Here is a 102191-nt window from a genome sequence, read left to right as displayed (position 1 = left end):
CAGTGCAATGTACAGAATACAATGTAATCATCTGTATACCAACCTGATACAATGTAATCATCTGTATACCAACCTGATACAATGTAATCATCTGTATACCAACCTGATACAATGTAACAAAACGCAAACAGTGCAATGTACAGCATACAATGTAATCATCTGTATACCAACCTGATACAATGTAACAAAACGCATACAGTGCAATGTACAGCATACAATGTGATCATCTGTATACCAACCTGATACAATGTAATCATCTGTATACCAACCTGATACAATGTAACAAAACACATACAGTGTAATGTACAGCATACAATGTAATCATCTGTATACCAACCTGATACAATGTAACAAAACGCATACAGTGTAATGTACAGCATACAATGTAATCATCTGTATACCAACCTGATACAATGTAATCATCTGTATACCAACCTGATACAATGTAATCATCTGTATACCAACATGATACAATGTAATCATCTGTATATCAACCTGATACAATGTAATCATCTGTATACCAGCCTGATACAATGTAACAAAACACATACAGTGTAATGTACAGCATACACTGTAATCATCTGTATACCAACCTGATACAATGTAATCATCTGTATACCAACCTGATACAATGTAATCATCTGTATACCAACCTGATACAATGTAACAAAACGCATACAGTGTAATGTACAGCATACAATGTAATCATCTGTATACCAACCTGATACAATGTGATCATCTGTATACCAACCTGATACAATGTAATCATCTGTATACCAACCTGATACAATGTAATCATCTGTATACCAACCTGATACAGTGTAATCATCTGTATACCAACCTGATACAATGTAATCATCTGTATACCAACCTGATACAATGTAACAAAACGCATACAGTGTAATGTACAGCATACAATGTAATCATCTGTATACCAACCTGATACAATGTAATCATCTGTATACCAACCTGATACAATGTAATCATCTGTATACCAACCTGATACAATGTAATCATCTGTATACCAACATGATACAATGTAATCATCTGTATACCAACCTGATACAATGTAATCATCTGTATATCAACCTGATACAATGTAATCATCTGTATACCAGCCTGATACAATGTAACAAAACACATACAGTGTAATGTACAGCATACACTGTAATCATCTGTATACCAACCTGATACAATGTAATCATCTGTATACCAACCTGATACAATGTAATCATCTGTATACCAACCTGATACAATGTAACAAAACGCATACAGTGTAATGTACAGCATACAATGTAATCATCTGTATACCAACCTGATACAATGTGATCATCTGTATACCAACCTGATACAATGTAATCATCTGTATACCAACCTGATACAATGTAATCATCTGTATACCAACCTGATACAGTGTAATCATCTGTATACCAACCTGATACAATGTAACAAAACGCATACAGTGTAATGTACAGCATACAATGTAATCATCTGTATACCAACCTGATACAATGTAATCATCTGTATACCAACCTGATACAATGTAATCATCTGTATACCAACCTGATACAGTGTAATCATCTGTATACCAACCTGATACAATGTAATCATCTGTATACCAACCTGATACAATGTAACAAAACGCATACAGTGTAATGTACAGCATACAATGTAATCATCTGTATACCAACCTGATACAATGTGATCATCTGTATACCAACCTGATACAATGTAATCATCTGTATACCAACCTGATACAGTGTAATCATCTGTATACCAACCTGATACAATGTAATCATCTGTATACCAACCTGATACAATGTAATCATCTGTATACCAACCTGATACAATGTAATCATCTGTATACCAACCTGATACAGTGTAATCATCTGTATACCAACCTGATACAATGTAACAAAACACATACAGTGCAATGTACAGCATACAATGTAATCATCTGTATACCAACCTGATACAATGTAATCATCTGTATACCAACCTGATACAATGTAATCATCTGTATACCAACCTGATACAATGTAATCATCTGTATACCAACCTGATACAATGTAACAAAACGCATACAGTGTAATGTACAGCATACAATGTAATCATCTGTATACCAACCTGATACAATGTAATCATCTGTATACCAACCTGATACAATGTAATCATCTGTATACCAACCTGATACAATGTAATCATCTGTATACCAACCTGATACAATGTAATCATCTGTATACCAACCTGATACAATGTAATCATCTGTATACCAACCTGATACAGTGTAATCATCTGTATACCAACCTGATACAATGTAACAACCCCCATGCAGTGTAATGTACAGCATACAATGTGATCATCTGTATACCATGAAATAAACCTGATACAATGTAACAAAACGCGTGGAGTGCAATGTAATCATCTCTATACTTTGTAACCGAGCTGATACAATGTAACAAAACACATACAATGTAACAACCCCCATACAGTGCAATGTAGTGCATACAGTGTAATAATTTATATACCGAGCTGATACAATGTAACAAAACACATACAATGTAATCATCTGTATGCCATCTAACTGACCTGATACAATGTAACAACCCCCATACAGTGCAATGTAGTGCATACAGTGTAATTATCTATATACCATCTAACTGACCTGATACAATGTAACAACCCCCATACAGTGCAATGTAGTGCATACAGTGTAATCATCTATATACCGAGCTGATACAATGTAATCATCTGTATACCAACCTGATTGTACAGCATACAATGTAATCATCTGTATACCAACCTGATACAATGTAATCATCTGTATACCAACCTGATACAATGTAATCATCTGTATACCAACCTGATACAATGTAATCATCTGTATACCAACCTGATACAATGTAACAAAACGCATACAGTGCAATGTACAGCATACAATGTAATCATCTGTATACCAACCTGATACAATGTAATCATCTGTATACCAACCTGATACAATGTAACAAAACACATACAGTGCAATGTACAGCATACAATGTAATCATCTGTATACCAACCTGATACAATGTAACAAAACGCATACAGTGTAATGTACAGCATACAATGTGATCATCTGTATACCAACCTGATACAATGTAACAAAACGCATACAGTGCAATGTACAGAATACAATGTGATCATCTGTATACCAACCTGATACAATGTAACAAAACGCATACAGTGCAATGTACAGAATACAATGTAATCATCTGTATACCAACCTGATACAATGTAATCATCTGTATACCAACCTGATACAATGTAATCATCTGTATACCAACCTGATACAATGTAACAAAACGCAAACAGTGCAATGTACAGCATACAATGTAATCATCTGTATACCAACCTGATACAATGTAACAAAACGCATACAGTGCAATGTACAGCATACAATGTGATCATCTGTATACCAACCTGATACAATGTAATCATCTGTATACCAACCTGATACAATGTAATCATCTGTATACCAACCTGATACAGTGTAATCATCTGTATACCAACCTGATACAATGTAACAAAACGCATACAGTGTAATGTACAGCATACAATGTAATCATCTGTATACCAACCTGATACAATGTAATCATCTGTATACCAACCTGATACAATGTAATCATCTGTATACCAACCTGATACAGTGTAATCATCTGTATACCAACCTGATACAATGTAATCATCTGTATACCAACCTGATACAATGTAATCATCTGTATACCAACCTGATACAATGTAATCATCTGTATACCAACCTGATACAGTGTAATCATCTGTATACCAACCTGATACAATGTAATCATCTGTATACCAACCTGATACAATGTAACAAAACACATACAGTGCAATGTACAGCATACAATGTAATCATCTGTATACCAACCTGATACAATGTAATCATCTGTATACCAACCTGATACAATGTAATCATCTGTATACCAACCTGATACAATGTAATCATCTGTATACCAACCTGATACAATGTAACAAAACGCATACAGTGTAATGTACAGCATACAATGTAATCATCTGTATACCAACCTGATACAATGTAATCATCTGTATACCAACCTGATACAATGTAATCATCTGTATACCAACCTGATACAATGTAACAAAACGCATACAGTGCAATGTACAGCATAAAATGTAATCATCTGTATACCAACCTGATACAATGTAATCATCTGTATACCAACCTGATACAATGTAATCATCTGTATACCAACCTGATACAGTGTAATCATCTGTATACCAACCTGATACAATGTAATCATCTGTATACCAACCTGATACAATGTAATCATCTGTATACCAACCTGATACAATGTAATCATCTGTATACCAACCTGATACAATGTAATCATCTGTATACCAACCTGATACAATGTAATCATCTGTATACCAACCTGATACAATGTAATCATCTGTATACCAACCTGATACAATGTAATCATCTGTATACCAACCTGATACAGTGTAATCATCTGTATACCAACCTGATACAATGTAACAACCCCCATGCAGTGTAATGTACAGCATACAATGTGATCATCTGTATACCATGAAATAAACCTGATACAATGTAACAAAACGCGTGGAGTGCAATGTAATCATCTCTATACTTTGTAACCGAGCTGATACAATGTAACAAAACACATACAATGTAACAACCCCCATACAGTGCAATGTAGTGCATACAGTGTAATAATTTATATACCGAGCTGATACAATGTAACAAAACACATACAATGTAATCATCTGTATGCCATCTAACTGACCTGATACAATGTAACAACCCCCATACAGTGCAATGTAGTGCATACAGTGTAATCATCTATATACCGAGCTGATACAATGTAATCATCTGTATACCAACCTGATACAATGTAATCATCTGTATACCAACCTGATACAATGTAATCATCTGTATACCAACCTGATACAATGTAATCATCTGTATACCAACCTGATACAATGTAACAAAACGCGTGGAGTGCAATGTAATCATCTCTATACTTTGTAACCGAGCTGATACAATGTAACAACCCCCATACAGTGCAATGTAGTGCATACAGTGTAATCATCTATATACCGAGCTGATACAATGTAACAAAACACACACAATGTAATCATCTGTATGCCATCTAACTGACCTGATACAATGTAACAACCCCCATGCAGTGCAATGTAGTGCATACAGTGTAATCATCTATATACCGAGCTGATACAATGTAACAAAACACACACAATGTAATCATCTATATACCATCTAACTGACCTGATACAATGTAACAAATCGCATACAATGTAATCATCTGTATACTATGAAATAAACGTGATACAATGTAGGGAACCGCATGAAGGGCAATGTACTGTATATAGTGTCATCATCTGGATGCAATGTAACAACAGTTTACAGTATATTTAAAAAAAAATAAAAATTTAAAAAAACACGCTGCGATTTTGGAAAACTGTCACTGAGCCCAAAATTACCCAGCATTCAACTGTCCGGGCATGCTGGGAGTTGTAGTTTTGCAACAGCTGGAGACACCCTGGTTGGGAAACACTAATCTAAGCCTATCATATATGATACTACCTGCTGAGCTGCTGTATCTAAGCCTATCATGTTTGATACTGTCTGTTGAGCTGCTGTATCTAAGCCTATCATATATGATACTACCTTGTGAGCTGCTGTATCTAAGCCTATCAAGTATGATACTACCTGCTGAGCCATTGTATCTAAGCCTTTCGTGTTATAGTTTCTGCTGAGCTGCTATATGTATGCCTATCATGTGTGATACTTTCTGCTGAGCCTCTGTATCTAAGCCTATCATGTGTGATACTTTCTGCTGAGCCTCTGTATCTAAGCCTACCATGTATGATGCTACCTGCTGAGCTGCTGTATCTAAGCCTATCATGTATGATACTACCTGCTGAGATGGTGTATCTAAGCCTATCATGTGTGATACTTTCTGCTGAGTGGCTGTATCTAAGCCTATCATGTGTCATACTTTCTGCTGAGCTTCTGTATCTAAGCCTATCATGTATGATACTACCTGCTGAGCTGGTGTATCTAAGCCTATCATGTGTTCTACTTTCTGCTGAGCTGCTGTATCTAAGGCTATCATGTATGATACTACCTGCTGAGCTGGTGTATCTAAGCCTATCGTGTATGATACTACCTGCTGAGCTGCTGTATCTAAGCCTATCATGTATGATACTACCTGCTGAGCTGGTGTATCTAAGCCTATCATGTGTGATACTGTCTGTTGAGCTGCTGTATCTAAGCCTATCATGTATAATACTACCTTCTGAGCTGCTGTATCTAAGCCTATCATGTATGACACTACCTGCTGAGCCGTTGTATCTAAGCCTATCGTGTATGATACTACCTGCTGAGCCATTGTATCTAAGCCTATCGTGTATGATACTACCTGCTGAGCTGCTGTATCTAAGCCTATCATGTATGATATTAGCTGCTGAGCTGGTGTATCTAAGCCTATCATGTGTCATACTTTCTGCTGAGCTTCTGTATCTAAGCCTATCATGTACGATACTACCTGCTGAGCTGGTGTATCTAAGCCTATCATGTGTTATACTTTCTGCTGAGCCTCTGTATCTAAGCCTATCATGTATGATACTACCTGCTGAGCTGCTGTATCTAAGCCTATCGTGTATGATACTACCTGCTGAGCTGCTGTATCTAAGCCTATCATGTATGATACTACCTGCTGAGCTGGTGTATATAAGCCTATCATGTGTGATACTGTCTGTTGAGCTGCTGTATCTAAGCCTATCATGTATGACACTACCTGCTGAGCCGTTGTATCTAAGCCTATCGTGTATGATACTACCTGCTGAGCCATTGTATCTAAGCCTATCGTGTATGATACTACCTGCTGAGCAGCTGTATCTAAGCCTTTCGTGTTATATTTTCTGCCGAGCTGCTATATGTATGCCTATCATGTGTGATACTTTCTGCTGAGCCTCTGTATCTAAGCCTATCATGTGTGATACTACCTGCTGAGCTGCTGTATCTAAGCCTATCGTGTATGATACTACCTGCTGAGCTGCTGTATCTAAGCCTATCGTGTATGATACTACCTGCTGAGCAGGTGTATCTAAGCCTATCATGTATGATACTACCTGCTGAGCTGCTGTATCTAAGCCTATCATGTATGATACTACCTGCTGAGCTGCTGTATCTAAGCCTATCATGTATGATACTACCTGCTGAGCTGCTGTATCTAAGCCTATCATGTATGATACTACCTGCTGAGCTGGTGTATCTAAGCCTATCATGTGTCATACTTTCTGTTGAGCCTCTGTATCTAAGGCTATCATGTATGATACTACCTGCTGAGCCTCTGTATCTAAGCCTATCATGTCGGATACTGTCTACTGAGCTGCGGTATCTAAGCCTATCATGTGTGATACTGTCTGCTGAGCTGCTGTATCTAAGCCTATCATGTGTGATACTGTCTGCTGAGCGGATGTATCTAAGTCTATCATGTGTGATACTGTCTGCTGAGCTGATGTATCTAAGCCTATCATGTGTGATACTGTCTGGTGTATCTAAGCCAGTTTTTCCCAAGCAGGGTACCTCCAGCTGTTGAAAAACTACAATTGCCAAGGCTGTCCAGGCATGCTGGGAGTTGTCATTTTGTAACAGCTGGAGGCACCCAGGTTGGGAAACACTGATATACACTTTTCTTTGCTTGTAAAAAAAAACACCAAAAAAAACAATACTACAGAAAGTAATGGAGTCATTTTTGTAAAGTTACAAAAAAATGCTTTATTAATATTACACATAAAATACAAAATGGAGGACTTTCACTCAACTTTTCCTCTGCACAAGTTTTGTTAAATCTCCCTCACTTAGTCTAAATATGCTTCAGGACAATCTGAGGGGACACCACCCCAACGCAGCGTTTTGGGATCATCAAAGCCTTTGTCGTCAAGAGAAGCGTATGAAAACAAATTAAACCTCTGGTTGCTATGGGCAACAAGGACATGGGCCTTGTCTCACCCCTACAGCAACCAATCAGAGCTCTGCTTTCAGTTTATCTGTTACGGATTAATGAAAGCTGTGATTGGTTGCTATGGGCAACAAGGTGGGGCCTGAGGCTGAGGCCTACTGGACCCTCTCACTGAGGCCTCCTGGGCCCTTCTCATGCCCCTAACCCCTCTTCTGACCCTATAACTTTTTTAGTTTTCCGTATATGGGGCAGTATGACGGCTCCTTTTTTAAGGCACAATTTGTCGTTTTTATTGGTACCATTGTTGTTTTGATGGGACATCTGAATTTTTGCCATTTGGTATTTTTTTCTACCCCGTTCACCCTGCAGGATCATAAACATCAATTTTTATTTTTTATTTTACATTTTTTAAGTCGGACATTTTGTCTGACTTAAAAAGCCATTTCATTTTGTTCGGTAATTTCCACATGCGGTGACACCAAATATGTTTATATTTAATTTAGTTTTATTTGAAAAATGGAAAAAGGGGGGCGATTATTATTAGTATTATTTTTATTTTCTAGTTATTTATTAACCCCTTGAGGTTTTTTCCTTTTTGCACTTTTGTTTTTCTCTCCTCACCTTTTAATAATCATAACGCTTTCAATTTTTCACCTACAGGCCCATGTGAGGTTTGTTGTTTTTTTTTCACCACCATTTGTGCTTTGTAAGGACATTAATCAGTTTACCACAAAATCTATGACGAAACCCCCAAAAAATTATTTGTGGGGTGAAATTGAAAAAAAAATGACATTTTGTAACTTTTGGGGGCTTCCGTTTGTACGCAGTGCACTTATCGGTTAAAATGACACCTTGGGGGAGATTTATCAAAACCTCCGCAGAGGAAAAGTTGCCCAGTTGCCCATAGCAACCAATCAGATCGCTGCTTTATTTTTAACAAGGCTTCTGCAAAATGAAAGAAGCCATCTGATTTGTTGTTGTGGGCAACTTTAATAACTACCCCAGAAAACTGTCACAAAAAAGAGGCAAATTTTTGTGCAAGTGGTGCCTGCGTAAAAATTTTAGACTTTTTGACAAGCCTTAAAGGGGAGGAAAACAGTTTTAGATCAACTGGTGGCAGAAAGATTACAGTAATTCACAGATTTGTAAATTATTGCTGTATAAAAATCCGAATCCTTCCAGTACTTAGCTGCTGTATGCTCCACAGGAAGTTGTGTAGTTCTTTCCAGTCTGACCACAGTGCTCTCTGCTGACACCTCTGTCCATGTCAGGAACTGTCCAGAGTTGGAGAAAATCCCCAAAGCAAACCTCTCCTGCTTTTGACAGTTCCTGACATGGACAGAGGTGTCAGCAGAGAGCACTGTGGTCAGACACAAAATAAATTTTTAAAGAAAATAACTTCCTGTGGAGCATACAGCAGCTGATAAGTACTGGAAGGATTAAGATTTTTAAGTAGAAGTAATTTACAAATGTGTTTAACTTTCTGGCACCAGTTGATTTAGCAAAAAAACAAACAAAAAAACTTAAAACTAAATTCCTTGGGCAATGGGTGGCCAGAGAAGGGATTGGCAGAGGAGGGGGAGGGGAGAGGTGGATTAGTTGGGCAGCAGAGTTGAGGATGGATTGGAGGGGAGAAAGTGTTTGAGGGAGGGCCACAGAGGAGGATGTTACAGGAGTCCAAGTGGGAGATGAGGAGGGCATGTACCAGTACTTTAGTGAAGTCAAAGTTGAGGGAGAAATGTTTTTAAGGGTCAAGGAGTCAGTAAGCAAATAAATGTAAGGATCATGGAGAGGTCCCAGTGCTCGGACCCCCAATGATCAGACACTTCCCTTTTCCTATGAATAGGGGATACGTTTTATTCCCCGGATGACCCCTTTAAAGGGGTACTCCACTACCCCAGCATTCGGAACATTTTGTTCCGAACGCTGGGTACGGGGATTGTGACATCATGGCCACGCCCCTCGTGACATCTCACCACGCCCCCTCAATGCAAGTCTATGGCAGATGCCACGCCCTTTCCTATAGACCTGCATTGAGGGTGCGTGACGTGACATCAAGAGGGCGTAACCATGACATCACGACCCCCGCAGCCCGCACCCAGCATTCGGAACAGAATGTTCCCAACGCTGGGGCAGTGGAGTTCCCCTTTAAGCCACAGCCAGAGCTCTTCTCTCTCCACTGAGAACCCATGATCGCTCAGCCAGGACGTGATATACTGGTTAGTTAACAATGTATATGTTCATGCTGGCTATATGGTGGTGTGTATATTATATGGTGATCTACTGGTTAATTGGTCATGTATATGTATATACCCTTCTTTATATGGTGATATACTGGTTACCTGGTCATGTATATGTATATACCCTTGTTTATATGGTGGTATACTGGTTACCTGGTCATGTATATGTATATACCCTTGTTTATATGGTGGTATACTGGTTACTTGGTCATGTATATGTATATACCCTTGTTTATATGGTGATATACTGGTTACCTGGTCATGTATATGTATATACCCTTGTTTATATGGTGGTATACTGGTTACCTGGTCATGTATATGTATATACCCTTGTTTATATGGTGGTATACTGGTTACTTGGTCATGTATATGTATATACCCTTGTTTATATGGTGGTATACTGGTTACCTGGTCATGTATATGTATATACCCTTGTTTATATGGTGGTATACTGGTTACTTGGTCATGTATATGTATATACCCTTGTTTATATGGTGATATACTGGTTACCTGGTCATGTATATGTATATACCCTTGTTTATATGGTGGTATACTGGTTACTTGGTCATGTATATGTATATACCCTTGTTTATATGGTGGTATACTGGTTACTTGGTCATGTATATGTATATACCCTTGTTTATATGGTGGTATACTGGTTACTTGGTCATGTATATGTATATACCCTTGTTTATATGGTGATATACTGGTTACCTGGTCATGTATATGTATATACCCTTCTTTATATAATATACTGGTTACTTGGTCATGTATATGTATATACCCTTGTTTATATGGTGATATACTGGTTACCTGGTCATGTATATGTATATACCCTTCTTTATATAATATACTGGTTACCTGGTCATGTATATGTATATACCCTTGTTTATATGGTGATATACTGGTTACCTGGTCATGTATATGTATATACCCTTCTTTATATAATATACTGGTTACCTGGTCATGTACATGTATATACCCTTGTTTATATGGTGATATACTGGTTACCTGGTCATGTATATGTATATACCCTTCTTTATATAATATACTGGTTACCTGGTCATGTATATGTATATACCCTTGTAAATAAGGTGATATACTGGTTACCTGGTCATATATATGTATATACCCTTCTTTATATAATATACTGGTTACCTGGTCATATATATGTATATACCCTTCTTTATATAATATACTGATTACTTGGTCATGTATATGTATATACCCTTGTTTATATGGTAATATACTGGTTACCTGGTCATATATATGTATATACCCTTCTTTATATAATATACTGGTTACCTGGTCATGTATATGTATATACCCTTGTTTATATGGTGGAATACTAAATAATTCGACAACCACGACATTGAAGAAAACCTGATTTATTAACCGTTCATTGCCCAATCTAAGTACAGTTATTGTAGAAGAGGGTGACGGTTGTTCCCATGAGGGATTTCAGCTGACTCTGAAGGCTTGCGATGCTGAGACCAGTCTGGATTGTGTTGGCATTATTCGGGGCCAAGGATCCTTCAGCTCTGATGGGTTGGTTGTTGTTGTTTAGGCAGCAAAAGGCGCTCCATACATGACTGGGGATATTAATTCTCTGCACGCCGTTTACTGATATCCAATTGTTTCCAGGAACAACCCCGGTGATCACGTACATCCTTCCACAAGTGGCGGCAATGTCCCTCACTCTCTTCTCATTGTTCCTCCAGGCCCCACTGTTCAAGGTGCCATACATGGGGGCCACATTGGTGAGGGTGTAGGTGGCTTTCTGTCCTGGTCCATCAGGGTGGTCAGCATTGGCGTTGAGGTGCCCCTTATGATAGTTGCTTCCTGTATAATCAGAGTTGATGGCCTGGGCTTGCTTGATAATTTCGGCAGGGGTACCTGAGAGGCCGAGGTTGCGAATTGCTGTCTCTGTTGCAGGCTGGAGCGACATTTGTTTGGGGAGTCTGGTGTCTACCAACTGGAACATAAGTGGAATATGGAGTGATTTCACTACGGACATTATTTATGATACTGGGTCAGAATGGAAAATGATTTGCCCCTCTTAATAGGTAGAACATGCATTGGCTAACACACACATGCTTTTCTAAAATATTTTTACAAGTTTGCATATTGGAGCCTTAGCTAAATAGTTAAATCCCGGGTTTTTGAAAATAAGGTGAGGGGGGTGGGTGGGTATTAAAGGGGTACTCCACCCCTAGACATCTTATCCCCTATCCAAAGTATAGGGGATAAGATGTCTGATCGCAGGGGTCCTGCCGCTGCAGACCCCCGCAATATAGCACGCAGCACCCACCTGTTACTGCTCCGGAAGCGCTGGAGGGTCTGGCTCCCGACCATGGGGAAGGAAGATCGTGACGACACGACTCCGCCCCCATCTTATGTCATGCCCCGCCCCCTCAATGCAAGTCTATGGGAGGGGGCGTGACATCTGTCACGCCCCCTCCCATAGACTTGCATTGAGGGGGCGGGGCATGAAGTCACGCGGGGGCAGAGTCGTGACATCACGATCTTCCGTCCCCGTGGTTGGGAGCCAGACCTTCCAGCGCTTCCGGAGCAGTAACAGGTGGGTGTGCGTGCTATATTGCGGGGGTCCGCAGCGGCGGGACCCCTGCGATCAGACATCTTATTCCCTATCCTTTGGATAGGGGATAAGATGTCTGGGGGGGAGTACCCCTTTAATGCTGACATTAGAAAACTGTCACAAAAAAGAGGCAATTTTTTGTGCAAAGTGGTACTTGTGCAAAAAAAATTTGACAAGCCTTAAAGGGGTACTCTGAAGGGACAAAAAAAGTTTCAGATCAACTAGTGGCAGAAAGATTAAAATAATTTACAGATTTGTAAATTACTTCTATCTAAAAATCTTAACCCTTCCGATACTTATCAGTTGCTGTATGCTCCACAGGAAGTTGTGTAGTTCTTCCCAGTCTGACCGCAGTGCTCTCTGCTGACACCTCTGTCCATGTCAGGAACTGTCCAGAGCAGGAGAAAAATCCCCAAAGCAAGCCTCTCCTGCTCTGGACAGTTCCTGACAAGGACAGAGGTGTCAGCAGAGAACACTGTGGTCAGACTGGAAAGAACTACACAACTTCCTCTGGAGCATACAGAAGCTGATAAGTACTGGAAGGATTAAGATTTTTATATAGAAGTAATTTACAAATCTGTATAACTTTCTGGCACCCGTTGATCTGAAAATATTTTTTTCCTCCGAGCACCCCTTTAATGAATCCTCCTTTTACTTCTTTGCAGCGTCTATATACATGCAGATACAGTAGCAGTACACAAAATTACTGTTATACATATTAGGGCCCGTTCACACTGAGGAATTCACTAGGAATTTACTCGAGTAATTCCTCGTGAATTCTCTGCTTGAAAAAATACAATATCTCTTCTTCCCATAGACCTTAATGTATTTTGCTCTTTCTCGTTCACACTGTGGAAATTCCGCTCATGGAATTCCGCGGCGGAATTCCTCTCCGCTTGAAGAAAGAGCAAGTACATTCTTAAAGCAGAATCCACAAGCAGAATCCCATAGAAGTCAATTGTAAATCTTTTTTCCGTCCGACACTGTTCTCGCGCGTAATTTGCACGAAAATTCTGCGCAAAAAAAGGAAAATTCTAATTGGTGGTTGTCGTGCAGCAAAAAAATAAAAAAATAAAAAACAACAACAAAAAACGTTTCCTCCTATATTTCCGCGCGGAATTCCGTGTCAATTTTGTGCAAATTCCGCGTGGAGAAAACCTGGTAATTCCGCAGCGGAATTTTTAAGTGAGAATTCCTCGCCAGTTCCTCAGTGTGAACGGGGCCTTAGTGTCTGTTTAAAAATACATTTTAGATAAGGATATAGTTCACTCAGGGGTAACAATTGTTCCCATTGCAGTACCCAAAATGAATGAATATTTCGGAGTCTGCACTATGATACAAAGGACTGAAGTGATAGGAAACTGAAGTCAATGTTTCAGCAAAGGAATTTATATCGAAAGTGAAGATATTTTTTATTGGTTAAAGTGGATTTCCCCCCGACCTACCAAAATAAGAAACCTCACTATAGAAAACCTCCATATGACTTCTCTGTATGTCTCTATATAAACTTATTTCTTTACCTTGCAGTAACCCATAATATATGTATTATGTTTAGTACAGTATGATATATATTCAAAATATACACTAGTTCCAAGATAGCACAATGCATATGAGTCATATACAAAATAAGACTAAACCAGTCTCACCTGAGGCTCCAGTCGGAAGGTCTGATCGCCTCCAACGTTATCACCGGGACGGGTGTCCAAGATATAGGCTGAATACAAACCATATCTGTTCCTCTTGTGATAAAGTGTTGCAAAAAAAGGATTGTTGTAGGTCTCATACATCTGGCAGATGGGGGTGAGGCTACTGTCAAATCCTACAGGAGGGCGGCTAGCATAGAACTGGCCAAGACAGTCACTGAAATTTGGACTCACTTTGGCCAAAATGGCATGAGCCAGGGCCAAGACTAGAACACCATAGGAGATCATGGTGGTAAGGGCCCTGTAAATCCACCAAGACTGAGGGTCAAGCCTTTAGAGTAGGATCTCTGGGTCACACTACTACGGCTGTAAATATTTGTACAATGTATATATATATATATCTTCCATATAATACATGCGCAGAATTACAATCAGTAAAACTGGACTATCGAAGGTCGGGAACCTGGGAACACCTGGAGAGTTCCCGTCATTCTGAATAGAGTTCAAGTTATAAAAATAAGTTTCCAAACATTCCAAATAACAACGAGGCTTGGACCCAGGTATGGGAGTGTAGCCAAAAATAAAAAATACCAATGGAATCAGGTCACCAGGTACAAGTTTTTAGATTTTTAAAGGCAAAGGGTCCAAGCACTGGGGCCCCCCGCGATCTGCTATTTGAAGCCCTGGCCCTCTATTACAGGGGCGCGCCATGACACCCGCTCGAAGCGGGGGCCTCCCCGCCCCCTCCATGTAGCTCTATGGGAGAGCTGAAGATTGCCAAATGGCTCTCCCATTGAGCTATATATAGGGGGCGTGGTGGCCCCCACTTGGGGTGGGGGTCGTGACGCGCCCCTGTGATAAAGAGACGAGGCTCCAAACAGCAGATCGTGGAGGGCCCCAACGCCTGGACCCCCCGCAATCTAAAACTTATCCCTTATGCTTCAGATAGGGGATACGTTTTTTGTCATGATACTTGTCCTTTAACACGGCTTTGTCAAGAGGCAGTAAGCAAGTGAGTGCCAGAACGCAGTGCTTGGGGTTTTATGACCTTCTGTGATGACGTGGGCTGATCAACAAACTTTTTAGTTAAATACAACCCGAACCTATCAGCCAACATCAACACAGAAGGTTATAAAACCCCAAGCACTGCGTTCTGGCACTCACTTACTTACTGCCTCTTGACAAAACCGCAGCATGCAGTGAAGGACTCAGGTAGCCTTATAATAAGAACAAATAAGCCAGTGACAGTAAGTGACTGATATTATAAAGTTATTTTGTGTAGAAATAAAGATTTGCTAAGAATTTTAGGGTTTATGGAAAATCTAGGGTAAATAGTGGATCACTTGGATGGTGATCAATAGGAAATACATCTCTGTGATGATTCCCCACCTTGATTAGAGTCCCCCATGAGGAGGAAAGGACTACCTGTAGAGCTCTGAGACTGGATTGTGTGGAGCCACAGATCTGGAGAAGAGACAAAAACATTTCTACTGCACTGAAAGTTCCCAAGAGCCTCAGTGGTCTCCATAATTCTTACAGGGAAGAAGAAGGAACAACCAGGACTCTTCCTAGAGCTGCCGCCCCAATAAAGTAAGTAATCGAGGGGAGAAGGGTCTTGGTAAGAGAGGAGACTGAGAACCCAATGGTCACTCTAAGCTTCAAATATCCTGTGTACACATGGGAGAATCTTCCAGAAGGTTCAGAACCATCACTGAGGCCTCCACAATCTGGGCAGAAAGAAGAAAGAAGCCTCCTCAGTAATAACATGGAAGATGTCTGGAGATTACAGAGAAGATCTAAAGGATCAGACTGTGAGGGACAAGATTCTCTGGTCTGATGGAACCAAGATGGAAGTTTTTATCCTTAATACTGAACGTCATGTCTGGAGGAAACCAGGTACTGCCCATCACCTGCCCAATACCATCCCTACAGTGATCATGGTGGGGGCAGCATCATGTCTGGAGGAAACCAGGCACTGACCATCACCTGCCCAAAACCATCCCTACAGTGATCATGGTGGGGGCAGCATCATGTCTGGGGGAAACCAGGCACTGCCCATCACCTGCCCAATACCATCCCTACAGTGATCATGGTGGGGGCAGCATCACGTCTGGAGGAAACCAGGCACTGCCCATCACCTGCCCAATACCATCCCTACTGTGATCATGGTGGGGGCAGCTCATGTCTGGGGGAAACCAAGCACTGCCCATCACCTGCCCAATACCATCCCTACAGTGATCATGGTGGGGGCAGCATCATGTCTAGAGGAAACCAGGTACTGCCCATCACCTGCCCAATACCATCCCTACAGTGATCATGGTGGGGGCAGCATCATGTCTAGAGGAAACCAGGTACTGCCCATCACCTGCCCAATACCATCCCTACAGTGATCATGGTGGGGGCAGCATCATGTCTGGAGGAAACCAGGAATTGCCCATCACCTGCCCAATACCATCCCTACAGTGAATCATGGTGGGGGCAGCATCATGTCTGGAGGAAACCAGGCACTGCCATCACCTGCCCAATACCATCCCTACAGTGAATCATGGTGGGGGCAGCATCATGTCTGGAGGAAACCAGGCACTGCCATCACCTGCCCAATACTATCCCTACAGTGATCATGGTGGGGGCAGCTCATGTCTGGGGGAAACCAAGCACTGCCCATCACCTGTCCAATACCATCCCTACAGTGATCATGGTGGGGGCAGCATCATGTCTGTAGGAAACCAGGTACTGCCCATCACCTGCCCAATACCATCCCTACAGTGATCATGGTGGGGGCAGCATCATGTCTGGAGGAAACCAGGCACTGCCCATCACCTGCCCAATACCATCTCTACAGTGAATCATGGTGGGGGCAGCATCATGTCTGGAGGAAACCAGGCACTGCCCATCACCTGCCCAATACCTTCCCTACAGTGATCATGGTGGGGGCAGCATCATGTCTGGGGGAAACCAGGCACTGCCCATCACCTGCCCAATACCATCCCTACAGTGATCATGGTGGGGGCAGCATCATGTCTGGAGGAAACCAGGCACTGCCCATCACCTGCCCAATACCATCCCTACAGTGATCATGGTTGGGGCAGCATCATGTCTGGAGGAAACCAGGTACTGCCCATCACCTGCCCAATCCCATCCCTACAGTGATCATGGTGGGGGCAGCATCATGTCTGGGGGAAACCAGGCACTGCCCATCACCTGCCCAATACCATCCCTACAGTGATCATGGTGGGGGCAGCATCATGCTTTGGGGCTGGGAGATTAGTCAGCGGAGAATGAAAACTGACTGGAGCAAAGCATAGATATATCCTTAATAAAATACCAGATCCAGGATCCGATTGATATACTGTGCCCCCACAGCTAGGTTGAAGGTTAATGGTGGTCTGTCGGATCCCTTTGCATTAGTTGTGGGGGTGGGCCTTCCTTTTGGAGGTGTCCATGTCTTTATTTTTATGAAAAATGTTAATAAAAACCAGATTGAAAAATTGAATAACTGAAAAAATACCCGATCCAGAGCTTTCTTAAAAATATTTTCCTTCAAATAGTAACATAATGAAATGTAACAGTAGTAGAAGGTTCTGAAGGTCTGAATACTTTCTGAGTGAGCTGGGTGTTGGCGTCTGTCTATAGACATAGGAGTTTTTCCTCCGGGGTCATCGAGGTTCTTGAGTGCACGGCTTGTACTTGGAGCTATTGATTTGTACCCGTTGGCTTTCCATACTTTAAAGTCAAAATATAAATGATAAGAAAAATTCTTAAAGAAAACTCTTCTATATTAGAACTTTTATATTAGGGTGAATAAATAATTGGAATTTAATCATTTTCCGGCATAGCAAAAGTTACATGATGGGTATTTATTGTGTTCTCAAACACACCTTAGTATTTGTATGCTAATGGTTTATATAGAATTATATGTAGAATTTACGTATAGAACCAGGAATGACTGCGGCTCCACATGACACTGCTCGTCTCTAGGTTCCTCCTGTATCTAGTAGTCATTATAAGGGAAGACGATCTGTCCAGGTATTAGAAAATTCTTTGCTGTCTCAGAAGGCGAAGTTTTAGGGTGAGTGCCATTGACATCTTTTCTGCCTTTTTTTGTATTATAGTAGTTATATTTGCATTAAGATAGCAGAAATGTACTCTGAGTTGTCCTTTTCTTAAAGGGGTACTCCGGTGGAAAACTTTTTTTTTAAATGAATTGGTGCCAGAAAGTTGAACAGATTTGTGAATTGCTTCTATTTAAAAAATCTTAATCCTTCCAGTACATATTAGCAGCTGTATTCTACAGTGCTCTCTGCTGACACCTGATGCCCTTATCAGGAACTGTCCAGTGCAGCATAGGTTTGCTATGGGGATTTTCTCCTGCTCTAGAAAGTTCCTGATACGGGCATCAGGTGTCAGCAGAGAGCACTGTGGACAAGACAAAAAATTTTTTTTTAAAGAAAAGAATTTCCTTAGTAGCATACATCTGTTAAAAAGTACTGGAAGGGTAAAGATTTTTCAATAGAAGTAATTTACAAATCTTTCTGGCACTTTACAAAAGCTTTCTGGTTGATTAAAAAAAATTGATTTAAAAAAAAAAGTTGATTTAAAAAATGTTTTTTTCCACCGGAGTGCCCCTAAGTACCTTAAAGAATGTGTATCATACAACATGGGTCTGCAATGTGTTCAGCAGAATCCTCCAACCAGAATAATGAGAATATGAAATATTTGCTCCATCTTGCAGCATAATTGAAATTAATTTCAGAATTGAAAGACCCCTCTGCAACATTACAAAACTTTTGTCTTATAAATGGCATGTGGCAATTGAGGTCCAATAGCCTTAAAGGGGTACTCCTCTGCTCAGCGTTTGGAACAAACTGTTCCGAATGCTGAAGCTGGCGCCGGGAGCTCATGACGTCATAGCCCTGCCCCCTCATGACGTCATGCCCTGCCCCCTCAATGCAAGTCTATGAGAGGGGGCGTGACAGCCTCCCATAGACTTGCATTGAGGAGTACCCCTTTAATAGGGCACTGTCCAATTCCAAAACATTGACAAAACATTAACCTTTCTAATATACTTAATAAGAAAATTTATTTTGTATAGAAATCATAGCTTAAAGAAAGATCAGTAGCACCATCTTTGTCACAGCTAAAAAACAGGCTGGAACGAAGTCCAGGAAAAGAGAGGGGGACTAGCACTCCTCTGTGCTCAATCCTGTTCTTTCAGACTGTAGCATGAAAACAGAGAGGAGGGGGTTACAGAGCAGCCTGCAGTGATTGGATGAGGAGACCCAGCACAGCAGATTCAGGGAGAAAGATGAGTCCTGCAGAGTGAGGACACGTCCCCTCCAGATCACAGAATGACAAACCAAGTGAGCAACAGATAGAAGGTATTTGTGAGAGAAAGACATTCTAGACACATAAAAAGCATATGTACATGATCAGGATTAGGTACTGAGTAACATATAACATTGTTGTTTTTTTATATGACTGGTATTCTAAGTTACGCCTCTGGTTACAAGCTATTAAACACACAATTAAGTTCCACAATTTGTGTCAAAAACTAGTATATTCCACTTAATAAGTAACCATTGGAGACTCATCCTGATAAATAAAACTGCATTTAACTTGTCCCAAGCCTGAAATAAGTTGCAGAATATAATATATTCATTCATATGATTGATGTAAATAAACCATTAGCTGTAAGGATACTTTAGTTATTGTCAGGGGTAATGGTTGCTCCCATTGCGGTACCCAAAATGCACATTTGTCCTTTCTTACAAGCTTGTATACCCAGTAGTGATTTTCAGACTTATGTTATTCACATGTAAGTCGATTTTCAAGAACGAATCACTATGACCAGATTCTATGTGTCCCTGAAACAGTCATGTAGATCTTTGTGGATGAGAGTCCTTGAGGAATCGTGACGCACTTCACAATAAACTGATGTGAGATTTGTAATTCCTTGTGATGTGACCTCAAGGATACTTATTATACTGTAGACGTTGCTTCCTTCTTCTAAAAAGGGTCCTGAAATAAGGTTTCCTTTGAAAGATTCATCTTCCAACTTCCAGGTGATTTCTATCACTGAAGGATAAAAGCCATTGGCCAAACAGGCAACATAGAGGGGCCCAGAGTCATCCACAGAGTATTCACTACTCAAGAGAGACACAGTCGGGGCCTGAACGTCTTTACCTGCAAATCATAACATAAGAAGAATTGTCAGTGACTACAAGGTAATGTCTATAATGTGCTTTCCTTTATTCCATATCCTCTCTCCAGGCCTCCTGCTCCTTTACCTATCTACCCAGCCCCCCTGAGCCTCTCCCTGTTCTCCCCAGGCCCCCTCTTCCTCTCCCTATTACCCCAGACCCCCTGATCCTCTCCCTATCTCCCCAGGCCCCATGATCCTCCCCTTTCTCCCCAGGCCCCCTGCTCCTCTCCCTATTACCCCAGACCCCCTGATCCTCTCCCTATCTCCCCAGGCCCCATGATCCTCCCCTTTCTCCCCAGGCCCCCTTATTCTCTCCCTATTACCCAGGCCCCCTGCTCTTCTTCCTATCTCCCCAGGCCCCCTGATTTCCTCCCTTATCTCCCCAGGCCCCCTGATCCTCTCCCTATTACCCCAGTCCCCCTGATCCTCTCCCTATCTCCCCAGGCCCCCTGCTCCTCTCCCTATCTCCCCAGGCCCCATGATCCTCTCCCTATCTCCCCAGGCCTGATCCCCTCCCTATCTCCCCAGGCCCCCTGCTCCTTTCCCTATTACCCCAGACCCCTGATCCTCTCCCTATCTCCCCAGGCCCCCTGATCCTCCCCTATCTCCCCAGGCCCCCTGCTCCTCTTCCTATCTCCCCAGGCCCCCTGATTTCCTCCCTTATCACCCCTGGCCCCCTGAACCTCCCCTATCTCCCCAGGCCCCCAATCCTCTCCCTATTACCCCAGACCCCCTGACCCTCTCCCTATTACCCCAGACCCCCTGATCCTCTCCCTATGTCCCCAGGCCCCCTACTCCTCTCCCTATCTCCCCAGGCCCCCTGATCTTCTCCCCATATCCCCAGACCCCCTGATCCTCTCCCTATGTCCCCAGGCCCCCTACTCCTCTCCCTATCTCCCCAGGCCCCCTGATCTTCTCCCCATATCCCCAGATCCCCTGATCCTCTCCCTATGTCCCCAGGCCCCCTACTCCTCTCCCTATCTCCCCAGGCCCCCTGATCTTCTCCCCATATCCCCAGACCCCCTGATCCCCTCCCTATCTTCCCAGGCCCCTTGATCCTTTCCCTATTACCCCAGGCCCCTTCATCCTCTCCCTACCTCCCCAGGCCCCCTGATCTTCTCCCTATCTCCCCAGGCCCCCTGATCCTCTCCCTATGTCCCCAGGCGACATGGTCCTCTCCCTATTACCCCAGATCCCTGACTGATTTTTTCCTTTTCTTTATTATCCCACCTAGACTGCCATTAATATTTCTCCCAGCTCAGACTTGTTTCCACAGAACCAGACAAACATTTTAGGCTCTGTTTTCCAGCACAATGCCCACCTCTTTACAAACTCTTGATGTGTATTGCCCTACACAGTAATAGTGCCCGCTTTGTGCCCCCATATAGTAGTAAGTCCCCCACAGATAATTACTAAGTACGGTACCCCAGATTAGGAACATCTGTGCTAGATAAGAGCTTTATTGTATTGAGGGCCCTCTTGTGGACAATAATGAGCAACTGCAGTGGGTTCTCTAATCACAAGGACCTATTCAGTTTCAACTAGTACAATTACTATCATTTTACAAAGAATTTCAGGGATAGATCACTAAGTATTATGTGTGATGCTGCTTTGCCAGTGTATCTAAGCCTACCATGTGACACTTACCCCCATACACACTGAGCAGTGTTCCATCCGCCCAGATTGGACTGGAGTCATTCCTTGCCAGCAGACACCAGTAGAGGGCACTGTCCTGCGCAGTAACATTTGTGACGTGCAGGAGATGAGTGCGGCTGCTGTTCCTGCTTGGCTGGTAACGTCCCGGAGAGGCATCGGACCACCGAATGCCGGAGTCATTTGTGTGGATGAGAATAAACTGGGGGGCGGCATTCACCACTTGTTTGTACCATTGAACACTGAAATCCTGAATATTACCGCCATCCACATGACATGCCAGCTCCGCCGTGCTGCCCTCAGACACAGAGACTTGCTTGTACTGGTGAACTTCAACCTGGGCGGAGCCTTCAATACAATAAGAAGCATTAAAGGGAACCAATCAGTACATTCTAGAATATATAACGCTTGGCAATGCATTATATATGCTAAAATCATTATCCTCACCATCCCCGGCGGACGATTATCATAAGAGGGCGGGGTCAGCAGAGTAATCTCATTATTATTAGAGGGCGGGGTCAGAAGAGTCATGTTATTATCATTAGAGGGCGGGGTCAGGAGAGACATCTCATCATTAGAGGACAGGGTCAGAAGAGTCATATTATTAACATTAGAGGGCAGAGTCTGCAGAGTCATCTCATTATCATTAGAGGGCGGGGTCAGCAGAGTAATCTCATTATCATTAGAGGAAGGGGTCAGCAGAGTCATCTCATTAACATTAGAGGGCGGGATCTGCAGAGTCATCTCATTATCATTAGAGGGCAGGGTCAACATAGTCATCTCATTATCATTAGAGGGCGGGATCTACAGAGTCATCTCATTATCATTAGAGGAAGGGGTCAGCAGAGTCATCTCATTAACATTAGAGGAAGGGGTCAGCAGAGTCATCTCATTAACATTAGAGGGCGGGATCTGCAGAGTCATCTCATTATCATTAGAGGGCAGGGTCAACATAGTCATCTCATTATCATTAGAGGGCGGGATCTACAGAGTCATCTCATTATCATTAGAGGGCGGGGTCAGCAGAGACATCTCATCATTAGAGGACAGGGTCAGAAGAGTCATATTATTAACATTAGAGGGCAGAGTCTGCAGAGTCATCTCATTATCATTAGAGGGCGGGGTCAGCAGAGTCATCTCATTATCATTAGAGGAAGGGGTCAGCAGAGTCATCTCATTAACATTAGAGGGCGGGATCTGCAGAGTCATCTCATTATCATTAGAGGGCAGGGTCAACATAGTCATCTCATTATCATTAGAGGGCGGGATCTACAGAGTCATCTCATTATCATTAGAGGGTGGGGTCAGCAGAGACATCTCATCATTAGAGGACAGGGTCAGAAGTGTCATATTATTATCATTAGAGGGCAGGTTCAACAGAGACATCTCATCATTAGAGGACAGGGTCAGAAGAGTCATATTATTATCATTAGAGGGCGGGGTCAGCAGAGTCATCTCATTATCATTAGAGGAAGGGGTCTGCAGAGTCATCTCATTATCATTAGAGGGCGGGATCTGCAGAGTCATCTCATTATCATTAGAGGGCAGGGTCAACATAGTCATCTCATTATCATTAGAGGGCGGGATCTGCAGAGTAATCTAATTATCATTAGAGGGCGGGTCTTCAGAGTCATCTGATTATCATTAGAGGGCATGGTCTGCAGAGTCATCTCATTATCATTAGAGGGCGGGATCTGCAGCGTCATCTCATTATCATTAGAGGGCAGGGCCAGCAGAGTCATCTCATTATCATTAGAGGGCGGGGCCAGCAGAGTCATCTCATTATCATTAGAGGGTGGGGTCAGCAGAGTCATCTCATTATCATTAGAGGGCAGGGCCAGCAGAGTCATCTCATTATCATTAGAGGGCGGGGTCAGCAGAGTCATCTCATTATCATTAGAAGGCGATCCCATGTAGCAGAGTCATCTCATTATCATTAGAGGGCAGGGCCAGCAGAGTCATCTCATTATCATTAGAGGGCAGGTTCAGCAGAGTCATCTCATTATCATTAGAGGGCAGGTTCAGCAGAGTTATCTCATTATCATTAGAGGGCAGGGTCAGCAGAGTCATCTCATTATCATTAGAAGGCGATCCCATGTAGCAGAGTCATCTCATTATCATTAGAGGGCAGGGCCAGCAGAGTCATCTCATTATCATTAGAGGGCGGGGTCAGCAGAGTCATCTCATTATCATTAGAAGGCGATCCCATGTAGCAGAGTCATCTCATTATCATTAGAGGGCAGGGCCAGCAGAGTCATCTCATTATCATTAGAGGGCAGGTTCAGCAGAGTCATCTCATTATCATTAGAGGGCAGGTTCAGCAGAGTTATCTCATTATCATTAGAGGGCGGGGCCAGCAGAGTCATCTCATTATCATTAGAGGGCAGGTTCAGCAGAGTCATCTCATTATCATTAGAGGGCAGGTTCAGCAGAGTTATCTCATTATCATTAGAGGGCAGGTTCAGCAGAGTCATCTCATTATCATTAGAGGGCAGGTTCAGCAGAGTTATCTCATTATCATTAGAGGGCGGGGTCAGCAGAGTCATCTCATTATCATTAGAGGGCAGGGCCAGCAGAGTCATCTCATTATCATTAGAGGGCAGGTTCAGCAGAGTTATCTCATTATCATTAGAGGGCAGGGTCAGCAGAGTCATTTCATTATCATTAGAGGGCGGGGTCAGCAGAGTCATCTCATTATCATTAGAGGGCGGGGCCAGCAGAGTCATCTCATTATCATTAGAGGGCGGGGCCAGCAGAGTCATCTCATTATCATTAGAGGGCGGGGTCAGCAGAGTCATCTCATTATCATTAGAGGGCGAGAATCTTATATATAATACTCACCAGGAAAGATGAGACACATCAGTAGATAGGTGACCGCGGCGGACCTCATGGCCGGTTGGATGATCTCGTTTTTTTGGTTGGGTTTGTAAATCTGGAGTGTGGAGATCTATAAAAACAATGAAAAATCTAATAAATGTACTACAGATCCATAATAATGTTAATTTCTGCCATCGGCTGTCCAGGCATGATGGGAGTTGTAGTTTTGCAGGGGCTCCACAGGGCTCCCACAACATTATCAAATATGTGAGGGGGCAAAATGCCAAGAAGGTCAGGATGGAAAAACTCCTTAAAGGAGAAGTCTCATGGTACAAACGTATCCCCTATCCGCAGGATAGGGGATACGTTTTAGACCGTGGGGGTCCGACCTGTATGGACCCCCGTCTCTTCCCGGGAATGGCGAAGCTACCACGTCCTCTCCATATATCTCTATAGGAGAGCCGAAAATAGCCAAATAGCTCTCCTATAGAGCAAGATCGAGGGGCATGGCCGCTTGCGGATAGGGGAAAGTTTTTTTTTTACGACAAGACTTCTGCTTTAAAGGGGTATTCCAGTGAATAACAATTTTTTCATATCATCTGGCTCCAGAAAGTTAAACAGATTTGAAAATAACTTCTATTAAAAAAAATCTTAATCCTACCAGTACTTATCAGCTGCTGAAGTTGAGTTGTTCTTTTCTGTCTGACCACAATGCTCTCTGCTGACACCTCTGTCTGTCTCAGGAACTGTACAGAGTAGGAGCAAATCCCCATAGCAAACCTATCCTGCTCCAGACACTTCCTGAGACAGACAGAGGTGTCAGCAGAGAGCACTGTGGTCAGACAGAAAACAACAAGTCAAATTCAGCAGCTGATAAGTACTGGTAGGATTAAGATTTTTTAATAGAAGTAATTTATAAATCTGTTTATCTTTCTGGAGCCGGTTGAATACCTCTTTAACACAATGGGAAGAGAAAAATGTTGAATGTCCCAATCTGTCCAGCAGGGGGCAGAAGACACATGCACAGGATATGAGAGTCCTCCTCAGGGACAGCGGTTAGGAGCCGTGGACTGTGACAGGTCCCTAAACCACAGAACGTTCACAAACACCTTCACAACAATGGATGAAGCGTAAACACCACGGCTTCTGGATCAGTGTGCCTCCAGCTGTTGCAAAACCACAACTCCCGGCATGCCCGGACAGCCAACGGCTGTCCGGGCATGCCGGGAGTTGTGGTTTTGCAACAGCTGGAGGCACACCGGTATAAACGCTGCAGGAAATAACAGAGGAAATCACCAGAAAGTAGAAAATAAATGTGTGATACTGTCTTTGGCGCCATGTATCTAATCCTGCCCACCATAATACGGCATGTATCTAAGTCTATAGCGTGTGATACTCTCTGTAAACACAGTCTGGTTGATTATCTAAGGAGATTTATCAAAACCTGTCCAGAGGAAAAGTTGCCCAGTTGCCCATAGCAACCAATCAGATCGCTGCTTTCATTTGTCACAGGCCTTTTCAGAAATGAAAGAAGCCATCTGATTGGTTGCTATGGGCAACTAGTAACTTTTCCTCTGGACGGGTTTTGATAAATCTCCCCCATTGTGTCTTATGTATAGTGCAGTGTCCTATGTATAGAGTATAATAGAATTGTATTATGGTCGTGTTGGGGGTTGTAGTCTGTTATATATGGAGAATAACAGAATTGTATTATGGTCATATCCAGTGATTGAGTCTTGCTGGAGGTTGTAGTGTTCTACATATAGAGTATAATACATTTGTACTGCGGTCATGTTGGGGGTTGTAGTGTTCTACACACACACGTATTATTTTTATATGATCACATTGAGGGTTGTAGTGTCCTATACACAAAGTATAATAGAATTGTACTATGGTTATGTCCAGTGGTCGGTCATGTTGGGGGTTGTAGTGTCCTATGTACAAAGTATAATAGAATTGTACTATGGTTATGTCCAGTGGTCGGTCATGTTGGGGGTTGTAGTGTCCTATGTACAAAGTATAATAGAATTGTACTATGGTTATGTCCAGTGGTCGGTCATGTTGGGGGTTGTAGTGTCCTATGTACAAAGTATAATAGAATTGTACTATGGTTATGTCCAGTGGTCGGTCATGTTGGGGGTTGTAGTGTCCTATGTACAAAGTATAATAGAATTGTACTATGGTTATGTCCAGTGGTCGGTCATGTTGGGGGTTGTAGTGTTCTACACACACATATTATTTATATATATATATATATATATATATATATATATATATATATATATATTTATACATTTTCTGGTCACACCCAGCAGTCAGATCACATTGAGGGTTGTAGTGTCCTATACACGAAGTATAATAGAATTGTACTATGGTCATGTCCAGCCGTGGGGTCATGTTGGGGGTTGTAGTGTCCTATGTACAAAGTATAATAGAATTGTATTATGGTTATGTCCAGTGGTCGGTCATGTTGGGGGTTGTAGTGTCTTATGTATAGAGCATAATAGAATTGTACTATGATCATGTCCAGGCATGGGGTCATGTTGGGGGTTGTAGTTATCTACTTATAGAGTATATTTGAATTGTATTATGATCATGTCCAGGCATGGGGTTATGTTGGGGGTTGTAGTTATCTACTTATAGAGTATAATTGAATTATATTACGATCATGTCCAGGCGTGGGGTCATGTTAGGGGTTGTAGTGCTCTTATGTATAGAGTATAATAGAATTGTATCATGGTTATGTCCAGTGGTCAATCCTGTTGGGGGGGGGGGGGGGTGTAATCTTCTAAGGGTAGAGAATAATAAAATTGTATAATGATCGTGTCCAGTGGTAAAGTCATGTTGGGGGTTGTAGTGTCCATGTATAGAGTATGGCACACTTGCATTACGGTCATGTTAGGGGTTGTAGTGTTCTATGTATGGTGTATAATAGAATTGTATTATGGCCATGTCCAGTGGTCGGGTCGTGTTTGGGGGTTGTAGTTATCTACTTATAGGGGGACATTTATCATGTAGTTTACCTTTTTCATGTGTATTATTTTGCGCGGTCATGTTGGGGGTTGTAGTTATTTACATATAGAGTATAATAGGATGGTATTATGGTCATGTTGAGGGTTCTAGTTCTCTATGCATATAGTAGAATTGTATTATGGTCATGTCCAATGGTCAGGTCCTGTTGGGGATTGTAGTTTCCTATGTATAGAGAATGAAACAGTTGTGCTATGGTCATGTCCAGTGGCAGGTCATGTTGGGAGTTGTAGTGCGTGCAGTAGCCTAAACATCTCATGTAGGTCGTGTCTTGGTCATGTCGCGCCCCGATCACTCACCTGACCTCCTTGTCTGATCTCCGTCACATTAATAGATGTAGTCAAGGCTGCGTCCTTGGGTACATGTGTCTCTTTCCCACGCAGCTTGGAAGGAGGAAGAGGCTGGTTGTCTGCAGCTGCGTTCTCTCGGCGGTTACTAGTTTTCTTGTTATTTTCGGATATTTATACCAAGGCAGAAGATCAAAACATATTGGAACATGTAAATAAGATCAAAACACAATGATTCATGTATATAGGAGAAAAACACAATGATCCATGTATATAGGAGAAAGACACAATGGTCCCCACGAATAAGATCACAACGGTCCCTACAAATAAGTTGAAAATAAATAGCTTACTGCGGTTATAAGGCAGTTTTGTTAGAAGATACAATGGACCCTGTTACAGAGAAGGAAAAGTATTTGATCCCCTGCTGATTCTGTACATTTGCCCAATGACAAATGAATGATGAATGCATGATTTTAATGGTGGTTTTTTTTATGAACAGTAAGAGACAGAATTAGGCTGGGTTCACATCACGATTCTTACATACAGGGACCAGATCCGACTGAAAGATGTGAAAACCGGGTGCTCCCGTATCCCAGCCGGACCCGACCCCCATCTCATTAATTTAAATGAGCCGACTGGAGTTATAGTGACTCCGGTCTGCTCATTTTTGCCCCGTTTCCAGTTTTGTGACCGACTGAAAGCCGTGGTATACTACGGTTTTAAGTCCGGTCACAAAACCGGATACAGGGAAAAAATGAGCAGACCGGAGTCCCTATCTGACTTCAGTAGGCTCATTCAAATGAATGAGATGGGGTCCGGGTCCGGCTGGGGTACAGGAGCACCCGGTTTTCACATCTCCCAGCCAGATCCAGTCCCCGTATATAAGAATCGTGATGTGAACTCAGCCTAACAACAAAACAATCCAGAAAAACTTTTCATATAAGTTATACATTGATTTTTAATTTTAGTTAAAATTTGATCCCTTATCAATAAGCAAGATTTCTGGCTCCCATGTGTCTTTTATACAGGTAACGAGCTGAGATTAGGAGCACTCTCTTAAAGGGAACACTCCTAATATCAGCTTGTTACCTGTATAAAGACACCTATCTACAGAAGCAATCAATCAGATTCCAAATTCTCCACCATGCACAAGACCAAAGAGCTGTCCAAAGATGTCAGGGACAAGATGGTGACCTACACAAGACTGGAATGGGTACAAGACCACCGCCAAACAGCCTGGTGAGAAGTTTACAGCAGTTGGTGCGATTATTCACAAATGGAAGAAGCACAAAATAACCGTAAATCTCCCTCAGCCTGGGGCTCCATGTAAGATCTCACCTCGGGGAACTACAATGATCATGGAAACAGTAAGGAATCAGCCCAGAACTACATAGAAGGATCTTATCAATGATCTCAAGGCAGCTGGGAACATAGTCACCAAGAAAACAATTGGTAACACACTACGTCATGAAGGACTGAAATCCTGCAGTGTCCACAAGGTCCTCCTGCTCAAGAAATCACATGTACAGGCCTGTCTGAAGTTTACCAGTGAACATCTGAATGATTCAGAGAGGCTTGGCAATGGTCTTGTAGCCCTTTCTAGCCTTGTGTAGGTCTAAAATCTTGTCCCTGACATCCTTGGACAGCTCTTTGGTTTTGGCCATGGTGGAGAGTTTGGAATATGAATGATTGCTTCTGTGGACAGGTTTCTTTTATACAAGTAACAAGCTGAAATTTGGAGATTTGAGTGCTCCTAATCATAGCTTGTTACTTTTATAAAAGACGCCTGAGAGCCAGAAATTTTGCCGATTGATAGGGGATCAGATACTTAATAATAACTTATTTGACATGTTTTGTTTCTTTTCTGGATTTTTGTTGTTGCTATTTTGTTCAAATGAACCGACCAGTGGTCTCCAAAGTGTTGTCCTCTAAATGTTGCAAAACTAGAACTTACAGCATGCCCGGACAGCGATGAAAATTTTCGTTTTGCCACAGCTGGAGTTACAGAGTTTGTAGATCTAGGCTATAAACTGTCTGGAACATTTCCCACTGACGTATTTCTACTGAAAATAACAGCCTTTATCTATACAGTTATACAATGCAAACAACCCCTCTGTATATAAAGACTGCTGGGTCCTGTGACTAGTGCGATACTTCAAGCCATTAAGTAAGCCAATCCCCATCAAAATGAAGGTCCTCGGTCTTCTCTTCCTTACCTTCTTCGTGGCCAGCAATGCCAAGGTCTTTACCAAATGTGAGCTGGCCTCTACCCTGAAGAGAGCCGGTCTGGATGGATACCGTGGTTACAGCCTGGCAAACTGTATGTATATGACCCTCCTCATCTTTGTTACCTTAATCTGGTAAAGTCCATCCTGTATCTCAAGAATATCTATGGAAAAAGGTTCAACCCAATGCACAGGTTTGAACCATAGAGACATTTGAAGCTTGCATTTTCACTAAAGAGAGCTCAAATTTTCAACATAGAGACAATTGAAGCTCAGTATGGCATAACAGAGTCAGCTCAATCCTCACAGAGACATCCAGAGCTCAGGTTGCACTATGCCACCAGCCGACTGCTCTGTTTGGGATCATAGAAACAAACGAAACTTAGATTGGCACCATACAGATAGCCCAAAGCCTAGGTTGGCACCATACAGACAGAAAAAGTTCTAGTAGTCATCATTAAGGCAGCCAAAAGGTCAGAGACAGCTCAATGATCAGAGTGGCACCATAGAGATGGTTGAAGGTCATGTTGACACCATTGAGATGGCTGAAGGTTAGGTACACACCATAGAGATGGCTGAAGGTCATGTTGATACCATTGAGATGGCTGAAGGTCATGTTGACACCATTGAGATGGCTGAAGGTCAGGTTGACACCATTGAGATGGCTGAAGGTTAGGTAGACACCATTGAGATGGCTGAAGGTTAGGTAGACACCATAGAGATGGCTGAAGGTTAGGTAGACACCATAGAGATGGCTGAAGGTCAGGTAGACACCATTGAGATGGCTGAAGGTCAGGTTGACACCATAGAGATGGCTGAAGGTTAGGTAGACACCATAGAGATGGCTGAAGGGCAGGTAGACTCCATAGAGATGGTTGAAGATCAGGTTGACCCCATAGTGATGGCTGAAGGTTAGGTAGACACCATAGGTAGAGGTGAAATGCTCAGGTTCACACTATAGAGACAGATAAAGCTGATGGTGGCACCATATAGACAATTAAAGCTCAAGTTGGCATCATATAGGGAGGCAAAGCTCAGGTTAACACTATAGTGGCAACCCAAAGCTCAGGTTTTAACCATAGAGACTGCTTAAACATAGGTTGGCGCCATAGAGAGGGTTCGAGATAAGGTTGATCCCATTATGACAGCCCAAAGCTTCAGTGGACTTTACAGAGACAGCCCAAAGGTCAGAGTTGTACCATATAGACAGCACAATGATCAAGAAGTCACCATATAGACAATAGAAACTCAGGTTGGCACCATAGAAACAACCGAAGCCAAAGATGGTACCATGGAAGCAGGTAAATCTCAGTATATCAGCACAGAGACAGAAAAAGCTTGTGTTGGCACTATAGAGACACCCCATAAGTCAGGTAGGTACCAAAGAGACAGCCTAAAGCCTAGGTTTGTTCCATCCTGCTTCCTTATTTTGGGCACCATGAACCTTCACAGACAATACAACACTAGCAAAGATAGGTACCAAGTGTAATGGCACAGGTCATGTATCTCATGGTGCTCCTGGAGGACAAGGCCCAGCTAAGGTTGCCTGAATATATATTTTTTTAATGGGTGATAAGAACCTGTACAGCCTCCACTATGCAAGCACTCAATAAAAAAAGAGATGGGGGAAAAACAAGCACCAGGTCCTACCTGGTGGTTTTGGGAGTGGGATTTAGATTTTAAGAATCTTTTTTTTCTTTTTAAAGGGATGTGTTTGTCTTACTATGAAAGCAAATACACCACCAATGCACTGTACGACAATGGTTGGAGCCGTGACTATGGAATCTTCCAGATCAACAGCTACTGGTGGTGTAAGGATGGAAAGACATCTGGAGCTGTGTCTGCTTGTAACATCAGCTGTAACAGTGAGTAAATACAGGAATTATTTAGTTATTTAGAGGCTCTTCATAGCTGTTTCCAGCATACTAAATGTCTTAAAGGGTAGCTCCAATTACAGTGGTGACCATGTTTAAGGAAGCGGGGTTCAGCTTTGTTTACTCTAGAAGCTCCTTAGAGCTCAATTACAATTCTAATAGGGCCAGCAAACAAGCTAATTCTTGCTGGTCACCCTATCAGGTCGATTTTGCCTATCAAATATTTGTGGCTCAAAAACCATACATCGACCTGTGTAATCAGGGATAAGCTGCTGACGAGTGGTGGCAGCAAAGGGCGGCACAAACATAATGGCCATGTACAAAATAGGAACTTGTTTACACAGAAGCTTGGGATCACTAATAGGGTTTTTAGTTTAGGCCAGTGGTCTCCAAACTGTGGCCCTCGGGATGTTGCAAAACTACAACTCCACGCAGGCCCGGACAGCTGAAGCCTTGGGGGAGGTGGGGGGGGGGGGGGGTCAGCAGATATCCTAAATCTACCAGAAAAACTTGGCAGACTTCAATTCGATCTTGTAAAAAAAGGGGGTTATCCCAACATCCAAAGATAACTAACTGATTGGTGGGGGTCTGACGCAAAACCCATGGCGGTGCCTTCAAGACATTCACAGACAATGGAGTACTGTCCGCACACGCACACTGCCATTTATTCGGGAAACTTTTCATTCGTACTCTCAGGATCAGTGGGGGTCCCAGTACTTGTGTGCACATGTGTGGCCAGTATGCTAGTCTTTCCCTACTGTCCTTATCTCCAGGGATCGGTGGGGGTCTCAGTACTTGTGCGCACATGTGCACCAATGCACTATTTTTTCTCTATTGTCCTCCTCTCCTGGGATCAATGGGGGTCCCAGTATTTGTGTGTGCATGTGCGGCCAGTGTGATATTCTTTTTCTATTGTTGTCCTCTCCTGGGATTGGTGGGGGTCCCAGCGTTGGACCCCTAATGATCAGCTAGCTAGTTATTCTCTGATTCCAAGAAAAAACCTCTTGTGTATCATTTCCCTTTAATTATGGGAATATTTCCTTTTTGCCCACATTCTATGATCCGTCTCATGATACATATTATATATTGCATAATTCCATCTTATAAAAACATCAACTGTTTATTAAACATTTTTGGCTAAAGACGTTGAATAGCAATACTGTACAATATAAGTAAAAATATGGAATCCCCCTTTAAGTTTTAATGATGACATTCTCTACTGAACTCTAAGGCATACAGGATATACTTACTAGCTCTTTCTGTGATTTTCTTAAAGATTTGATGAACGATGACATCAGTGATGACATCACATGCGCCAAGAGAGTTGTCTCAGATCCCAATGGCATGGGAGCCTGGTAAGTAACTTTGTTGGGTGATTTGCCCCAATCTTACCCAAAGCCTGTATCTGGTATTGAAGCCTGCTCACAATACCTGTTCAGAATACAAGACACAGCACCTGGATAAAAACACTACTCTATTCCGCATCATGTGATGCTATTCTATGAACGATAAGAAATAAATGGTTAAGAAAAGATCCACAACATTGGAAGTGACAGCTTAATAAGTGTTTTTTTTATTCTTTAAAGGGTGGCTTGGAACAACTACTGCAAAAACAAGGATGTGAGCAGCTTTGTCAGTGGATGTGCTCTGTGAGGAGGAGACGTAGACCCCATGGCGGTGCCTTCAAGATATTTACAGATTCTTTTAGATTATGCTTGAATCATGTTTAAAAATAACTGAACAAATAAAGATTTTGCTGAGAATCTTCTGTAACTCTCTCATTTTCCATAATCCTTCGTGTCCAGCAATGCCAAGGTCTTGAAGAATGCTTATGGAGACCATGGCTGTGGTTTCACTAACTGTGTATATATGACCTTCATTTTATCATATACTTTGCTACCTTTGTCCAGGGCCAGACATATGTTGGGAAATAAGTACCTTCTACTGGTGTTCCTCCATATGATGTGTGGTCATACAGTATATTACCATATCAGACACAGCCCAAGTATACATGCCATACAGTATACAATGCTTTACATTTCCCAAATAATATCTCCATATGATGGCTTAATATTTATTCTGTATTGTACTGCCATTATCAGACATTGCAAAAATAATCTACTTTACAGTGTGTAGATAATGGTGCCACGCAACACCTATATATTTCCATACGTTGATACAGGGCTTAAATAATATCAACATTCTGTAACCAACCTGCTTTATACCAGAAATAATCTTTTGCTATCAAAATTACACTGCTATACAAGTCGTAGGCCTTAGATACCAGGCTGTGGTGCGCACTTTAGCAAGGGCAATTCATTTTCTATGTGCTACTACACAAGTCCCCCCCCCCCCCTTAAGACCAACCCTGCTAAGTATCTATACGACTGAGACAGTCATTGTAGCTACTACTGGAGTAAGGTGAGGGGCCAAAGCTCAGGTTGGCACCTTTCTTCTTCATAGATGCTGTGATTCTCTCCAACATTTGTAACACAGGGGAAGCAATGTGAACATTAAGCCAACAACAAGTGGTGGGAGCAAGAGGGCAAACAAGTGCCAAGTCCAAAGGCCTTTGTACCATAAAAAACGCCTAATGAAGCAAAGGGTCCAACTAAGCTGAAACAAATCCATTTGGGGGCTCCACAATGTCAGCAAACAGCTCAACACCATTAAAGACCTTTACCAGAATTAGGATGGTATGTCATAGTTTGCACTGGATGAAAAACCACATTATGTATATGGTCTGGTATGGAAAACCTATTTGCCAATACTAATAATGTAGGGTTAATAATGGGGGGTTAATAATGTGCAGTCTGCGTTTCAGGACCCTCAGAAGAGTGGTTACAAAGAAGGCCTCTTTCTAAAGGACATAGTGTAGAGGAGCATCACATGGATTTCAGTGAGAAGTGTGTAATGCCTCTTTTCTCCTGCGGTGGCGCTGCAGAAGAATTAAAATGTCACTGGTAGGCTCCTCTCCAACATTACAGCTGGAGAGCCAACTAGTTACAGGACCCCCTTAGATTAGCTACAGAAGAATTCATCGTGGATTCCCCCTATAAGGCTAGTGTGTGTCACACCCAAAAAGAAGCTTAACCCAGGCCCCCCAACGTCAGCTACATAAGCTATGTGAACTACTGTGATCTCCACCTAACTTGTTCTATTCCTCTTCTACAGTATGTGTGCTGGCTAATTCTACGGACAGAGTGACAGATTAACCATCAGATCCTGAGAAGGTGACAACCAATGTACGTTTTCTATTGTCACTGTTGACATGTAATGATCACTATAACAAACAAAACAGTAAAGCAACCCTCTAAAGGAGTACTTAAAGGGGTACTCCAGTGCTCCAACATTTTTTTTAGAATGCTTGAAGCCGGAGGCCGCGATCATGACGTCACAGCCACACCCCCTAATGACGTCACACCCTCTCCATTCATGTCTATGGGAGGGGGGCGTGTTGGCCGACATACCCGCTCCCATAGACAAGAATGGAGGGGGTGTGGGTTGATGTCACGACCACTGCCGCAGGTACCCGGCATTTGTTTAGAATGCCAGGTGCTGTGGGAGATTGAGGGGGGCTCCAGCAGCGGAACCCCCGCGATCAGACATCTTATCCCCTATCCTTTAGAAAGGGGATAAGATGTTTAGCAGTGGAGTACCCCTTTAACCTACCCATTCACTGTACCAGGACAGTGTTAATTCTCACCTCTAGGTTCTTACATTAGCCCACTGGCTGTGAGTTAAGGCCAGGTTCACATTGCCGTTGTGCTACAACCCATTCTGGGTCTGTTCGACTCTTGTTTGTTTGTTCACCAAACAGGTCCAGAAGGAGATCAGAGCACAACTAAAACCACCGGGACCTGACTGATTCCATTGACTAGAATGGAGATTGTTGGGAATGGTTGGGAATCCGGTATTTTAAATGGGACTAGCCAACGGAGCTCCATATACCGAAGCATCATGGCAATGTGAACGAGCCCTAACAGTGTGGTTCCTCATTAAAGGGTAGTCCTGCACAGATTCTAACCAGTCAATAGATAGATGGGATCTACCATGATTGGACCTCATAGCACTACATGGTCTACCTCCAATTTATATTGCCTATGTGGGCCAAATATTATGTTCAGCCATGTACTGTACATAGTAAACCATGTAATGATTCCCTTGGGCCATAATCAGAATATAATACACGGCTGTTGACTAAGTAAATTGGAAAGTTGCACATTTCTTGCAAAACATTTCATGGCGGATCATTGTGCACCTGGTGTCGGCCTTTGGGATGGAGTTAAGGCCTGACGGTAAGCAGCCCCTGTGTATTATAATTATACGTTGTAGTCATATGTTCTGGATATGAGCCAAATAATTACAGGTCAGAAAAGATAATGGTTCCTATTAATTATATAGTGGAAGTATATGGAAATCTGCAATAAGGCACAAGAGGAAACCCCAGTAGACTTCGGCAATGACTGGAGAAAATATAAATGGTGGCAAGAAATGTAACATGGGCCACACATATCAGCATTACATCACTGTCCGCACCCTTTATGGGCTAGTTCTTCAGGAAGGCAAGTTTTGGGTTCATTTTGTATTATTTAATTAGAATTTTCTTAGAACTTAAAAATATAACTTGAAAATTATATCAAATTGATTTAATGAATTTAATGTTCACATTCTGATTACTTTATTTTTTTTTATTTGATTTAAATTTTTCCCAAAAAATGTTTTCAGTAAAAATAGTGACATTATTTCTTGACAGTCTAAAGAAGAAGATGGGATTTTGCTCCCAGTTGATAATACTGACCGTACTCCTTAGCCGGACTGACACCCAGTCATCTAGATGCCTTCTATCCATGCCTCCTCTGCCAGAATACAGCGAGAAAGGAGATATCATGCTGGGACTAATCGGCCCCATAAATACAGTTTCGGTCCGTCCTCAGATTACGTTCACTACTTTGCCCGAGTCACGTCAATGTGACATGTAAGTAGTTCTGACATGAAAAAAAATGCTACATTAAACTTTGTAAGTTGTTCAGCTCACTCCCCCAGCCCGCAACGCCCAGACTGGCGTGGGCCTCGCCTTCAATGCAGAAATGTGAAAGAGGAAAATGTCCAGGGCAGGTAGGTGGTAACGGAATGTCTTTATTGGAATAACTTTCAGCACACAGACGACAAAGACATAGGTGACGCGTTTCAGCTCTAAGAATGGGCCTTAGTCAACGGACTAAGGCCCATTCTTAGGGCCGAAACGCGTCACCTATGTCTTTGTCGTCTGTGTGATGAAAATTATTCCAATAAAGACATTCTGTTACCACCTACCTGCGCTGGACATTTTCCTCTTTCACATTTCTACATTAAACCTTGCTTTAACTAAAAATGTAAAAAAAAAAAATAATTGGCATTAAAACAATTATAGAAACGTCATCTTACACTGTAAACCTCAAAAAATAAATAAATAAATCATCAAAATAAAAGCAAAACAAATTATATAGAATTAAAAATAGTGTTTCATAAAAATGATGCTTAACTGTGCCGTAAACCTTGTGAAAGAAAGATATTAAAATAAATATGGAATAAAATGGAGCAAATGTTTCTCTCTTCTACATAATATCTTTTTCCAAACTTCAGAAAGTAAAAAGTGAGCATCAATTAGAGAATATTTTTGGTATTTTTCTTTCCTTTTTTAAAAATAATTTTACAGATTAGAAATACAGATTACAACAGTGGCTTGGCCCCATTTACTTCAATGAATTCGAGACACAATCCGGGGAATATAAAAGACACATAATAGGGGTCTGCTCCTAGTGTAGCTGGCCTGTAATGGGGATAAATATGTGGATAAATTCTGGTTACCAGAACGTGTTGTGCTTAATGTGTTTCAAACCTGTACTGAGCTCTTCATCAGGGATTGGATGAACACCTGATGAAGAGCTCAGTACTGGTTCAAAACATGTTGTGCTTAAGTGGAATAAAGAACCTTGTTTACCGTTTAATTCTATCCTGCGGATTGAAATCCTCTCTATCCCTAATCCTCAACAACCCATTTAAGACGACTTCATGCAGCATTTCATTTCTCCTCAGATTCAGACGAGACCAGTATAAGTCAATTCTTGCTCTACTATTCGCTACCAGAGAAATGAATCAAAACCCTATTATTCCCAACATCACTCTGGGGTTCCAGATGTATGATTCCTGTTTCAATGAGGAATCTTCTCTTATAGCAACAATGCAGGTTATTTCTGGTGGTCAAAATCCCGTCCCAAACTACAAGTGTGGACCCCAACCCTGGATGCCTGCTGTTATTGGAGATCCCGTATCTGCCTCTGCCGTGGCTATGGCGAGGATGCTTGGACTATGGAGAGTTCCCCAAGTAAGTATATCTAAATAGAGTCTTAGGGGGGAGATTTATCAAAACCTGTGTGGAGGAAGAGTGGTGCAGTTGTCTATAACAACCAATCAGATCACTTTTTTTGTTTTTAAAAACTAAAGGGGTACTCCGCTGATCAGCGTTTAGAACAAACTGTTCCAAATTCTGGAGCAGGCACCGGGAGCTTGTGACGTCATAGCCCGCCCCTCATGACGTCACAAGCTCCCATGCCTGCAACATCCTCCAGCATGACCGGTTTGGCGGTGGGTCAGTAATGGTGTGGGGTGGCATTTCTTTGGGGGACCGCACAGTCCTCCATGTGCTTGCCAGAGGTAGCCTGACTGCCATTAGGTCCCGAGATGAGATCCTCAGACCCCTTGTGAGACCATATACTGGTGCGGTTGGCCCTGGGTTCCTCCTAATACAAGACAATGATAGACCTCATGTGGCTGGAGTGTGTCAGCAGTTCCTACAAGAGGAAGCCATTGATGCCAGGTCCTCATTTGGACCGAAACATTACCATTTTGGATTGCTTAGTAAAATTCACATTGATGTGTTCACTGTAAACTATGTACCAAGTCTTCATTTACGCTATAATCCCTCCAGGTCACTGCCCCCATCATGATAAACCACCCCCGGCCTTTATTGTTATTATTTTAGTTTTCTACATTGATATTGCTCTGTATTTTCTGCTCGGTCTCAGAGGATCAGCCTGGGCAGGGGGGTTGCTAATATAGTCTATGGGCGTACCCCCCCTCCTAACCAGATAAAAGTGCGAGGGCACCCACCCCTAGGGCTCTCACTTAACCCCTTCGGTCCCTGCAGTCAGGGTTACCTAAACCTATGCAGCCAGGTAACCTACAAGGCAGGGATTGTCAATTGTGCCATTATTTTTATGACCTTTTAGTTGATACTTTCTTCTGTCTAAAATAAAAATGTGCCTATTTTTCTAGCTATTTGTAGTGATAGTGTTTCCTTCTTTTTTGGGGTTTATAGATTCGGCTATGTTCCAAGACAACCATCACAATACTGAGTGTTTTCTCCTCAGGTTAGCTATGCAGCGTCTCTTCCGACATTGAGCAACAAACTCGAGTTCCCGTCCTTTCTTAGGACAACGGTCAGTGTAGACGGTCAGCCACGAGCATTGGTCGAGCTGTGCAAAGTTTTTGGATGGACCTGGATTGGTATACTTGTATCCTCAAGAGATTACGGGACCCAAGGTGGGATTGCCCTTAAGAAGCAGGCAAGCGAGAGCGGGGTTTGTATTGCTTTTTATGAAACAGTCGTCTATGCTTCCTCCACCCAGAAAATGCAAAAAATTATAGAAAATGTCCGGAAGTCCACGGCCTCGGCAGTTCTTCTTTTTGTCTCACCGCCCGAGACCTATAGCATATTTATGGAGGTCATCCAACAGAATGTATCTGGTAAAATATGGGTGGGTATAGAAACCTGGTACACATCTCCCATCTTCTTCCAGACTGATTTTTGGAACCTTCTAAATGGTTCCATTGGCATTGCCAAAAGTAGAATGGTTCTGCCAAATTTCTCCGCTTTCCTTCAGAGTTTTAACCCTTCTACATACCCAGGAATGTTGTCTATCAGGCAATATTGGGAGATAACATTTAACTGTAAGTGGCCATTGGGTAACCTCAGCTCCTCATCTGCAGTAGATAGCGGCAGCCAAGCTTGTACTGGATCGGAAAAACTGGTAACCAGTGACATCATAGAATACAATGATCCCACATCCCAGGGTGTGTATATGGCGCACAACGCTCTCTACGCCATTGTCCATGCTCTACACAATCTGTTATCTTGCAAACCTGGGGAAGGAGCATTTACTGGGAAGTCTTGTGGTGATAAGAATAACATACAACCATGGAAGGTAAGTGCAGATGTGTCCATCCCTCTTTCTATCTATCTATCTATCCATCTCATATCTATCTATCTCATATCGATCTATTTATCTCATATCTATCTATCTCATATCTATCTATCTCATATCTATCTATCTCATATCTATCTATCTCATATCTATCTATCTATCTCATATCTATCTATCTCATATCTATCTATCTCATATCTATCTATCTCATATCTATCTATCCATCTCATATCTATCTATCTCATATCTATCTATCTCATATCTATCTATCTCATATCTATCTCATATCTATCTATCTCATATCTATCTATCTCATATCTATCCGTCTATCTGTCTGTCTATCTCCTATCTATCTATCTCATATCTATCTATCTATTTATCTATCTCATATCTATCTATCTCATATCTATCCGTCTATCTGTCTGTCTGTCTGTCTATCTCATATCTATCTATCTCATATCTATCTATCTATCTATCTCATATCTATCTATCTATCTATCTATCTCATATCTATCTATCTATCTCATATCTATCTCATATCTATCTCATATCTATCTATCTCATATCTATCTATCTATCTATCTCATATCTATCTATCTATCTATCTCATATCTATCTATCTATCTCATATCTATCTCATATCTATCTCATATCTATCTATCTATCAATCTCACATCTATTTATCTCATATATCTATCCATCTCATATCTATCTCTCTATATAGCAAATCCAAAAAATCTGCAGCACACTAGTCCATTCGGTGAAAAAAAGAAAATGTATTCCATTATGTGAATGTCATACAGCGACGTTTCTGCTGGCTCTCCCAGGAGAGCCAGCAGAAACGTCGCTGTATGACATTCACATAATGGAATAAATTTTCTTTTTTTCACCGAATGGACTAGTGTGCTGCAGATTTTTTGGATTTGCTGTGAAGTTTTGGACCTCTGACCAGGGTCCGGTTCTGCGTGCACCCACTAACATTGAGCTTCGGGAGTGCTGTTTCTCTTTGGATTATCTCTCTATATATCTATCCTCTATCTATCTATCTCTCTCATATCTATCTCATATCTATCTATCTATCTATCTATCTATCTCATATCTATCTATCTCTCTCATATCTATCTCATATCTATCTATCTATCTATCTATCTATCTATCTATCTATCTATCTCATATCTATCTATCTATCTATCTCAGATCTATCTCATATCTATCTATCTATCTATCTCATATCTATCTATATTCCCAAAATACCAACAGAGCAGCACATCCAAAGGGGTAGATAAATAAGAGCGGTGCCAGCAGCAAAATAGCCCGGTCCAGGCAGTCACACATCCAGAGTAGTAATCCGCAGCACTCCAGGGATAGGTGCACCTACCCCTGGAGTGCTGCGAATTACTACTCTAGATATCTATCTATCTATCTATCTACTATCTATCTCATATCTATCTCATATCTATCTATCTATCTATCTATCTACTATCTATCTCATATCTATCTCATATCTATCTATCTATCTACTATCTATCTCATATCTATCTCATATCTATCTATCTATCTCATATCTATCTATCTATCTATCTATCTATCTATCTCATATCTATCTATCTATCTATCTCATATCTATCTATCTATCTATCTAGCTAATGCTCCTGATTCTTCCCTGACGGATGATATCGAGTGGATAGAAGCATTGGGGATGTTGAATTTCAAAGCCTGAGCTTTAAAGGGGTACTCCCGTAGAAAACTGGTGCCAGAAAGTTAAACAGATTTGTAAATTACTTCTATTAAAAAGAATCTTAATCCTTCCAGTACATTTTAGGGGCTGTATACTGCAGAGGAAATGCTTTTCTTTTTGGATTTCTCTTCTGTGACAACCACAGTGCTCTCTGCTGACCTCTGCTGTCCATTTTAGGAACTGTCCAGAGCAGCATATGTTTGCTATGGGGATTTTTTCCTGCTCTGGACAGTTCCTAAAATGGACAGCAAAGGTCAGCAGAGAGCACTGTGGTTGTGACAGAAGAGAAATCCAAAAAGAAAAACATTTCCTCTGTAGCATACAGCCTCTAAAAAGTACTGGAAGGATTAAGATTTTTTTTTTTTAATAGAAGTAAATTACAAATCTGTTTAACTTTCTGCCACCAGTTGATTTAAAAAAAAAAAAGTTTTCCATGGGAGTACCCCTTTAAGGCAATGTACAGCCGAAGTTATATAGTACGGTCTTTCTGTGTTTTACTATAATACTATGGCTTCTTCGTTAGCTCCTTCACTACTTAAAGAATGTAAAGTTTGCCAACACGGCCAATTAAGAAGTGTCCTTCGATGCTAATGGAGATATTTTCGGTTACTTTGATATTCTAAACTGGAGGATAGAAGGAAAAAAAGGTCAAAATTGGAAAGTAGGAACCTTCAATGACTACATTGGTGATGGTCAGAAACTTGTCCTCAATGTCAGCGCCATCCAGTGGCCAGGAGGAATTGGCAAGGTGACTATTGTTTTATAATATTTATGTATGTAGAACAGTGTTTCCCAACCAGGATGCCTCCAGCTGTTGCAAAACCACAACTTCCAGCATGCCCGGACAGCCGAAGGCTGTCCGGGCATGCTGGGAGTTGTGGTTTTGCACCAGCTGGAGGCTTCCTGGTTGGAAAACACTGATGTAGAGTTTTATGTACTAAGACCAGCACTATTAAGCGTGTTCCTTCCATGTCATCTTCTAAGGTTCCCCCCTCAATCTGTAGTGACAATTGTCCTCCCGGCTATAGGAAAGCTCCACTAATAGGTCAACCTATCTGTTGCTTTGACTGCGTTCTTTGTCCAGAGGGGATGATTTCCAACCAGACAAGTAAGTTATAGTTCTGCCTAAATGAAAAGGATGGCATTAAATGGGCACTCTCATTAAAACTAATGTTTGCTATTGAACTCCTCATGGTAAATGAAAAAAAATCTTTCTAATGTATTTTGTTTAAAAGAAAAAAATAAATAAAGTTTTATTTGTGTTTAAAAAAAACTGCCACTAGGTGTCTCCCTACTGGCAGAAGTCCAAAATCAGGAAATTCAGAAAGGGGTGCAGCCTTAGCCAATCATAGCTCATCTCACACTGAAACTCTTTTTTATTAGAAAAATACAAAACGTATCCATTACAAAAAAATCTAAACAAAGCAAGCTTAACCAGCTATAACATAAATAGGAAATACTCTAGTACCAAAAACAAAACCCTGCCTAACGGGCCAGCCCAGCTTTACTAAAATACTAAAATATGCCCACTTACCTAACCAGACTATCTAAACAACACACTCACACGCATACCGAAAATGAACATAAAAATAAACCAACTTGGCTTATCAAAATATAAACATAAAATTTAGCACTACCCGGCTATAACTCAAAACCATCCATACTTGGGAAACACACAACAAGAAAACAAAACAGAAAACATAAAAGGCACACCACTCAAATTTTTTTTTTTAATTTTTTAATAATAAAAATAATAATAATCATATGACACACGCATTCACTTACAAAGCTAGACCAAATTAACTGAATCCTCATCCGGGACTAACGAAAGTACCAAAGAAAACATAACAAAACTACAAATCAGCACACTCACACACACATACTGAAAACTAACATAAAAATAGCACAACTTGGCGAATCAAAATAAACATAAGATTTAGCATTATCCGGCTATAAGGAAACACACAACAAGGAAACACAAAACAAGAAAACAAAACAGAAAACATAAACAACTGCAAAAAAAAAAAAAACTAAACCAAATAAACCACATAAACCACATATCAACACAACAAATGGTTCGACTGCCATAACTACTATAATGCTATATAATATGAAACAATATAGATATAAAACAAAATAAAGATACTAAATCACTAAATATAATATATAATAAAATATAATATATAAATAAAATATATGCACTACAGAAAACAAAAAGTCCTTAACTGACCCATGTAAGGTCCCCCAATGAAGCAAAACACCACCACCCACAAATATACCCTCCCCACCTTGCACTTCTCCCAACCAACTTATACACACTGAACCACAACCCACTTGAGCCCAAGTTTGGTCGCCTGTAAGCCCTTTATACCATATCAGCTTAAAACAAAACAAAAAGCTAATGTGCACATGCATCAGCCCACCACCAGGGAGAAGGATGGCAGACTTGATACATCAAAATAATTTGAAACTCTTTCCCTTAACTCCCCCTGCAGTTGACACCAGCCGATGGAAGAACCCACCCAGTTGCAAACCCCTATGGTAAAGGGACAATGAAGCCGGAAGTGGTCCATGCTTTCCAGGGTGTCCCCGCACTCTTCTTGGGGACATCCCTGGTCATCAGAGTTCCTGTACTTCAGGTTGTTCCTTACGTATATCTTCCCCTGAAAGCAGCACCAAGCCAAGTCCCAAAACTTCTGGGGGATCCTTCTAATGTTTAAAAGATACCACCCCACCCTCAGATCCCGACATGTGCACATTCCATGAGCACCAGAGGCTTCTGGAAGTGGGTCAACAGAACCACTGCCTTGATTGGGTCCTGATCTCCCACACTCCCAGACCCCACCAACGTATCGCCTCCAGAGTCAGGGTAGCGTAAGCCGGAAGATATCCATGGGGCATACGGTGGTCCTTCTCGTCCTCCTCTCTCCCATTCCTGGAAGAAAGACCAAAACCATTCCCTGCAGGAGAGTACCCTCTCTTTCCAAAAGTTTGAGATGTTGGCTTTCAAGAAGGTGTTCATTAAGAACACCACCGGGTTTACCATAGATAAACCCCCTAGTCTCTTGACTAGGTTCAACCTGTTCCCCCATAACAGTTTTAAAAACAGGCCATAGATCTTAGTGTAGTAAGCCTCTGGCAAGATACATACACTGCCCAGATAGATAAACAAGGGGAGCAGGTGCGATTTGATCAAGTGTATCCTTTCCCTGAAGGTCATAGACCAACCCTTCCCCTGGTCCACCCTCTGAGCGGCATCCTGGAGCTTACCATCCCAGTTTTTGGTGGGATAATCATCCTGGCCACATGTGATGTCTAAGACTTTTGCTGATTCTTGGGGCCCTGGAAGGGTGTCCGGGAGATCAAACGTGGGATCCTCCCCTCCCAGCCAGAGACTCTCATATTTATCCAGGTTGATCTTAGACCCAGATGCCTCTGAGTAGCGGTCCACCTCCGACATCAACACATCGAACTCTTCTCGACAAAAATAGTGACATCGTCAGCGTACGCCACCACTCTCTGGGTGACACCCGGCTCCGCCAGACTCATCCCGACACCCGCCAATGGTCCGTGACTTACCCTCCTAAGGAAGGGATCAATCGCGAACACATATAAGAGCGGACTCAATGGACAACCCTTATGGACTCCGGACCCCACCTCAAAAGAGCAGCCAGACCAACCGTTCACCAGAGGGAAACTCTCTGCCCCTGCATACAAGATCTTAAGCCAATTCACAAAAGTACACGGTAAGCCATATCTCAGGAGGACAGACCAGAGGTAGTCATGGTTCACCCGATCAAATGCTTTGGCCTGATAAGGGACAGCAAGTACCCCTTCCAGAGACCCGCACTACTCCGCTCCACTGACTCCCTGACACTCAGGACAGCACTTAAGGTGCTGCGGCCTGGAACCGAGCAGTGCTGGGCCCCCGAAAGGAGCCGGGGTGCAAACTTCACCAACCGATTAAACAGTATCTTGGCCAGAAGCTTCCTGTCCGTATTGAGAAGAGCTATGGGCCTCCAATTCTCAATACGGCTAGGATCTTTACCCTTTGAGAGAAGAATCAGGGCTGACCTCCTCATTGACTTTGGTAGAGTGCCCGAGGAGAGACACTCATTGAATACCTCAGTCAAGAGGGGAGCTAAAGACTCCTTAAAGGCCCTGTACCACTCGGATGTTAAGCCATCCGGACCTGGCGACTTCTTGGGGGCAAGCCCCTCGATCGCTAGTCTCACTTCCTCTTCCCTGATTTCTTCGGCCAAAACATCAAGAGAGGGGTCTACCCCTGGCTCAGGATTGGTTTCAGCCAGGAAAACCGACATCTCGTCTCGATCTAGATCCTTCCTCCCCAAGAGGTGCGAGTAGAAGCATCTGACGACCTCCAAGATCCCTGATCTGGACCGATTCAGAGATCCCGTACTATCAATCAGTCCTGAGACAGCTTTAAAGAAAAAAACAGAGGGGAAAATATGGTTTCAAATCAACTGGTGCCAGAAAGTTATACAGATTTGTAATTTACTTCTATATAAAAATCTTAATCCTTCCAGTACTTATCAGCTGCTGTATGCTCCACAGGAAGTTGTGTAGTTTTTTTCCAATGTGACCACAGTGCTCTCTGCTTCCACCTCTGTCCTTGTCAGGAACGGTCCAGAGTAGGAACAAATTCCCACAGCAAAACTGGTCTGGACAGTTCCTGACATGGACAGTTTGTCAGCAGAGAGCACTGTGGTCAGACTGTAAAGAACTACACAACTTCCTCTGGAGCATACAGCAGTACTGAAAGGTTGTATCAGGGCATGCTGTGAGTTGTAGTTAGTGAAAGGTTGTATAAGGGCATGCTGTGAGTTGTAGTTAGTGAAAGGTTGTATCAGGGCATGCTGTGAGTTGTAGTTAGTGAAAGAACTGGAAGGATTAAGATTTTTAAATCTGGGGCAGTGGAGTACCCCTTTAATGGTGACAAAAGATAACCCTAAAAAAAATGGTGGGGATACTCTGTGCCTAAAGTTAATACTACCCTCATTCTGCCTAAACTAAGTTGATGCCTGGAAAAGGGCAGCTTTCAGCTGTCCATTACCTGTATACACCCTACATATTTAAATTTACCCCTAAAATATCAAAATGTTTCCCCCTATTGAGTAAAACAGAGAAAGATATGTAAGATATAAAAGATATGTACGGCTCCATGTAAGCATAGATGAATGGTGTCAGACATCCTAGGTGCTGAAAGTGGCTTACCTAGAGCCTTAACATATATTTTTGCTTTTTCCATATCCCCTGATGTAGGGGGGAAAAATGCGTTGGGATTTTTTGGATCAATTTTAATAGGAAGGGTGCATGCAGTTTTTGAAAATGCGACTTCCACCGAGAAGTGGAGCTGGCCTTTTAGTCCCAAGTAAATGTTCACAGGGATCCCTATTGTGTGATATATGTTTATTATTTAATAGACACACAATATGTACTTAAAGGGGTACTCTGCCCCTAGACATCTTATCCCTTATCCAAAGTGGTGGGACCCCTGCGATCTCAGCTGTGGCACCCCAGACATCCGGTGCACAGAGTGAACTTCACTCTGTGCCAGATGATCGGCAGTGCAGAGGCTCGTGAGGTCACGGCCTCGCCCCGCTCGTGATGTCACGGCCACGCCCCCTCAATACAAATCTATGGGGGGGAAGTGACGGCCGTCATGCGCCCTCCCATAGACTTGCATTGAGGGGGTGTCACCGTGACGTCACAAGCTGGGCGCGGCTGTGACCTCACGAGCCTCTGGCGCTGCACCGTGATCAGACATCTTATCCCCTATCCTTTAGATAGGGGATAAGATGTCTAGGGGCGGAGTACCCCTTTAAGGATTTAATGTAGGATTTATTTTTCTATATTTTCCTAATTGCATTTGCGGATGTTTTTAAATGAATTAAAAAAAAGTTTAAAGATTCTAATTTTTTTAGTTGTTTTAGGTCATTTTATTTGGATCACGAGTGAACCCCTCATGGAGAGCGACTTAGCTTCACTGTCTTCTAGTTATAGTTTTACACTAGGTGATTTTTTTTCTTGTACACAAGATGAATTTTCAGAGCGCTAGTAGGTGGTGGAAGAGGAACTATATGCTGAAGATACTACAAGAGTCATAGGACCACTATAGAAAACATTAGAGCATGTATATAGGTGTGGGTTCAATTGTAAATAATGTAATGGTGGAATATCTAAAAAAATACCCCGTACACAATATAAACCCCTCACTTTTCCCAATTACATGATTACTTTGCAGATTCTCTAGACTGTTACCTTTGTCCAGAAGACCAATGGCCAAACAGCAAGAGAACCAAATGCATTCCTAAAATCGTTGACTTCCTGTCCTATGAGGAACCCCTGGGGCTGGTGATGGCCTTCTTCTCCATTATCTTCTCTTTTACCACGATTATGGTTCTTTGTGTCTTTCTTAAATTTCGTCATACTGTAGTGGTGAAAGCCAACAACCGTAACCTCAGCTATGTACTCTTGTTGTCCTTGACGTTCTGCTTCCTCTGCTCCTTGATGTTCATCGGTCGCCCGGTCAAACTGACCTGCACCATCCGGCAATCTCTCTTCGGTATTACATTTTCTCTATGTGTCTCCTGCATCCTGGCCAAAACCATCATAGTAGTCATTGCTTTCAAAGCTACCAAACCTGGTAGTAACCTCAGGGTGTGGGTTGGGTCCAAGACGGCCATGCTCGTAGTGTCTACGTCCACTTGTGTCCAAGTGATAATTATACTGGTGTGGATGGCAAGATTCCCTCCATTCCTGGAACATAATAATCATGTGTTGACCGACATCATCCTCTTGGAATGTAATGAGGGATCGGTTGCCATGTTCTACTGCACCATAGGATACTTGGCCTTCTTGGCTACAATCAGTTTTGTTGTTGCCTTTTTGGCCAGGAACTTACCGGACAGCTTCAATGAGGCCAAATACATTACCTTCAGCATGTTGACCTTCCTTAGTGTCTGGTCGACCTTCATCCCCGCCTATCTCAGTACTAAGGGCAAGTACATTGTAGCCGTTGAGATTTTTGCTATACTATTGTCTAGTTTTGGACTTCTGTGCTGCATATTTGGCCCAAAATGTTACATCCTCCTCTTAAGGCCATCAATGAACACTAAAGAATACCTAATGTCAAAGTCCAAATAACATGAACCAGATAAGCTGTAAATGTTTCTAAGTATAATCCAGGGATGTTATAGGCTGAAAAATATATTCTTGGAAAATTACTTGTAAGAACCTAATGACCAAGGAAAAGTATTTTCCAGAAGGGTCCATTTTTTATTGAAAAAAAACAACGTGTATTTGGTAAACTATTTATACACAAACATAGTAATAAAATAAAACTTACATCTCAACTGACACTATTACACTTACATGACTCTATAAATTAAAAAACAAATACAAAGTTGTGGCTTAAAGGGGCACTCCGCCCCTAGACATCGTATCCCCTATCCAACGTTCGTTCATTTGTTCAGAACGCCGGCTGCAGCGCCAGAGACTCATGATGTCATGGCCATGCCCCTCACAACATCATGCCATGCCCCCTCAATGCAAGTTAATGGGAGGGGGTGTGGCAGTTGCCACGCCCCCTCCCATAGACTTGCATTCAGGGGGAGGGCGTGATGTCACGAGGGGGAGTGGGCGTGATGTCACGAGCCTCCGGCGCCACATCGCTAGTCATCTGACACAGAGCAAAGTTCGCTCTGTGCACCGGATGACTGGGGTGCCGAAACAGAGATCGCGGGGGGTCCCAGTGGCGGGACTCCTGCGATCAGACATCTTGTCCCCTATCCTTTGGATAGAGGATAAGATTTATAGGGACAGAGTACCCCTTTAAAGAATTTGGGGAACAAAAAGACTCTAATTTGGGATTAACTAAAGGGTATCAAAAGTAAAAAAAAAACTTCTGACATAATGTTGACATGTCAGAGGTTTTGATTGGGGGGATCTGGGTGCTGATGCGGAAGTCAAGAGACTCCCTCTTGACTTCCGCATCAGCACCCAGATCCCCCCAATCAAAACCTCTGACATGTCAACATTATGTCAGAAGTTTTTTTTTTACTTTTGATACCCTTTAGTCAATCCCAAATTAGAGTCTTTTGGTTCCCCAAATTCTTTAAGATGGTAAGGTAGGGAAGAAAGCCTATAAGAGGGCTCCTCCTCAGCTGAAAGGCTGCCTCAACACATTCTCTCACTAGAGAGACTATCTCTGCAATGACTGAACTTCCTTCCCCTCAATAGAAAGAATTAAAAAAAAGAGGGTGAAGAAAAGTAAATATAGGGAAGTTGAAGTTTTTTATGTATAATTATAGGGGGCATATTATGGATTACAGTTGTCTGCATGTAGTGAAACTTCTGACATAGTGGTGACATGCCTCAACACATCCTCTCACTTGAGAGGCTATCTCTGCAAAGACTGAACTTTTTCCGCTCAATGGAGAGGCAAGCCCCTACTTTCCCTCTTGAAGGGTTTCTAGCTATCTCCAGCGTTACTTTAAAGGGGTACTCCCAGATATAAAACGTATCCCTATCCACAGGATAGGGGATACGTTTCTGATCGCAGGGGGGGATTCTAAACACTGTGATTCCAACTCAGCCGGTGATTTGCTGAGTCTTTTAGCTAGGGGATAAGTTTTATTTCCCTGGTGTACCTCTACACACAAAGGTAGAGGTAGCTAGGAACCTTACGGTGGCAAAGTAGGAGCTTGCCCAGCCCTCGCCCCTCTATTGAAGGTAGAGAAGTTCAGTCATTGCAAAGATAGCCTCTCTAGTGAGAGGATGTGTTGAGGAAGCCTTCCGGTGGCAAAGTTGGAGCTTGCCCAGCCCTCGCCCCTCTATTGAAGGTAGAGAAGTTGAGTCATTGCAAAGATAGCCTCTCTAGTGAGAGGATGTGTTGAGGCAGCCTCTCAGCTGAGAAAGAGCCATCTTACAAGTTTCCTCCCTCACCTTTGCTCTACATAACCGTTACAAATGCAGTTGAGAACATAAATCACTGATTGGTGTAAAAATTAAAAATAATTTATATTCACCTCCCCTGATCCCCTGCAGCTGCCTTTCCGACACCCCTGGTCTCCGTTTCTCCCTACTTCTTCCTCTATCCTGTTACGTGTTGTCTCAGCCAATCACTGGCTGCAGCTGTGTCCCTACCCACTTAGTGATTGGTTGAGACAACACATCACAGGATCATAGAAGTATCAGGAACAAGCTGAGACCAGGAGCTTTGGAGGGGCAGCTGCAGAGGATCAGGAGAGGTGAGTATAACTTTTTTTTTTTTTGCACCAACCAGGGCCATGTACAAAAATGTATCCCCAGAGGATCCCTTTATATTGCCTCTAAATAAAAAATAAAAAAATATATTTATAAAGATTGTTACATTTTCTTTATTGAAAAATTCTGAAAAAATGGAGAAAAAAAAGTAAAGTGAAAGAAAAGTAATTATGGGGAAGTTGTAGTTTTATTTAATCTCAGGGGGCCCATTGAGGATTACAGTTGTCTGTATGTAGTGAACCGTGATCATTAAACCACACAAGGGTTGGAAGAGGGAACTGGAGAGGTTCTATATCAGTGTTTCCCAACCAGTGTGCCTCCAGCTGCTGCAAAACTACAAATCCCAGCATGCCCGGACAGCCAAAGGCTGTCCGGGCATGCTGGGATATGTAGTTTTGCAACAGCTGGAAGCACCCTGGTTGGGAAAAATTGCTCTATATAGATCACAAAAAGTCTCATTTCACAATGAATTATGAGTTGGTTCTATATCATTAATATATAGATTATTATTATTATTATTAATAATAAAGATGAGCGAACTTACAGTAAATTCGATTCCTCACAAACTTCTCGGCTTGGCAGTTGATGACTTATCCTGCATAAATTAGTTCAGCTTTCAGGTGCTAAAATGTAACTTTTATTAATAAAAATGAATTATTAAAAAATAATAATAATAATGTTAAATGTGCAATTTGCAAAATGTCCACTAGGTGTCAGGACTACACTGTGATTTTAAACTACAGCTCCAGTCAAACTCTCATATAGCTGGTCTAACAACCATGCTACTAATAGACTGGGAGCATTATTAGGGTAAGGCCCCTCCGAGTTACCATTGATATGTTTGTTAGGTGTGAGACTGGAAAATCGCTAGTTAAAATATTATGTTTCCCAGTTCCTTTAACGTTTCGCTGGTTCCCCAGCTTCCTCAGAAAGGACTGATGGCTAATGTTTAGCCACTAGTCATTTCTGAGGAAGCTGGAGAACCAGTGAAACGTTAAAGGAACTGGCTAACATAATATTTTCACTAGCAGTTTTCCAGTCTCACACCTAACAACCATATCAATGCTAACTCGGAGGGGCATTACCCTAATAGTGGTCCCAGTCTATTAGTAGCATGGAAAACATTGGTGTATCCAGCTTCTCAGCAAAAACTCTGTTAAAATTCAAGCTTTAATGAGATCATTTAAAACACTGAGGATCCATGGGTAGAAAAATTCACACCGACGCGTTTCAAGCTTAGATCAAGCTCTTAATCATGGCCGCTATGATTAAGAGCTTGATCTAAGCTCAAAATGTATCGGCATGGATGTTTTTACCCATGGATCCTCCGTGTTTTTAATGATCTCATTAAAGCTTGAATTTTAACAGTTTTTTGCTGAGAAGCTGGATACTCTAATGTTTACCTGTTGATCTATACGGGCAGACGGCCCGTTTCATCTGAGTTCCACCGCTTCAGAATTTGGGCAACTCCTTCATCTATTCTACTTGGTCTGTGTGGTGAGTGAGCTGAGCTTTACTATTCTTTCTCTTTTTATTAGTAACATGGTTGTTAGACCAGTTGTATGAGAGCTTGACTGGAGCTGTGGTTTTAAATCACAGTGTGGTCCTGACACCTAGTGGACATTTTGCAAATTGCAAATTTAACATTAATCTTTATATTTTTTAATGGCATTAATAAAAGTTAAACTTTAGTGGGAAGGACTTAGTTTAGGGTACCCCTTTGGGGGTTTCTCCTAAAGTTGTTGTAATATTAGCTTCTGTATTTGGTTCCCAAATCCCTCTGTTCTGCTGCTCATTCATTCTGACATCCACTGTTCAGGAAGGGGCATGTCCGAGGCAAGCACTGAGCCCTCCCTCACTCACCAAGCATTCAATTCCTCCCTGAGTCTGCTGGGCTGGGTCTCTTCCTCTAATCACTGCAGGCTGCTCTGTAATCCCCTCCTATCTATTTTCATGCTGCAGTCTGATAGGACAGGAGGGAGCACAGAGGAGTAATAGTCCCGCCCTCACTGGATTTTGTCCCTGCCTGTGCTTCAGTTGGGACAAAGATGCTGCTGCAGCCGGACAGGATTATGTTCTGGGTGGTATGGGGACCCCTAGTGGTCTTTTTTGATAAGCCATGATTTCTATAAAACAGGAGATTACATTTTCTTATTAAGTAGATTAGAAAGGTGAAAGTTTTGCCAAAATGTACAACATATAAAAAGTTTCTGATTCTGACAGTGACTAGAGATGAGCGAACTTATAGTAAATTCGATTCGTCACGAACTTCTCGGCTCGGCAGTTGATGACTTATCCTGCGTAAATTAGTTCAGCCTTCAGGTGCTCCGGTGGACTGGAAAAGGTGAATACATTCCTAGGAAAAAGTCTCCTAGGACTGTATCCACCTTTTCCAGCCCACCGGAGCACCGGAAAGCTGAACTAATTTATGCAGAAAAAGTCATCAACTGCCGAACCGAGAAGTTCGTGACGAATCGAATTTACTGTAAGTTCGCTCATCTCTAACAGTGACCATTGAAGGACCTGATGAAGAGAGGAGTGAAGCTCTGGAAACTTGTTGTCCTAAATAAACTGATTATTATCTTACTATAACTGTCTGTCTTGGGTTATTCAGACACTCAGTTACATGGCAAACCAGAATTATGGAATTTCCACTCGTGTCTTCTGCTGTTCCTAAATGCTCCATCGTGGAACTGGTATCGGATACAAGCAGCTCCTGGATAAAAGAAAGACATCTTATACTCAGCTCCTTATACCCTACGTTTTCTCAAACTCCTTACTGGTTTAAGGGTAATAGCAGTACATAGCCTCATCCCTGCTTTTCCTTTTTCTGTATTTAAATGGCCACCTTAAAGGGGTACTTCACTGCCCCAGTGTTTGAAACATTTTCCTCCGAACGCTAGGTGCGGGTTGCGGGGGTCATGACATCATGGCGACGCCCCCTCGTGACGTCTCATCACGCCCCCTCAATGCAAGTCTATGGACTTGCCATAGACTTGCATTGAGGGGTCGTGACGGGACGTCCCGAGGGGCATGACCATGAAGTCCCGACCCCCCCAGCCCGAATGCTGGGGCAGTGGAGTTCCCCTTTTAACAAAGCAGAATAATACGTGAACCTTTGAGTACTGCTTTGCATAGGATCCATCGCAATGGTTGAAATAGGCCGCCCATTATGGTGACCCAGGACAGAGGGGCTTGGTGTTTGTTGCCCCCTCCTTCCTACCCCTAGTGAGTGAACAGTACGGTCTCTCAAAAGCAAAGACCAGCTTGGTCCAGGCTCACTCTCTCCAAGGGCCCCATTAGAGCTGCCCCCCGATTTACCTATTCATACTACATGAAACCCTTCCCTGATATGAGGGGACAGGTTACGGGGGGTCCTTGGGGTAAAGGGATCCAAGCGCTTACTGTAAGGAAGTTGCACATTTCTTGTAAAACATTTCATGGCGGATCATTGTGCACCTGGTGTCGGCCTTTGGGATGGAGTTGAGGCCTGTCGGTAGGTGGCCCCTGTGTATTATAATTATACGGTGTAGTCATATGTTCTGGATATGAGCCAAATAATTACAGGTCGGAAAAGATAATGGTTCCTATAAATGATATAGTGGAAGAGAACAGCGGCCATTATATGCAAATCTGCAATAAAGCTTGAGAGGAAATCTCGGTAGACGACTGACGGGGGAAATCCAAATAATGGCCGCGCTCATCAGCTTCGCCTTAGACTACACACTGCACCAGCCGGTTCTTCGTTATGTTCCATGTATCATTTACTCAAAATTGTCATTTTAATTCCACAGATTCTCATCACTTAAAGGGGTACTCTAGTGATAAACATATATTTTATTTATTTATTTATTTATTTATTTATTTTTTATCCACTTGGGCCAGAAAGTTAAACAGAATTGAAAATGACTTCTATATATATATATATATATATATAAAAAATAAAATAAAATCTTAACCCTTCCAGTACTTATCAGCTGCTGTATGCTCCACAGGAAGTTGTGTGATTCTTTCCAGTCTGACCACAGGGCTCTCTGCTGACCTCTGCTGTCCATTTTAGGAACTGTCCAGATCAGGAGTAAATCCCCATAGCAAACCTCTCCTGCTCTGGACAGTTCCTGACATGGACAGAGGTGTCAGCAGAGAGCACTGTGGTCAGTATATATAGATAGATATAGATATTACGCATGTAGTTGGATATCATTTATTTTCTTTTTAATTAATATTATTTTAACAGAATAAATAATAAAATAGAGAAACCAAGTTAGTTCAGGGGAAGTTGTAGTTTTCTTCGTATAATCTCAGGGGGAAGTTTGGCAGCTGGAAGCCACATTGAGGATTACAGTTGTCTGTATGTAGTGAACCGTGATCATAACACCGCACAAGGGTTGGAAGAGGTTCTATATTAGTGTTTCCCAACCAGGGTGTCTCCAGCTGTTGCAAAACTACAACTCCCAGCATGCCCGGACAGCCAGCGGCTGTCCGGGCATGCTGGGAGTTGTAGTTTTGCAACAGCTGGAGGCACTCTAGTTGGGAAACACTGCTCTATATAGATCACAAAAAGTCTCATTACTACTTTATATTAGTTCTAATAGTCACCACAGTAATAATCAATCTGTCTTTTTTGGCTGATATATATATATATATATATATATATATATATATATATATATATATATATATAATTTTTATAATAATTATTATGAATTAATTAATTAATAATAATGATAATAATATAATTATTGTTGTTACAATTCTTATTTTAACTTTGTTGCAGTTATTTTATATCTTTCTCATTGCCACTTTGATTTTTTCCTATCACCATTATTAGAGTAATTGTTACTGTAGTTGTATTTTATGTTTTTAATATTACTTCTGTTTTTATCATTATCATTCTTATTAGTTGTAGTAGTGTTACCGCTCATAATTATTATTGTTATTATTATTATTATTGTTGTGGTTGTTGTTCTTTGTAAATTGTTGTTACTATTATTATTATATCTATAATCTATAATTTGTATTATATTATTTTTCAGGTTACTATTTTGTATTATTATTATCATTATTATTAGTAGTAGTTTTATTTCCAGTAAAAACAGCAGCAGAATTGTTGTTTTCATTATTATTATTATAATTTGTGCTATATTGTTTTTCATGTTACTATATTGATTGTTATTATTGTAATTATTATTATTGTTATTAGTAGTAGTAGATTTATTTCCAGTATTAATAGCAGCAGCTTTGTTGTTATTATATTGTTTTTCATGTTACTATTTATTGTTATTACTAGTAGTAGAAGTAGAAGTTTTAGTAGCATTAGTAGTAGTAGTAGTAGTTTTATTTCCGGTAATAACAGCAGCAGAATTGTTGTTGTTTTCATTATTATTATTATTTGTATTATATTGTTTTTCATGTTACTATATTTATTGTTATTATTGTAATTATTAGTATTATTATTATTAGTAGTAGTAGTAGTAGATTTATTTCCAGTATTAATAGAAGCAGATTTGTTATTATATTGTTTTTCATGTTACTATTTATTATTATTACTAGTAGTAGTAGTATTAGTAGAAGTTTTAGTAGTAGTAGTAGCAGTAGTATTAGTAGAAGTTTTAGTTGTAGTAGTTGTAGTAGTAGTAGTAGAAGAAGTTATAGTAGTAGTAGCAGTAGTATCAGTAGAAGTTTTAGTTGTAGTAGTAGTAGTAGAAGTTTTAGTAGTAGTAGCAGTAGTATTAGTAGAAGTTTTAGTTGTAGTAGTAGTAGAAGAAGTTATAGTAGAAGTAGCAGTAGTATCAGTAGAAGTTTTAGTTGTAGTAGTAGTAGAAGTTTTAGTAGTAGTAGCAGTAGTATTAGTAGAAGTTTTAGTTGTAGTAGTAGTAGAAGAAGTTATAGTAGCAGTAGTATTAGTAGAAGTTTTAGTTGTAGTAGTAGTAGAAGTTTTAGTAGTAGTAGCAGTAGTATTAGTAGAAGTTTTAGTTGTAGTAGTAGTAGAAGTTTTAGTAGTAGTAGCAGTAGTATTAGTAGAAGTTTTAGTTGTAGTAGTAGTAGAAGGTTTAGTAGTAGTAGCAGTAGTATTAGTAGAAGTATTAGTTGGAGAAGTAGTAGTAGTAGTAGAAGTTTTAGTAGTAGTAGTAGTAGTGGTTGTATTTCCATTAATAAAAGAAAAAGAATTGCTTTTGCTGTTGTTATCATTACAATTGTTTCTATATTTCATGTTATTATTTCTTTCTGTCATCTTATATTCATTATTATTATTATTAGGCTAGGTTCACACTGAGGGATTTCTGGCCAAAGATTCTAAGTGCGCCCATAGATGGCAATGTATTTCGCATGCATTCTGCATAAAGAGTGACCCAAATCCTTCTTTTGGCGGCAGAATTTCAGTGGACATCCGCCACTGAAATTCTCTAGTGGGGACTAAGCAGCGGAATCCGATTGACAGCAAACCAGAATTTCCAAGTGAAATTTTGAAACGCAATTCAGCAGTGAACTCTAATTATTATTATTATTATATAATTTGTTTTATATTGTTTTTGATTTTTACAAATTATTATTCGTAGTAGTTGTAGTATTTTCCAGTAGTAACTGCTACTATTATTATTTTTATATAATTTGTATTATATTGTTTTTTATTTTAGTAATTATTATTAGTGGTAGTAGTTTTAGTAATAGTAGTTGTTCCATTAGTAACAGAAAGCAGAATTGTGGTTATTGTTACAGAGGTTTCTATAACTCATTTTATTTCGCCTTTCTGTGTTCTCTTATATTGCTATTCATTATTATTAAAATTACCATTAATATTATTATTATTATTATTTTATTTGCAGTAGTTCAATGAGTAACATAAGCAGGAGTGGGAAGGAATTGTTACCCCTGGTATGGGGCAATTAGCATCACCCTCCTAAGGGGTTTTTGCCTTCCTCTGGATCAACCCAGTTGGGACTCAATAGGGACATAGGTTGAACTTGATGGACTTTTTTTTATAAACCTAATGAACTATGTTGCTAAGTTACTTTTGTCTTTTCTTGTTGTCTTATATTGCTCTATATGTGGATTACGTAGTTAAACTAATTGTTATGATTTCTTCATTATTAATGAAACACAAAATGCATAGTATTATTGTAACTTTTCAAATAATTGCAAGAATAAAATAGTACATTTAAAAAAAAAAAAAATCAGACTAATAATTACAACAATAATAATTGTGCTCTGTAAGTTTTAGGAAGGGAAACCACAAATAATGTGAAGATAATATACAAGGCAATCTTAAAGTGGTACTCCGGTGAAAAACTTCTTTTTTTTAATTTTTTTAAATCAACTGGTGGCAGAAAGTTAAACAGATTTGTAAGTGACTTCTATTAAAAAAATCTTAATCCTTCCAGTACTTATTAGCTGCTGAATACTACAGAGGAAATGATTTTCTTTTTGGAACACAGAGCTCTCTGCTGACATCACGAGCACAGTGCTCTCTGCTGACACCTCTGTCCATTTAAAGAACTGTCCAGAGTAGGAGAAAATCCCCAGAAAAAACATAAGCTGCTCTGGACAGTTCCTAAAATGGACAGAGATGTCAGCAGAGAGCACTGTGCTCGTGATGTCAGCAGAGAGCTCTGTGTTCCAAAAAGAAAAGAATTTCCTCTGTAGTATTCAGCAGCTAATAAGTACTGGAAGGATTAAGATTTTTTTTAATAGAAGTAATTTACAAATCTGTTTAACTTTCTGACACCAGTTGATTAAAAAAAAAAAAAAAAAAAAGGTTTTCCACCGGAGTACCCCTTTAAGGTTATTTATTGGGTATTGTTCACATGCCATTCTAATAATTGTTTAAATGTATTGTATAAAAAATGTAAAACCTCAACCTTTCGGAAGCCGAACAACTGGCCAAGAACACAAAAAATATTCTGTAATTTATGACTTTTAACCTAAATTGCTTTGTCCGTAGATAATCTATGGAACAATTTAGCTACTAAGTCCAATAAAGATCCGGCTGAGGACGACCTCTTCATGTTAGGGATGGTTTTAGTCAGTGACTGCATCTCATCATGTTCCTCAGAAACATAATAGTCTACTTGTTAATAATATAATTAAAGGGGTATTCCAGCCAAAGGATAGGGGATAAGATGTCTGATGGCGGGGGACTGGAGACGTGACGCTACGCCCCCTCCATTCATGTCTATGGGAGGGGGCGTGGCGGCCGTCATGGTGTGATGTCACAAGGGGGCGTGGCGTGACATCTCCAGTCCCGGAGACACAGAGGTTTCCCAGACTGGAGCAGCAGCCCTGCATAGAATGTGGGTGCTGCACAGAGATCGCGGGGGTCCCCGGGAATAAGATGTCTTTGGCCGGAATACCCTTTTAACCTCTTCATGTAAGGCATCTCATCATGTTCCTCAGAGCTCCTATAACCTGATGGTTCCTCAAACTGTAAATGATAGGGTTCAGCATAGGCGTCACCATAGAGTAGATCATGGAAACAGCCAAGTCCAACCATTGAGAGGAACGATCATTGGGCAAAAGGTACATGAAAATAAGCCCCCCGAAATAGAGGATGACAACCGTGATGTGTGAGGTGCAGGTGGAGAAGGTTTTGCTTCTGCTACTTCTACTTTTCATCTTCATAATGGCCAATAGGATAAAGGTATAGGACGTGAGGATAAAAAGAAGACAACTGACTCCGAACACGGCGGCTGAAAGCGTGGCGAGCATGTCGCTGAGGTGGGTGTCCGAGCAGGAGAGACGTATGAGAGGCTGGACTTCACAATACAGACGGTCCATGACATTGGGCCCACAGAAATAGAGGTTGGAGGTGACCACAGTATTGATGGTTGAGTTTAGAATCCCACTCGACCAGGCAAAGATGGCCAAATACACACACACCATCCTATTTATAATGACTGTGTAACGCAAAGGCCGAATGATTGCCACATAGCGGTCACAAGCCATGGCGGCCAGCAGGATGCACTCAGCAGTGGCACATAATGTAAACAGATAGACTTGGACCATACAACCTGAGAAGGAGATGGCGCCATTTTCTCTTATAATCCCAGACAAGATGTTAGGAATGGTAATGGATGTATAGCAGAGTTCCACAAAGGACAGGTTCGATAGGAAGAAGTACATAGGGGTGTGAAGAGAAACATTCAGTCTGACCACTAGAATAATGAGACTGTTTCCTAAGATAGTCATAAGGAAGACTGTCAAAAAGACTGAGAAGATGAGCGGCTTCCAATGGGAGACGTAGGCGATGGCGAGGAGGGTGAATTCTCTAACATGGGACTGATTGTTAATAGACTTATCATATCCATTGTGGACCATGCTGGGGAGGCAAGGGGGACATGTTAGGGGCAGATTTGTCACCATGTCACTGCTCTGAATTGTATCTACAGTGGTATTTATAATGATCGCTATCCAGTAGAGAACATATGTATCGGCTTATCTGCACCATGGCTGGAATCACCACCAAAGAAAAAAGGCCACATAGTAACCATAGATGCAAAACAAATATTTTTTTTTGTATTCAAAAAGTTTTTATTGAACAAATATGGGAGAACAAACAGCATCCACCGCAAGTAGGGTGGTAATAAATCTCCAACTACAGCACTCGCAGAGTTGACAATCACTGGCGAGATCATATAACAATGGTAATGAAAGAAATCTTATACAGTCTACTGCATTAGTATAGTTGCGGAACTATCAGGAGAAATTACACAGCGGGGCAAAAAAGACAGGATTCAATCCCATAAACCAGCAAATGATTATGAAGGAACCCATTAAAACTAAACAAAACAAATATTATCTTTATTAAATTTACATTACCATACAATGACAAAAATAGGCAATACAGTTATCAGAAACAGAAAAGGTGAGAGGTATACTCAAGGGGGGACATGTATCAAAGATTTTACCCTTGTTTTGTGTGTATTTTTTTGCGCAAAATTTTGCGCAAGCCCTTTGTTTGCGCATTTTTTGGCGCACGTTTTGGTAGAGCATGTCCTCCAGATGTGGCCGAATCAGGGTACCTTGGAGTGACATTGTCAGGATCCGGACTGGTATGCCGGGAGGACACGGGTGGTGGATCCTCTGTGTCAGTGGGGTGATGACGTGGGCCGTACCAGGGGAACGGAGTCTAAGGGGTTACTGGTTTTCACCAGAGCCCGCCGCAAAGCGGGATGGACTTGCAGCGGCAGGTAACCCCCAGGTCATTCCACCCGATAGTGACTCAACCCCGACTGACGGCTGAGATAGGCGCGGTACAAGGGATTAGGCAAGAGCAAGGTCGGACGTAGCAGAAGGTCAGGGCAGGCAGCAAGGGTCGTAGTCAGGGGCAACAGCAGGAGGTCTGGAACACAGGCTTGGGAACACACTAAACGCTTTCACTGGGCACTAAGGCAACAAGATCCGGCAAGGACAGGAAGGGGAAGTGGGTTTTTGTACACAAAGAGCAGGTGGAAGCTAATTAGGAAGATTGGGCCAGGCACCAATTAGCGGTGCGCTGGCCGTTTAAATCTGAGAGCCTCGGCGTGCGCGCGCCCTAGAGAGCAGAGCCGCGCGCACCGGGACCCAGCAGGAGATCGGGACAGGTGAGTGGAATGGGGTGCGATCCGCGAGCCGGCACGTCCTGCTAGGCGGATCGCATCCCCGCCAGGCACAACAGAGCAGTGTCTCCGGTCTGCGCTGCCGACTGGAGCGCTGCAGGGCAGGAGACGCCGCGAGCGCTCCGGAGGAGGAGCCGGAGCGCTCGGCATAACAGACATTTATAATACGCATGGATTTATTAACGTCGTACTTTTCCTTTACACCAAAAAATTTGGCCGCAAGAGCAGTTTTTTTTTGGCGCAAATAGAAGCCATCTTGGACTTAACGGAGCGAGATGCTCTAAATCATCGATTCTATTTTTCAAAGAGTGGATTTAGGAGATTACTATATTTATCCGCAATTTATGAAGCTCATTGCGCTTGATTGATAAATTTAGCGCTTCTGCACATAATTTAGAATTCGGGAAAAAGGGGTAAACTGCTTCTACCATACACAAATAATGATACATGTCCCCCAAGGAGTAAACCACCATATGGTATAGGGAGGACACAATTAGTGTTGAGCAGCATAGGCCATATTCGAATTCGCAATATTTTACGAATATATGGAGGTCTATTCGTCATATATTCGCATATTCGTAATATTCGCGTTATATTTTGCGCATATGCTAAAATTTACATAAACGAAAATTGGCATGCGCAAAAAATTAGCATATGCGAAAATTTACATATGCGAAAATTAACATATGCAAATTTTCCCGTATGCGAAAATTCGGACGCCAGTCTCACACAGTAGTATTAGAGTCTTCTTTAGACCACACAAGCTGGAAGCAGAGAGGGATGATCACTGTGATGTGTACTGTGGAAAAAAAAACAAAAAACAATATTCGTAATTACGAATATATGCTGCTATATTCGCAAATATTTGCGAATATGCGATATTCGCGAATAAAATTCACATCGTGAATATTCGCGAGCAACACTAGACACAATATACCGTATTTTTCGCCCTATAGGACGCACCGGCGTATAAGACGCACCCAATTTATAGGTGCAAAATCTAAAAAAATAAAGATTTTGAACCCAATAGTGGTCTTCAACCTGCGGACCTCCAGATGTTGCAAAACTACAACTCCCAGCATGCCCGGACAGCCGTTGGCTGTCCGGGCATGCTGGGAGTTGTAGTTTTGCAACATCGGGAGGTCCGCAGATTGAAGACCACTGCAGGAGGAGGTAATACTCACGTGTCCCCGCCGCTCCGGACCCGTCACCGCTGCCCTGGATGTCGCTCCATCGCTGTCGCCGTGTCCCCGTCGCTCCGGAACGTCTCTGCTGCCGGCCGGGTATCCTCGCTCTCCGTCGCCGCCATCACGTCGTTATGCACGCCGACGCACGTACGTGACGACGAGGAAGGAGAGCGCCGGCCATACAGGGGATCCCTGAACGGAGAAGACACCGAGGAGGTAGGTAAGGTCCCCCCCGGTGTCCTGTAAGCACTAACCCGGCTATTCAGTTGGGCTGCTCAGGACCGCCGCGGTGAAATCGCTGAACAGCCGGGTTAGTGTCACTTTCCCTTCAGACGCGGCGGTCAGCTTTGATCGCCGCGTCTGAAGGGTTAATACAGGACATCACCGCGATCGGTGATGTCCTGTATTAGCCGCGGGTCCCGGCCGTTGATGGCTGCAGGGACCGCCGCGATAGGGGTGTATTCGCCGTATAAGACGCACCAACTTTTTCCCCCCATAATACAGGAGAACGGCATAAAGCAAGTACAATAGGTATGTAAGATAAACCCAATAAAAAGTATATCAAAGAATTACCAAATGGTCGGATTGTGTAGAGATCTCTCACCTCGTGATCAAGTCAACTGGGCGAAAACGTACGTTTGGGGCCGAGGTGAGAGATCTCTTTACAGGGTACACAATCCGACCATTTGGTAATTCTTTTATATACTTTTTATTGGGTTTATCTTACATACTTATTGTCCTTGCTTTATGCAGTTCTCCTGTATTATATGCACTGCTCCCCTATTTATAGTGTGTCCTCCCTATACCATATGGTGGTTTACTCCTTGCGTATACCGTATTTTTCGCCCTATAGGACGCACCGGTATATAAGACGCACCCAATTTTAAAGGTGCAAAATCTAGAAAAAAAAAGATTCTGCACCCAACAGTGATCTTCAACCTGCCGACCTCCAGATTTTGCAAAACTACAACTCCCAGCATGCCCGGACAGAATAGACCGGTGCTTTTTTAAACTGTGGACCAAGCAAGGTGCCTCCAGCTGTTGCAAAACTACAACTCCCAGCATGCCCAGACAGAATAGACCGGTGCATTTTTAAACTGTGGACCAAGCAAGGTGCCTCCAGCTGTTGCAAAACTACAACTCCCAGCATACCCAGACAGAATAGACCGGTGCTTTTTTAAACTGTGGACCAAGCAAGGTGCCTCCAGCTGTTGCAAAACTACAACTCCCAGCATGCCCGGACAGCCGTTGGCTGTCCGGGCATGCTGGGAGTTGTAGTTTTGCTACATCTGGAGGTCCGCAGCTTGAAGTCCACTGGTATAGGAGGTAGTACTCACCTGTCCCCGCCGCTCCGGACCCGTCACCGCTGCCCTGGATGTCGCTCCATCGCTGTCGCCGCGTCCCCGTGGTGTCCCCGACCCTCCGTACGTCTTCTTCTTCCCCGGGATCCACGCTCTCCGTCGCCGCCATTCCGTCGCTACTCACGCCGCTCCTATTAGATGACGGGACGGCGTGCGCGACGACGAAGGAGAGCGCCGGCCATGCAGGGGATCCCGGCACGGAGCAGACACCGAGGAGGCAGGTAAGGTCCCTCCCGGTGTCCTGTAAGCTGTTCGGGACGCCGCGATTTCACCGCGGCGGTCCCGAACAGCCGGGTTAGTGTCACTTTCCCTTCAGACGCGGCGGTCAGCTTTGATCGCCGCGTCTGAAGGGTTAATACAGGGCATCACCGCGATCGTTGATGTCCTGTATTAGCCGCGGGTCCCGGCCGTTGATGGCCGCAGCGACCGCCGTGATAGGTGTGTATTCGCCGTATAAGACGCACCAACTTTCTCCCCCCCAGTTTTGGCGAAGAAAAAGTGCGTCTTATACGGCGAAAAATACGGTTCCTCTCCCCTTTTCTGTTTCTGATAACCTTAGGTTACTATGTGGCCTTTTTTCTTTGGTGGTGATCTTATGAGGGGGCCACTGGTTACCCTCAATGTAAGCCTTCTTTGTTTATATTTGTTCCTATCAGTGTTTTTTGTTTTTTTACTTATTTGTGGGTTATTAGAACTTTAATTTTGGGCAAACTACTCCAGTTCACGATTGTTTTCAATGTCTGTGATTTTCAAAGAACTCTCTGTAGAGCTTCTAGAAATAATGTACAGAAACGACCGTATCTGCTCCGCTTGTTTGTACCTGGAAGGTTTTGGATGTAAAGTCATTGCTAATCATAGGCCCTGCATGAGCGGATTTCTGTCCTGTATGAGACGCCCTCATCTACAGACTGGTCAGATAGAGAATGACAGGAACTAGTACAATGTTATGGTGCCTACGTACATACCTGAAAGCATCAGTCACAACATCTCCCTCAATGGGACTGAATCCCTCCCTTATATGTACAGGATCTACCTGCGAGGAAACAGCTCCCCGCAGACCACCATGTCCCTGTCGTATACAAATTAAGTACAATTTAGTAACTCTATACATCCCAATATCTCTTCACAGCCATACAGAATATAGCTCTAATATGAACAAGAATATTACTACTATAATACTGACCCCTATGTGATGTTCCCTTGTGGAGGCCTCTTTATGGCGTTGCCCATGTGGTCTCCAGACCAATCTCTGGCTGTTATTGTGTCCAAGACAAAAACAAGATTTATATCTGGAAAGGATAGATCTCCATCCAGACTTAAAGGGAGTACTCCGGTGAAAAACTTTTGTTACGCCGAGCGCTCCGGGTCCCTGCTCCTCCCCGGAGCGCTCGCGGCGTTTTCCTCTCTGCAGCGCCCCGGTCAGACCCGCTGACCGGGAGCGCTGCACTGACTCTGCCGACGGGGATTCGATTCGCATAGCGGGATGCGCCCGCTCGCGGATCGCATCCCAATCCACTTACCTGTCCCGGTCCCCGGCTGTCACGTCCTGGCGCGCGCAGCTCCGCTCTCTAGGGCGCGCGCGCGCGCCAGCTCTCTAAGATTTAAAGGGCCAGTGCACCAGTGATTGGTGCCTGGCCCAATCAGTGTAATTAGCTTCCACCTGCTCCACGCCTTTATAACCCCACTTCCCCTTCCCTGCTTTGCCGGATCTTGTTGCCTTGTGCCAGTGAAAGTGTTTTGTGTATGTCCCAAGCCTGTGTTCCAGACCTTCTGCTGTTGCCCCTGACTACGACCCTTGCTGCCTGCCCTGACCTTCTGCTACGTCCGACCTTGCTCTTGCCTTGTCCTTTTGTACCGCGCCTGTCTCAGCAGTCAGAGAGGTTGAGCCGTTACCGGTGGATACGACCTGGTTGCTACCGCCGCTGCAAGACCATCCCGCTTTGCGGCGGGCTCTGGTGAATACCAGTAGCAACTTAGAACCGCTCCACCGGTACGGTCCACACCAATCCCTCTCTGACACAGAGGATCCACCTCCAGCCTGCCGAATCCTGACAACTTTTTTTTTATTTTTAAAATCAACTGGTGCCAAAAAGATTTGTAAATTACTTCTATTAAAAAATCTTAATCCTTCCAGTACTTATTAGCTGCTGAATACTACAGAGGAAATTCTTTTCTTTTTTGGAACACAGAGCTCTCTGCTGACATCATGACCACAGTGCTCTCTGCTGACATCTCTGTCCATTTTAGGAACTGTCCAGAGCAGCATATGTTTTCTCTGGGGATTTTCTCCTACTCTGGACAGTTCTTAAAATGGACAGAGATGTCAGCAGAGAGCACTGTGGTCATGTCAGCAGAGAGCACTGTGTTCCAAAAAGAAAAGAATTTCTTCTGTAGTATTCAGCAGCTGATGAGTACTGGAAGGGTTAAGATTTCTTTTAATAGAAGTAATTTACAAATCTGTTTAACTTTCTGGCAAGCGTTGATTTAAAAAAAAAAAAAGTTTTCCACCGGAGTACCCCTTTAAAGGAGACATCTTATTCCCTATCCAATAGATAAGATGTCTGATCGCAGGGGTCCCGCCGCTGGGGACCCCACTGTTCTCCCTGTAGCCCCCGGCATTCGTTTAGAGCATCAGGTGCAGTGCTGGAGGCTCTTGATGTCACGGCCATGCCCCACTCGTGATGTCACGCCCCCTCCCATAGATTTGCATTGAGGGGGCGTGGCTGCGACATCACAAGCAGCCGTGACCATGATGTCACAAGCCTCTGCCCCGCATCCCCAGCCATCCAGCACGGAGCAAAATTCGATTGATGCACCGGATGTCTAGGGGCTGCAGCCGAGATCCCGGGGTTCCCCAGCGGCGGGACCCCCGTGATCAGACATATTATCCCCTATCCTTTGGATAATGGATAAGATGTCTAGGGGCGGAGTACTTCTTTAAAGGGGTATTCCAGGTAAAACCTTTTTTATATATATCAACTGGCTCTGGAAAGTTAAACAGATTTGTAAATTACTTCTATTAAAAAATCTTAATCCTTTCTGTCTAACTGCTCAATGATGATGTCACGTCCCGGGAGCTGTGCATGATGGGAGAATATCCCCATAGGAACTGCACAGCTCCCGGGACGTGACATCATCATTGAGCAGTTAGACAGAAAACTTCAGAAGCTAATAACTATTGGAAGGATTAAGATTTTTTTATAGAAGTAATTTACACATCTGTTTAACTTTCCGGAGCCAGTTGATATATAAAAAAAAGTTTTGGCCTGGAATACCCCTTTAATGCTGTCTTGCTCTGAGAGTGGTGGAGTGAGATCAATGGACACCTGTAGCTTGACATCTGGCTCATAGCCCAATGTTGTTCAAGCATCTTTTGACCGTCTTCGATCCGATTGTGTAGAGGGTCACCTCTGTGAACCTCTTGATGTCGATCTAGTTCGTCGTTGGTCTCCTATACACTGGGATACACAATGTTGAACAGTGCTGACATCATGGCCTACACACATAGTGATCTACAGGAGTGGTGCTAAAGTGGTGATAACTGGCACATCCACCAACAGGAGGCATCGCACAATCATACTGCAATGACTTAAAGGGGTACTCTGGCCCTAGACATCTTATCCCTTATCCAAAGAATGGGGAAAAGATGTCTGATCACGGGGGTCCGCAGCTGGGACCCCCGTGATCTCTGTGCAGCAACCGGCATTCATTCAGAATGCTGGGTACGGGTGGCGGGGGTTGTGATGTCAAGGCCGCGCCCCTTGTGATGTCACACCATGCCCCCCTCAATGCAAGTCTATAGGAGGGGGCGTCGCGGGCAGCGGAGTACCCCTTTTTTGTCAATGACTGAGGTTTCATGTAGATGAGAAAATATGCTTTCAATCTGACTTCTATACCATGGAACGCCCTCCACGTGCCTAAGATTGAAGCTAAGTGCTGGAAAATGTGATCATTGGCAGATCTTAGCCACTCCTACTACTTCCTTGATTTGCATAACATCATGGCTTGTCTTTCTTGAAGTCGCAATTTCAATGTTAAGGAGCAGAACTTTTATAATACTGCCCCTTTGTACAAATTCTTAGTTGATTTTGTTAAAGTATTCTTTTCCATTATGTCCGACTTCAGGATAAATACAAGTCAATGTGTCTTCCCGACATGAAGTCCCGGAGAATATTTATCACTAAAACATTTGCCTGAAAATGATCATAATCAAAATTAAGTATACAGTAGAGATAATGACATTATGTTCCTGGAAATTTGGCAGCCAAAGTTGTTCAGTAAGAAGCCACATGGGGAATAAGAATATCTCTGGCGAAATTAGGGACTGTATAAAGCCGAGACTGAGGACTGTGGACAGTTCATGTCAAGGCTTAGCGTCTTCATCTGGAGGTGTCCATGCGAGTGCTATTGGGTCCATTACAGTGGTGACTATTTTGAAACTCAACTAGAGGTCGACAAAAACTACCGGAAGAAAAACATCCAAGAAGGTGGTTTAGAAGGTAGGAATCGGATGTTGTACAGATAATGTCTTGAGTCCCATGACAGACCATGGGGAAATATTACCAACATAGAGCCAACAATGCCAAGTTGGCAGATCATGACCCCTCATAATAACTAGTACGGTGCCATGCCACTTTTTGTACTGTTGAGTATTCTTGACTTTTTGTAGGCAGCTACACGGTCATTACTATAAAGGGCCAACCATCAGGGATCACTGTGAATTAAAGGTTTTTCTGGTCTTGATTTTAGGTCGGTATTGTGTCCATACTATAAATATTCAAATTTGTCATAAATCAGTGACCTCCTCCTTCTAGGACAATAATGGGCTTTGGTCTCCAGCTTTGCCTCATGGCTTTTCCTATTTTGTTGTTTGGATCACTATTGTCCGTATGTTTCTTGTCCATTCGTCCTCTCAAAGATTACACTGAGAAAGGAGATATTACCTTGGGAATGGTCAACCCTGTGACTGTAACTTCTGTTCAGCCGGTGATCACGTTCACCAACCACCCCCCTCCACGCCCATGTGACTTGTAAGTACTTATGGCTGCTGACTGTACGGTAAAAGTGGAAGGTTCTACAAATGATGCTGATGATAGTTAATTTTTTGGGTTCAACTGTGACAACTAATAAAGAATTGATGTTCATAGAAGTAAAGGGGGACCAATGCCAAGATTAAATTAGTTCCCCCATTACGGCACCAGATTTTACCACTTATTACAGAATAATCTGGCATTTTTTTTCTCCTCCATGACCTTTATAAAAACCTTGGACCAGTTTTCTAGCAAAAAGAAAAAGGTATGGGACAAACTACGAATGTCCCCCTAAGTCCAGGGGTCCCAAATAAGTCATATGCTCAGCTATTATACTCCAGAGCTGCACTCATAACTCTTAGACTTCTACGCCCTGAAATGCGCGGTGCCTTGGTATTAAACAATAAATGATGCCAGTGGTTAAAGGGGTTGTCCCGCCTCGCTCTTTCCCTCTTTTTTGCTCCTCCTGCCTGTTCGCAGCGGCCGTAGGTGGTTGGGAATGCCGAAAGCAGCTGAAGCAGGGAAGTTGCATTATTTGTGTAACTCCCATTGACTTTAAAGGGGTTCTCCGGTACTTAAACATCTTATCCCCTATCCAAATGATAGGGGATAAGATGCCTGATCGCGGGAGTCCCGCCGCTGGGGACGCCCGGGATCATGCACGCGGCACCCCGTTTGTAATCAGACCCGGAGCATGTTCGCTCCGGGTCTGATTATGGTCGACCGCAGGGCGGGCGGCGTGTGACGTCATTCTCCGCCCCTCAATGAAAGCCTACAGGAGGGGGCGTGATAGCTATCACGCCCCCTCCCGTCGGCTTGCATTGAGGGGCGGAGCGTGACGTCACACGGGGGCAGAGGCGTGACGTCACACGCCGCCGGCCCTGTGGTCGCCGGTAATCAGTCCCGGAGCAAACACTCTCCGGGCACTGATTGCAAACGGGGTGCCGCGTGCATGATCCCGGGGGTTCCCAGCGGCGGGACTCCCGTGATCAGGCATCTTATCCCCTATCCTTTGGATAGGGGATAAGATGTTTAAGCCCCGGAGAACCCCTTTAAAGGGGTACTCCACTGCTCAGCATTTGGAACAAAATGTTTGGAACGTTTAGAGCCAGCGCCGGGGGCTTGCAACATCACTTGCATTGAGGAGCAGGGACGTGACGTCACAAGGGGGGGGGGCGCGACTTCACTAGCCCCCGGCTGGCTCTAAGCATTCAGTACATTTTGTTCCGAACACTGAGCAGCGGAGTTCCCCTTTAATTGCGTAATCCTGCAAGCCAAACTATGTACATAAGTCTTGAGTATCTCCTGGGGCAACACCTCTTGCACAAGTCCTATTAAAGTTAATGGAGGCAAAACACAGAACTTCCCTGCTTCGGCTGCTTTCGGCTTTCCCAACCACCTTTGAGCACTGAAAACAGGCAGGAGGAGTGGAGAAAGCCAAAAGAAGTGAGCTGGGAGAACCTCTTTAAAGGGGTACTCCAATGGAAAACATTAATTTTTTTTTAAAATCAACTGCTGCCAGAAAGTTAAACAGATGTGTTAATTACTTTTATTAAAAAATATTTACCCTTCCAGTACTTTTTAGCAGCTGTATGCTACAGAAGAAATTCTTTTCTTTTTTAATTTCTTTTTTTGTCTTGTCCACAGTGCTCTCTGCTGACAACTGATGCCCATATCAGGAACAGTCCGGAGCAGGACTGGTTTGCTATGGGGATTTTCTCCTGCTCTGGACAGTTCCTGACATGGACAGAGGTGTCAGCAGAGAGCACTGTGGACAAGATAAAAAAGAAATTAAAAAAGAAAAGAATATCTGTAGCATACAGCTGCTAAAAAGTACTGGAAGGGTAGAGATTTTTTTTAATAGAAGTCATTTACAAATCTGTTTAACTTTCTGGCACCAGTTGATTTAAAAAAAAAAAGTGTTTTCCACCGGAGTACCCCTATAACCACTGACATCATTTATTGTATAAACCAAGGCACAGTGCATTTCAGGGCTTGGGAGCCCCTTCATCATGGGAACTGGCGTGATTCACCTGACGTGGGGGCTCCTAAGCCCTGAAACTTGTTGTGCCTCGGTTCCAATAATAAATGATGTCCCTAATTATTAATAAGATCATATTCAATGAAGTCCTAATGTTCCAGGTTCAGGAGACCTCTTTACAAGTCAATCCTTGCTTCACTTTTTGCTATCAAAGAAGTCAACGAGAATCCCGATCTTCTGCCCAATATCACTCTGGGGTTTCAGATGTTTGATTCTTGCTTCTCAGAAGCGACTTCTCTTCAGGCAATTTTCCAATTGACTTCAGTTAGTGGGAACTACGCCCCGAATTACAAGTGTGGAAACCGGTCTATTGTACCGGCAGTCATTGGAGATATTTCAAGCTCATCGATTGCAATGGCAAGAGTGCTCGGTCTATGGAAGATACCGCAGGTGAGTGGACAATCCTGGATCCTATTGGAAATTCTGAATTCTGTGGGCTCCATTGTATCAGGTAGACATCATACATACAATACCAATTAGTTACACATATATAAACGGCAAAGTAAACCTGCCGTGTACTGGACCAAATTAACAAGTTACACCCAAGAAAAAGGGACCAGTGTTACACTTAGTAATCAAACAGAAATAAACTTTATCGAAATAATTGCACATACATCTAAAATCACTTAAAGGGGTATTCTGGGCAAAAACATTTTATCCCCTATCCAAAGCATAGGGGATAAGATGTCTGATCGTGGGGGGCCCGCTACTGGGACCCCCCGCAATCTCCCTGCAGCACCCGCGTTCTATGCGGGGACTGCGTCGCTAGTTTCAGAAACCTCCGGGTTTCCGGGACTGGGGACGTGATGTCACGCCACGTCCCCTCCATTCAAGTCTATGGGAGGGGGCGTGACGGCCGTCACGCCCCCTCCCATAGACATGAATGGAGTGGGCGTGACGTGACATCATGTCCCCAGTCCCGGAAACCTGGAGCTTTCCGAAACTAGAGACGCAGTCCCCACATAGAACGCGGGTGCTACAGGGAGATCGCGGGGGGTCCCAACAGTGGGCCTCCCGCGATCTGACATCTTATCCCCTATCCTTTGGATAGGGGATAAAATGTTTTTGCCTGGAATACCCCTTTAAAATAAAGTCATATAGGTACTTCAAGATGAAAGGTACAGAGAATGAAGTAATGGTATCTATCGGAGGATTGGTCGGAGGATGGCAGCCATAACATTTGACAAATAAGCAATGATAGAGTAGACCTACGATTATTACAGCTACTTTCAGATGTGCCAAACATGGCGGGATCATGATCCACACAGCGGGCCCTGGCCGCCACTGACCCCCACCGAATTTGGCGGGTGACATCATGATCAGAGCGCCCGGCATGCGGTGTGAGCCCCAGGCCAATGGAAGCACAGTATGGCCGAACCTATGGGTATAAAGCATTTGGTAGCTGAGGAAACAGAACAGCTCAGCGCATATATATATAGACAGACTGACGAGACTCCCGACTCACAACAATGTTCTATGGATTTTTGTATCACCACAGGTCAGTTACTTAGCATCCGTTCCATCTTTGAGCAACAAAATTGAGTTTCCGTCTTTTTTAAGGACCATGCCAAGCAACACAATTCAGCCTCAAGTTTTGATTGAACTGTGTAAGACGTTTGGGTGGACCTGGGTGGGGTTCCTTACGTCTTCAGTAGAATATTGTGTACAACTTGCAGCAGCATTCAAAAGAGAAGCAGCCAAGGAGGGGATATGTGTTGCTTTTTCTGAAACGGTCACATCCGGCTCCGGTCAAAATAAGATGTCAGAGATTCTAGTAAATGTACAAAAGTCAACAGCAAAAGTGATTATTCTCTACTGTTTCCCTGTGGAGGTCGAATCAATATTCACTGGTGTCTATCAACAAAATCTTACAGGGAAAATGTGGATAAGCATAAAAACTTGGCATACAACACCTTTGTCTCCATATTTGTTTTTTAGAAGGTTCCTCAATGGGACCATTGGAGTTGTAAGAAGTAGAATTCCACCAAACTTCGTAAAGTTTCTCCATTTCTTTCATCCTTATTCCTACCCCCGAATGTTCTCCATACATCAGTTTTGGGAGAAATTATTCAACTGCAAGTGGAGTATGGATCACGGGAATGGTAGTACCATCTCAGGTGGTGATCACTTCACTCAGACGTGCACCGGCTCAGAGAAGTTGGTGATGGAGGATGTAATCGTGTACAACGACCCTTCATCCCAATCCGAGTATAATTCTCATAACGCTGTCTATGCCATTGTTCATGCCCTCCACCACCTACTGTCCTGTAAACCTGGTGAAGGACCTTTGTATGGAAACAGATGTGCTAAGAAGAATGACATACAACCATGGCAGGTGACCTATCAGTATTATCCTATTATCATCTTAGTTACTGTATGTATTGTTTTCATTACATTGTCTTATGGTGGAAACACCCTATATGAATGGAAGCATTTTGAATGGATAGGGGATAAGACGACTGATCGCTGGGGACCCCCGAGATCTCGGCTGCAGCCCCCCAGACATCTTCGCTCCGTGCCGGCTGACTGGCGATGCATGTCGGAGGCTTGTGACCTCATAGCCACGCCCCCTCAATGCAAGTCTATGGGAGGGTGCGTGACGGCCGTCACGACCCCTCTCATAGACTTACATTGAGGGGGCGATGCTGTGACATCATGAGTGGGGCACAGCCGTGATGTCACAAGCCTCTGGTGCTGAACCCAATGCTCTAAAGGAACGCCATGTGCAGCAGGGAGAGCGCGGGCATCCCCAGCGACAGGATACCCACGATCAGACATCTTATCCCTTATGCTTTGGTGTGAGGCTAAGCTGCAATACCTCAGCCTATGGACAAGACAGGTATTATGTCTGCCATGTTTTTCATTTCCAGATCTCCCGCTGATCATCTGACCAACACAACTACAGTATCAGAAATAAACAGTGTACTGAAGCCAAAAGCCTTGGCTCTGTACATTGTTTATTCCCAGCACCCCGTCTGTGCCGATCAGCTGATCACCTGTGAGTAGGTCATCAAGTTTCTGGCCAGAAAACCCATTTAAATGAACACATTCGTTTTATACTTGACAGCTTCTTCACTACTTAAAAAGAGTTCACTTTGTGAATACCGCTGGAAAAGAAGTCTCCTTTAATACCAATGGAGATATTAATGGCTACTTTAATATTCTAAATTGGTGCCCGAAAGAGAACACTGGTCAAATTGAGAAGGTTGGGTTCTTCGATGACAATCGTGAAGAGAAGCTGACCATCAATGATACCATGATCTTCTGGGTGGGACAGGTATTCTGAAATCCTCTTTTGAAATTTCTCTTTATTCCTGAACTTAGTTTTGTTTCAGTGTGTTAAAGGGGTACTCCGCTGAAAAGCATTTTTTTTTTTTTAATCAACTGGTGCCAGAACGTTAAACAGATTTGTAAATTGCTTCTATTTAAAATCCTTAACCCTTCCAGTACTTATCAGCTGGTGTATTCTCCAGAGAACGTTGTGCAGTTCTTTCAAGTCTGAGTGCTCTCTGAGTCACAGTGCTCTCTGCTGCCACCTCTGTCCGTGTCAGGAACTGTCCAGAGCAGGAGAGCTTTGCTATGGGGATTTGCTCCTACTGTGGACAGTTCTTGACAAGGACAGAGGTGTCAGCAGAGAGCACTGTGGTCAGACAAAAAAAGAACTACACAACTTCCTCTGGAGAGTACAGCAGCTGATAAGTACTGGAAGGATTTAGATTTTAAAATAGAAGTCATTTACAAATCTGTTTAACTTTCTAGCACCAGTTGATTAAAAAAAAAAAGCCTGAGAGCTCCAGGGGGCTTCTGATGCCCTTCTGAGTAGCCTCTCCTCTGCCCCCTAAAATAGTATAAAAACAAATTAAGGACAAATGACTACATAGTACTATAACCTGCCTCTCACATTTCTTGGTCTGTACAACATTTTAGGTTCCATGCTCTGTCTGCAGTGACAATTGTTCTCCAGGCTACTGGAAGGTGCCTCAAAGAGGACAACCCTTCTGTTGCTTTGACTGTAGGAAATGTTCGGAAGGAATGATCTCCAACCAAACAAGTAAGTCTATACAATCCAGATAATGCAAAGTGTTGCACGGAATCCATGTCAAAAGTTATTCCTATCTCAACTTGTTATCCCCTATCCATAGGATAGGAAATAAAAAGTTCATATGGGAATAGCCCTTTTTTTTTTTTTTTTTTTTCAAATCATTCTGGAGTTCTTTTCTGTCTGACCACAGTGCTCTCTGCTGACACCTCTGTCCATGTCAGGAACTGTCCAGAGTAAGAGAAATTTGATATGGGGATTTGCTTGTACTCTGGACAGTTCCTGACATGGACAGAGGTGTCAGCAGAGAGCACTGTGGTCAGACTGAAAAGAACTCCAGAAAGAAATACAACTTCTTGTGGAGCATACAGCAGCTGATAAGTACTGGAAGGATTAAGATTTTTAAATAGAAGTAATTTACCAATCTGTTTAACTTTCTGGTACCAGTTTTTTTCCACCGGAGTACCCCTGGGTGGGGACTTTATTTAGTTTTCCCAGAGCCCATGCAGTTAAGGTTCTATGATAAAGCTTTAGTAGAACAATCAATTGCTTCCTTAATGCAACTTCAAAATTGTCACTTTTAAAATATAAGACCACAACCTGCTTGAACCTTCCTTTTTTTCTAAACTTAAACTTCAATAATGAGATCTATGTTCTTAACTCACTACCATCAACAACCTGAGGACAGGTGTGGCACTGTTCTAAATGGTTACTTCCTCCACCTCTTCAAATACTTCACCCAATGACCCCTTGCTAGTCTTAAAATTAGGATATAATGTCTGACAGGGCCAAAATATTCTTAATATTTAAACTAACACCTGTTGTGATAGACTTTCGTTATTCCTTAGTTCTTTGTTTCAGTTTATACAAAAAAATTATTTATTTTCCAGATTCTCCAGATTGTTCCAGTTGTCCAAAAGACCAATGGCCAAACAAGCAAAGAACCAAATGTGATCCTAAAATAATTGAGTTCCTCTCCTATGAAGAGCCTTTGGGTCAGATATTAGCCTCATCTTGCATCGTCTTCTCTTTAACCTCTATGATTGTCCTCTGTGTATTCATCAAGTCTCGGAATACTGCGGTGGTGAAAGCCAACAACCGTAACCTCAGCTACGTCCTCTTGATATCCTTGGTATTTTGCTTCCTTTGCTCCTTATTGTTCATCGGACACCCTGGCAGGCTGGCTTGCACCACGCACCATCAGACAATCTCTCTTCGGAATGACATTCTCCTTATGTATTTCCTGCATCTTGGCCAAAACCATTATAGTAGTCATTGCTTTCAAAGCCACCAGACCTGGCAGTGGCCTGAGGTTATGGGCTGGTTCCAGGACAGCTATCTTGGTTGTTACCAGCACCACCTCTGTTCATGCACTTATTATCATGGTATGGCTGGTTAAGTTTCCTCCATCTCTCTTTCGTGATTATCATGAAATACCTGGGAGAATCATCCTAGAATGTGATGCAAGCTCGGTTTTAATGTTTTACTGCACCATAGGATACTTGACCTTCTTGGCTTCGCTAAGTTTTGTTGTTGCCTTTTTGGCCAGGAACCTACCGGACAGCTTCAATGAGGCCAAGAACATTACCTTCAGCATGTTGACCTTCCTTAGTGTCTGGTCGAGCTTTATCCCCGCCTATCTCAGCACAAAGGGCAAATACATTGTCGCTGTTGAGATTTTTGCTATATTTTTGTCTAGCCTTGGACTTTTGTTCTGTATTTTTGGCCCAAAATGTTACATAATCCTCATAAAACCATCAAAGATGACACGCGTACATTTAATTGCCAAGTTTAGTTAATCTATGGTTAAAAAAAATTATAATGGAATAGTAATTATTTTATGTAGGTTTTATGTACCTCTACCTGTCTATCTATAGCTGATTTAAATTAGTTGTATGTCGATTTTATGGCTTTTGGGTTACTATTTATTCATTTTTATGCATACATTTAGGAAATAAAAAGAATAATTCTGTAAACAAAATTCCTGAAAAGATAGAAAATGTAATCTTGTAAGAAAATTGTAATTGTAATTGTAATGTAAGAAAATTGTAAAACAAAAAAGTAATACAATTTTAATTTAATAAAAACGTTTTATTTAATTTATTTTAAATCAAACGTTGGCATCATAGACAGATTAAATTTAGTTTGTCTCCAGATTGTTCCTAGCAGTGTTTCTGGCTAAAGACTGATACTTTGCAGTATAGTTTGGCATGAAAAAGATTCCATCTGTGTTTTTGTCCTATAGACATGATATATAATCTCAATTTTTCTTTAACCCACTGCTGTGATTGCTTCCTATCAATTAAAGGTAACAAGTCAGCTAGAATAAAAAAAAGACAGAGGTATCGTAGAAAGAATAAAAATGTGTTACCATTAAAATTATTTTGTGAAGGAAATTTGTAATTTAAAAAAACATTTTTAAATTAATTTTATAATAAAAAGTACAAAATTGTAGAGAACATTAAGAAAACATTTGTGAATGATAATATATATGTATTTCTGCAATGCACATGCTATAAATATGTATATATATATATATATATATATATATATATGCTTATTTATTTATTTAATTCATTCTTTAGTTCATTAATATAATATACATATTCATGTTGAATGAATATTAAAATTAGCAATGAACCATTTAAATCAAATAAAAAATAATATTAGCTATACATGTAAATCAAATAAAAATAATATTAGTTATACATGTAAATATTAATAAGATAGAGAAACAACAGTGCTTCAGCTCACCCCAGGTGCGCACGGACAGGGCGCGGACATCGCCCAAATGAACAACAGAAGAAAGAGGAGTCCAGCGTCCAGAAACTCGGAGGATAATATTTATTCACCAGATGGTCATAACAGGAACACAGGGTACAGGGACGCATTTCGGCTTTACAACAAAGCCTTAGTCATACACCATGTATGACTGACTAAGGCTTTGTTGTAAAGCCGAAACGCGTCACTGTACCCTGTGTTCCTGTTATGACCATCTGGTGAATAAATATTATCCTCCGAGTTTCTGGACGCTGGACTCCTCTATCTTATGTAAATATTAATGTTTTATTTTCAATTTGGTAATTTATTACTATTTAAAAAATGTGTTCCTTAACTCTATTTATTTTAAATAGTTGTACAAAATGTTAATATTAGCAATTAACCCTGTTAAAAGAACTACAACTATTATATTATTCTTAAAGAGTACCTGTCATAACCCACAAAAAATATATATAGTTTTACTTTACTCAGTACCTAAACCCGATCATTTACATATAATTTTTATGTGTTTAGCACCTATATTTCTTTCTTGAATACCTTCTTTCTATTGCTCGCTTGGTTTGTCATTCTGTGCTTTGGAGGGGGCGGGTCCTCACTCTGCATGACTTTGCTTACTCCCTGAGTGCTGTGTCTCTTCATCCAATCACTGCAGGCTTCTGTAACCTCCTCTTCCCTGCTGCAGTCTGATGGGACAGGAGTGAGCACAGAGAAGTGCTAGTCCTCACATCCTGGACTTTGTCCCTGCCTGTGCTTCAACTGAGACAAAGATGATGCTGCAGCCGGGCAGGATTATGCTCTGGATAGTATGGGGTGTCATTTATAAGCCATTATATATATATATATATATATATATATATATATGAAAGAATGAAAGAAATAAGATTTTCTTTTGAAGTATATTAGAAGGGTTAATGTTTTGCCAAAATGTACAACATATAAAAAGTTTTTGTATCTAACAGTGCTAATTTAATTATGATATCCAAATACAGTGAAACTACCCCTCATCCAGACCTGATTTTGTGTGGCGGACTTTCAGTCCCCCACACATTTTGTATTGCAACACTTTTCTTCAGGAACACCATCCCCATAAAATATCACTTTTCTATGCAAATTTTGGTGGTCTTCTCAAAGACATTTCACTGTAATTAGTAGTAATAATGATGATAGTTGTTTATATTTATTTCATATTCTAAATTTTAAATAAAATGTGAATATTTATTTCTATTTATAAATTATAACAATAATAAATAGATTTTAAAGCATAGTGAAATTTTTTCCTTTGATCTACAAGACTAGTTTCCCAGATCATGAACATAGCAAAACACTTGTTGGGTTTTCTTTTAAATACCTGGACGGACATTCTGCAATGAGTTATAACCAGTGGCAGAATATAAGGTGAACATTTTAGCCGGCCTGCCAAGGCCCTGGGATCCCGGGAAGCCCAAGACCTCCAATACCGGACTCAGGTTTTCATTCCTAAATTGCCCCTTTCTCGCCTGACATGACTGTAGCAGAGTAGTAATGTAGATAGCATGAGAGTACAACTCCTGGAAGGGTTAAACACAACGGAGCTTAGCAATGCCAAGTCGTGGTAGCAGCGTTCTGTCATGGAGCAGAGAAGTCTTCTTCTGATACAGAGGCAAGGAAAGCATGGAGAAGCTGAAAAGCAGCACTCGGTAATGGGCCTTTGACAGGGTGGAATGGAGGTTCCTCTGGAAACTATTGGAGGAATATAATATCCGTGGAGGAATGATTAAATGGATCCAAATCCTCGTTGCTCCCGGTGATAGAAGGGACCATGCTGAAAGTCTCTAATATAACGATTCTTAAAGAAGGGGCTACGTTGAAATATCTTGGAATCGATATCTAGGCCAGGAAAAACTCACGTGTAAAGACAAACTTAATGCCCTTGCTCTTTAAGATTGAAACAAAAATTGATATATGGGGTAAAATGTTATTGAATCAATCAGAGAGGGTGGCCCTATTAAAAATGGTTATTTTGCCTCAGATTCTGTATGTCATCAGAGTCTCCACCATGTGGATACAGGGAAATTGGTTTAAAGGATTGGAAGCTCTGTTAAATAAATTAATATGGGGGTGAGGGAGAGTACGAATAAAGTATAGAAATATGACCCTTTTAGAGGGTGAAAGGGGATGGGGGTTGCCGCATTTCTATAACTATTTCTTAGCTGCTAAGGCACAAGATATCAAGAACGGGAAGAATGACCCCATATTAAATTATATGCTGAACTCGTTTTTAAGGAAAATCTGATGAGATAATAGAAGTCTTGGAAGCGCACCCAGGGAGACACATAGGGAAGTCTTTGTCCTTTTTTTGGGTTGTATTATAAGGTGTGGAGTAAAATTAAACAAATTTGTAAGGTGGTAAATAGTCTTGAGTTTACCCCAGTATGGGGAAACTCAAACCTTGTGGAATTTAATAAAGGAATAGATTCAGGGTCTTGGGTACACTTGGAGAATAAATACATTGGGCAAATTATTAGAAATGGGGAGTTAAACACGTTTGAAATGCTTACTAATGAAGTGATCATAGTTGTCCAAAATGTGGGCAAAGTAGAGCCGACTTTGTCCATCTTGTATGGACATGTCCAAAGGGAGTTGATTTTTGAGGGCACATCAGGGAACTCCTTGAAAGTAAATTTAATCATAAGGGTGCATGGGATATAAATTCTGTGGTGCTTGGGTGTGACTTAGAGATGGGCATGCTAAAAAAATGTATACCAAAACTGACTATCTTGGCTAAATACCTTATTGCTTGTACATGGTTTGCGTCGAGGGCACCTAATATCAGCGAGTGGATAGAGTTAGTTAATAAAATAAAAAAGTTTGAAGGTGAGAATCGGAGGTTCCAAGAAAAGAAGGAAAGAGTTCGAAACCACTTGGGGATTATGGTGGGAAACTGTTGTATGTGGTTCTTTTCCTTTTTTTTTTTTCCTTTCTCTTTTTTTCCTCTCCACGCAGGCATATATGGGCGGGGGTGGGATAATAAGAGGGGATACTTTTGTATGTAATTTATACTGTTGATTGATTTTTTGTACTGTCAGACAACGCCGAGTTGTGGTAGCAGTGTTCGGTCATGGAGCAGAGAAGTCTTCTTCTGACACAGAGGCGAGGAAAACATGGAGAAGCTGAAAAGCAGCACTTAGTAATAAGCCAGTATGGAGGATGGAACGGGCAGGTAAGCAGAAGACGAGGATGAAGCTGCCTGAGAATGCATTACAGCAGTAAACAGAAACTTGGACCAGAATGGGGGGGGGGGGGGGGGTAAACACTGATTGCCCAAGGGTTGTCCAGGCTGCTGTACACAGACTCGTATTCCCCCTGCTGCCCTTGTAGGTGTATGGGGCTAATAAAACCCTGTTCATATCCAGTGGAAAAAGTCTGGAGCACATGTTTGTTCTCAGGGATGTTTACAGAGTAGATATTTCATGAATGAAAATGTATTGATGAGGTGTGTGTGTGAATGTACCTTGAAAATAAGGGGCATGTCTTTAATTACAAGTGGGATAATTGGGAAGTAGCCCCAATGAATGACAGCGGGGCTAATCCTGGTGCAGATCTGCTGCGCATCCACAAAATACAGTGTGAACTCAGTTGTTACGTCAGGCAGGGAGATGTGCAACCCAGAAGGAGCCCACAGCCTGGTTTATTGACGATCCACCCTGGGTGACGAACCTCCAACTAGACCTTGTTCCCCACCCTGAATAAGTGCAGAACGTAGAATAGTCAAACAAGCCAAAACAGTATCTGTCAGACACGTCAGGGACCAAGTCAGAAGACAAAGGGTTTACCAGAAAACAAGTCAAAGTACAAAGACACAAAAAGTCTGCTAAAGGCAAACAGGCAAACAAAGTAGGTCATACAGGCCAAGGTCAAAACCAGGAGAGCAAAGTGCAAATTTAGGAGGTCAAAATAGCAAAATAGACAAGTGGAATACAAATGCTGGTAAGAGTGAAATGAGATACAATCACATTCAAAAAGCCAGCACAGCGCAGTTTGAATTTCCACTTGAAAGGCGTAAACACCAAGCCTAACTCTGATTGGCCCAGTGCTCTGGCCACTGATAGGACAGGAGGCGCTGTCACTCAACTGTGCATGGTGCTAGGATGATGCTGCCACTGGGCGGGGAGAGAGTTGGATTTGCTGAAGATACGGGGAAGATCATGATACCAGTCTTAGCGCCTCCAAGAGGCGTATATGGTTTTATTTCCATGGAATAAAAGCTGGTGATTTTATTTCAGAAAATTACATTCTTCTTGTGATCGCTCAAGATCAACATTTACTGTCTAAATATTTCAGATTTCTCCTTTTTCTTACAAAATACAAATATGACAAAAATTATACTACACCGTATTAAATGATGAGCAATTTTCTTTTACATTCTGAAAGCCAGTTTTCAATTTATCTTGTTTTTCTTCAAATTTTATTTTTTATACTATGTTTAAAAAACTTTTTTCAATAAGGACATAGATTATTTCTTACGATTTTTTAATTTATATGATTATTATTATTAATAATAATAATATTTAGCATTTGTATTTTATATTTAAAGCTCAGATTTATATTTATTAGAATCAATTAAAATATATTTTTTCCAGGCATCAGCTTGGCACCCGCAATAATTATATTGGTGATCCAAATTCTATACAATTACACCGAGTACTATAATTATATGTTTAAAAATATAATGATGAATATTAATTATATGGTGGAAAATTCCTTGAGGATGAAGATCATCTTTTAATTGCCTTGCAAAAGGACCATAGGGATACAATAAGGTGTTAACAGGCTGTACGTTTTGCTGATTGTATATGTCCGAATACAGCAACAAACCAACCGGTAAGCTTTTGGGTCGAGAATCACCTTATACATATTTTAAAAAAAATTAAAAATATTTAAAAAAAAAATATATTTTTTTTATTTCTTGCAAACGGATTTAAAAGGAGAAAAGAAACTATTTTGCGTGGACATAAGCATTCAGACCCTTTGTTATGACACGTGATATTTAGTTCTGGCTCCTCCCATTTCTATGATCATCTATGAGATGTTTCTCCACCTTGGTCGGAGTCACCTGTGGTAAATTCAGCTGATTGGACAGGATTTGGGAAGACACGGCCCTGTCTATATAGCGTCTCACAGCTGACAATGTATATCAACTACAGAGCCATGAGGAGGAAAGGACTGCCTGTAGAGCTCAGAGACAGGATTGTGTGTAGGGACAGATCTGGAGAAGGGGGCAAAACATTTCTATTGAACTGAAAGTTCCCAATCAACATAAATCAACATATTTGGTATCGCTGTGTGCACAAATGTCAAACTTATTAAAATATTACGTTAATGATCCTGTGCAGTGAAGAGTGTAAACGTAAAAAAATACCAAAGTCCAAAATTGCCAATATTCAGTCACATCACATCTCAGGATAAAAAGAAATAAAAAGTCACATATACACAAAAGTGGTACCAATAAAAATTACAGATCACTGAGCAAAAAATGACAAAACCCCCCAAAACTAGCAAAATTGCAGTTTTCTTTAAAAAATGTATAAAAAAAAGTGTTCCTAAATGTGAATAAATCCTTCACTAATAACAATTTGAATCACCCCCTTTCCCCATTTTTTAAATAAAATAATGTACACAAAAATAAACAGATGTGGTAACACCGGTGCGTAAATGTCCGAACTATTAGAATTTAATCTTAATTAAATTGCACGGACAAACATGTAAAAAACAATACCAAAGTCCAAAATTGTGCATTTTTGGTCACTTCAAAAGCTACAAAATGGCGTTTTTTCTTCAATTTTGTCACACAATGATTTTTTTTCAGTTTCGCCATAGATTTTTGGGTAAAATGACTAATGTCATTAAAAACTAGAATTGGTAGCACAAAAATAAGCCATCATATGGATTTTTAGGTAAAAAACTTTAAAGGGTTATGATTTTTAAAAGGTAAGGAGGAAAAAACGAAAGTGAAAAAACGGAAAAACGCTCAGTCCTTAAGGGGTTAAAATAGTAAAATAAAACCTATAAAAATTGGGTATCCTTGTAACCGTATGGACCTACAGAATAAAGATAAGGTGTCATTTTTACCTAAAATTGCTCTGCGTAGAAACGAAAGCCCCAAAAATTAAATTTTTTTCATTTCCACAATCCGGTGAATAATTTTTGGGGGTTTTGCCATAGATTCTGTTATAAAATGACTGATGTTAGAACAATTTGTGGAGCAAAAAAGAAACTCTCATATGGGTCTGTAGGTGGAAAATTGAAAGTGTTATGATTTTTGAAGGGGAGGAGGAAAAAACAAAAGTGCAAAAATGAAAAATGGCCTGATCCTCAAGGGGCTAAGGTCAAAATGGGCTGTGTCCTTAAGTGGTTAAAGGGGTATTCCCCTGGAAAAGTTTTTTTTTTTTTTATCAACTGGTGCCAGATTTGTAAATTACTTTAATTTAAAAATCTTAATCCTTCCAGTAGTTATCAGCTGCTGTATGCTCCACATGAAGTTCTTTTCTTTTTGAATTTCCTTTCTCTCTGACCACAGTGCTCTCTGCTAACACCTCTGTCCATGTCAGGAACTGTCCAGAGCAGGAGAGGTTTGCTATGGGGATTTGCTCCTGCTCTGGACAGTTCCTGACATGTGTCAGCAGAGAGCACTGTGGTCAGACTGAAAAGAAATTCAAAAAGAAAAAGAACTTCCTCTGGAACATACAGCAGCTAATAAGTACTGGAAGTATTAAGACTTTTAAATAGAAGTCATTTACAAATCTGTTTAAATTAAATTTGTTTTTAATTTTTTTTTTAAAACAAATGCATTTAAAAAAATTATTACTGCCATTATTATTATTTTATATTAGGTGGGTAAAATATATTTCCTTCCGAGCATCAGCTGGGTGTCAGCGACAATTACATTTCTGATCTACATTACACTCTAAGCAATTACAGAGAATAACATAATTATGTGTATGAAATTATAATGATTAATATTATGTATATAGTGGAAAATTCCTTTAGGACAAAAAACATTTTTCCCTACTGACCGATCATGATATAAATCCCTTGTAGGAGGCCGATGGGCGGCTCACATCAAGGCTTCACTCTTGGCTTCCCTGAGTCTGCTGGTTGTAGAAGGTAAGTTCTCTCTGTGTTTGTCTGAACACAACAATAAAGTTATCGATAAGTTTTTGGGTTAAGAGTTTACTCTAAATATCAGTGCATATGTGTATATAGATATATGATAGGTAGATAGATAGATGGAAAAAGCATTAATAATATTTTGATGATTATTACTGTTTTGTCATTAAAACTTATTATTTTTGGTGGGATCATAAATTCCAAAAAACAAGGAATAAGCCAAGCAGGTAAAAATAAGACATGAAAGAAGATATTCCAAGCGGAACCTGTAATGTACTTGACTGTACCTGGTTACTCCAGGCTATGCCCCAATAATGGGATACAAGAGTCTTGTAGAAGACTACGCCATTATGAGTCAATCACTAGGCACTAGGAGCCACCAGGGTCTTTTTCTTATGGGAAAAGTCACAAAAAACCTATTAGAACTCATCGATGATATTATGTGTCCTGCATGTACAATCATATCTACAAGGATCACTACGGAAAAACGTAGACAGGCACATGTCCTCGGAGTCATCTACTTTGGTGGCCCCAAACCTGAGCCTCTGTTCAACATTGATATTTTGTAGGAGAAACATAGCATGAAAAAATTAGAGACATTGGGGAAGATTTATTAAAACCTGTGCAGAGGGAAAGTTGATTAGTTGCCCATAGTAACCAATCAGATCCCTTCTTTTTCTTTTGAATGGGCCTCCGAAAAATAAAAATGAAAAAGCGATCTGATTGGTTGCTATGGGCAACTTTTCCTCTGCACAAATTTTGATAAATCTCCCCCATAAAGAATAATCTGAGCCTAGAACCAACCATCTGCCGTTTTCTAATTTCTTTCTTTAAGAAAGATTAAACCCTAATAGTCCATCAAATTCAACCTGAAACCCTATGGTGTTGATCCAGAGAAAGGCAAAAAAAAAACATGAGGCTGATGCCATTTGCCGTGTCACAGAGGAAAAAATCTTTCCTGACTCCAATATGGCATCGGAATAAATCCCTGGATCAACGTTCTATCCCCATAAATCTAGTATACATAACTAGTAATATTTATTTCTAGAGAAACATCCATCCCTATCAGTTCCACCATAAGATATTATAGACTCCAGTCTGTGACTAGTAACTCCCGGCAGGGTCCTGAAGGCCTGTGGACCACTCATATAGACTGATGATGTGTAATGTTCTTCATCTTCTTGATGCCTATAAACGTTGACCATATTCATCTTGCCAGGTACACAATGCGTTTCTATATTCATCTCTGTGTTATGACTTTGCCATTCTGCTCGGTTGGGACACCAGTGTCCAGCTGTTCGCTCTCCACCAAAGCAATGGCCAATTACACTGAGGAAGGAGACATCATACTGGGATTGCTCACCCCAACTAGTGCATCATTTACTCGGCCAGTGGTCACATTCTCCATACAACCACCTCCATATCCATGTGATGCGTGAGTATCCTATTTTGCCTATTCAAAGTCAGATGTGAAGTAGAGATGGAATCAATGAATGTGGGCCACTTACATGGTTCCGTTTTTTTTTATACATAGAATAAAATAAACCTACCAGGCTGGTCCCTGATGAGCAGTACATCCTGTTATCCTTTAACATCTGGAATGGGAGGCGGGGAATAGGGTATCCATTTTTTGTTTTTCATTTTATTGCCATTCCGAGCCCTTACTCGGAATGGAAATATTTTATCGGCCCAAACAGGCCTAAAGTGTATAGTGCTATTATATTCTATTGGGGCAAAGAAATCTTTGGACACCCCATAGATGAAACCGGCTAGATTTGACTAGACTGCTACCCCTGCACCGCCTTGGTAGGGCCCCATATACCGCTATACCAATGGTCCATACAACTTGGTTATACAGAGGCACAATATGGATGCGTGCATAAGCCCTGAGCCTGACAAAACCAAGTTGAATATTTTTACTAATTTACTAATATTTTTAATAGTAACATTGTTATAATACTGACTCTATGGGTCTGAGCAAGGAGAAGTATTTTTAATGGGAACAATTTAGGTATGAAGGTAGGATTCATATAGTAGATCCAATACACGTAGGAGAAAACTGAGATAATGCACTCACCGCAGACACGGATGCAACTTCATATTTCAGCTTTATTCCGAGACTTGGACAAGTACAACATGCAGGACAGATACACAGGGAGCAATGATGGAACAGGTGAGGTGGGGGCGTGATGGAGGGGCGGCAACCGGTTTCACGCACTGAGGCGCTTTCGCTGGCCCGTACTGGTTTCACGCACTGAGGCACTTCCTCTGGCCCGTACCAGTTTCACGCACTGAGGCGCTTCCTCTGGCCCGTACGGGCCAGAGGAAGTGCCTCAGTGCGTGAAACCGGTTGCCGCACCTCCGTCACGCCCCCGCCTCACCGGTTCCATCATTGCTCCCTGTCTATCTGTCCTGAATGTTGTACTCGTCTAACTTTCTTGTTTCTTGTGTGAAGATTTCATATAGTAGATACTAACGCACTGAACTTGTGCATTTCAGGTTCAGCTCAGATCTGTACAAGTCCATCCTGGCTTTGATTTTTGCTGTCAAAGAAGTGAATGAAAATCCAAATCTTCTACCCAACATCACACTGGGGTTCCAGATGTTTGACTCTTGCTACTCTGAATCAGGTTCCCTTCAGGCAATTTTCCAGACTGTGTCAAGTAACGATAACCAAATCCCAAATTACAAGTGTGGATCCAAGCCTATTGTACCTGCAGTCATTGGAGACATTTCAAGCCCATCAGTGGCGACCGCAAGGGTGCTTGGCCTATGGAGGTTTCCTCAGGTAGGTGGACAGCCAGCCATAGAAATCTGCAAGATTGTAAGATAAACTGTGATATTGCAATATTGAATGTCATCTTATGAGCCAAAGCCATAGCTAAGATCCTACCAGATTACTAGTGAGACTGGAGTCTAAATTTCAAGTAGCTGCTGTGGTTATCAGTTGGTTGGAGAACTGCTAAAAAGATCTTCACCCTACCCCTAGATGACCTAGCATGTCGTTGGATTTTGTGAAACAAAGCAGGAGACGACTTCCACAGAGCGGATGCCTGATGAAGCCATGCAAGCGCGGTGAAACACGTTGTATTTGAATAAATTATTTTTATCCACCGGACGTGTCCTCTCCTGGTCAGCGCCGTTATCCACCCACCGCTCTGTGGAAGTCGTCTCCTGCTTTGTTTCGTAAGGTCAGGGAGGCTGCAGATCATTGTTGTGTGTGAGTTCACACAACCGCTTCTGGTAAGAGTTCCTTATTGCATTAAACTGAACCTTACAGTGGCGATTTTACGCTATGGAGCGCTTTTCCATTTCGTTTTATGCATTTTGTGGACAGTCCTCTTATTCAAACAGGCACCTTGTAATACTTATTTTCATCTGTGGTGGCTGAAGGAAAGGTGAACACTTTCTTTGGGTTCTCCCTCAGATTACTGCTGATCGCTGGGGGTCCTATCACCAAGACACCCAGTGATCATATTCTTTTCAGAGGACTGTCCAAAGTCTGTCACTGTCAAAAATCCTAACCCTTCCAATACTTTTCAGCTGCTGTATGTCCCAGAGGGCGTTGTGTAGTTCTTTTCTGTCTGACCACAGTGCTCTCTGCTGACAACTCTGTCCATGTCAGGAACTGTCCAGAGCAGAAACAAATCTCCAGAGCAAACCTCTCCTGATTTGAACAGTTTTTCAGATGGACAGAGGTGTCAGCAGAGAGCACTTTGTCAGACTGGGAAGAACTACACAACTTCCTCTGGAGCATACAGCAGCTGGTAAATACTGGAAGGGTTAAGATTTACAAATTTACAAATCTGTTTAACTTTCTGACAACAGCTGATTAGAAAAATAAATTGTTTTCCAGCAGAGTACCCCTTTAAGTTATTTCTACTTCCATGTTACCATCAAAATTGACTTATTTTACCACCGATTAGGACAGGCCCTTCTCCCAAACTTGATAAGTATAGAACATATTTACCCAGATCACCGTAAACCCTTAAAACTAATGGGTTCTGGTACCTTCCAAAGATTGTCTAATGTTCACATCAAATCAGCTGTATGCCCTGTGTGTTTTTTTTTTTTTTACCAAATAGTTTAGACAGACCAGAGTTGAATGGAAAAACTAAAGGATAATGCAGGATAACCAGTCCTATTGGATTCAATCCTCACCCACATCAGACATTAGGTTGTCTCTTTCCTTGTATCTATGTAGGACACAATAATAAAAAAAACTTTCTTTCAATAAATATTCTCAGGTCAGCTATGTAGCCGCTATACCATCCTTGAGCAACAAAATTGAGTTCCCGTCATTTATAAGGACCACTGTAAGTACCAGGAGCCAGCCTCAAGCTTTGATTGGACTGTGCAAGAAATTTGGGTGGACGTGGATTGGGGTTATTGCGTCTTCAGCAGATTATTTTGTACAAGGAGTGGTAGAGTTCAGGAGAGAAGCCATCCAGAATGGAATCTGCATCGAATTCTTCGAAACAGTCTCTTTTAGTCCCTTCAACAATAAAATCCCAAAGACTGTAGAAAATGTTGGCCGATCAATGGCCAGAGTGGTCATCCTCTACTGTAGTAATGCAGAAGTTTTCTTGATATTTCGAGAGGTCCTTCAACAAAATCTCAATGGAAAAGTTTGGATAGGTACAGAAGCTTGGTACAGCACGCCCCCTATTGACAAGCAGTTTTTGACCATACTTAATGGCACCATAGGAATTGCAAGAAGTAGAGCGATTCCTCCCAATTTTTCCAACTTCCTACAGACTTTCAATCCAAGTAAATACGCAAAGTTGCCATTTGTCAAAACTTTTTGGGAGGTGCTGTTTAACTGCAAATGGCCAGAGGGTGAGGTGAATATACATGCAATAAATGTGGGACAGGTCAATAAGACCTGTACAGGACTGGAGAAGCTGGTGACCAATGACATGGCAGAATTCAATGACCCAACATCACAATTTGTCTCCATGGCCCATAATGCCGTTTATGCCGTTGCTCATGCTCTTCACAACCTATTGCACTGCAGGCCTGGAGAAGGACCCTTTCATGAAAAATCTTGTGCCAATGAACATAACATACAACCATGGCAGGTAAATATCATAGATGTCGAGTAAGTAAGCAAAGGTATTTCATCTCTTAAACTTTTTGTTTTTGTTTCAAAGAGTTTTATAAAAAAAAAAAAGTCCATACAAATAAAGTAATGAACATCTCAGTTCAAAAAGATATGGAAAATATGCAAATGTATAGGCATAAGTACAGCAACAATATCCATGTGAAGGGATTTAGGACTTAAAGGGGTACTCCGCTGGAAAACTTTTTTTTTTTAAATCAACTGGTACCAGAAAGTTATACAGATTTGTAAATTACTTCTATTAAAAAATCTTAATCCTTTCAGTACTTGTTATATGCTCCACGAGAAGTTCATTTCTTTTTTAACTTCCTTTCTGTCTGGCCACAGTGCTCTCTGCTGACCCCTCTGTCCATTTTAGGAACTTTAATTCCCAGTCTATGAATAAAGTCAACAAAGGCAAAAAAAATAAACATTTATGTATCCACCAAGAAACGGTGGACACTCCACCAGGCAGGAAATCGGAGTACAAATAATTGGGGCAGCCGGAATATGTGGCGACTAGAAGAAATAATGTGTTTTGAGGCTGTCCCAAAGGGGGACAGGGTAAGGGTCAATATGGGGAGGGGGGCTACTTCTTATAGGATCCATTTAAGAAGAGTATTAGGGCACGTCGGGACCACAGACGCCTCTATGGCCACTCACTGAGGTGCAATCGAGCCTGCATGTAGTTGTGCCAATTTGGCTAATCTGGCAGCTTGATGGTAGTTGTTGAGGTTGGGCATACCCAATTCCCCTCGCTAAAACTTTTTTCATGGCCCCAAATTACAGGTGTGTTGAGTTCATACGTTTAAGGGACCTTTATGTCATATGAAGTTATACTCCAGTTCCAATAGTGACTTTGGGGTCATACTATACCTACTCATTATACCATATAGGTTCTGTGCGCTCAGCTTTCCATGTGAATGAGGCCTAAGCCCCCCCGGCTTCACTGCTCCTCCCTTTATAAGAGGGAAGGGAAGTTATGAAGATAAGGCCATACAGATACATTTGTTTGTCTGTAGAGGTCTATGTATCTACATCATACACAGCCCCAAGATGATATCCCCAAGATTATATGGGTCACAATATATGATCATAGTTTAATCAATATATTTATTCTAATTTACAAGCCTATTCTGTAACCCCAAAATGTATCCATTTATTCCATTACAGCTACTTCATTACTTAAAAAGGGTTCACTTTGTGAATACTGCTGGAGAAGACGTGTCATTTGACGCCAACGGAGACATTTACGGCAGCTTTGACATTTTGAATTGGCATTTCAAGGAAAACAGGAGTCAATTTAAGAAAGTTGGGACCTTCAGTGATCACGTAGATCAAAAGCTTTTGATCAATGGCAGCGCCATCTTCTGGTCCGGAGGACAGGTAACCTGAATTCTCTCAACTATCTCCCATTCTATGAAAAAAAAAAAAAACATAAAAAAAATTCTCAAAGATCCTATGATATGATACCATTCCAGCTGCCGCTATCAGTCTGCAGTGACGTTTGTCCTCCAGGACACTGGAAAAAGCCCCGGAAAGGTCAACCCGTCTGCTGTTATGACTGTGTCCTGTGCCCAGAGTCAATGATTTCCAGTGAAACAAGTGAGTCCATTATCACATTATTTATGTGTTATCTGTCTGTATTATTATTATTATTATAGTGATATATGAAAACATGGAGGAGTTATTAAAAAAAGAAGGAATAAGCAAAATACTGGCTATGTATATATAGTGTTCTGACTATGGAAAAAGCGTAAACTAGAACCAGTACTCAAAATTAGGGGTAGTATACTACAGCTACATCTCACAATGTAGATTATACTTAAAGGGGTACTCCACCCCTAGACATCTTATCCCCTATCCAAAAGATAGGGGATCAGATGTCTGATCGCGGGGGTCCCGCCACTGGGGACCCCCACAATATAGCATGCGGCACCCACCTGTTTCTGCTCCGGAAGCGCTGGAGGGTCAGGGTCTCGACCACCAGAAAGAGGGTCCATGACATCATGACTCCACCCCCGTGTGACGTCATGCCCCGTACCCTCAATGCAAGTCTATGTGAGGGGGCGTGACGGCCGTCACGCCCCCTCCCATAGACTTGCATTGAGGGGACGGGGCATGATGTCACATGGGGGGGGGGAGTCGTGACATCAAGGACTTTCGTTCCAGTGGTCGGGACCCAGACCCTCCGGCGCTTCTGGTGCAGAAACAGGTGGGTGGCGCATGCTATATTGCGGGGGTCCCCAGCGGCGGGACCCCCGCGATCAGACATCTTATCCCCTATCCTTTGGATAGGGGATAACATGTCTAGGAGCGGAGGGGGTTATCCGGCCAAAGACATCTCGTAACGAAAGGATAAAGGATAAGATGTCTGATAGCAGGGGGACCGCTGCTGGAACCCCCTGTCATCTCCAAGCAGCACCCGCATTCTATGCGGGCTACGTTGCCAGTCTTGGAAAGATCTTTGTTTCCGGGACTGGAGACGTGATGTCATACCATGCCCCCTTGTGACATCACGCCAAGCCCCCTCCATTTATGTCTATGTCAATATAAGGCACACACTGACATTTGAAAAATTACATTAAGTCTGTATTGGATAGTTGACTAGATGTACATAGGATTAAAAACTATTAAAAAGCTTAAAACTGAACCACCTCTATAACTGGGGAGGGGGGCGTGAATCCCACTCTGGACTCCCTTCCAATGAAAACAGAATATCAAGCTGACCCTCTGACATCAAAAACAGCAGTCTAACATGGGTATAAAGTGACATGCAATACATAAATAACACAATGTTGCTATTGACACTCATATCCAGGCATACAAACTACAATAATATATCAAGCCCTTTAGTCTCTGGATGGAGCACTAGACCATAAAATGAAGAACAATATGACACTTGGATGGCTGTGCCACTGGACTCCATGTGTTCCGTCGCCTACAAGCGACTTCCTCAGGAAACACCCCTAAGGAAGTCTTGAAGGATATGATACACTGCAGCGCCACCACAGGAGTAATAAAGCATTACACATTAAAATGCAAATGAGCGAGAGTAGTTCTTTCTGGATCACTCTTCACTCTGTATAAGAAATGAGGGTCCTGACTTGAGGGCCATCCTCTGTACAACTCATTTAACCAGTGATGTACATTGACAAAAGGGGGCCCCATAGCAAATATTGAAATAAGCCTACTATTATTGTGTCTAATTTAGCCCCCCTAGCAATAGAAAAGAAATTGGGCAAACCAGAACGGGGTCCCCCTCTCCCTAAGGGCCCATAAGATCAGTATGGTGTGCCACCATGGTACATACACCATAGCCTTTAACATTCTATACAGTTTCCATGCTCTAAAATATTGATATTCTTAAATTACTCTTTATGTTTCAGATTCAGTTCGTTGTTTCAGTTGTCTAGAAGATTTTTGGCCAGACAATAAAAGGACTAAATGTACTCCTAAAGTTGTTGAGTTCCTCTCCTACGAAGAACCTTTGGGTCTAGTTATGACATTGTTAGCCATAATGTTCTACGTCACCACCATGATGGTGCTTATCGTATTCCTCAAGTTTCGGCATACCACAGTGGTTAAAGCCAACAACCGTAACCTCAGCTATGTTCTCCTGCTGTCCTTGATGTTCTGCTTTCTCTGCCCTTTGGTATTCATTGGTCGCCCCGTCACACCGACCTGCTCAATTAGGCAATCTCTCTTTGGGATTATATTCTCTATATGTATCTCATGTATCTTAGCCAAAACCATCATAGTAGTCATTGCTTTTAAAGCCACCAAACCTGGTAGTAACCTTAGAATGTGGATTGGGTCCAAGATGGCCATCTTAGTTGTGTCTATGTCCACCATTGTCCAAGTGCTTATAATCCTGGTGTGGCAGATAGGGTTCCCTCCATTTCTAGAACGTAATTATGAAGTCCTTAATGGTGTCATCCTATTGGAATGTAATGAGGGATCGGTTGCCATGTTCTACTGCACCATAGGATACTTGGCCTTCTTGGCTATAATCAGTTTTGTTGTTGCCTTTTTGGCCAGAAACTTACCGGACAGCTTCAATGAGGCCAAGTACATTACCTTCAGCATGTTGACCTTCCTTAGTGTCTGGTCGACCTTCATCCCCGCCTATCTCAGTACTAAGGGCAAGTACATTGTAGCTGTTGAGATTTTTGCTATACTATTGTCTAGTTTTGGACTTCTGTGCTGCATATTTGCCCCAAAATGTTACATAATCCTTTTGAGGCCATCGATGAACACCAAACAATATTTAACATCAAAAAAATAAAACATAATGTAAATTAATATTATAAAGAGACAGATAAATATTTATAGTTGGTGGATAGTAACATTCTGTATATTTAGGGTGTATTCACATGTACAGTATATGCTGCATATTTGATGCTGCTTTAAGTCATTTAACTTACATTGAAATCTGCAGCTCCAAATATGCAGCATATGCTATGCGTGTGAATATACCCTTAAGCGGTAAAGTCTAAGGAAATAGTGAAGCAGGTCCCTGAGGTAACCATACAGGTTTAAAGGTGTTGACCAGTTTTCTCAATCCTGATTTGTTAGAATGGTCCCTAATTTTTTGAAATCACTAGCAATTAGTAAAAATTAGAAGGACACCTGACAACCAGCATTCAATTGCTCTGCAGCAATACCACAGGTGAAATGGAGTACTACATTGTTTATATATTAAAATCAATGGGCATTCCATGTAGTGCATGAACATAGTGAGTCCTTCAGATCAATAAACCCTCGATAACGATAGGTTTTCTAACCTTGACAAGTCTTTTAAGGTTCTCAAAAAAATAAAGAGCTGGAATCTGATTGGTTGCTTTGGTCAGCTATTCCAATTTTCCCAGGTATTACTGTTGATAGTCTTCCCCAATGTGCCCTACTTTCAATAGTCACTTGTACCTACATTGAAGACTTAGATATAATAAGAACTGTATCAAATTTAGGAAATTATCAAATGCGGATGAATATTTAACTCTTGTTTTACTATTAAATGGACATTTGATTTAATTTTGTTAACCATCTTTAAAATCTAATGACGACACCGACTAATCACAAGACAACTGAACTGGACTTTATTTATAGTAGTTGCCTGTTTTGGGTCCTGATTGTGGGGCTCCCAGGACTCAGATACCCACAGTGTTGATGTGCCCGTGATGGTCGGTACAAATGACTTGGACCAGACAAAGGTGTAAACTTAAAACAATGACCAAAACTATACTGACGAATGACGATTCCTGTGTCCACGGCAATACAGTATACAGTTTCTTGTTTCATAATTTGACTGAACTCAGAGAGTAAAGGGACCATTCCCTGCAGAAAGTTAGTCCAGGTGCACTGTTATCCCTCAGAGGTGTAGAAATATAAGATTCTGGGAGTGGGGGTGCACAGGAATACAAAAAGGTATCAACCCAATCTGTCACTCTGAAGCAGGAGGAGTCTGGTAGGTTATCAATTTTTTAAATGTTGAAAATTTGGGGGGAAAAAACTTATTTTACAAAAATTTGAAAAGATTCTTTTTGAAAAACTTGAAAAACCTCTTTTTAAACATTGTGAAAAAGTTATTTTCTCTTTTTTTTAAATGTAAAAAAAAACACTTCTTTACCCTCCAGTGTAACCATCAGAGAATGCAGTGTCGCCACCCTTAAACGAACAAGATTGTCTGCCAGAAATGCAGAAAAACTCACATTTGTTAGACTAAATTAGGCATGGATCAGTTTAGAATTTAAATTTCCTATACCTGATACCACTAATAAGACAGTACTACCTCCACCCTTGCTGTCTGTTTGCTACTACTAGAACCACCAGTCGGCCACCTTCTGCCGTACACTGGCTACTACTAACTGCAACCTCCTGCTGTAAGCTGGCTACAAATAAACTGCCACCTTCTGTGTAGGCTGGCTACTACAAGTCTGCCACCTCCTGCTGTATGCTGGATACAACATGACCCCACCTACTCATGTATGCTGGCTACTCCAAGCCCAACCAATTTACCACCTCCTCTTGTATGCTGGCTACTACAAGACCTCCACCTCCTGCTGTACACTACATACTACAAGATGCCACCTTCTTCTGTATGCTGGTTACTAACATCCCCATCAGTCCACCATCACCCTTACTTCCAACCAGGCCTACATATACACAATCCATGATCCACAAAAAGGGATAATTTTTTCGGCTATACATACAAAAGTTAATTCTTCTTTGATATTTTTACACACCAATGCTGTTTCAACTCCCAAAAAGGGATAATGTTTGGAACACTTGGGTATACCCATTGTGTCTACTTAACTTACCCCACTCAAAACCTGTTGGAACTCCAAAAAGGGAGAAATTTGTAAAAAAAAAAATAATAATTTTCAAAATTTATAAAAGCTACTATTTAACTGTCTACAGAGTCTTTAATTTTGCTTTGAAAATCCCCCAAAGGTTATAATATTAAAAATTTAAAAATGTGACTTTCTTACTGTGTAGCGAATTTTCAATTTCATCTTGCGACTCTCTGTTTTAGATTACTTTCAAAAATTCTAAATTTTAAAAATCCACTTTTTTTTTGAGGATTGTCAATTTTGCATTGCAACTACCCTAAAGAAAAATGTTGCCTGCGCAACTTCCAAATACCACATCTACCACCAACCAAGAATGCTTTATGCAGCTTTATGCCTTAACAGCTAGTGCCTATGCAGCTAGTGCCTTAACTTTTAGTTATCTTGGGTTACCGCATGCGCTATAACTGAGCCTTAAAACCACTTTAAAGAGTACCTATCATCAACTACACTTTCCCTAATCCCCCTCCCCATCTGTCCCTGACTCTAACTATCTCTATCCCTGTCCATTTTTTTATTCAAAACCCCCTGTAAATATCTCTTTTCTTCTATCTTCGGTAGCTCAGTTTGGAGCTGTGTGCGAGGGGAGGAAGTGGGAGTCATCTGATGCCTGCCAGGGCTGGCTTCCGCCCTTATTCCTGTATGTATGATAATCATTATTTATAATATATGCCAAAGGAAGACCTCCATCACACGTATGGGATACTCCAGGGCAGACCTGATGTGTCCTAAATGCAGGACAGCATTCCACTGACTCGGGGCCAGCACACGTCTGCTCTCCTTGTCAGTGCGCAAAGCCTAAAGATGCTGCTGGCCGGCCGAGTCAGGAGCACACCCTGCACTGGTGCAATGCACAGCGCTCGTTCTTGCCTTTTGGACGGGGAGCTGCGAAGAGCTGGCCAATGCTCAGGCAGCGTCTGCTATTTCGGACTCACTGCCAGCCCGGCGTGAGTCCGAAATCACTGAAAATGCTTGCAGCCAGGGACTCCTAGGGAGATTCCTAGTGGCCACATTTTCAAAGTGAAAATAGACATAGAATAAAGCATTTTTTTAAATACATCCAATTAGAAAGTTGTTTAATATTTAATAAACTATAGCATATGAAAAAAATTTTTGACGATAGGTACTCTTTAAGCCTACATTCCTAGCAGTGTTATACAGGGTTTAAGAGCACTTAGGCAGTATTATACACATGATAACCTATTTATAGAAGCCAAAGCTACATAAGAAGATATATTATATAGTGGTAAAGTATATACAGATATTATACCAAAAAAGAAAAAAATCCCTATTGAAAACCAAGTATGAATGTAAAACAGTATAGTATATAAAACAATAGTGGTGAGCAGCATGAGCTGCACAAATGAGAAAACAATCCCATAGATCTCTGTAAATGCTGGATCATGTCGGCAATATAACCACCAGAGACATACTGAATAAAGTGACTTGTGCTCTTCAGATTGCAGTATAAAACTACAAGTATAATCAAAGTTGATCGCAGAAAGAGTGTATGCACAGTATACTAACACACAATAGTATTGCCCCCACCCCCAGTTACCCACCACAGCTCCAACGCGAATCACCGTACAGGCTTTGTGCACTGCCAATTACCTGCCAAATACCATCCCTACAGTGATCATGGTGGGGTCAGCATCATGTCTGAGGGAAACCAGGCACTGCCCATCACCTGCCCAATACCATCCCTACAGTGATCATGGTGGGGGCAGCATTAAGTCTGGTGGAAACCAGGCACTGCCCATCACCTGCCCAATACCATCCCCACAGTGATCATGGTGGGGGCAGCATCATGTCTGGAGGAAACCAGATACTGCTCTTTACCTGCCCAATGCCATCCTTACAGTGATCATGGTGGGGGCAGCATCTTGTCTGGGGGAAACCAGGTACTGCCCATCACCTGCCCAATACCATCCCTACAGTGATCATGGTGGGGGCAGCATCATGTCTGGAGGAAACCAGGCACTGCCCATCACCTGCCCAATACCATCCCTACAGTGATCATGGTGGGGGCAGCATCATGTCTGGAGGAAACCAGGCACTGCCCATCACCTGCCCAATACCATCCCTACAGTGATCATGGTGGGGGCAGCATCATGTCTGGAGGAAACCAGGCACTGCCCATCACCTGCCCAATACCATCCCTACAGTGATCATGGTGGGGGCAGCATCATGTCTGGAGGAAACCAGGCACTGCCCATCACCTGCCCAATACCATCCCTACAGTGATCATGGTGGGGGCAGCATCATGTCTGGAGGAAACCAGGCACTGCCCATCACCTGCCCAATACCATCCCTACAGTGATCATGGTGGGGGCAGCATCATGTCTGGAGGAAACCAGGCACTGCCCATCACCTGCCCAATACCATCCCTACAGTGATCATGGTGGGGGCAGCATCATGTCTGGGGGAAACCAGGCACTGCCCACCATCTGCCCAATACCATCCCTACAGTGATCATGGTGGGGGCAGCATCATGTCTGGAGGAAACTAGGCACTGCCCATCACCTGCCCAATACCATCCCTACAGTGATCATCGTGGGGGCAGCATCATGTCTGGAGGAAACCAGGTACTGCCCATCACCTGCCCAATACCATCTCTACAGTGATCATGGTGGGGGGGGGGGGCATCATGTCTGGAGGAAACCAGGCACTGCCCATCACCTGCCCAATACCATCCCTACAGTGATCATGGTGGGGGCAGCATCATGTCTGGAGGAAACCAGGCACTGCCCATCACCTGCCCAATACCATCCCTACAGTGATCATGGTGGGGGCAGCATCATGTCTGGAGGAAACCAGGCACTGCCCATCACCTGCCCAATACCATCCCTACAGTGATCATGGTGGGGGCAGCATCATGTTTGGAGGAAACCAGGCACTGCCCATCACCTGCCCAATACCATCCCTACAGTGATCATGGTGGGGGCAGCATCATGTCTGGAGGAAACCAGGCACTGCCCATCACCTGCCCAATACCATCCCTACAGTGATCATGGTGGGGGCAGCATCATGTCTGGAGGAAACCAGGCACTGCCCATCACCTGCCCAATACCATCCCTACAGTGATCATGGTGGGGGCAGCATCATGTCTGGGGGAAACCAGGCACTGCCCACCATCTGCCCAATACCATCCCTACAGTGATCATGGTGGGGGCAGCATCATGTCTGGAGGAAACTAGGCACTGCCCATCACCTGCCCAATACCATCCCTACAGTGATCATCGTGGGGGCAGCATCATGTCTGGAGGAAACCAGGTACTGCCCATCACCTGCCCAATACCATCTCTACAGTGATCATGGTGGGGGGGGGGGCATCATGTCTGGAGGAAACCAGGCACTGCCCATCACCTGCCCAATACCATCCCTACAGTGATCATGGTGGGGGCAGCATCATGTCTGGGGGAAACCAGGCACTGTCCATCATCTGCCCAATACATTCCCTACAGTGATCATGGTGGGGGCAGCATCATGTCTGGGGGAAACCAGGCACTACCCATCACCTGCCCAATACCATCCCTACAGTGATCATGGTGGGGGCAGCATCATGTCTGGAGGAAACCAGGCACTGCCCATCACCTGCCAAATACCATCCCTACAGTGATCATGGTGGGGGCAGCATCATGTCTGGAGGAAACCATGCACTGCCCATCACCTGCCCAATACCATCCCTACAGTGATCATGGTGGGGGCAGCATCATGTCTGGAGGAAACCAGGCACTGCCCATCACCTGCCCAATACCATCCCTACAGTGATCATGGTGGGGGCAGCATCATGTCTGGAGGAAACCAGGCACTGCCCATCACCTGCCCAATACCATCCCTACAGTGATCATGGTGGGGGCAGCATCATGTCTGGGGGAAACCAGGCACTGCCCACCATCTGCCCAATACCATCCCTACAGTGATCATGGTGGGGGCAGCATCATGTCTGGAGGAAACTAGGCACTGCCCATCACCTGCCCAATACCATCCCTACAGTGATCATCGTGGGGGCAGCATCATGTCTGGAGGAAACCAGGTACTGCCCATCACCTGCCCAATACCATCTCTACAGTGATCATGGTGGGGGGGGGGCATCATGTCTGGAGGAAACCAGGCACTGCCCATCACCTGCCCAATACCATCCCTACAGTGATCATGGTGGGGGCAGCATCATGTCTGGGGGAAACCAGGCACTGTCCATCATCTGCCCAATACATTCCCTACAGTGATCATGGTGGGGGCAGCATCATGTCTGGGGGAAACCAGGCACTGCCCATCACCTGCCCAATACCATCCCTACAGTGATCATGGTGGGGGCAGCATCATGTCTGGAGGAAACCAGGCACTGCCCATCACCTGCCAAATAATATCCCTACAGTGATCATGGTGGGGGCAGCATCATGTCTGGGGGAAACCAGGTACTGCCCATCACCTGCCCAATACCATCCCTACAGTGATCATGGTAGGGGCAGTATCATGCTGTGGGGACAGGGAGACTGGTCATGGGTGAGGGAAAACTGACTGGAGCAAAGTTAGAAATATTCTTTATATAAACTTCATCCAGATCGCTCTGGACCTCAGACTGGACTAAGGGTTCACATTTCAAAGCAATGGGGGAAATTTATCACTGTCTTTCGACTTTATTTGTGTGTATATTTGTCTCATAGTTGAAGCTACGCAGTGTCTCATGCTCT

The 102191-nt window shown here is 42.2% G+C and overlaps 7 protein-coding genes across 8 annotated transcripts; 4 read left to right on the top strand and 3 right to left on the bottom strand.

The window, feature by feature from the left end:
• Positions 1–11661: 11661 nt before the first annotated feature.
• Positions 11662–15143, bottom strand: LOC130291382 (endonuclease domain-containing 1 protein-like). The gene is made up of 2 exons (XM_056540079.1): positions 14510–15143; positions 11662–12239 (listed from the first exon to the last, which is right to left on the bottom strand). The coding sequence occupies exons 1-2, from the start codon at positions 14792–14794 to the stop codon at positions 11676–11678; spliced, it is 849 nt and encodes a 282-aa protein (XP_056396054.1). The 5' UTR covers positions 14795–15143; the 3' UTR covers positions 11662–11675.
• A 3995-nt stretch (positions 15144–19138) lies between these two features.
• On the bottom strand, positions 19139–33913 carry LOC130290467 (immunoglobulin lambda-1 light chain-like). Its single transcript, XM_056538137.1, has 5 exons — positions 33845–33913; positions 28508–28651; positions 25203–25308; positions 22356–22709; positions 19139–20689 (listed from the first exon to the last, which is right to left on the bottom strand). Exons 1-5 carry the CDS (start codon positions 33899–33901, stop codon positions 20361–20363), a joined length of 990 nt encoding a protein of 329 aa, XP_056394112.1. The 5' UTR covers positions 33902–33913; the 3' UTR covers positions 19139–20360.
• On the top strand, positions 25927–34351 carry LOC130290468 (lysozyme C, kidney isozyme-like). 2 transcript variants are annotated; one of them, XM_056538138.1, is made up of 5 exons: positions 25927–26061; positions 30587–30815; positions 32427–32585; positions 33871–33949; positions 34181–34351. In XM_056538138.1, the coding sequence occupies exons 2-5, from the start codon at positions 30683–30685 to the stop codon at positions 34245–34247; spliced, it is 438 nt and encodes a 145-aa protein (XP_056394113.1). In that variant the 5' UTR covers positions 25927–26061; positions 30587–30682; the 3' UTR covers positions 34248–34351. The 2 variants fall into 2 exon arrangements, with proteins under 2 accessions (XP_056394113.1, XP_056394115.1); XM_056538140.1 differs by lacking the exon at positions 25927–26061 and having other exon boundaries at positions 30698–30815; positions 31820–32585.
• Positions 34352–37235: 2884 nt separating this feature from the next.
• On the top strand, positions 37236–49904 carry LOC130291452 (extracellular calcium-sensing receptor-like). Its single transcript, XM_056540173.1, has 6 exons — positions 37236–37572; positions 38673–38961; positions 40007–40811; positions 43151–43326; positions 43563–43686; positions 48844–49904. The coding sequence occupies exons 1-6, from the start codon at positions 37313–37315 to the stop codon at positions 49743–49745; spliced, it is 2556 nt and encodes an 851-aa protein (XP_056396148.1). The 5' UTR covers positions 37236–37312; the 3' UTR covers positions 49746–49904.
• Positions 49905–60230: 10326 nt separating this feature from the next.
• On the bottom strand, positions 60231–61181 carry LOC130291450 (olfactory receptor 5F1-like). Its single transcript, XM_056540172.1, has one exon. It carries the CDS (start codon positions 61179–61181, stop codon positions 60231–60233), a length of 951 nt encoding a protein of 316 aa, XP_056396147.1.
• An 8188-nt stretch (positions 61182–69369) lies between these two features.
• On the top strand, positions 69370–77991 carry LOC130291449 (extracellular calcium-sensing receptor-like). The gene is given in 9 exon segments (XM_056540171.1): positions 69370–69508; positions 69928–70039; positions 72182–72470; positions 73579–74356; positions 74795–74919; positions 75148–75357; positions 76008–76131; positions 77010–77314; positions 77316–77991. Coding segments are annotated over 9 exon segments (2685 nt in total). The 3' UTR covers positions 77919–77991.
• Positions 77992–82002: 4011 nt separating this feature from the next.
• Positions 82003–95435, top strand: LOC130291448 (extracellular calcium-sensing receptor-like). Its single transcript, XM_056540170.1, has 8 exons — positions 82003–82099; positions 85978–86043; positions 87266–87481; positions 88546–88834; positions 90294–91127; positions 92321–92533; positions 92629–92752; positions 94537–95435. Exons 1-8 carry the CDS (start codon positions 82080–82082, stop codon positions 95433–95435), a joined length of 2661 nt encoding a protein of 886 aa, XP_056396145.1. The 5' UTR covers positions 82003–82079.
• The last annotated feature ends 6756 nt before the right edge of the window (positions 95436–102191 follow it).

Source organism: Hyla sarda, chromosome 9 (assembly GCF_029499605.1).
Source record: "Hyla sarda isolate aHylSar1 chromosome 9, aHylSar1.hap1, whole genome shotgun sequence".
NCBI lineage: Eukaryota > Metazoa > Chordata > Amphibia > Anura > Hylidae > Hyla > Hyla sarda.
This window is presented reverse-complemented; position numbering and strand designations above follow the sequence as displayed.

Bases quoted from the DNA above. Each gene is read 5' to 3' on its own strand.
- LOC130291382 (XM_056540079.1), bottom strand. From the start codon at position 14,794: ATGATCTCCTATGGTGTTCTAGTCTTGGCCCTGGCTCATGCCATTTTG. The intron at 12,240-14,509 runs GTGAGACTGGTT...CTTATGTTCCAG, and splicing joins CCTTCCGACTGGAGCCTCAG to TTGGTAGACACCAGACTCCC.
- LOC130290468 (XM_056538138.1), top strand. From the start codon at position 30,683: ATGAAGGTCCTCGGTCTTCTCTTCCTTACCTTCTTCGTGGCCAGCAAT. The intron at 30,816-32,426 runs GTATGTATATGA...TTCTTTTTAAAG, and splicing joins TGGTTACAGCCTGGCAAACT to GGATGTGTTTGTCTTACTAT. The intron at 33,950-34,180 runs GTAAGTAACTTT...TATTCTTTAAAG, and splicing joins CCCAATGGCATGGGAGCCTG to GGTGGCTTGGAACAACTACT.
- LOC130290467 (XM_056538137.1), bottom strand. From the start codon at position 33,901: ATGTCATCACTGATGTCATCGTTCATCAAATCTTTAAGAAAATCACAG. The intron at 28,652-33,844 runs GTAAGTATATCC...GAAAATAACAAG, and splicing joins GAAAATCACAGAAAGAGCTA to AAAACTAGTAACCGCCGAGA. The intron at 25,309-28,507 runs GTGAGTGATCGG...TTGTTTTTATAG, and splicing joins AGATCAGACAAGGAGGTCAG to ATCTCCACACTCCAGATTTA.
- LOC130291452 (XM_056540173.1), top strand. From the start codon at position 37,313: ATGTTTTCAGTAAAAATAGTGACATTATTTCTTGACAGTCTAAAGAAG. The intron at 38,962-40,006 runs GTAAGTATATCT...TTTTCTCCTCAG, and splicing joins GACTATGGAGAGTTCCCCAA to GTTAGCTATGCAGCGTCTCT. The intron at 43,327-43,562 runs GTGACTATTGTT...TCATCTTCTAAG, and splicing joins GGCCAGGAGGAATTGGCAAG to GTTCCCCCCTCAATCTGTAG.
- LOC130291450 (XM_056540172.1), bottom strand. From the start codon at position 61,181: ATGGTCCACAATGGATATGATAAGTCTATTAACAATCAGTCCCATGTT.
- LOC130291448 (XM_056540170.1), top strand. From the start codon at position 82,080: ATGGAGGATGGAACGGGCAG. The intron at 86,044-87,265 runs GTAAGTTCTCTC...TCATCTTGCCAG, and splicing joins GAGTCTGCTGGTTGTAGAAG to GTACACAATGCGTTTCTATA. The intron at 91,128-92,320 runs GTAAATATCATA...ATTCCATTACAG, and splicing joins ATAACATACAACCATGGCAG to CTACTTCATTACTTAAAAAG.